This window comes from Cupressus sempervirens, chromosome 1 (assembly GCF_028749045.1).
Source record: "Cupressus sempervirens isolate cs-2001-9-10 chromosome 1, ASM2874904v1, whole genome shotgun sequence".
NCBI classification, from domain to species: domain Eukaryota; kingdom Viridiplantae; phylum Streptophyta; class Pinopsida; order Cupressales; family Cupressaceae; genus Cupressus; species Cupressus sempervirens.
This window is the reverse complement of record NC_143118.1, coordinates 434062712-434206890: the sequence shown is the minus strand read 5'-3', so window position 1 is coordinate 434206890 and position 144179 is coordinate 434062712. Positions and strand designations below refer to the sequence as shown.

The following is a 144179-nucleotide window of genomic DNA, read 5'->3' as shown; positions in this document are numbered from 1 at the left end:
CCTTATTAGTATCCATGGAATGCCTCTTCTCCTCATCAGCTTCAAGGGTAGGCATATTATCTTTCACATTCTTGTCTTTTCCCTTGGAGGACTTTAGAGACACATCTTGTTCCTTCTTTCCCAAGTTTGGAGAACCCACATTGCTCTCCAAACCACTAGACTTAATCAAGAATTCATCCTGACTACCCGAATACCCATCATTATTCAAGTTGTAATCTCTGATCTTTGTTTCTCCCTCTTCTTCATCATTCTCTACTTCCAAAGTGCCCTCATCATCTTCCAAAATTTCTTTAGGATTGACCTTTGTCCTACGCTTGATTTTACCTCCATCATTAGTCCTTTTATTTTTCTTAATCTTGGCATGTTCCTTCTCACTTTCTAAGTCACTATTTGACCCATTGTCCACTTACTTACTCTCCCCAATTTTGACATTATGGGTTTTGATTTTTTTTGCGCTAGCCTTGTCAAGTATTTCCGTCCCAGTTATCTTCTTTCTCTTTCCAGTTGAGGGAGAGAACTTCACAACATTCTCTCTACAATATTCCTCAATTAACAGAATGAGCTCTTCACGGAGAATGAGCATGGAGCTTTTTTCCTATTAGTGCTAAGGCTATTTAATAAGGAGAATTTTACGTCAAAACGGAAAGAAACCCTATCCTTGTATCTGAAATGGTTTAAGAAAACAAAATGGAAATTATGCACTATTTTATACCTTCTATCAAGAATGAAATACTCATAGATGCAGAACAACACATCTTGCCATAGTTCCTTAATCTAGCCAAGATCGAAGAAATCCCCCTCCTTAACCAGATTTCTTTCTTCTTCAAGGTTCTTCAGAAATTTATTTAGGGCAGCATTTGATATTTCAGTCTCTTTTTTAAATTTAATTCCCCCAACATGGAGCCTAGTAATTTTCGTTATAGACTCTTTGGTGATAGACACAAAAACCTCATGCAAATTCACATCCTCCCTAGCCCAATTTTAAAAAAAAATCTTTAGTAATATGGGGTTTGTAGCCATGCAATTTTTCAAGGTAACTAGGTACCTTACCTTTGTGAATTTCATTCCAAAGTGCCATTTTCTCCTTCAATGCTTGCAACTCATGGGCTCTTGCTTCCTTGGCTTGCCACCCATACTACAACCTACACTAATAAATAGATTTCTGCGAAGAGGAAAACTTCTGCAAGAAAAAGACTTGTAGACTTTCACCTTTCTTTTCGAAATCACCAACAATACATGCCAAATTAAGGGGGTAATAATGAGAGGTACTTCACTAAACGATTACCACCATCATTAAATTTATAGCTTCCTTCGTGTTTAAAAAAAATCTTAATTAAGCTTTGTTTCCACTACATTTGTCACATCAAACTAAATGAGCACCTTTAAATCAACTTGATTTCTTAGGTCATTCGCTCATGACAACGACTTGTCCATACACACCACTTTGTTGGCAACCCAATCAGCAACCCTATTACCTTCATGAAAAATATGGGTTATGAAAACTTTTTCAAAATTATAAAGGAGACTCTTGATTTCCGCAATAATCATTTCAATATTCTACATTATGGAATAGTTATTATTTAGCATGTTGACAATATTCAAAGAATCCCCTTCCAGCCATAAATTTTGGTAACCAATTTCCACTACCCTTTGGACAATAAACAAAGTTGCGGGCACTTCTGCCTTGTGACTAATAGAAGAACCAATATGAACAACCACAACATCCACCACCCTACTATTATGATCTCTAAGAACTCCACCACACCCATCTCCTCGAGTTTCCTTTAGTAGATCCATTAAAATTGCTTTGAGTCACCCAGTAGGAGGAGATCATGTTGATTACTAGTTATGTGATGGACTTGATTAAGTTGTTATCCCGTAGTGCTGGAAACTATATAACTCATATCCTACTAGGATGTAACATATTCTTTTTGTAGGTATCAAGGATTTGATGCTAGTGTGCATACCAAAAGAATATAAGTATGGTGAATATCATATGATTGATATTTCCTGTTGAAACATACTTTGGATTATATTGAAAGATAACATCTAAGTTGATGGATTTATGTTGATATCCTTAAATATGTTATTCTAATAATATTTACTGAAATAATATCTCTTCTATACTCGAGAGGATAATGTGTTTTATAACAATCCTTCCTAGCTAAGAGGGAGTGTTATGTTTGTAGCTTCATTTGGATTGATTCAATAATGAGATACATTGTTGATAACAAATCATGTGTGTGTGTGTGTGTGTGTGTGTGTGTGTGTGGTTATTTATATAATTAATATATTAACTAATGATGATTAACCATAGAGACATGTCTCCTATCATATTTATGAGTCTTCAAATTTGAATTTGGTACACACCAATATATAGAAATGTTATTACATTTGCAAAAGTGATCCATGTTACTCAACATGTTGCAATTAATTGTGGGACAACAAAATTTAAATCAAAATAGCTTTCCACATGGTGGAAGGGTGCTTTTGATGTTAATTATTTAGTTCTCAAAGACCCACCTCTTTTGGATGGTGACTCTTCTTGAATCCACCAAGGGTACCAATGCATTGGTTGTTGTTTCTCTGTCTAAGGGTGAAAATGCTAGCATGAGTGTTGTCCTTTGTAGTGCCTCCCATGCTTGCATTGTGTACCTTGTTATATCATGATTTGAAAGATACTTTGATACTCATCTTGGATGACATTCAAGATGACCTGATGGTCAAATACTATATTTTGATTGCCAGAATCATAGATGTTAGATACCATGTTGTCTAGTTTGATCATATCTACATGATAATGGTTATTGATGTGACACGATGCTTTATGATGATATCTAGTTATTTCGTATTTAGACATATACTCTGTTTTGATTATATGATGGACTTACTAGATTCTAGATACTATGATTTGATGCTACATACATTTTCTAAATTCTTTCTTTGAGATGTTTTATGATACAGTGAGCGATGTAAATAGATTATTTTGATGTAATTAAATGAATGGTTAATTACATGATTTAATGCATTTATCACTTCGGTTATATTATTATATGCAATTGCACTTAATCGTGTTGTTTAGTGTGTAAGATTTATATCCCCAGTAGTGGCACATGGAGTTAGCGATTCAACTATTTTTACCTAACACATGTCATCTATGTATGGGTGACATATCTTGTTTAATTCTTATTTAAGCCCTCTGGTGATTTAATAAATCTAGATTCATTTGCATTTGTGATGAGACCCATATTATGTCTGTGCATTTAGATATCTGCATTTGTTGCAGAAATTATTATAGAAAATTGCAATTTAATGTTTGAGGGTATTTTGGGTTTAGATTTGATTATTTTAATTACTACCAGCTTTTCCGTAGTTGAATTCCATTTAATTAGAAATTACTCAATTTTATCTGGGATATAGAGGGATTTATTTTAGTGAGCCTATTATTTCCCTACTTTAATATTTCACTTTTAAAGTGAATATATCCCAAAAGGGAATTATTCCTCACTTCTCACTTTTTAAATAGAAATTGGAGAGAAAAATCCCAAATCCTCTTTAGGAGGAATTGTTTTTTTATACATTGTGGGAGTTGTGGGTGTGGGATTGTCATGAGATTGATCTCATTGGATCTAGCTCAAGAAGATCTTAGTTTGTCATGATTTTTGGTAGCTTTTGCAGAGTGATTATTTTATTGTGAGCATTCTTGATTTTGCCCTTTTGCTATGAGGTAAGGCTCTTTCATTTTTGTGTTTTTACTCCATTTTTGAGTCCGTTTCTAGTACCAATATGTTAGGAGGTAGAGAACTAGTGTTCCCTTCTATTTCTGTATGTTGGTTCTACCTAGTTGGGTGGGTATGAGCATTTATGATTTTTAGGTGTGAAGGTTTTGGGGTTTTGGACTGTTATTCTGGTCATTTTTTAATATGGAATCCGAACCAAAATCTTATTGGATATTTGGGATTTTTATACCCACTTGTGAAGAGGGTTTTAATTTCATTGATTTTTGTCAACGTTAGTTTTTGGGCATTTTTACTTTGCCTCAATTTGTGTGTCACCTAGTTTTCTTGTGTGTTTCTTGGCACTAATGTTGGTCATGGACTCAGAATATCTGTGAGGAATCCAATTTGACCATAAATGGTTCTTTTGCATTGGAATTTATGTTGAATCTATACTCCCAACTATGTGTTTGGTTGAGTGATTTGATACTTGGTGTTTTTATTATTTCTCATCTAGCCCTTGTTGTTAATTTATGATCTTCATATAGTTTGTGTGCCCACACACAAGCACGTTAGCATGCACTTTTCAGGTTCTTGTGAGACCCAAACTCCCAATTGTTTTTGGTTGAGTTATGTTCATTGGGGTTGGGTTTGAAAACTACATTGCCTACAGGAAGTCAACATGGGTATGTAGGGTAGACAAGTGGATGGGCTTCTCTCATACCCTTGGGTTCTATTCCTGACAAGATTGACATGAAGAAGATTCTAAATAATTGATAACTAAATGAATAAATGGGTAATAAAACTAAGATAATAAATTGTGAAATACCTATACGGTTTGATCTAAGGGTATGAGTTTATACGGTTTGATCCAAGGAAAAAGTGTGATGGCCTTTTGAGGGAGTCCCAAGGGAGAGTTTCCACATGATGTTTATCTTGGGAGTCCTAAGCGATCTACTCTCCACCATAGTCCCTACATAATAGACCCATAAAGTGTCTAACTAGGACCTATTGTATTGCATTGTCTCATGATCTTGGTTTCAGTCCTTTGTACTATTTTGCATGAATGTTAGCTGTGATGACTATATGGTGTGTGTTTGAGGTCAGATCACTATCTCCATTGCAAAATTAGGAGTGGGGGCCTATGGGTTCCATGTGGTTGGGAGGCGTAGCTACCTTTACCACTCTTGGGGACTGACATATAGAGTTAGCCTTCCATCATGTTCAGTTTCAAAGTTGGATGCTCACATGGTTCTTCATATCTTTTGGAGTATGTTTCCATGTGGTTTATGTTATTTTAGTTTATTGAGATAGTTAATTAATGCACATGCACATGTATGTTCACTACGTTGTTACTTTTTGCATGATTACATTAGATGTTAGAATTAATTGATATCATTATACATTTGAGTGTTCTCCTCGAATATTATGGTTTCAATACTCCCACTGTGGAGGTTCTAACTCTTTCCCCCTTCTAAATTGTTCACTTAGTTGTTTCAATACATACCTAGGTGACATAGGTTTAGCATTGGGCAATACCGGAAAAGTATCGCACATTTGTAGAAAGAAATATGGTACGATACTAGAAAGTATCACACGTCAGTAGCAAGTTCTATTGTGTGACACTGGTAAAGTATCACACTGTAGTAGTAAAGTATATTGTGTGATACTGGAAAGTATCACACGGTAGTTGTAATAATTATTGTGTGATATTGGAAAAGTATCACCTGGTAGTAGCAAACAATACTAGATGATATTGGAAAACCATCACATGGGTTTTGTGCAAAAACCTACTCGAGCAAACAACAAGTATTTTCATACTTGTCAAACATGTTTAGAAGGGTGTTTTGGATACCCTATGTGGTTGTGCCCCTTCCTAGTTTTTATCAGTTCAATGATTATGTGTTTCTTTTTGTTTGACTTCCATAGTTGGTTAATTGAATGCTTTGGTAAGTAGTGACACTTGGAGATCGTTGGTTTCTTAGATAGTTTGGTTAAGTCTTCCATTGTAATCTTTTAATCGGTTGCATGTTGATGTTGTTAGAATCTATGCTTCTTAAAAATAATGTATTGACTTTTATTTATCCTTGCTCCAAGGATCTCTAGGTGGGGTATTACATCTGGTATGAGAGCCCATGTTTCAACATTGGGATCTCTGTGTTATGCTTCCACTATGATAGTGGATATTGAATTACTTACATGTTGATATTATACTTAGTGGTTTTTGATTTGATATTCTTGTACACTTGTTTAATATCTGATTCTTGCCTTGTGACCCTTTAACAGAATGTCTCCTACATGTAGGTTGGTTGGTCAAGGGAATACCTGATAGAATAACCATGGCGAGGAACATAATGAAGAAAACCATGAAGACAAACATCAAAAAGAAAGAGAGAGATAGGAAAATAATGTGGATGGAATTGAGGCATTAGTTCCTTTGCTACTGGATCTTATAGCTTGGTTGGGACCTTGAGTTTAGGAAAAGTGATAGGACTATGGCTAGGAAGAGGGATCTCACCATGGAAACTCCCACATGCTAGGGCATAGAGGTGGAGAAGAGTGTGGGCATGAACATGATCATTCTCATACACCACCTAGTGGTGGAGATTATCGTAGGAGAGGCTGTGGTTGGGATGATGGAGACTCTATTTGAATGAATATGATGAGAAACCTTCACAGGTCTAAACCACCACTATTTGATGGTCTGGGAGGAGGTCTCAAAGCCAAGACATGGTTACTAGATATGGGGCATTACTTTTCCTTGCATCCTTATGAAAGAAACTTGAAGGGTCCTTGTGTTGTTACACAATTGAGAGACCATGGATCTATATGGCCCATGTTGATGAGTTCCATGAACTTAAATAGGTGAACATGTCAGTAGATTAGTACAAGAGATGGTTCTTTGGACTGAGATAGTACTCTAGCTACCATTATGATGAGGTACTCCACACACAACATTTTGTCAGGGGTCTTAAAGACTCTAGCATTGGCAATGTTCATCTTCACCAACCTAGGGCACTTTCATTCGCTATAGAAAAGGTGAGAATTGCTATGAGAAATATGGCTAGGGGGTTCAATGTTAGATCAAGCTCTCAAAGCCATAGTACATGATCCACATGATAGAGTGTACCACCCTCTCATGCATAGTTCTCAAGGTAGGGCCAAGCCTAGTCAACACCTTCTCTAGGTGGTCATAGTTGCCAAGGTTAACAACACCATTTGTATCAACCTAAGGGTGGAAAGAGTTCAAGTACCATGGGAGTAAAGGGGTGTGACCAGAGTAGAGGTCAACAGTCCTAGCAGAGCCATCTATCTCAAGGTAATGAGAACGACTCTAGTAGAAGGAGTACACCATATTCTAGTGCTTCCCAAGGTGGATGTGGATCTCGTTCTAGTTTCAAAGGAGCATGTGTTTTCATATGGTCAGCTCAGCCATAGATCAATAGAGTATCCTCTAAATAAATCTTTAAGACCTAGTAAAGGTGTAGCCATGTCTGATAGGTGATGTAGGCGGTTCTCACAAATTTTTGTGGTAGTTGAAAATCATCAAGTTGAGCACTAGGGTACCATAGTTGAGGCTACAAGTACATTGCATGGTAATTCTCTTTAAAGTATTAATTGATTCAGGTGCTTTAGATTAATTTATTTCACCATCCCTTGTTCAACAATGTGGGCTAGTGGTTGTACAACAAGTTGATAGGTGGCAGGTTCAGTTAGCTATAGGTTCCAAGGTGACTCTAGATTCCATAGTCATTAGTTGTGTCACTAGTAAGTTTTGACCCATTTTTGATGAAATTTGGTCAAATTTTTGACCCATGTTGATCAAATTTTCAATCAAGTGGTGTGTCGCAAATTTTCTCATCAAAATTTTGACAAAATCTAAAATTAGTTGAAATTTTGACCAAATATTTGGTCAAAATAGACCACACTTGGTATGATAATTATTGGTGGCCATTGGTCAAAATTTTGTCCAATCTTGGTTGAAAAGCCAACCAAGATTGGTCAAAATTTCAACCAATCTTTGGTTGAAATGGACATCACAATGACAAGGATGCCATACTCACGACCAAAGTATTGGTCGAAAGTGCGACCAGTCTTGGTCAAAATGCCAGCTAAGATTGATCTAAATTTTGACCAATCTTTGGTTGAAATGGACACTACAATGACAAGGATGCCATACAACCAATCTGATTTATTTTTAAAAAAATTTATAGAAAGCAGTGCATGATGATGCATGCAGATGGATAGAAATAAATTGTTCCACCTTTATTTAGAGTAGTAGGGGCCTCTACCCTACCATTTTATAGGTAGATGCACCACCCACCTATAAAATGGTAGGGCCCCCCACCCTATCAAATCCTTTCACACTCCTTCCCAAGGTCTCCAACTGGGGTTTGGGTAATCTATGCCTATGTTTGTAGCATTATTATCACATATATGGGTTTATAGGATCCCATCAATTGCCCCTGGTTTCATGTTTCTACATTTCACATGCATGCAAGATGGGTCAAGAAACTAGTGTTTAGTATAGAGTAGATTTTGACTATATTCTTTGATGGGGCTAAAGCTTAGATGGGTAATGGAGCTAGACCAATTTTTGGTAGTCCCACTTTGCATGTAGAGGAACAACTACTTTTGCATCTAGCAACAACTCACACAAATATCATGTTGATCTCCCCTTAACTTGGCATTTCACCATTTACAACCCACAACTATGACTCATTTATCTTACTACAACAACAAGTTATCATGGGAGATACCTGTTAGTTTGGAGGGATCTCAAAATTTGGAGCTCCTTGACTTAGCTCACAATAATCTAGAGGGGGTGATACCTCTTGAAGTCATTGTTAGCCTTGGAAACCTACAACGCTACCTCCATATTTCTTGGAATTCTCTGCAAGGGCCATTGTCGTAGGAGGTGAGTAAAATTGCAATGTCTCAAGCCATTGATAAATCAATTGTGTTTTTTTTCTATCTTAATGCATACCTTGGTAACAAGAGCATAGAGAGTGAGAGATACATAGCTAAAAAATGTTTGAAGTGCAACCCTAATGAAAAACAAATACATTTTGAGTCATCAATGTTGTAGATATGCATATAAATGTAATATTGAAAGGAAAATATTTATAAAGAGTGACTAGAATTTTGTAATGTTATGTTTGTATCATGATCATGCTTGGTTATTTCTTCTAATGCCAAACATTTCAAAAAAAATCATATTAGGGCACTACCAAACCATTGTATTGACTATTTAGGGAAATTTAACACATCAAGTAAACTTACCCAAAGTTATTCTAATTAAAATGTCCACCATCTGATCGTGGAAGTAGGATTTTAGACCATATTCATACTACATCAATCATAAAAAATAAATGGAAGTTTTTTTATTAGATAGGAAAAATTATACAAATCCAAGCTTTAAAATCAACTGAAAGTAGATATATGAGGATATTTAGATAATGATTTTTATTTCTTACCCATGCCCAAAAGAAGAAAGCTAACTAAAATGCACTCTACAAAATGAATATTCAATTATTACAATTTGTCAAGAAGTGAAAGATGGTAATACTAAAGTGGATAGCAATGAACCTAGGAACACTCAGACCCTACACAATAGAGAGATCATTTCACTGCATATTTCAAATTACATTATTGTAAAGAAGAGAAAAGTAACTTGACTAGTTAGTAATTTACTATTCATAGTTGATGGTAACTTTGATAGCTTCAAGACAAGCAATATTAATGAAGGCATCTTTAGATAAATTGATGGTGCAACAACATCTGACAAAGCAATGATCGATGGATAGATTAAAAGGTCCACACTTTTTACTATAGAAATAAAACATACATAGTCCTCTAGTTGCAACTGATTTCACCATATCATGTTATTATTTTTCTCCAAAGACCATTAAAAATAGATATAAGGATACAATCTATTGGTGCATGACAATAAATACACAAGACCAGATCTCACACTTCATATCCCATTTTCCTTCTATTTAAAAATATTTTGTCAATTGGACAACCATGCATCAAAAACAAACAAAAAAATCTAATCAAGTGCTCTTCCATTTCAAATCAAATGTCTCCCTCCATTTTATTTGGTTTCATTCTTTTATAGTGTGCTTTGATCAAATATAAAATACATATAATTCTTTAAAAAATATTTACTTTTCAGTTTTTACAGAATGTGATTTGAAAGGAGATAAAATGAAAGTTTTTTTATGGGAACTATTTGATTGAAAATAATTGTTTATCCCAGTTCAATTCATAAAATTGATTAATAAAAAATTGACATAGTTTTTCCAGAAACATCCTACCTTTGTCTGATAATAGTGAAAACCCAGTGAGTTCAATCTAGAACATCATGTGATTTGTTGTCATTATCATGATATTGTGGCAAGATCAACAAAAAAAATCAAGAAGAAGAAGAAGAAGAAGAAGTCATCAAATTAAAGAATATATGGGCAATTTGACAAACGAAAGTGACATAAAAGCAATTTCATTCTATTTTGTTATTTATGGTTTAAATGGATCCCTCAAAAATATATACAAAAAAGGAAAAAATAGAATATTATAGCAAAGAAAAATATGCATTGCGATGTCCAATACTTGTTCAGTATAATATTACACAATAAGGGGATCACAAATCAAATATCATGGCATATAATATTTGATTGAAAATAATTGTTTATCCCAGTTCAATTCATAAAGTTGATTAATAAAAAATTGACATAGTTTTTCCAGAAACATCCTACCTTTGTCTGATAATAGTGAAAACCCAGTGAGTTCAATCTAGAACATCATGTGATTTGTTGTCATTATCATGATATTGTGGCAAGATCAACAAAAAAAATCAAGAAGAAGAAGAAGAAGAAGAAGTCATCAAATTAAAGAATATATGGGCAATTTGACAACCGAAAGTGACATAAAAGCAATTTCATTCTATTTTGTTATTTATGGTTTAAATGGATCCCTCAAAAATATATACAAAAAAGGAAAAAATAGAATATTATAGCAAAGAAAAATATGCATTGCGATGTCCAATACTTGTTCAGTATAATATTACACAATAAGGGGATCACAAATCAAATATCATGGCATTTTATATAGTTCCTTGGTACCCAACACATTGACACAATGAAGAATTGGACTGAAAATATAGAAACTCTTGTTTTTAGGTTTGATGCATAAATATCATTATACCAAGAAATGCCCAACACCAAATTAAACATGCTGATACAATTAGCATTGTAAAGTTTCTTTCCCAACCAAATCAATACATGAGCTCTTTATGTAAAGTACAACAACACCAAATGCCTTGACATGCCACTTTTATTTTTGTGGGAAAGATGAAGTTCAAGGTGAAGGTTTTCATATAGAATGTAGATGCATGGAAAGTCTACTAAAATAGTGATGGTTGTTGAAACTAACCAAAGGAGGTTAGAAGGTCTGCTACAACATTGATTCACTTGTTTGTTATCACTTTTAGCTTACAACCTTAATACTTATCCCTACTTGTGAGTCATGACTATCATCATTAATGCCTAGAAAATAATATTACACTCAACTATTGAATCAAAAGGTCAACATGCTCCAAGCTACTTACAAGTAGCCTTGAGATGTTTGTGCTTTGGATGATGGGCAATATGCAACAACAATAGGAGTAGAGCATGCAACTTTCTTGATGAGAATTTTTATGAAAGGAGTTTTTTTATGTATGGAATACTCATTATGAGGTTTAGCTAAATATGGAATTATGCTACTTAAAAATATTTGATATAATTATGAATATGGTAATGTATACTATGCAAGGAAGACTAATAGACTATACTATAATCATAAATAATAACTAGGCCTAGGCTTGTTCATGCCCATCATATGATCATGCAAAAATATATCCATATAATCCTTAATTGGTCTTAGCTACAACGCCAAAAACTCATTTTTGTTCCCTTACCTTAATCAGGTTCAAAGACATGTAAATAAAGGTATAATACACAAATCAAATCAACAATAGTCCATTATTAATATTGGATGAAAATTGAGTGCTTGCAAGGTTCAAAGATTACAACTTTCTCATTAAAATTGTACAAGTTATGACATGTTATACAATTATACTTCTATACCTCATGGTGGTGACCACTAACAATTTGTTTTCCATCTGATTGCACCTTTTTATAGGTTATTAAAAATATGTATTGGCTCATTTTAGAATATGGAATGGTATTAAAAAAATTTTTCCATCTTTTGATAAATTATCTATTGCAGACTTTTGCCCAGAATAAAAAGCCATGTTCAAATATTCTGAGATTAATTATTTCTTTAAAAAGTGTAGACCAAGATGATGTAGACCAAATGTATCAGCGCATCGGCACCAATTTCATTTGATTCAATACTGAATAATTTAAGTGTATCTATATAACTAGTTTTTCAAAACCAAACCAAATGCATCGGTAAGAGATTCTTTCATTCAACATGCAAAAGATGGATGGTAGTATAGCTAAATCCCATATTTTTAGAATCATCAACACCAAGTTTCACTTGATTTAACATTGTCAGCACTAAGAATCATCCCAAATTGTGAGAGAGACCACTTTAACATCTTCGCATCTAGAATACATAAATAGATACAATCTTACAACATGAATAAAAATTAAAATTTGGCATACTTATAAACGAAGCATGTGGTTTAAATTCATTGTAGGAATAAATACCTTGTATGGTGCTTTTCTTGTGCTTACTACATGATTTTCATTAAAAATTGGAACTATGCGCAACTGTAGCAAAGAACCTATAGTTTCACTCAATTGTTTTATGAACTCTAAATCCTTGAATTCATTATCAGTTACAAGAAGTTCAAATGATGCAACATCCAACTGCATGATAGCAAGACATACTTTAACTTGTGTAATGTATTCAAATAAATTCTCTTTTCTATTTATCTCCTAAGAAAGTATATTGAGCATTAGAAATATGAAAATAATAAATGAGATTAAGGCTATTATAAACCTTACTAAATAGACTACCATATAGAGCCATTAGACCACTTTTCCCAACAACAGCACATGGTTTTCCATCAAGTTTCACCTGTGGTTTCTGGAGATATATAAAACTGTTCAAATTTGTAGACGTCAATGTCAATATAATAGAGTATTATCAAGTCATGGATAATAAGAATGCCAACACAACCACATTAAGTATGAATATGAGCATTATATAGGAAAGCAAAGCATGCTAAACAAGGTCAACTATGCATTTCAACACATGTCTAATCTTATTTGAATGAAAGAACCAAGATTTGGTTTTAAATTCTATGCACTATCTTTTTGAGGTGATTTTAGAGCATTATTAAGGAAAATTACATTCATACAATAAATATTTCATCTCCATAATTATCTATATATTAACCTTTCACATGATGAAATGACAATAAAATCCAAGGCTAATATGGATAACATAAAATGAAGTGAAAAGGTTTTAGATTGAATATGTCAAGTAGAAATGACACATATGGAAGGTTGCCTAATAAGTCAAGGTAGTGCCTATTAGGTCAATCATATTAAAAGTGATTGGAACCTTCTGAGTTAAATATCATAGCAACACCACAAGATCTACAAGTTTCTACAATAACATGATAAGTGAAAGAATTGTCAAACCTTAACTGCCAATACCTATTACCAAAGAATACTCATTGTTATAAATTATAATCATTCTTGAGAACAAGAAGGTACATTTTCTTTTTTCTTTTTTTAGGATGTTTTCATATACTAATTACTAATACACAAACATTACACTACTGGACATATGGAGAAACTACTATTAAGTGATACACATACATGGCACAATTGAAAATATAGCAAAACCAAATCAATAGGTTTGATGCATTGGGATCCCAACTCTTGCTGTACAGGTTGTTGCTAGTAATACTGAGCACTTTGAGAATACTACAAAACAACAAAGAGAGATCCATGCATGATTCTTGTCCATAGATTAGATGCTACTCAATAGAGTTGACAACTTCTTAGCTCTTAATAATGATCAAACAAAAATCTTTCACTATTGTTGCTGTTGTGTTTGCTGTGATGGAATATAACCTTGTGTTGGTTTTGAATAATACTGTATATATAACTGTTGAGTGTTCATTCCAAGCTGTTGCTGAAAAATTAATTAATATATGAGAAAAAATCAAGGAAAAATCACCAAACAATTACAACATTCAAGAGATAATTATCCGATGCAATTTATAACATTTTTTTTGCATAAAAAACATTTCTAAAAATAAAAGGATATTTGAAACTAAAAAAAAACTATATATGGTCATAAAAGTATAAAAAGAGGAACAAAGATACTCCAGAATCTTTGTATGCATGTGATGGTAGATCATAGAACATGATTGTTGTAGGAGTAGTTAGAGAACCTAGACAAACTAGTTTTGGTTTGGGGTTTCTTTATTGCATTTTTGGCTTGTAGTGATGCTAGCCACAACACTCTATGAATAATAGGTCCTTGGGTGAGGATAGATCATTTGTCTAGTTAAATCTTGCTCCTAAGTTGTTATTATGGCTCTAAGTTGAAAAATAAGGGTTTGGTTGACCAAAATAGGTAGAAGGGTTGTCCAAGAGTCAAAAACATTTTTGAATGTCTCAATCAACCTATTAATGCCACTGACCAAGTTTGGTGAGCCTATCTTATTAGAATTGCAGGATTTTGCAAAAATTGGTAAAAAGTTGAAAAAGTTGCAAAGTTGCAATTTTGGCAATTTTGCAACTTTTCTTGCTCAATTAGTAAATTTTCTATGGGAGTTAGTAAATAGGTTGTGAAAGACTAGAAAATTCTGGTAATACCTATATAAGTCCATTCTTGATTAGTTTCAAGAGTTGGAAGAGTTTTGGCCATATAGTGTACGGATTTGGCATTGAAATGTAATTGCAACCAGTTAGAAATAGAGAAATTTCGCTATGTAAATGGATTGAGTCGGATTTTTTCTTGATTGGAATAGTTAGTTACATTTATTTCAGTTCTTCCTAGGTGTTCAAGTCATCAATTTTGAGTTTTATTACTATTGTACATTGATTTTTGGTTCTTTACTAGTTTTCTTGTTCATAACAACCGGTTTTGTAAAAATGGATCAAAACTCTCTTTCTCATGGTTGAAAATTCATGAAACTAAGGGGAAGGAGAGTTAATTCAATGTACTATAACATATCAAAATTAGATCTCTTGATAATTGTGGCAACCAATTGTTTGTGCAAGCCCTAGTTAAGAAATCTAGCCTTGACTTATGGTTTTTTTACTAGTAAACAATAACAATAAGGGGTTTGAGTGATTAGTTTCCTCAAATAAATTATGAAATAAATTAGGTAATGGTCTAATTTCTCTCCTTGTATAATTTGAAGTGTATGAGTGACCTTAGAAACAAGTTGTGCTTGTTTTATTCCAAACTGAGCTAAATTGCTTGGAAACCCTCATGAAATTGGGTCTGATTGATTTGGGTTGTGTGAAGGGTTTGAAATGTTCAAACCAAAAAAATCCCTATTTTTTTGTAAAAATTATCCATATCTCATTTAGGTTTAAGGGATTCTTAAGAGTTTTATTGTGAAAATGCTCAAAATTCTCTTTTGTAACCCTCATTTTTTATGGTATGAGAACAACATTATTCATCTTGGATGATTTTTCTTACAAGATATATTTGTCGTGGTTGGTAGTTGGGTTGGACCTATCAAATTGCATCTTATAAAGTTGGGAAAAGTCTTCAAAGACCAAGGAATAGCTTTTAAAGAAAGGTGACCTTGTTCTAGCCCTGTTTGAGAAGGAACAACAATAACAATATGTAAGATTGGCCATAAGGTTGGAAGAAGCTTTGTGTAAGGTTTATGTGATGGTCCAAACATGTTTATGTAGTCATAATGATGCATTTGGAAGCCTCAAAATCCTCAAGAAAATCCTAGGCTTCATTAGTGCCTGGTGAACTGAGAGCTAGTGAACAACTCCATAGTGGGAAGTGCACATATGAGCAAAATTTTTTTGTGTTTTTCTTGATACTATTGGTGTAGCAAGGTGAAAGAAAAGGATTTTGGATTTATCCCAAGTCATTGAGCCAAGAATCACCATCAAGGTCATAGAAGTGATCTAGTAAGCACCTAGAAAGAACTAGGAAGTGAGGAAGCAAGCCTTGTTGTTACATCAATGATGCAAAATTTTGATACTTAAATTGTTCACATAGTTAAATTCATAAATTTATTGACATATATTATCAGAACTCAAGGATGTTAGTATGTGTAGTCCAAGTAATGTGAATTTGACAAGGACATTTTTATAGTAGTTAGTCTTTGTTAACTCACACTTGCTATAAGTTTTGGGCGTGACCACTTATTTTGAACCAACTAATGTTTATAGCCTATGCATGGAGTCTGACATTTTGAATCAAGTTATAGCAACACTACATTATTTTCCCTAATAGTGACTTAGAACCATCAACTGTGTCGCACTTTATATGTGACAAGTAGATTTGTATTATAGGTGGTGAATTCAATGCTATAATGAATCCTAGAGAAAAATAATGGAGAATCACCAAAGAATCTCAATAATAATTGATTTCAATTTATTGTCTTGGCCCATATCTTCCCTCATTCTAGTTCAAAATACTTTGTAGTTCAGCTGAATATCATTGACGATTCAATCCCAAAACAATGTCCTTTCAAGTTTAAAAAAATGTGGGTGAAGGATGAAAACCTAATGAATACAGTAGAACAATAGTTGAAGGAAGGAGAGGTATCAGGATCAAAATATATTATATTGCTTGGTAACTACGCTAAATATGATCAAGAATAAATTGCTACTTTTGTAATAGTCTTGAAGAAAAAGAAAGAATAGATTAGGAAATTGAGGAGCCTAAAAGGGTAGTGACTGATAAAGGAATGGACATGGTACCCTATCTCAAAGAAAAGACACTATTAGTTGGTGAGGAAGATACCCTTGGTATGTTAGTTTGAGCTTCACTTGGTTTTGAGAATACTTTAATATTCTCTACTTAACAAGGTCAACCACGTGAAGGTGGAAACTCATTTGGCCTCACCCCCCTCCCCCTAACGTTAATCTAAATTACTCATTATCATCTAATTACATACTTCATTCATTAATTCATCCATTTATGAACTATAAAATTCAATTGCTACAATCACATAACATTCATTAAGATGATATGAAACTCATTAATACACAATACTAATCAAGGCTTCATTAACACATAATGATATTCATCAACATGAAATAAAAATTAATATTAATATGAAACATTCATAGATAATTACTTAAAACAACATTCTTTCATTATCCAACAATGTTTATCAAATAAGGTTTACCAAAGAGCATTTTTTAAAAATCATTTCTTCTTTTTGTTTTTCTTAGTTCTCTTAAGAAAATTGTTGATAAGAACATCAATATCTTCCTCATTCTCCTCCTCTTGTGGTACAAGTAATGTAAAATTATGATGCCTCCTCATGTTTCGAGGAGTAGGAGGAAGTTGTACTAAAGGGGGCTCTGTTGCAAGAACAAGTAAATGAGTTAAATTGGCATACTCTTGTTCTTTTCTTTTTTTAACTTTTACAAAGTTATTTAATTAACTAGTACAACATAACATGCATTTTTCTTACGTAACAATGCCACATCATGTACATTAACATTTTGATTTGCCACCATGACAACATGCTAAACACTTGGAACATGCTCCACTCCTTCACCATGATGTTCAACATGCTCTAAAATATTCAAAAAATGGTTACATGTCAAATTGCAATTGAAGATGTTAAATTTTATTCATAATTGCATAATTAATTTCTAATAGTAAATTAATACCTCCACCACTATGATGCACATCATGGCCTTCATAACGTGCAAGTTTTGTGCTGTAGTGAAATATTTTTTTATTAAGTAAAACAAGTTTTACAGGGATCCTGAAACCCAATAGTTCTTACATAACATAGGGCAACATGATTAAAATGCCTAGCAACATAAACAAAGCCAAAAGAAAGGCCAAAAAAAAGGCAAGCTAAAAGACAAGCTAAAAGCTAACAGGAAAAAACTAGCAAAAACTACAACAACTAGATACAAAACTTATGTATTCTATACTTGCTCCTCCATCCTTCTCTCAAGGTTCTGGATAGTCTCTGCTACATCCTTGATTCATTGAAGTTCTTCCTCCAGGTGTTCCTTGTCCTTCTCATAGATCTGATCCTTATGGCTTTGAGTAATATCCATTATGGAACCTTCTTCCATCTTATCTTTATCATTGTCCTTATCATCATCCTCTGCAACAAGCCCCCTAGCTTTCAGCTTCCCACTAAGGCTAACAATGTTGTCATATAGAGATTTAAGGATACTAAGCATCTAGTTAGCCATACTAAAGTTAGAGTTCTCCATATTTTTCATCCTGTCTTCAACCATCTTTATTCGGTCCCCCAAATTGGTTTGGTTCCTTTGATTAGTCTTCTTCATCTGACTTTCCATCTACTCCAACCTATCTTTTACTTCCTCTAGTTCATAAAAAATCCATTTTATGGATCAAAAGTTATCAACCATGTTCTTTTTGGCATTGTTGAGAATGTTCATACCCACCTCCCTCACATTGTCAGAAATGGCCACCAATGATGGCTTGATGATTTCATCTAGTTGAATTTCCCCCTCTTTTTCTTCAAGGATTTGAGGATTCATGACTTCATGAACTATCCCCATTTTGGATGTTCTAACATTGAAGTTATTCTAGGTCATTCTCTTGTCTCCAATTTCCACTACTCCACTAGTATTGACCTCCTCCATATTCTCATTTTCCTCCTGAGAGGTTTTGAAAGGGGGAGGAGAAGCAGGAATGACTAACTTTGACCCTCTAACATTTTGTCCTTCCAGTAGCATGTTCTCCTCCCTGATCTTCCTTTGCTTCTTTTTGGGGGTTACATCCAGCTCCAGTTTAGTTTCAACATCCACACCCTTGGTCTCCTCATCTATGTCCATGTTGTCATCATCCTCATTGTACTCATCATCCGCTTGGCCAAACTTTTTGGATATATGATCCCTAGGGCTTTTCCTACAAGGAGATTTTCTAGGAGAGGGAGCACCCTTGGCTCTCCCCTTGGACTTCTTCCTAGAAGAAAGATGAGCTTCTTCCTCCTCAGAACTAACACTCACATTTACCTTCATGTCTGAAGAAAAATTGGAGCTCCCAGTTTCCTCTAAAATAGCCACAATAGGATGCAAGGGCTTGCTCTTGTAATGGGCTTTAAAATACTCAAAGAGCTGAAGAAGAAGACCCTCACGTAGGATAGGATTAGCACTGAGTGTTTTTCTTATACCCTGAAATATTCTTGTTCATAGAAGAAAAAAGGTAAAAAGGAAAAGAGACTTGAACACCATAATGGAAATGATTAAGCAACACAAAGTGGTGAGTTCTAACCCTACCAAACCTTGTATGTAGGGAAATAAACTCAATGATGGCCCACAAAACATACCTCTAGAGCTTCTTGATCAAATCCATCTCATAATAGGTCTCAAATTTCATTAGCTCCTTCTTCTATTTTGAGTTCTTAGCAAAGTCCTTCACCGCATTTGCAGAAATTTTCTTATCTCTATAAAATTTTAAACCCTCGGCTTGGATTTCAGTTACATGGGCAATAACCCCCACATCAAAATGATGTGAAACCCCATCAATCTTAACCCTACCATCCTTCCAAGAATTGACCATAAGATTAGTAACCACTAAATCATACCCATGAGGTTTGGCATTGTATTTAGCAATGCCACCCTTGCTAAGTTTCTCCTAGACCTTGGTTCTCTATTTCCATTTCTCCACCTCATCGACTAGTTCCCTTCTACTCTATTCTCACACCATTTTGTTTTTCTAGATAATTTCTTGTCATATAAAACCAGTTCTCCTCTGTTTACTCTGTTATGTACATTGTTATGCAGTCAATTTATGTTCAAACCTAACACCAAATTTTTTTTCTCAACTATTCAATTTGATTTACTTTTCATTTGACCAATTTACCTGTGTCTCATTTGGTGCACCAGATTCTTGGTGTAGATATGCAACCACAACTTTATAGCCTTCCTTCAAGGAAATTTTCTATTTTCATCTGTGAGCTCTACATTGAATTTTGTACCTTGTATTTTTTGCTTAATATCATTAGTTTTTCATGTAAGGTTTGATTAAAAAAAATTGTTTACAACATTATATTAAAAAAATTATATGAAATTCCATTGCTGCTACTTACAAATCAAGATTGAAGATTCATATAGCCACCAGAGTGAAGTTTGTGTTGGCCAAGCTTTTCTAGTTTCACTTTTGGAGCCACTGATGTGTCCTATAGTCTATAAAAAGTTTGAAACATGTTGGATTGTATATTTAAAAATATAACTAATTAGTGCATGATTACATTGTACTCAATACTATCATGACATACCTTCTTTTGCCCCATTCTAGTTTATTTCCTTTATTATCACATAGCCTTTTCTCTTTTGCATCTTCTATTATTTCATTTCACTCCATCAATGGAATCATAGGAGGATGGTAGTACTTTGGGTTCTCCTTTAGACCCCTTTTTTATGGCCGACATGTTGTAACCCTAAAACAACATAAAATACTTGTATAAAAGGGCTTAGGGTTAGGTATTTTCATTAAGTTGTGATGCAAAATTGGTTCTTGTGGTGGTACTGAGCTATAAGGGATTATGGATTGTAATAAGGTTGGAATCACTGGATCATAATAATATTGGACTTGTTGTTTGGGTGGACATAGCCAAGGGATTGGGTGAACCACATTAAATCTTGGTGCCTTGTGTTCTTTATTGTGTGATCTGTTATTTTCTATTATTGGTTATATTTGCATGTAATTTTTATTTTTGTCTATGGTTTAATCCTAACAAGTGGTGTCATAGGGAGGTTGTCTTTTAATTATCCTTTGCAAGAAAGTCTCACAGTTAAGTGGGTGTCTTACAGTTGAGTGGGAGTGATGGCAGACGAGGGTAAGCTGAGGGTTGATAGGTCTAATGGGTAGAACTTCTAGTTATGAAAGATGCAAAAGGGAGACTATCTTTATTAGAAGGATTTATAGAAGCCTTTGGAAGGCAAAGCCAAGAATTAGGGATCTATGTCAAATTATGAATGGGATCTTTTGGATAGAAAGGCACTTGGAAGCATTCGATTATACTTGGCACCATCAGTGGCATTTAATATTACAAAAGTGAAGATGATAGAAGAGTTGATGAAAACCCTAGTGACTCTGTATGAAAAGCCCTCTGCTTCAAACAAGGTATTTCTCATGAAGCATTTATTCATTGTGAAAATGGCAGAAGGTGGATTTGTTGCAAATCATTTAAATGAGTTTAATACTATTACTAGTCAGTTATCTTCTGTAGGTATCAATTTTGATGAAGAAATTAGGGCTCTCTTGATTATTGTGTTCTTTGCTTGAAAGCTAGAATGGCTTGGTAATGGCTAAGTAATTCTATTCTTGGATGTAGTACCTTAAAATGTGAAGATGTGATTGGTGTTGTTTTGAGTGAAGAAACTCATAGGAAAACCTTAGATGGATCTACATTAGGAAGTGCTTTGAATGCGCAAAGTAGGTATAGAATGACTAAGAGAGGAAGTAACTCTAAAAATTGTGAGAAATCAAGAGGAAAGTCAAAGGGGAGGAGGTCTTAATTGAGAGGACCAAATGACTACTAGTAGTGTGGGAAACCAAGTCATAAAAAGAAAGATTGTTGGAATCGAAAGAAAAATGAAGGGGATAAATCAGATGGAGACAAGGAGGCAAATGTGGTAAGTAACAAATCCAAAGAGGATGCTTTGCTTCTATCTTTTGAAAGTGTTGATGATTCATAGGTTTTAGATTCTGGCGCTTCATTTCATGCTACACCTCATAGAGGTTATTTCATTGATTATGTCCAAGGGGATTTTGGGCTTGTTTATTTGGGGGATAATGAACCCTGTCAGATTGTTCAAAAGGAAAAAATTAAGATTAAGTTGTAGAATGGGAATCATTGGCTACTACATGAGGTAAGACATGTTCCAAAGCTGAGTAAGAATTTAATTTCAGCAAGGAAACTTAGTGATGAGGGTTGTGTAGTTACTTTTAATGATAAAAATTGGAAGGTTTCAAAAGGTTCCCTTGTAGTAGCAAAAGATGTGAAAGTAGGCACCTTATATCTTAGTACAAGTCTTTCCTTCTACTATAGTTATTTTAGAGGAAAATGAATGTTTAGGAATAATTGTTGTATTGGAGTAGGGAGAACAAATAGCTACTGTAGATTCTAATACAACATTGTGGCACAATAGACTTGAGCACATGAGTGAGAAAGGTATGAAATTACTTCATTCAAATAAAGTTTTACCAAGTTTGAAATGTGTTAATATGGATTTCTGTGAAATTTGTGTATATGGAAAACAAAAGAGAGTGAGTTTTGTAAAGACTGGGAAGGGAAAAAAAAGGAGAAATTAGAGCTTGTGAATGTAGATGTATGGGGACCAGCTCAGGTATGTTCCCTTGGAGGCTCTCATTATTATGTTAAATTTATTAATGATGCAACTAGAAAAGTAAGGGTTTATTTCTTTAGATAGAAATCTAATGTATTTCAAACTTTTAAAAAATGGAAATGCTTGGTTGAAAATAAGATTGGTAAGAAATTAAAATGTCTCAGATCTGATAATGGTGGTGAGTATTGCTATCATGAATTTGAATATTATTTCTCCACTAATGGTATTCATAGACAAAAAATTGTCCCAAGGACTCCACAGGAAAATGGAGTGACTAAACACATGAACAAGACTATAATGGAGCACACAAGGAGAATGAGGTTGCATGCTATGTTGCACTTCCACATGTGGGTGAAGGCTATCAATACTACTATATATTTGATCAATATATGTCCCTCTACTCCTTTGGGCTATGGTATTTTAGAGGAAGCATCGACTGGTAAGAAGGTGAGTTATTCTTTTCTCAAGACCTTCGGTTGTGAAACATTTTCTCACATAGATTCTAAAAATAGAACCAAGCTGGAAGCTAAGTCAAAGAAATGTGTATTTGTTGGATATGGCATTAATGAATTTGGTTATAGGCTTTGATATTTTTAAAATCATAAAATTTTAAGAAGCATGGATGTCATATTCAATGAGAAAGTGTTGTACAAAGATGATTATGTAGTGTTGGATGATACTCCAAAAGTTGATGTTCCAGTCATTCCTCATAATGTGAAACAACCGCAACAACAAATACCACATACACTGGTGAATGTTAGATGGTCAACAAGGCAAATTAGACCTCCAAAAAGATTCTCTCCCTCTTTGTATTCTATTTTACTTACTAATGCTAGTGAACTTGAAAGCTATAATGAAGTTGTGCAGGTGGATACTAAGATTCAGTGGGAGTCTGCAATGAAAGACAAAGTGGACTCTCTACTGAAAAATAAGACATGGGATTTGTGCAAGTTGCCTACAGGTAAAAGAGCTTTATAAAATAAGTGGGTTTACAAGTTGAAAGAAGAGGAAGGGGGTTAGAAAAGATTTAAAGCTAGGTTAGTTGTAAAAGGATTTCCACAAAAAAGGGAATTGATTTTGATGAGATATTTTCTCCTGTTGTTAAAATGACTTCTATCCATACTATTTTAAGTATTGTAGCTACTAAAGATTTGCATTTAGAGTAGTTGGATGTTAAAATAACCTTCCTTCATGGTGATTTGGATGAAGAGATATATATGGATCAGGCACAAGGATTTGTGGTCAAAGGTAAGGAGAACTTAGTGTGCAAATTGAAGAAAAGTTTATATGGCTTGAAGCAAGCACCTTAGCAATGGTATTTGAAATTTGACAGTTTTATGCATGAGCATGGTTATAGTAGGTGTCATTCAGATAATTGTCTCTACTTTAAGAGGTTGGATGATGATAGCTACATTATTTTATGTTTATATGTTGATGATATGTTTGTAGCTGGGTCTAACATGGATTACATTAAGGGTTTGAAAAAGCCAATTAGCACATGCATTTGCTATGAAGGATTTGGGGGCAAAAAAAAATCTCCTTGGTATGAAGATTTTCAGAGATAGGAAGAACAGAACATTGAGAATCCATTATTGGTTATATTTGCATGTAATTGTTATTTCTATCTATGGTTTAATCCTAAAAAGTGATATTAGAGTGAGGTTGTCTATCAGTTATCCTCTGTAGGAAAGTCTCACAGTTAAGTGGGAGTCTCATGGTTGAGTGGGAGTGATGGCAACTGAGGGTAAGTTGAGGGTTGATAGGTTTAATGGGAAGAACTTCCAATTATGGAAGATGCAAATGGAAGACTCTTTATCATAAGGATTTATGGAAGCTGTTGGAAGGAAAAGCCAAGAATTAGGGATCTATGTCAAATGATGAATGGAATCTTTTGGATAGAAAGGCACTTGGAAGCATTTGGTTTTGAAAGAAAAATTTGGTCACCTTGCTCAAATTCACGCATATTATAATATCAACAACTTTCATTGACATAAATTCAACAAATTTTGTTGAGCCTTTCCATTACTTCTTGTTTGTCATGAGTTGGGGTTGTTTAAAAGGGAAAGTTTGTAATTAGTGTAGAGTATGCACATATCACAGTTGTGACTATTTATTTTAGTAGTTTGGTATGATTAATTCATTTTGGTAGTTGTTTGGCTTTCCTTTCCTTGTGTACATGTGTACTCAATTTTTGAAAGTGCCTGTATCTTCTGTTTTTTGTTGAAGGCATTCAAAACTTTCAAGTTTTTTCTTCTTCTATGACACAATAATTAAGTCCAGTTCTATACATTGGCCTAATAGGATAGAGAGAATGGATTATGGTTTGGGGAATTATGTGTTGGCAAGAGAGTGGCTTACAAGAATGCAATCAATAAATATGCATCTTGACATTTTCATTTCTATCCAGTTATGACATAAAGGTATGAATTTGATGAAAAAAATTTGTAGAATATCTTCTCCATAGAATTTTTAGTATAATAGATGTTAGCAGAGTCAAAAATGAAAGAAGAGGTGGAGTATTGTAGTGCAATTTGAAAAATTTGTTCCTACATGATGCATGCTATCTTTTTATAATAGTTATTCATTGGCATCACCGAACTAGAAAGAATAAAGTAGAATTGAGAAAAAGGATGTTGCTCAACAAATGAACCTCCAAATGCTCAAAAATCTGTCAAAGAAGAATAAAACATGGAGGAATGTAGCACATTATTTCTTTTAGAGAATGAAACTTTTCTCATCCCTAACCCTATTTTTATTTACCCTTATCACTATCACTAAAATATGTCTTTCAAAGTATTTTTCTCTATCTTAAACTTATAAGGAATCTTAAATAGAATATTTCATTTTTAGAACAAGGAAAAGAATTGAGAACCTGTAATACAATGACTACAGGTTGATGAAGAAGTGATTAACAAATATTTCTAGAGTTACCACACCCCCACCTTGTCCAACTTCTTGCAAACATAAGGTTACATATATTAGCCATTATTCCTATAAGATGTGTTATTAAACAAATAAAACTAGTTTGAAAAGATTGTAAGTACAATTTTCATAGAACACACATAGCAAGGCCTCCTAAGGTCTAAAATAAACACACACATACATATACATAGAAAGAAAAAATCAGTATGGATAGCAAGATGCAAGCATGGATAAGCATAGCAAACTAGAAGGTTTAATCACAAGGCATTCTAGAAAACAAGCAAGCATGGAGTATGCAATGACAAAGTACAAATGTGTAAGGGACATGAGAAGACATGAAGATTCAAATTTTTTTTTTTCTAGAGCATTCCAAGAGGACTTGGAACAATTTCATAGTTGGGGAGTATGGTGCAAGAGCACCAAGGTCAGCCATGGAGAGAACTAGGATCACTAATGGATTCTTGCAAGGAGTGGAAGCCAAATGACCTTCAATTGTTGTTAAAACATGTAAAGAGAAAGTTCATGGTCATATAATAATGTTTTGATCATAAGTTGATCTTATTGTAATCAAACTTGTATTGTAAGCCTTAATGACATTATTAAGTCAATAAGGTACCTAGGGATCACTAGGTAGAGTTATGCATTGATCCTAGGTTAGGGGTTGATGAAAAATAATAATAATGGTTTTAAATGATGTCAAAAGTAATTGAAGTGCATAATATTGTAAATTTCTTATATTGGCAGTATAAGCCAAGCAAGGGCTTAATTTGCATTAAGAGGGGTTAGTATCAATTATAAGTTAAGTTTGGTTTTAAGCATTCTCATTAGAACCTTTTTAGAAGTCTTTGGTATAGGTCTTAGATGTTGATTTTTTGAGTTGAAAAATTTAGTTGTGAATTTGACAACACATTCTAACTTTATTTGGTTAGTGTAGTCAGTTTGGTGACTGTTATCAAATAGTTGAAAAGTAGTTAGTAGTTTTAGTCAATCTTTTGGGAGAGTTAAGGTCTATTTTGGAGAGATCCACATGAGTAGAAGGAGAGGGAGGTTTTTTTATGTACTAAGTCAAGTTTGCAATACAAATAATCAATAAAATTAAAATTCTCTGCATACTTATAGTTCACTATCCTATGGAATAGTCTTGGAAATAGTGACTTGGTAATAGCATAAAGAATGTGATTCTTGTTTAAGTGATGTGAGAATGTGATGAAGAGTTCTCCCCTTAATACCATAAACCATAACAAAAACAAAGAAACAATAGCAAATGTGAGAAAAAAAATGGACTTCTTATTTGTGCCACAAATGCCAATTACAAAATTCACAAATACAATATGCTAAGCCACACAGGTGCCTTCATTACAACAATCTACAAGACAAGCTACAAACTATCACCCAAAACTATTCTAGACAATATTTGGGCTTTTCTTAAATAGGAAATTTATTCCACCTGGGAAGGTTCTAGACAATGAAACTTAATACCTCATCAGGGTACTCTAAGGCCTCCAATGGTGAGCCTAAAGATTTTTCTGCAAATTTTTCCACTAAAAATCTATAATGACTTCTCTGATACTTAAGTTGGAGCAATGAGATTTTTATAGTAGGTTTATAACTCTAAAATGAACCTTCATATATAAAATGAGAACATTTTGAGCTCGTATGACAAACTTACTAAAAATAGCAAGTTCCCATAAATCGTAACCACCCTATCTACTAGTCCTTATTTTAATAGAAAAGGCTGAAAAGAAAATATTTTTGGGTGATGCAAGATTGCTCTTACACCCAAGATGCTCTTGCATTAGACACTTGGGGTAATTTGAGAAGTGACTCTATCACATCTCAAGTGTTTAGAGGAAAACCAAGATGGTGAACCTCCTCCCTTGCTAGACATGATGAGTCCTCTACTGGCCTCCCTTTCTATTGACTTGATATTCCTCATAATTTATATTCCTTATACTTTTGCTAACATGACTATCCAATATCTCCTCAATCTCCTTTGTAGCTGAACTAGTTGCTGAAATACTCCATTGTGCTTCTATAATGTCATCTCCATCACCTCCTTCATAATACTCTACCAAATTAGAAATATTAAATACCAGTAAAATATTTAATTCAGTAGACAACTCCACTTCATAAGCATTTTCAGAATCATGCCTTTTCACTATCTTGCATGGTCCAAACTTCTTCATCTTCATCTTATTATATGTACCCACTAGAAAATGCTCCTTTCTCAAATGAACCATGACTTCATCTCCAACCTCAAATTCTTTATACCTCCTTTCTACATCTACCTTAGTCTTTTATTGTTTATTCATCTTTATGATGTGCTTCCTCACCTCCTCATGGATATTCTTCAAATGTTTAGCAAATTATTTTGCTTTAGCACTACATATCTCTTCTTTATCCAACTACCTCAATTCAGAAGCATTTATGGGACTACTTCCATATACAATCTGGAATGATGATTTACCAGTACTCCTATTGACAAAATTATTATATGTGAATTCCACCTATTGAAAAATAATATCCCATCCTTTTGGTTTGTCTCCAACCAAACATCTTAGCAAATTTTCCAAACTCCTATTCACCACTTCTGTTTGTCCATTAGTTTGTGGATGATGTGATGAATTGAAATCCAACTCTATCTTCAATTTCTTCCATAATGTACGATAGAAATACCCAACAAATTTGATATCTCGATCTAAAAGAATGCTCTTTGGAAGACCATGTAGTCTCCCCACTTCTCTAAAAAAAATTCTACCACATGAACAACATCACTAGTCTTCTTACAAGGAATAAAATGTGTCATCTTTGAAATCTTGTGAACAACCACAAAAATAGAATCATGCCAATGCTGAGTCCTCGGTAATCCAAGAAAAAAATCCATACTCACATCCTCCCATGGCTTCTCTGGTATAGGTAATAAATAATACAACTCTATATTCTACTTCACTCCTTTTTCCATCTAACATACTTTGCAACTTTGTACAAACTTCTTTAGATCTTGCTATAACTATGGCTAGTAATAATTCTTAGCAACCAAAGATATAGTTTTATCTCTGCCAAAATACCCAACCAATCCTCCACTATGATTATCCTTGATGATATTCTCTCTCATTGAACTTATAGGAATGCACAACTAGCTTCTTGTAAACAATATACTATCTTGGATCATGAAATCCAACCACTTTGTCTTGCCAAGTGTAATAGGTTCTATACAAGCCTTCCACGCTTCACCAAAATTAGGATCATCTAGATACAAATTATCGAGTTCCTTGAACCCAACCACCTTTATCTACATTTATGTTAGTAAAATTTGTCTTCTACTAAGAGCATCTACAACTTTGCTAGACTTGCCACTCCTATGTTTCAAAAAAAATCTACAACTTTGCAAAAACTCAACCCACTTCAAATACCTCTAGTTCAATTTTCCTTGACTTTTCAAATATTACAAAGATTGATGATCAATATACAAAATAAATTCCTTAGGAAGAAGATAATGTCTCCACTTCTTCAATGATTGAACTATAGCATAAAATTCCTAATCATAAATAGAATATTTTCTTTTTGCATCATTCAACTTCTAACTAAAATAGCAACATGTCTACCTTCTTAGCTCATAATAGCTCCTATCATAGTACCACTAGCATCACAGTCTACTTGAAACACCTTATTAAAATCTAGAACTGCCAAAATAGGTTGCTCAGTAACCTTCTATTTCAACAAATTAAAACTCTTATATACTCCTACAGTCCACTTAAATTCTTTCCTATCCCCTCTCATTAATTCAATCAAAGGTCCACAAATACTGCTAAAACCTCTTATGAACTTTCTGTAAAAACTAGCCAGTCCATGATAAGATCTTACCTCTATCACACTCCTCGGAGTAGACCATTCAAGGATAGCCTTCACTTTCTCTGGGTCCATTTGCATACCTTTTTCTGAAACTACAAATCCCAAGTACACCAAGTCCATCTTTACAAAACTACACTTCTTTAGGTTTATCAGCAACTTTTCTTCCCTCAACTTATCAAACATCTTGTGAATATGGATCAAATGCTCCTCCAACATCTTACTAATGATCAATATATCATCTATGTAAACAATGACAAACTTACCCAAAAAATCCTTTAGTACCTCATTCATGAGCCTCATTAAAGTGCTTGGTGCATTGGTTAGCCCATAAGGCATGACTAACCACTTGTACAGTCCTTCTTTTGTCTTGAAAGAATTCTTCCACTCATCACCTTCTCTGATATGAATATGATGGTATCCACTCTTCAGATCTATCTTTGTGAAATACTTAGCTCCACTCAAACAATCCATAATATCATCCATCCTTGGTAATGGAAATTTGTACTTGATTGTAATCTTGGTGATAGTATGAGAATCTATGCACATCCCCCATTCTCCATTCTTCTTTGGTGCTAATAGTACTAGTACAACACATGGACTTAGACTCTCTCGAATCAACCTCTTCTATAATAACTCATCAATTTTTTTGTTTAACTCTTCACTTTTTGTTGGTGTCGTTCTATGTACTACCTTGTTTGGAAAACTAGCTCCTAGAACCAAATCCATCTAATGACTTATCTTCCTCATTGGGGGCAATCCATCAAGTACATTATCTGATACAACATCATAAAACTCTCTTAACATATATGCAACTTTTGCAAGTACCTCATCTACTTTTTCTTTACTATCTTTTGGAATTATAGAAAAACACATATGCTCACACTTCATACCTTTGATAAACTCTTTTCCATCAACAAAATATATTTTGGCAGCACTACATACCTTTTCTTCTTTATCCTTCGATGACTTCAATGTATTTTTCATTGCATGCTTGGTTAGAGTGTAGGTATTTTCTCTCCCATCATGTACAACATGCCTATCAAATTGCCATGGCCTACCCAACAACATATAACATATGTCCATAGGTATGATATCACATAGTACCTCATCATGGTAGCTTCCAATCTTGAACTTCATTGAGCACTACTCATTGACCATTACCTTGTGGTCATCTTGCACCCAAGCAATATGGAATGGACGTAGGTGTTTCTATCTCTTTAGCTTCAACTTGGTGACCATCATTTCTGACACTAGATTGTCATTACTTCCACTATCAATGATCACATCACAATACTTATCTTCACATTTGCACCTTGTATGAAACAAGCTCCTTCTTTGATCAGGTTCATTCTTGCCACTCAAAAGTACTATTCTATTAACTAGGACTTATCCTCTTTTAATATCTTTAGAATGTGAGAATCTGACATCTTCATCAACATGTGCAACTTTGGCCTAGCCTTCTATTCTTTGATTTGTTCTTTCTTGGCACTAGAAAAATTCAAACACTCAATGCCCTTCTTCTCCATGCTGAAAACATTTCCCACAAAACCCTCCTCTTCCAGATCCTTGTCCTCTACCTCTACCTCTCTGATCTCTATTGTTCTAATCATGGAAATTATTGGAATTATTTCCCCTTTGGTTCTTACTACTACTTCTAGCCTCATCCTTGTTCTTTTGATCATTATTATGACCTCCATAAGATTTTTTGCTAGATCTTCCACGACAACCTCTTCCTCTATTCTTGTTGTCAAATTTTTTGCTCTATTTCTCCTCAACATTTAGGGAAAACTAGTATGCCTCGTCAATACTATTCATTTGAGCTAGACTCAGCTCATCCTAAATGCTTGGCCTTAACCCATAAAGATAATGGGCTACTTTCTCCTTATTAGCATCTACATGGCCCATTCGAATGAGAACTTGGTAGAACTCTTTGGTATACTCTTGAATAGATTTTTCAGCTTGCTTCAACCCTTGCATTTTCTTCAATAGATAGAGCTCATAATCCATGGAAATGAATTGTCACTTCATTTTAGCTACCATCCATTCCCATTTGATAATTTTTTCCTTTCCCTTTCTATTTTGCTCCAACTAAACCTCTTGCCACTAGATCTTTACATGTCACTTCAGTTTTGCCTTCACAAACTTAACCCTATTAGGATCATCAATATCTTCATACTCAAAGTACTCCTCCAATTCATTGATCCAATCAATTAGCTCCTCTATGTTAACAATTCCCTAAAAATGTGGAAGCCTCAAACTTAGGTCTTTTTTCAATCTTGGTGAAGGCCCTAAAAAGCCTCTCTTTCTCTGGGTTTAGAACTATGTCTGCTTTGACATTTTCTTCTACTTTGCCCTCTTGCTTTCATCTCTTATGGGAAGATTTATTCCTCTGCACATCTATTCTTCCAATGCTTTCATTTTTCTTTAGAGGGCTTGGAAACTCTTAGGTGTAACACCTACAACTCTCCCACCGCACTCTCTTCATGGAGGCATTTTCACACTTTCACTAAAACTCTAGTGCAAACTACCTCACAATTGGAAACCTGTCTACATGCTCAACCCAAACCATGGTCCTGGTGCAAATTGACTCATAGCCAAAAATCTATCCACAAACTCAAAAACTCTAGCTCTAATACCACTTGATGAAGGGTGCTCCCCTTAATACCATAAACCATAATATAAAAAAAAAAAACAACAATAAATGAGAGAACAAAATATGCACTTTTTATTTGTACTGTAAATGCAAAATTATAGAATTCACAAGTACAATATGCTAACCCACTTGGGTGCCTTCATTACAATAATCTGCAAGACAAACTATGAACTATCACCCAAAGCTATTCTAGACAATGTTTGAGCCTTTCTTAAATAGGAAATTTTATGCCCCCCGAGAAGGTTCTAGAAAATGAAACTTAATACATAGGATCGACAGACCCTAACAATACATATAGAGTAAGCCACATACATCTTTGACAATTATTTTAGATATTTTGGTAGCCCAACTTTGAAAGGCCATAACTCTTGAACCGTTGCTTTGATTGGCTATTATAACCACTTTTTGGATTTGCCAGCTCCTAATCTACAGGCTTAGAATTGTGTGAGTGCCCTTTTCTCAAGTTTTCGGACCTCATCTAGGCACTCTAAGGCCTCCAAGGGTGAGCCTGAAGATTTTTCTACAATTTTTTCCACCAAAAATCTATAATAACTTCTTTGATACTTAAGCTAGAGCAATGAGATTTTTATAGTTTGCTTATAACTTAAAATGAACCTTCATATAGAAAATGAGAACATTCTGAGCTTGTATGACAAACTTACTAAAAATAGCAATTTCCCATAAATAGTAACCATGCTAACTACTAGTCCTTATTAAAATAGAACATATTGAAAAAAAAATATTTTTGGGTGATGCAAGATTACTCTTACACCTAGGATGCTCCTCATCATAATGTTTATTTGTATTTGTTTTTATTTGGTTAAGTCATCTTTTGTATTGATTTGTCATTGAGAACTTCGAGGAGTGATTGGTGTGGTGTAGATAGTGACTAATTAAGTTTTGAAACCTCCATAAAATGTAAGGAACTCCCACCACTATGCTAACTGTAGTTTGGTGGGAGATGCCAATGACATATTGTATATATTATATGTGATGTTGACTACAGGGAAGGATGCCAGTTGATCTCACTACTGATTTGTAATAGAATTCATATGTATTCATCTATATTTACCTATGTACAAATGCCATGAGAGTCTAAAACCAAAATAATATCTTGTATACATGTATATTGTGTACACGGTGTCCAATTACAATGACACAAGTATGTAATTTTTAAGCTAAATTTATACTGTAAAATTCAAAAGAGACTCTTGTAGTCCTTTAGTAGTTTCTGCATAAATAAAACCAATATTTTGTTTTTACATGAATTTTGCAAGTTAAGTTAGTGGGTAATAGTTCTAGCTTAAAAGTAGAGTAGGTATACACATGAGCTTCAGTTGAAAATAGTGAAATGGTGTGATATTTATTATTGATAATATATGGTTGTTATCCAATGAAATATATTTTAATTGGGATTAATATTTCATATTTACTTGGATTTGTAGGTTAAGCTAGTCGATGATACTCAAGATAGTTCAAGGGTAGAGCATGCCCACACAGACGCTTCATTTGACAATGAAAGACAAGTAAGATATTTATCACTTAAAATGTATATGTTTCTACAAGCAAGTTGAATAAATTATATGTAACATTAAGATATACCAAGAACACACCTTATATACACTGTATTATATTTGAAACCAATATATCATATTTATGCATTTGTAGGTTAAACCAATAGACAATACTCAAGATAGTTTTGGGCTAGAGCAAGTACAAATGCGCACTTCACTTGACAACAATATCATGATCTTAGGCTTTTTGGGTTTCTAGAGGCAATGATGATGTATTTTTTGCTCCATGATGCTCCATTCCCCCACCCCCCCCATCAAATACAAATCTCAATCAACAAAGGGCAAGTCACATGTTGGTGCTTTGATATCATATTGGCATTGATTGTTCAATCCCATATTCCTAGAAATAACCTGCAGCCAAAATAGTCATCATATGAAGAGAGACAAGAAGTACATAATGTGCATTCAACTTTGAGAATTGATTTGATGGAAACCAATTATCTAATTATATATTGAATGGGATTGGATTGGATGATTACAATGATGAACATTGAATCCTTATAAGAGAAAAAAAGAAACCATTGTTGAAATCGTTCTCAAGGATTAAATTTCTTTAGGAAAATTGTCCTTACTTTATGCTCTATGACAAAAAAGAACATCACCTTAAATAGAGAAACAATTCCAAATTTAACTCAAGTATAATAAAATAAAAGGAGATCTAATGAATAAATCAATTATGTGATTTTTTAAATTTTATTGTTGTTTATTTTATAACACAATTTAACACAACTAGCAATTATATTGATTCATTAACTTTGAATTTTATAAAATTTAAAATTTAATTCTTTTCAATATCAATGGTACCTGACATCTAAAGTCCACCCATTGCATAAGTATTGCTAGTGAGAAAGACATCTGAAGAAGATTGGTGGCAGAAAGAGGGTTACAAAAGTGAATGCAAAGAACTCAAAAGTTCTTGAGGAAGAAAATCTATAGACTTAACAAGTAACATGATTTTTATTATTTATAGTTAACCATTGAATAAATGATTCATTAAATGTAGGTAACAATAGATAGAGGGAAAAAAAAAATGTGGTAAGCCTTATAGTAGATGTTGCATTATTGAGAGAAGAACAATTTCCATCTAAGGTTGGAGGTTAGGTTGCAATTGTTAAGGCAACTCCATAGTTGTAGATATGAGTAAAGTGTAGAAGCCTAACAGAGTAGAGAAAGCTTAATGGCTCCACAAGAGAAAGACAATGTTATCAAAAGTTCAAGTTGAGAGGAAAGAATATTGGTGACATACTTATAACATAATGAAACAAACTTGCTATTGTAGAGGCTTAGTACAACTCACAAGTTGAAAAGGAAATTTTACAAAGTAAGAATGAAGATAACGATTAATGTTCATGACAAAGGTTCATATGTAAGCTATAATATAATGTAGGATAATTCCAAGGAACGATGAGTTGAAAGAAAATTGAAATAAAATTTGCTAAGATGAATGAACAACTCAATAAATTGATGTTACTACTACGGGGAGGTGAGAGAGACAAGATATAGATGGAGGATGAGAAAGTATGTCACATCACCTATTAAGGAATTTTTTGCAAGAAATTTGAGGAAAAAGATAAGACACATGTTGAGTTCTAATGAATAAATTCAAAGTTAAGAAGATATAATGAATAAATTCAAAGTTAATGAATCAACATAATGGTACAAATACTCCAAGTCGATCCCTATTCAAAACATTCTACTTGAAGACCAATTCTATGAGTAAAGTGCAAAAGTCTAATAGAGCAGATAAAGCTTAATGGTTCCACAAGAAAAAGATAATTTTATCGAAAGTTTAAGTTGGGAGGAGGGAATATTGGTGAGGTACTTATAACACAATGAAACAAACTTGCCATTGCAGAGACTTAGTGCAACTCACAAGTTGAAAAGAAAAGTTTACAAAGTAAGAGTGAATATAATGATTAATGTTCATGACAAGGGTTCATATGTAAGCCACAATATAATGTAGGAGAATGCCAAGGAATTATGAGTTAAAAGAAAATTGAAAGAAAATTTGCTAAGATGAATGAACAACTCAATAAACTGATGTTGTTGCTATAGGAAAGTGAGAGAGATGAGATATAGATGGAGGATGAGAAAGTATGTTACATCACCTATTAAGGGATTTTGTTCAAGAAATTTGAGGAAAAAGATAAGACAAATGTTGAGTGCTAATGAATAAATTCAAAGTTAAGGAGATCTAATGAATAAATTCAAAGTTAATGAATCAACATAATGGTACAAATACTCCAAGTTGATCCTCATTCAAAACATTCTACTTGTAGACCAATTCTACTATTAAAACTAACATTTGTTATGAATGCATGATATCAATAATTATAAATTCATATCTTAGATGGATTGGAAAATATTCCTAATACTCATTTCTCCCAAGTATTATCAAGGTTCCTCATACATACTTGAAATCTAGATCTTTGCACTTATATAATTGTTTGATCAACCAAATTCCTAGAAAGAATGCCACGTAATGCAAGCATCACTACAAAAAATATATTTGGGTAAATTATATTGAATTTCAAGTGTTCAAACATTTTACTACTTGAACATTTAAAACAAAAAAAAACATTTTAGAAATATAATTTAGATGCAAATCAAAGCATTATATCTACAAACTGGAAATCAATTCTCTATAATTTAGAATACTGTTAAGGAAAAATGCACAAAAAATATTCTTTTATGTATTTTTATCTTTGCATTTATAGTTCATTCCATGAATTTTTTATGATTTAGAAACATCAATTTCTAAGTTGAACAATACTTTGAAATAAAATACTCTTCAAAAAATTCAACATAAATTTTCAAAGAGCACCTACCTATTAACCCGAACCTTGATCTCTTCATCCATGGATTTTGCATTCACTTACTCAAAATTGTGACAATTCTTCTCATGTATTACGCATTGAAAAGATAAATTAAATCTACTCATGTAACTCCCTGAATTTCTAAGCAGTGCAGACTAGATTCAAATTTACCTTCATGATTGTTGCAGGACAAATTTGTTGGAAGAAAGCATATACTGGTTCCATGATTTCAAATTAAAACAACATTCATGTATGATTATGGGAAATGCTAAGTGAAGTAGCATGTATATATAGTCATGCATTATGACAAGGTGCATTGCTTCAGGCTTGTATTCATAAAAAGAGATCAAGTTCTATTCATTGTTTCAAAAAAAAAAACATCATCATAAATTGAATAAGATAGGTCTACCTTGTTTTTTAAAGCTAAATTAAAAGAATGAGTTTTTCTAAAGTCCCAAGTTATCATACATACTATTTAAAAGATGAAGGAAATAATTAAAGTAAAAGTCATGCTAAAGCTGGGGAATTATTTAAGTCCAGAATTATTAGTCACTGTGAAAGAAAAGAACAACATAGTCAAGGTAGAAGTAAGATGAATAACTTGGGCCCTTGGAAGTTTGAAAATCCTTTCTATCTATTCTCATAGAAACAGCTTCATTTTACCTATTCTACTCACATTTTTGCAATTTAGCATTGATCACAATTTTTAGGAGGCAACAAATTTTAAGAGTTCTTCAAGTATTATCCTTTTAGTTGATAGTACTATTTGAGAGTGTTTAAATCTCTCAATTGTTGCAAAGGTCAATTATGACATCTATTATTGTTGGTATTCTTGAAAATCTTGGTGAGATGTTGATAGAAGACATAAACAAGTAGGTTTCACTTGTCTCTAACTTTAGAAGTGACTGTGAATAGTTGAGCAAAAAGCTCACAAATTTAAGACTCTCTTAGAGATGTAAATATCCAAAGTGCATACTATGCACCCATGAAAAGGTGCCTACTACATGTTGTAGAGATCACCTGGAATGTAGAGGATATATTGGATGAATGTGTTCTTTAATCAAGAGGTATTGATAATGAAATCTCCCAATCCTCTTGTGTCAGTGCTTTCAGTTAGTCTCGATTAATGTTTTTCTTAAAATGGTGCATTGGATTAAGCTTGAAAGATAGAAAAAGTCCATCATGGAAGATGGAAATGAGCTGAAGCTTGATGGGGATGTTATTCATTCAGACTAACCTTCCACAAGTACAGTGCAGTATCTAAATTGGAAGGGGTCATCTATAATAGAGAGTGGTTCACATCTAGTGGCTATTGAGTCCAAGGTTGAACAAGTCATTCTCCTACTTAATGACCTTTCCATCCCTATCATTGGTGTCATTGGTATGGGCAGTGTGGGGAAGCATTTTTAATGCAAAACATTTTCTTCAAATTAAATAATAGCTATGAGCAATTCATATGGTTTTCTATTTCTCAAATTTACTCCCTTAAAATGTTGTAGGTTTCTTTGACCATGGAACTATATTTGAACAAGGTTGTAATGAGAGGGTAGATGTGGTGGAGGCAATAGAGATGATTCATGGCCATTCATCAAGCACACAGTTTCTCATTGTGTTACATGATGCATGGAGGGTAGCCAAGCTTGAGAACTTTGTATTACAACTAGGCTTTTTTGGGGGCAGTAACCCTCGATGTAAAATTATGGTCACAACATAAAGTAAACATGTTTGTAGCAACATGAATGCTTGTGTTTATGAGTTACAACCTTTTTTCAAAAGAAGAGAGATGTAACCTTTTTTGTTCCTTTTCTTTCCATTAAAATCAACTGCCAAACCATCTTGAAGGGATTTCTCATCAAATTGAAGGGGAATGCGGAAGACTACCCTTGGCTGTTAAAATAGTGGCAATATCTCTGGAAAATAAGACATTATTGAGGGAGTGAGAATCCTAATTGGAGCAACTAAGACTGAAAATTTCTATTGAGGATCCAATTATGTAGATTCTCAAGCTGAGTAATGATTCTCTTCCTTGACTTGTGTATTTTTTATTCTTTTTGGAAGATAAGGTAATAGATTTTGATATCTAATAAACTTGTGAGTAGTAGAAGGATATATTTCTCAAGGAGGGGACAAGGCAGAAATTGGATCAAGTTATATTTCTCACCTTCATAGCTTATGTTTGATAGAGAGAGTAGATTATATGTATGATGTGGATTTCAGTTATCAACATATACATAGATTTTTCACATTACATGATTTATTGCTTGATTCCCACAATAGCATAGAAAAAGAAAGTCAATGTACATTGAGTGTGGAAGAAGCCTCGAAGAGAGGTCTCACTATACAAATGGGTGGGAGGTACCACAAGTTTTTAATGGGAAAGAAAAGCATAGGTGATAATGATTTAGATGTGATGGAAAGAAATAGGGTATATTTTGCATCATGTCTTGACAGTATTTATCATTTTCATAAAATACACACATTTGAAATATTCCAACAATCTTGCTTCATGGTGCAAGAATACTACACATACTTGACTTTAGTGGCACTAGAATTCCATCATTGTGAGATTGTGTTGGGAGTTCAAAGCTCTTTAAAATTATGAATTAAGGTAAGACAAGTTTTACTGTGGTATCATATTTTGTGAAAAGCAATAAATCTTTTCTTCCTTTCCATTTCTTATTGTAGGAATCTAGAACACTTCCCTAAGTGGATTGATGAACTTCATTGCTTAGAACAACTGGATATCTACACAATGATTGAGAAATCCCTGCCAAAAGGAATATCAAAGCTTGTATCTTTGGAGGTACTAAAATTGGATTGGTATTGCAAACTATGAATGGAGGAGAATGAATTCTTAGGTTCGGGGAATTTTAGTTTGGTCAACCTCTGCAAAGTGAACATAAGTATTTGACACAAGGTTGAATTGAAAAATATAGAAGATGGAATCCTTGTAGCATTGGAAAAGATGCATGGTCTCACAATAGATAATAATTATTCTTATGAAGGTAATCTTCCACCTCTATCAGAGAAAATGTTAGCTATGAAGGGTTTTGAATGCCTTCCCTTACTTTAGGTTGCAGTACCAATTTGGATTTGTGGTTTTTGAATTTGATGCAATGGAAGTTACAAAATTGCCATTGTGCTCAATATCTAACACTTGAAATGATGCCTAACTTATAAAATTGGAGTTAGTAACCAATACAAATAGCGAGGATTTGCGAAAATGGTTTGGGAAGTTTTAGAATTTCATCAACTATGTTATTTTTAATTTTTCACTATTAAAGAAGTTGCAAAAACTAGAGGATGTAGTGACACCACACCTTGAGATACTAAAATTAAATTCCTATGACAATTTGAAAAATGTTCCATGTGAATTTGAGCTCATTGAAAGTCTAAAAAAGTTTCACTTCATCCATATGGCAGTGAACCATATGCTTGATAAGGAGGGATTTATGAAATAAAATAGAAGTTAGTATTCCCAATGCTAAAATGAAAGGTAACATCATGGAATAGTGAAATGTAGGATGAGCATTTTTTTAATTTCCTTTTGTAATGTAAATGATCATTCACTACTATTTGTATCATTTATTAAGCATAAAAGTATGTATAATGTAGTCTTGTAAAATATCCAGACATTAAAAAGTTTCTATGTTAAACGAAATTCCCACTTCTATTCCTATGATTGATCTTAGAATTCTATGGAAGGCTCCAATGTTTTCACTTAAGTTTACACATGACATATTATTAGTTTTAAAACTGTTGTATGCTATTTTTTCCATGTTGTACAAAATTTCAAAATATTATCAAAATACTCTTTTAATTCAAAAGTATCTATCCAATCAAAATCAACTAACAAAAAGAATGTAGTTTTCATTCTCATAAATGATATTAACTTGCATACGAACTAGTTATAGATATAACATTGTAGACATTCTAACTTTGAAAAAACTCATGTTATAAAAGTTTTAGGGGAATAATACCCTAAATTTGATATTAAAAAATAATTTTAAAATGGAGATCCAAAATTTTTTTTTTGTATAACTCCACTTTTGATGATTGTTTGTGAATGAATTTGACTACTATTATATGTTGTCGATTTGACCGCTTCTGAAGAATAGATCAATTTCCTCAATTTGGGTAAATTATATTGAATTTAATAGCCGTATTTGATCTCAACCACTTCAAAAACTTAAATATATTATGTGGCATTCTATCGATCAATTAGGTAAACTATATTGAATGTCAAGTGTTCAAACATTTTACCTCAAAAAGCTCTCTCATTGATGTAGACTAAACCTCCTCAAGTAGGTGCAAAATATAATTACATAACTTTTTTCATTTTTTGTTATGAATCCAAGTTGGTTGAAATTTTGACCAACTTGGGCAAAAAACTTTAGTTTGGTCAAAATTCTAATCAATGCAAGGATTTTAAAAAAAAAAGAAGATGAAATCATAGGCCAATATGGCCTTTGGTCAAAAATTTTGGTAGAAAAAGAAGGGGAAATATACTAGTATGTGTTGGGCATGGGCACCTTTACCTCCACAATTAATCTTCACATCCTAACCTTAGGGAATAATGACATCACGTTGGGTATCAATTGGTTAGCCACCCATCGGGTGAATATAGATTGCCATAAGTTAGTACAATGTGTGGATGACACAAGTGGGTAGGTGGAGCTTGTAGGGGTCTAAAGGCCAGTTTCACTTCAAATGATCTTAGCTAAGTAGCTAGAGAGGAGTGTGTGACATGGATGTCAAAATTTTGTGGTCTCTATCAGTGACCTTGTAGAGGTTGAGAGCTATGAGGTGACACTTGATGATCACCCACTCCTTTGTGAGTAGGCAAACATATTCCCTAATGAGATACCAAGTATGCTACTAGAATGCAACATTGAATTTCATATTGGTCTCATTCTAGGAGAAGAGCCTATTTCATGAGCTCCTTACCATATAACTACTCAAAAGTTGAGTGAGCTCAGATTTTAGTTGGAAGAATTATTCCCCAAGGGCCATATTTGTCCCAGTGTATCCCCATGGGGTGCACTAGTCATCTTTGTGAAGAAGATAGATGGGTCATTGAATCTATACATTGATTACCGATAATTGAATAAGGTGAATATGAAGAACCAATACATATTGCTGAGGATTGATGACTTGTTTGATCAAATGAAGGGAGAAAGGGTACTCTCAAAGATTGATCTTAAGTCAGGATACCATTAGCTTCAGATTCATGAAGCTGACATTCATTGGACAACTTTCGTATGCTCTATGGGCAATATAATAGTTTGTAATTATTAATTGTTATATATAAGTTCTTAATGATATTTTATTTATTTAATAAGATATCAAATAAAGATGTAGTTTAAATTAAACATTAAAATAAATTAGAATTAAATTTTAAGAGATATGGGGGTGTTTAATAAATTTCGAGAATGTTTTATAATTGAATAGAGATATTAAAATTTGACAAAATAATGGAGAATCTGCTATCGTAGATTTATTTTAATATAACTTGTTATTAGCTATTAAATTATTATTAATTCAAATGTTAATGAATTGGAATATAGTTGATTGATGATTAGTTTAATCAAATGGGTTTTAATTGAATGATTATCGATAATACCAGTGTTAGGGAAATTGTATTTAATTAATTTGAAATTGATAAGTTTTATTCTAATGATTTGAATAATGGAAGTTGCCCTTGGAATTAAGGGAGATTCATTTAATTGTTAGTAACATCAGTTATTGTAAACTAATGCGGGTGATTTTATTGAAAGTCAAAGGAAATGAGTTCAATAATTTAGATAAGTAAATAATTATCTTCTGATTATTTTAGAAAATTGTTTTAAAATAATGGAGGGATAATTCTATGTTTAATTTGAAGAGATACATGGGTTGACTTGTAGATTAAACGAAGAATATTATACACTTGAAATATACCTGGAACGAAAACAAAAACCTCATGTTTGACTTAACCATGTGAATGCTAAAGGCAAACCAAGATCATGCGCTTGTATCATGTTTTCTTTATGCGATATGCTTGGGGTTTGGGTGGTCCTAAAGTGTTGACCAGTTAGGACGTCTACCAGAGGCTTGGGAGTTATGCGAATGTGATGGCATGTTGATGTTATTTGATCTCGATCTTTCTAAAACCCAACCATGGTAATGTGATGGCATGCTCTATGAGATGTTTGTATTTACTGATTGTTATTATTTTCCAGTCTTCTTGTGTGAAGCGGAGGTGTATCTATTTGAGACACTTGACTTAACCATTATTGAGTCATCGATCAGTTATCCTTGGACTACTTTCCAGTCACCATGATGGGACTGAAGTGTTGATTTATTTCTTGATGTTGTCATGTTGTGACATGTTTGACTCAACCATTTTGGAGTCTTTGATCAATATTACTTTGAGACACTTTTTGGTTGCTTGTTGAGAACCAATGAATATTGTGACTATCAGTGATACCTTCAGTTGCAAATAGAGAACTGTTGTGGTCATGATTATCTATAGATGCCTTGCAGTTGCTCATGGAGATTTGATGCTCTTTTGTGGATTATCTTTTGATATTTTTCCAGTCGCTTGTATAGGACTGTGGTGATTTTTTGATTTATGATTCCATGAGCTTAGGGTAGGTTATCTACTTGTAGTGTCGAGAAGTGGCTTGCAATGGGGGTCGGGGCCCTAAGAGGCTGCCAGGGTAACTCATTGTAAGTTGTTTTAATAAGTGAAAACATTACACCTAATATTGACTTAATGAACCTAAAAAGATAATTGTTTTGTTCTCGCCCATGCCTCGAGTGCTAGTATAGACTAGGATGGGAGTAGTGATGCAAGAGCATCCAGAGGTATAAGGGCAATCCTGTGTCACCCAAAAAAATGTACTTAGACTTAGTTTATGTTTCATGTGTTTTCATTTTTGGATACCCATTTGGGTCAAATAAAGGTTCCAACTCTCACAATTTCACTATTAGTGTTCTAGGATAGAGTATTGGAGCACCTTGGGATACGTATAAATGCTAAAAAAATAGGAGTATGTAATTGAGCCATAATTTTTGTGAATTAGAAGGTGTAAATTGGCTGGATAATTGTAATTGTAATTTAGAGCATTCCAGAAAAAGAATCAGGACAAAAGGCCCCACGGTTTGAAAGTTATTTCAGTTTTTCAATTTTTGGAGACTTCCTAAGAATGCTTCAAAGTTAGATTAGGGGCATTAAATAACCTCTAACAGGGACAAAATTGGGTGACAAGAAAGGCTAGTCCATAGGGCTATAGAGCGCTTTGAGAGCTTTCTAGAAATGTAAACGATTCGTCAATCGGAGCTACAGTTCAAAAGTTATGCCTCCTGAAAGTTCAGTTACCATTTCTAGATTCTTCTAATTTTGTGTCGACTTCTAATGTGACTTCTAGAGCCTTCTATTTGGTTAGTGGATGCCAACTAGCACTTTCTAGAATTTATTCCTAATCCTTAACCCTCTGGGGTCTATTTAAGAACATTTCTGGCATTGTAAAAGGTAGTTCGGAGTGGAGTTTGAGAGAAGGTATTGGGAGAAGAATTTATCTCTAGATTTATGCTATTGTAAGCCCATAGGACATGTTTTAGAGTTTATTTCTCTGCACTAAGTGTACTAGCATATTGTTACAGTTAATAAAATTTTCCCTTTACTATTGTGTCCATTATGTGCTTGGGTTGTGTCCCCATCAAGTGGTATCAAAGCCAATTTTTCTTGAGTGTGTAGACAGAGTGCCGACTATGAGGCAGTTTGCACTAGGACTGTCTGGTTGTGGGTTCGAGTTAAGAAGATGCCTCCACGAAGAGAGCATAGCGAAAGGGTCGAAGCTATTAATCCTGAGGAGGTTAGAGCCCTCAAAAGGAAGATCCAAGCATTGCAAGAGGAGCTCCGTAGGGGAACAAATGTTGTTGTAGGTGACGAAAGTGAGGATGACAATGAAGAAGAAGAAATTGGACCGAAGGGGAATTTGATGGGAAAGTTCTGAATCAGGCAGAGGAAAGGCTTTTTAGGGCCATTACTAAGTTTGAGAAAAGACCTACAATTGATGTGGGTGTATTTTTAGAAAATCTAAAACCAAATGAGTTGATCGACTGGATTAATGAACTGGAAGAATACTTTGTGTATGAGGATATCAGGGACCCAGATAAGGTTAAGTTTGCAAAGGCCAAACTGAAAGGACATGCCAAAATCTGGTGGCAAGAGGTTCAATTGGAAAGAAATAGAAGAGGAAAGGATAAGATCACAAGGTGGGATCAAATGGTGGACAAACTAAAGAAGCACTTCATTCCCATTAACTACGAGCTTGATTTGTTTAAGAAGATGCATGGGTTAAAGCAAGCAGGAAAATTAGTCCAAGAATATATAGAGGATTTTTATTGACTTTTGATTAGAGTGGGGCATGCAGAAGCAAATAAGGAGAAGGTTGCTCTTTATATCAGTGGGTTGCGACCTAGCATCCAAGAGGAATTAAGTCTAGTAAGAATGACCAGCGTTGAGGAGGCATACCAGTTTTCCCTACGAGTTGAAGAGAAGCTAAATAAAAGGTTTGAAGGGAGACAAAGAGGGTGTGGTCAAGGAGGAAGGGGTAGTGGTAGGTCATCTGGAGGCCAAAATGAAACCCAAAAGAAAAATGAAAATGTGGGTACTAGCAGGAACCAGAGGAATGAGGGTTTCAACCGCTCCCATGATCAAGACTTTGGAAATCAGAGAGGAAGAGGTAGAGGACATGGACAAGGAAGAGGAGGCTTTCATGGTACATGTTTCTATTACAATGAAGAAGGTCATCGTGCTTTTGAATGCCCTCAATGACAAGGAAGGATAGATAGGAGAGCTGAGGGTCAAGCTAGGGTTGCTCATTTGGATGAGGATACATAATCATCACATTTAGAGGATGCAGACAGAGGAGAGACTTTAGTAAATGAAAGGGTCCTACTAAGTGGTGAGATTGAACTAGGACAAAGGAGGAGTTTATTCTGTACCAGGTGCAAGTGTGAGGATAAATGTTGTGATGTAATCATTGATGGTGGTAGCATTAATAACTTGGTATCAGAGGAGATGGTCTCTAAGCTTAAGCTCAAGAGGGAGAAACACCACTAGCCCTATTGGATTGCTTGGGTGAAAGATGATCATAAGGTCCTGGTAAGTGAACAATGTTTAGTGAAGTTCAAAATTGGGAGTTACCATGATGAAGTTCTCTGTGATGTTATTCCAATAGATTTTTGCCATCTATTGTTGGGTAGACCATGGTAGTTTGATAGGCCTGCAGTACATGATGGTCATGCAAACACATACTCTCTAACAAAGGATGGAATTCGCCACAAACTGAAGCCCATGAAAAAAGAAGGTGAAAAGGTATGTAGCAGTGCTAGGATTTGTCTTCTTTATGGAATTAAGTTTTTAGATGGCATGAAACATCAGTGTATGTGCTATGATTTGATCCCTAGGAAAGATAAAGAAGGTAGTAGTGAAATACCACTTGAAGTTTCAGATTTACTAGGTGAGTTTGGAGATATCATCTCTGATAATGTTCCAAAAAGATTGCCACCAGTAAGGCAAATCATTCATCAGATAGATTTAATCCCAGGAGCTAGTTTTCCTAACAAGACTGCTCACAGGATGACCCCTACTGAAACAGAGGAGCTAAATAGACAGGTTCAGGAGTTATTGAGGAAGGGCTTGATTTGAGAGAGCCTGAGTCCATGTATAGTACCTGCATTACTGGCACCAAAGAAGGATGGAGAGTGGAGGATGTGTACAGACTCTCGAGCTATAAATAGGATAACCATCAAGTATCAATTTCCTTTGCCAAGAATGGATGATCTTATGAACTGCTTGAGTGGAGCTCAGTACTTCACAAAGATAGATCTCAAGAGTGGCTATCATCAAATATGGATATGAGAAGGAGATGAGTGGAAAACTACCTTCAAGACCAAGGAGATTCTTTATGAGTGGTTAGTCATGCTCTTTGGATTGACGAACACCCCAAGCACCTTCATGCAGCTTATGAATGAGGTACTTAAGAAGTTTTTGGAAAAATTTGTTATTGTCTATTTGGATGATATTTTAATTTTTAGCAAGACTTTGGAAGAACATTTATTGCATATTCATAGTGTCCTTGAAAGGTTAAGAGAAGAGAAATTGTTAATTAATTTGAAGAAGTGTATCTTTGCAAAAAAGGGAGTTAGTCTACTTGGGGTTTGTTATATCACTTGAAGGTCTCAAAATGGATCCAGAGAAGGTAAAAGCCATCTTGAAATGGCCTACTCCAAGGTTTGCTACTGAGGTAAGATCATTTCATGATCTGGTTAGTTTTTATAAGAAGTTCATTAAGAATTTCAGTGGCATATGTGCACCTCTGACTGACACAATAAGAGGGGATAGAAAAGAGTTCAAATGGACTGCAGCAGCTACAAGAAGTTTTGAATTGCTAAAGAAGAAGGTGACAGAACAACCTGTGTTGGCACTTCCAAATTTTAGAAAGGTGTTCTAGGAGGATTGTGATGCTAGTGGCAGTGCTATTGGAGCTGTATTGAGCCAAGAAGGTAAGCCTATTGCATATTTTAGTGAAAAATTGAATGATGCGAAGAAGAAGTATTATGTTTATGATCAAGAGTTCTATGCAATAGTTCAGGCCTTAAAGAAATGGAGGCATTATTTATTGCCAAAGGAATTTGTTTTCTATACTAATCATCAAGCATTACAATACCTGAATAGCCAAGGTAAATTGAATCAGAGGCATATGAAGTGGGTAGAGTTCTTAAAGAGCTATACATTTGTGTTGAAGCATAGAAGTGGAAGATCTAACAGGGTTGTAGATGCACTAGGTAGAAGACAGTTGTTGCTTACAGTAATGCAGGTTGAAGGAGTTGGGTTTGATCAACTCAAGAATTTGTACCCTAAGGATCCTGATTTTACTGAAGCATGGAAAGCTTGTAAAGAGCATGTTGTTGTAGATAGAACCAAGTGGCTAGACTATTTGATTCAAGATGGTATGTTGTTCAAGGGCAGTCAATTATGCATTCCAAGGAGTTCCATGAGGAAAAATATGATTAAGGAGAAACACAGTGGAGGGATGGCAAGACATTTTGATCAGGATAAGACCATTGCCATTCTCAAAGAACATTATTTTTGGCCTCAAATGTCACAGGATGTGAAGAAGTTTGTACAGAATTGCCAGGTTTGTCAAGTGGCTAAGGGATTTAGTCACAATACTGGACTTTATCAGCCATTGCCTGTTCCATCAAAGCCATGGGAGGACATAAGTATGGATTTTTTCTTGGATTGCCGAGGACACAAAGGGGTAATGACTCAGTATTTGTGGTGGTTGATAGGTTCTCCAAAATGGCACATTTCATTCCTTGCCACAAAACTCATGATGCTATCCATATTGCAGACTTTTTTTTTAGAGAGGTGGTAAGACTACATGGTCTCCCAAGGAGTATAGTTTCTGACAGAGATACTAAATTTGTGGGGTATTTCTAGAGAACATTGTGGAAAAAGTTGAGAACAGACTTGAAATTCAGTTCCACACATCACCTGCAGATTGATGGCCAAACAGAAGTGGTAAATAGAAGACTGGGCAATTTGCTGAGATGTTTAGTTGGGGATAAGCCCAAGGGATTGGATTTGATTCTACCACAAGCGGAATTTTCTTACAATAACTCTGTAAATAGGAGTACAAGTAAATCACCATTCCAAATTGTATATGAAAGTAGCCCAAGGACTGCACCAAAATTGAGGAAGATAGAGCAAGGGGAGAGGACAAGTGCTGAAGCTGAAGAATTTGCTAAACATATCAAGCGTCTACATGAGGAGGTCCAGGCACACATTACCAAGATGAACCAACAATATAAAGCTAGGGCTGATCAAAGGAGAAGACATCAAAAATTTCAAGTAGGGGATCTAGTCATGGTACACTTAAGAAAAGAAAGATTTCCAACCAGTACTTACAACAAGCTAAAGATGAAGAAATTTGGCCCCTACAAAATTTTGAAGAAACATGATTCAAGAAATGCATATGAAGTAGAGTTGCTAGATGGAATTCACATTTCTCCTATTTTCAACATTGCAGACTTAACAGAGTATCATTATGATGGTACAGAAGAGGAGGTGATGTTAGAGCCATGTCCAATTCCTACTTCTAAGAAGGAGGAGATAGAGGAGATTCTGGATAGTCATGTGGGTAGGAGTACCAGAAATAGGCAGTATGAAGAGTATCTGGTCAAGTGGAAAGGATGGCCAATAGAGGACTCAACTTGGATATCAGCAACTAAGGTTTTCCATTTGGGATTTCCTCTACCATCCATAAAATGATAGGGTCACTTTTCAATCTACCCTGGGTGTCTAATGCAGGAGCATCCAGAGGTATAAGGGCAATCCTATGTCACCCAAAAAAATGTACTTAGACTTAGTTTATGTTTCATGTGTTTTCATTTTTGGATACCCATTTGGGTCAAATAAAGGTTCCAACTCTCACAGTTCCACTATCAGTGTTCTAGGATAGAGTATTTGAGCACCTTGGGATACGTGTAAATACCAAAAAAAAGGAGTATGTAATTGAGCCATAATTTTGGTGAATTAGAAGGTGTAAATTGGTCAGATGATTGTAATTGTAATTTAGAGCATTCCAGAAAAAGAATCAGGACAAAAGGCCCCACGGTTTGAAAGTTTTTTCAATTTTTCAATTTTTGAAGACTTCCTAAGAATGCTTCAAAGTCAGGTTAGGGGCATTAAATGACCTCTAACAGGACCAAAAAATGGAGGACAAGCAAAGCTAGTCCATATGGCTATTGAGCACTTCGAGAACTTTCTCGAAATGTAAACAGTTCGTCAATCGGAGCTACAGTTCAAAAGTTATGCCTCTGAAAGTTTGGTTACCGTTTCTGGATTCTTCTAATTTTGTGCCGACTTCTAATGTGACTTCTAGAGCCTTCTGTTTGGTCGGTGGATGCCAACTAGCACTTTTTAAAATGTATTCCTAATCCTTAACCCTCCGAGGTCTATTTAAGAACATTTCTAGCATTGTAAAAGGCAGTTCGGAGTGGTGTTTGAGAGAAGGTACTAGGAGAAGAATTTATCTCTAGATTTATGCTATTGTAAGCCCATAGGGCATGTTTTAGAGTCTGTTTCTCTACACTAAGTGTACTAGCATATTTTTATAGTTAATAAAATTTTCCCTTTCCTGTTGTGTCCATTCTGTGCTTGGGTTGTGTCCCCATCAAGTAGAGAGAACGCTTGGTTGCAACCTTACATTTCGTAGTATGCCTCGTTAGTATGAGAGGATACTAGTGGCCGCATAGGGATCACTAGGGGGGTGAGGTCTATTGGGAGACTACCAAGGTAACTCTAGCATGATTCGTGTGATGACACTTTCTCGCTTGCATAGTAGGTTTCCTACATGTCTTTGTGTGCCTCTGGGATTAGATGTCAGTTTGTGATTGGAACCTTTGAGTTAGTATACTTTTAGGATTCTTGGACTTAGAAAGTGTTTAATGACCTATTTGGGACTTGAGATTATCTCCTCAGTGCGGTGGGAGTGGACCATTTAGGTTCCATGCGGTCGGGTGGTAGTGCTTTTTTCACTCTTACCATTTGAGATCCATTTGAGACACCGTGGCAGATACATTCTTTGTTGGCATCTATCTTCATTCTGTTCATGGATTATGATGGTGGACATGTATCCTTACATTGATGATTTGCATATGTTAGATAATGTTATCCTATGCTTTACTTTGCATGTTAGATTTCTTTTCTGCATATGATATGGTATGATTTAGGAGTGACATTCCTACTATGTTAATACCGATGACCTCTTCAGTGATTTGGGATGTTACACACAGAGGGATGGCTAGGGCCCATGATGGTCTAATGATGCTATTTATAGTTGGGAGGAACCGTGCACTTAGTTAATTATGTTTGTGATAAATGGTTATCCTTTATGATGGATGTTTATATCTTTTATGATGATGTATCATGTATGACATGTGATTACATTTACTTTATTGCATCATGGTTTAGAATTAGGATGATGATGTACTTTATTTCATAGATGTATATTCTTTTAAGCCTTTCATACCCTCTGGCATGTACAGTGGATGATCGAGCAATCGAAAATGTAATTTAAGAACGTTGGACTTTTCATCATTATTTCATGTGGATGTAGTACTAGATGGTATTAATATTAGTTAATTTAAACATGATTCAACGTTAAGGGATCCATGAAGGATGAAACTTGTTATGTATGTTTATGTTTACTTTCAGTGGAATGTTGTTATTGCTTTCGCTACGACATTGTGAATGGTTAACTTTCATGTTTTTAAAAAAAAATGCTACCAAACTCAGAGAAACTTAGGGTTAATTATTTGGTTCCCTTGGCAGGGCATTACACATTAGTTCATATTTCAATGGAATTATTTTTTCCTTCAACTTAGAAATCTATTGGTTTATCCATGTGTGAGTGAATGGTGTTAAACATGAATCATTATTGTGTCAAAATTTCATCTTTGTTAGACCAATCTATAGCAGGAATTACATTATTTCTTGTTGTATCATGATCACCTTGGAAATAGCATCTACATTCGCTTGAATCAGCATATCCTAATATCTTAAATGCAATAAATTGGAGGATATAATAACTCAACTATATGATTTGCTTCTATAGTTTACCTCTACTTTCATTCATACTAATTATCAATATACTCTTTTAAAATTTTTGAGCTTATATTTGTTCTCTAATTACTTGTAGTCAAACAATGCTCTTTCCTACATTTGATATGGGATATTTAAAGAAAATACACTTCTCACAAGATTCTTACCCTTCAATTTATTGCATTTAAGATATTAAGATATTAGGATTGTCATGATCACCTTGGAAATAGCATCTAATCACCTTGGAATTTTTCATGTATTGCATCTACATTTGCTTTGCCATTGAACCATTTCAACATTCTTTGCATGGTTTAGAGGTAATTTCATTGTGGAAGAGGCTTCTTCAAGGGAATGAGCCTCATGATTATGACATTTACATAGAAGCAGAACTTGATTCTTCAACTCCTTTCACTCAATTCTTCACTAAAGTTATTCTTCCAGTAGTGAGAATAACTGCTACAAATTCTTGGGACCCACAGGACCCTAAACCTATGATACATTTTCTAGAGACATGGGAGAAATTGCTACCTAATTCAGTACTTCATAACATTCTGGATCATATAGGATGTCCAAATTAATAGCAACAATAGATACTTGGGATCCTCATAGGGAGAGTGTGCCAATACATGCATGGTTACATCCTTGGCTTCCATTGTTGGGCCAGTTTATGGAGCCTTTATATCCAACCATTTGTTATAAGTTGGGGAATTCATTTCATGTCTGGCATGCAAGTGATGCATCTACATATGCAATTTTATCACCTTGAAAAATTGTATTTGATTTTGCTAGCTAGGAACAGTTGATTGTTCATTTTATTGTACCTAATCTGATGATAGTTCTACAAGAATTTATAATCAACCCAGCTAATAAAAAACTAGAACAATTTAACTAGATTATAATTTATTTCTTTCTAAAAATATCTACTATGATATGTTTTTGTAAAATTTCTTGTGAACTTTGCCCATTTTTTGTGGTATGCATTATTTTTGTGTAGGATCTTGAGCTAAGTCACTTAGCACGAGTTGAGTGAGTTTTATTGTTTTATTATTTGGATTATGGAATATGTATGCAGTTGGATCAATTTTTATATTGCGCTAATATGTAATTAGCACCTTCAAAAAGATCTCTCTGTATATATAAAGACTAGGTTATGGCTTGTTTATTTCTAAAAATATCTACTATGATATGTTTTTGTAAAATTTCTTGTGAACTCTACCCATTTTTCATGGTCTGCATTATTTTTGTGCAAGATCTTGAGGCAAGTCACTTAGCACAAGTTGGGTGAGTTTCATTATTTTATTATTTGGATTTTGGAATATGTATAAAGTTGGATTAATTTTTCTGTTGTGTTGATATGCAATAAGCACCTTCAAAAAGATCTCTCTGTATATATAAAGACTAGGTTATGGCTTGTTTCTTTCTAAAAATATCTGCTATGATATGCTTTTGTAAAATTTCTTGTGAACTCTACCCCTTTTTTGTGGTCTACATTATTTTTGTGCAGGACATTGAGGTAAGTCATTTAGCACAGCTTGAGTGAGTTTTATTGTTCTATTATTTAGATTCTGGAATATGTTTGTAGATGGATCAATTTTTTTGTTGTGAGCTAATATGTAATAAGAACCTTTAAAAATATCTCTTTTAATATATAAAGAGATACATCTTTAGAAGGAAATATAAAGACATACATGTTTAGAAGGAAAAGAAAAGAACATTTACATAGGTACCTCTTCACACCCTTGAAGAAAATCATAGAGCAATGGAACGTAGATCACAAGGGCATGGCACAGCACTAAAATCACATAGCTGCAAGGGCATGAAAAATAAATGCAGAGATCATAAGGGCACAACAACAAAATGCATCGATCACAACTGCAAGGCAACGTTCATAGCTCTCCACCCTCATTTGAAGTTCTCCACCTCTTTCGCATGCAGCTCTCCACAATTAAAACAAATGGGGAATGATTTATGTCGTGTTTTCTTTTTTCTTTTTATGCTCATGTGAGTATCGTAATTACAATGCCAACGTCAATATTACAACGACATTGAGAAACATTACCAAAAAAAAAAGACCACAAATTAAAGCATTGTCTCAAATTGTCGTCACAATTTAACCCCAAATATTGTATTGTTGATTAACCAAGCTTTACGTGTGTGTGTGTGTGTGTGTGTGTGTGTGTGTGTGTGTGTGTGTGTGTGTGTGTGTGTGTGTGTGTGTGTGTTTGTGTGTGTGTAAAGCTTGGTTAATCAACAGTACAATATTTGAGGTCAAATTGTGACAATTTGGGGTCAATTTGGGGTCAATTTGTTGTCACAATTTGACCCCAAATATTGTCTTGTTGATTAACCAAGCTTTATATATATATATATATATATATATAACTTAATATCAAATGTGAGAAACAAATTAAAATAGATCTATTTATTAAAACTTTATCAAATTGAATACTATTTTTATGAAACTTGATATCCTTATCTAAAGTAAATAATACTTAATGAATAACACATAGTAGAGGTAGATAGAAAGAAATGATAAAAAAAAATGATGTCTCTACCCAAAAAAAACCATTTCCTCTAGAGAAATCTGGTACAACAACAAAAGGGAGAACACAGGCAACTGAAATTACAAACCAGAGGAAACTGAAATAAAGAAATACAATGATAGCAAGGGGACATTAGAAATGAAATGATAAAGAGGTGTAGAATGAGAGAAAATATCATAGCAAGGGAAAGAGAGCATGGATTGCGAGGGAGATTAGAGGGAAGGAGAAAAATGTAACTAGCAACTAAGGAAAGAAGAGTTGGGTTGGAGCGGTGGAAGGGAAGATGAGAGCTTCTAGAATTAAAACTTAGGCAATTAGATACCAAGCAGTGGAGAGCCCATGGAAGGATTTAAAACTCACACAAAGAAAAAGAAAGATTGGGGAGTCTTATGCCAAATCAGACTCCACAAATCTATTTACCAAACAGCTAAAGCCATGAACCCTAAAGCAAAAACTTGCCTGATAATCATCTTACTATGACTAGTTTGGACTTGGTGTAGCAGGCTTGCAACTATAAGCAACTCAAAAAACAGCAAACAGAGCTACCAAGACTTTGAATAGAGAAATTATAGAGTTTGTTGTTATGGAAGTTGATACTGAGAAGGGGAGAAAAAATGGTAGAGAAGAGCATGAGAAGGGGAGAAAGACCTCTTAAGAATAGTTAAAAACCTCAGAATATAAACAAGGCAAGAGAGAAAAAATAGACAAAGATTCACAACAAGAAGCAAATTTTCACAAAGGAAGATCTTAGAAGACTAGAAAATGCACTCGGATAAGGACTAATAGCCTTATGGGATCAATATAAATGAATTAAAAATAATTTTATAGAACAAACAAATATAAATATGAGAGAAGATATAATAGATTAGATTAACCATATAAAGTACAATAATGCACAGATATATGAAAATGTATGTCTAAAAATGAAGAGCTAAGATCCTATTATTTCCTGCAAGAAATGAAAATAAAATTTTTGCAAGAGCACTGATAGTAAAATAATAAGAAGATATTTTTTGATAAAAAAAATTGTAACACAAGGATTAGATTTATTTTTTAAAAGGAGACATTCAGCTTGCAACAAGAGTATTAGTATTGAGCTCCTCTTGTTTTGGCACCAAGCTTTCCAAAATAAGAGGAAGAAAAAACTTAAAAGGAAATGAAAACCCTCTGATGGCAAGCCTTCCAAAGGGGGTTAGAATGGGCTATAGCCACAAAAACTTCTTCTCTCAAAAAATGTCTCCAAATAAGGTGAGCTCTAATGAATGAAAACTTTCAATAGTAAAACTCAAAACAAGGATTAGTAACCAAGCTCTAATACCATGTAAGAAAAGATAAAATAGAGCAAGAAAATTAAATTAATGCAAGTGAGTCAAGTGATAAATAATGTTACCATGAAATAACCAAGTTCCAAGAGCATACACCAAAGTAGAGAAACAAAGGAGACAAAGGATTTCAAGGTGGAAAGCAAAGAAAACTACTTGTGAGTATTATGAATGAAGCAAAAAGCCTAAGGAGAGAGCGAGCGATAGAGAGAGAGAGAGAGAGAGAGAGAGTTGGAGCAAAATATTTCATTACAATAACATCAATGTGATGTGTAAAGAAGAATGTGCAGGAAACACTTCATTTATAGAGAAGAGAAAAGAGTCGCATTTATAACTTCAACTTCTATGAATGTCACATTCATAATAAGTGTAAGCAAAGTGTCAAGATCCTCATTAGGAGGATAAACTAATTTTCTTTATAAAAAGGAATTATAAAATGAGTTGTCCTCACATGTGGAGAAATGTTCTCCACATGTGTACAAGAGGACAAACTACATGTAGGGATCCTTGGAATATCCCAAATTAAATGCATCCAAGGAAAGATTAATATTTCTAACATTTTTGCTTTCAATTAATGGTTATCTGACTATCTATCTTTCAAAATTAATTTATCATTGTCAATCAGTGAAGCCTTGTGTGATCTATATATTCTTTTAATTGATCTTTCGTTTCTTTAATTGAAATTGAAACTACTGAATTCTACTGAAATGTTTTACTATTTCTGTTGATGTCTTGGGGTGTCAAAATAGCTAAATCTAAGGATCTCTTAAAATGGGATAGAAGTATAAAATAATAAATGTTCTACCCTTACCAAGCCACCTATGTTCTAGCTCACAAGATTATTTGCAATGAAATTAAGATTCCTTCTTCTTAACTCATTTCTTGACTTTAACTGATTAGGTGTCTTCACATATGATTCATCGTCTAGTTTCTAATTCTTGAAGTTCTTGTATGGCTAAGAAGAAAGTGTGACTTCAAGATCAATGCATGTGACTACTAGACCCTAAAAATTCTGAGTGCATTAAGAAGTTGTGACTACTAAATATTTGTGTCATTTGTTATTTTCATGTGGTTTGTGTCATAATTACTCAAAGACTCAATTTTCCATTACCCCATCATTTCTCTATTTTTCCATATGGCCTTTGATCATACTGCGGATCCTCTTCTTATTTCCACTATTGTTTAGTTGTAATCTTAGTGAAATATCAATATTATATTATCCCTGTAGAGTGTAAAGAACCAATTCAAGCTAACATGCAATTAATTAGAAGCAACATGCATGTCTCACTCCATGATAATAATTATTTTTTTAAATATATAGCATTCTGTTAAAATTCTAATGGCAACCTAAGAACGACCGACGGCAAAGCAGTGGATATGAAAAACATTTCTAACAGCAACCGATGGATTACTGTTGAAAATCTCTGACAAATAACTATTGGTTGTGTAGAAATATCATCGCATGGGCATCGTAATTGTGGCACCAAAATAAATTCCAATAGCATGTTGGTTACCTCTTCGACCAGCTCGTAGGTCCTTTTTCCCTCAAGATTCTGACAATATTTAATATCAAAATTAGATAGATATCATCTTTGTTGGCATTTTTTAAGGTAAAAGAACAACAACAGGTGGTGCCGCTTATCTTATGGTTTTCTCTCAGAATTGTGACAACTAGTTGTCAGAAAAAGGGCTCAAATGTACTAGTGTGGATAACTTTCCTAAGAGACAAATTAGAAGCATTTCATCAGTTCATACTATTTAAAGTTTTAGTAGAGAATCAACTAGTGAGAAGCTAAATTGTTTAAGATATGATGGGTGTGGAGTGTATACTTCTTAGAAGTTTATTGATATTGTGATAGGTATTGAAAAAATAGGTATATTTCTACTCTCAAGACTCCATAGCAAAATGAATCATTGAAAGAAGGAATGGGACAATTGTACATGCTTCTAAAACCATGTTGGTTCAAGGTGACGTTGTTGAGATGTTTTGCAGAGAATATATTAGTACTGCAATCTACAGTATGAACCACATACAAGTGAAGAAAGGGACTGGTAAGACGCCTTATGAATTGTGGTATGGTCATACTCTTAATGTAATCTAATTTAAAGTTTTATGGTCATACTCTTAATGTAATCTAATTTAAAGTTTTATAAGTAGATGATATATATAAAATGATGATTTCACTAGAGTTTTGATCCTAAGAGTGATGAAGGAATTATTTTAGGATATTCTACCAAAGGAAAAGTGCACTTGAGTCTTTTCATAAGAGAACTAACAAGATGATTGAGTGTTAATGTGAAGGTGGATGAATTTCCAAATAGATCTAATGTACATGATGATTCCAACAAGCATGAATCTGAAATTGGTCAGGAGATTTTTTTGTGCAACCAAAATAGAAAGTAAATGTTGAGCAAAATAATGAAAAAGAGAAAATATATCTTCCTTGGTTGTAGAAATAATTAAAAGCCTACATATTATTTAGCCTTCCCTGAAATAGAAATATCACTAGCAAGGATGTCATATTTGAGGAGGTAGTATGTGATGGAAGTGTTGACACTGTAATCTCCATTAGAGCACCAATACCAAATATTGATGAAGAATAACAACAAGGTGGTCAATCAAATCAAGACGAACAAGCACTCCACAAAGAAATATTATAGAAGGTCAATCATCAAGTCATTCTACTCCAAATGTAAGTAATGAATCAAATCCTTCACTTGCCTCATAAAAAGGTAATAAGATAAGAATTTTGAAAGAAATATATGGTGAAAGTGATAAATTTTGGATTTCTACTCAATTTTTTGTAGTGATACTGAAATCAACATCAATTATAAAACAAACTAAAAGCAACATCAACTAGAAAACAATCATTATAATGCTTCTCTACTAGTGGTACTAGAATCCTATATCTTTGCTTCATTCACTTCTTAAAGTCTTCAAAGTAGCTAGTCATCATAGACTCAAAATTATCTCCAAGTTGTTCTATAAATTCACCAATTTGCACTACAACTGATCTGTTAGCCTTCCAAGCTATTTCCCAAATGTGGGAAAAGTGTTTTGCACATAGAAAAATATACAAACAAGTATTGAGCCAAATTTTCATTGTGCACTTTTCTTTTTCCTTATGGCTCCCAAGTTTTTAAATAATTGTTGGAGTTGTAACTCGGCAAGGTCATAAGAATGGTCTTTCTTTACTATCTTGTAACCCAAGTCCACAACCATATGTGGTACATTGTTTAATCTGATGGATTGAAAGAACTTATGTGCAATAATTCTCACTGCAAATGCAATTAGAGGATCATTAGTTGTGTCTATGGTCATTCCTCTCTTGTTCCATAATGCCCCTATATTCTTTTCAATTGCCTCTTTTGCATCACTCCTCATTGTCTTAGGTTTGTCTAGGGCTGGATACCATGTCACTCTATGAATGATCCTCTTTGTAATTTTTATAGGGTCATCTTCCAACCATACAAAGGTGTCATGAATTCTACAAAGAACAATCTTAATCCATTCTATTTTGAACACATTTGGAAAATCTAGTGCATGAGTTAACCCTTTTCTCTCTACAGCCTTGTATTCTTCTTTCAATACACCATTCTCACACAATTTTTCATAAAAATCTCTTATCTCCATATCTCCAATGCTTCCAACCTTACAAGTGTAGCAACACCTTACATCCTGTATCATCAAAACTTGTGGTGGTATCATCGATAGTGCATCGGACGGGTCTCCTTTATATGCAATGTTAGCAATTTCCCTAAAATGTGGTTGTTTGATCTCATTACTTATCGATTGAACATTCAAAACTTATTTTCTCTCTTTAATCTTAGAAGCAGAAGAACTAGATGTCATATTTGATACCTAGGGTTTGCAAAAATTCAAACAGGGTATCTCGGCACACAATAAATACCTTCTCAAATCTGATGAATGGTATCTAACAGTGGTTGAATTTAGTCTGCAAATGCTTGGAACAATCTCTCCAATTTACCTCAAGCTCTTTATGCTCTCTTCAATCTTGAACAATTGCAAATGAGTCAAAAATTGACCATATAGCCCTCAAAACTTGCAATTAATACTTAGTGCTTACACAACTATAAGCTCAGCTATAATAGAAATTCTGACTCGCTTAGCTTCCATGTAGTTTTCTTCCACACTCAAAAACCACAATGACTCGAGCAACACTATCACCTTCAATAGCTCGGCAAGAACTAACTTTCACTCGGCAACCATAGTGAAACTTCTCATGCTCGACAGCAACATGAAAACTAAAAAAACTCAAAGATTTCTACCAAGTTCTAAACAATACTTTGCATCTTTCTCCATGCATATATAATCTTTTTAGAACTGATTTCTTTGGAATTGATGCACGATATATCATTTAGATATCAGTCCCACACATACTTCTTGATTGCCTAGTTGGAGATGGTGTGATCACCTAATCCATTGGATGAAGTGATCCCATTTGAACTTGATGTACTACAATCTTATTTTTTCTTCCATGTTTTGTTCATCTGTATTTTGACTTCTTTGACATCAACCTTTCCTTTGTCTTTGGTGAACTCATTGCTTGGTTCCTTTGACATTGTTGGACAATGTTTTCTTATGTGACTAGTCTTTAAAAAACTAAAGCATGTAGTCTGACTTAACCATCTACTATAATCACTTCTGCAATGTGTTCTAATGCAATTTTCAGCAACACATCCAGACTCTTGACAATAGTGACAACTATACCTTATACTGTAATCCCAATTGTAGGATCTGTTAGTATGGTTTACCTTAGCTTGCTTGTTTGATGACCAATTAGGCATTGATTTGCACTCATATGCTTTATGTCCATATTTCTTGTAGTTGTAAGAATGACCTTCAAATCTTCATGTGCTTGATCTCTTGATCTTACATTCATGTTTGCACTTGTGGCAGTAACCCATGAACTTATACTTAGGATTCTGATTTACAATCTTGCTCCTGCAAACATTTTTTGTATGACCTATCTTACCACAATTATGAAAAGTAGGTTTTTAGTTCTTACCATTTTTGCTACTTTGTTCACCACTATTAGATGATTCTCCTTCTTTAGTACTAGTGTAACCCAATCCAGTAGTATCAATATTGGATCTAAGGGATCTCATCAATTGTTCAAAATACTTGATGGTTTCACTAGGTCTATTGAAACTTTCAACAAATTCTTTTTCTCTTTTTAGATCATTTCTCAATTGTTAATTCTACAAATTCAGTGTAGTGATTTCAATATATTTTCTATTCAACTCATGATTTGCAATCATCATTTGATTCAATATTTCCAATTACACATGAGTAATCATATTCACCTCTAATGTCTTCTCCTCTAGTTTGTTAGTCAGTATCCTTTTGTCATGTTCAATCATGACTTTGTCTTCTTCATCTTTCTTTTTCTACTAGGTCACCTCACATAGCAATACTAATTGGACTTCTTGTTCTATCTTGAGATTTCTGACCTCTTCAGTTAGGGCTCCATTCTTATCCATTAGATCTGCAACTACTACATCAAATTTACTTGTGTTTTCCTCTGTAAATAATCCAGTAGTGTTAATCTCTTGGTAATGTGTGCCATTTTCTTCAATAGCTATTTCTTTCCTTCTCTTCAATGATTGTTTCAACTCATCTTTTTCTTTGTTTAGCTGATGTAGGGCAAGTTGTATTTCAATATTCTGGTTCGCAATAGTCTTTCCCAACTTATAGACTTCCATCTCCAAGATCTTTCCTCAAATCTACAAAGCTTTCCTTTCTAGAGAACTAGTGCTTTGATACCAATTGTTGGAAATACAATAGGGAAAGTAAACTCTGAGAGTGGGGGTAAATCAGTCCTTCTAGACTTTAACCATAAATTCACTCACCACACATCCATCTCACAAGTTGCATGTAAACTGAAATAGCTAGCTAATCATATTCATCTATATTATGAAAGGAAAGCTAGAGACACAAGATATTTGGTTACCTAGAAACTCTCCAATGAGAAGGTAAAAATGGGATGGAAATGACACCCACAAATCTCCACTACTACAATAATAAAGTATATCCAATAAAGATTACAATGTTTGATTATAAATTATGATCTACCCTGTGAATGGTCTACCCTATTAAATGCTTACAAGATTTTTAGATCTTGTCTTGTTAAAGGATTTCAAAACCCTACTAGAAGTGTGCAAGCTAAAAGGACTTTAGCTTACGATGAAGTAAGCACCATGTTAAAGGATTTACAACAACTTGTTAAGATTGCTCTATTAAGAGATTTAACCGATTCTCTTGCTAGAATGTATCTAATGCTAGATAATAGATCATCTCTTTCCTGATGTGTACTTGATCCTCACTAATCAGATGTATCTCTTTTTTCCTCTAATTCCTTTCCTCTGTTCTCCTCTAACTAATTTTGCAATGTATCTCAATTCACAACTCTTTAGTCACCATGAATACTCTATGTATGCATGCAAACTTCTCTTTTTTCCTTCCACACTCATACAAAGTTTAGGGTTAGTCCTCCTTAAGAAGACCTAGGTGACTTAGGGTTACGTATGAATCAACAATTGTGATTCACCCATTTTACCACTTAAAACATCCCTTCAACTGATTGGTTGCATGTACTACATAGGGATCCTCAATAAAGATTCATACTTATCATCTACCATCACAAAAAAATCCTTAAGTTGACTCAAAAATGGTTTACATAGAATTTTGTGCCATTACAAATAACTATATCAAAAATTGTTTACTCAGCACTTGAAGTGTCTAATGCTCAACGTCCACTCTCTCTTTAATGTTGTAACTTGGCCTCTGAATGATAGCATCCACTGATCACTTGGCATCTGAATGACTCAATAGTTACTATCTACTCAGCACATTGAGTGACTCGATACATACTGTATATCTCTCGCTCGGCATATACTATCTGGTAGCTTATGCTCTACATACATTATTTGTTCAGCATGAGCTAAGTAAATGACTTAAGTATATTGTCACTCATATGTCAAAACCAATCTGAGATTAGCAGTAATTATATTTATTTAGTTTAATAATAATTAATTTAGAAGTTTCATTTTAATAATGAACTCTAAATATTATTATTAGTTAAATTAATAAATATGTCTTTTTAATAAAAAGTAAGTGAGAAAATTTTAAATAAACTTTATTTTAATTAAAAAGCAAAAAGTATGCACATGGAATTAAATATATTAATATAATAAAAGAGAAAGGCTTTGGCATGTTCGTGAAACCGAAAACTTAAAAGGAGAAAGTTATTTATTAGTAAATTAGAGCTCATTTCTCTACACAAAGGTTTGGAGGAGTAATTTGCAAAAAGGGTTTCGGGAGACGGTAACTTTTGCATTCTTTGAGAGTTTGTCAAGTTTAGCATCAAATCGAGGTAGGAATTCTGTTGAGATTATCACAATAAATCCTTTCAAATTACCTCTATCTTCTTTGTGTATGTTTATGGGTTTTGTTTTAACAATCATATTTTAAATTGAAACCATTGTTTGAGAAACTATTGTTCTTCTCTATTGAACATCTGTGAAAGAAAAAAAAAATTGAAAACCCTTGTTGAAAAGATTAAAATTGATGAAATTAGTTTATGGGTAGGGTTTGGAAACTAAGAAAAGTTCATTATTTTATAAATTCAACTGGTTGCAAATAATTTCCCTATCAAATCTTTTTTTTAAATTAAAAATATATTTATATAAAAAGTACCACAGTGATAAAATTACTATGGTAAACTTTAAATTTTAATGGTGATGCTTTTATTCAAAAAAATAATAATAATAATTTATGGTGGGTCGGGGCCACCACCCCTACCCCTCCCACCCCCTTCTCTTCTCCTCCTATGATGACATGAGCTATCGATGGGCTTTTAAAGCTCCACACGGTAGACTTTGTTGTTGTAGCAGTAGGTACTGTTATAGGCAGTACTCTGCTACTGCATCAGCAGAGTTGTCATAGCAACCTAAAGCCTATGGGCTCATAAATAAACTTACAAGGGTAAGTTTATTATTATTATTTATTTTGTTATTTTATATTTAATTTATATTAAAAAATTAATTAATTTAAAAATAAATAAATATATGTAATTTTTTTATTAAAAGAAATATACAGTTATATATAATTTAATTAAGTCTAAATTGAATTAGATCCCTAAGTATTAGTTAATGATATTAAATTAGATTTTTGAAATGAAATTTAATATTTATTGTGTATAATGATTATTTAAATTTTAAGTAGGACTTTTAAAATATTTATAAATCTATTTTATAGGTGGATTTTAGAAGAAATAATTCTCCATATAGATTATCATTAGATTGAAATAAATATATTATTAATGGGAAGATGAAAACATATCAATTTATAAACATGAGACATTTTACCTTCATGATTAAAAAATGGAGACCTCTATCAACAAGGATACTCTCGAAAATGAAAACTTGAAAAACTTATTGTGAATCAAATTGTTATGATATTATATTGACAAACCATATTAACTATATAACTACACTTGTTTAAATTCTTGATGAGATGTATGTTTTATTTCATGTTGGGGTTTGAATTAAACCCAGTTTTGACCAATTAGGTATGTATACCAAAGGCTTGGAAAGTGATTTATTTGTGATGTTGTTATGTGAATGTTATTTGGTCACGATCTTTTTTATTCGCAACCATTGTGATGCATTCACATATTTCTATGATAAGGTTTTTGATTAGTTATTTATTAGTGTTTCCAATTGCTTGTACAAGACTAGGGTGAATATTGTGATTTTCTTGGTGTAACCTATGATTTTTCTATTTGTTATATTTTAGTAATTTTTATTTTCTTCTATAGGATTAAGGTGAATATTGTGATTTTATGAGATATGTTTTTTATGAGCTTAGGGTAGGTTATTTATGTGAATGTTGGGAAGTCGATTGCAATTAAGGTCGAAGCCCTAGAGAGATTTCCTAGCTAACCCGTTGTAAGTTGTATTAATAAGTGATAAAATTTCATTAAATGGGTTTAAATGAATTAGCAAGAGTCAGTGTTTTACCTCACACATGTCTCGAATGCTAGTACGGGCTAGGATGGGAGTAGAGGGATGCTTGGTTGCAACCTTGCCTCGTTAGTATGCATTGTCTATAAGAAAGGATATTGATGCCCCATAGAGTCACTAGGGGGCAGAGTCCAAAGTGGCTTCCAAGGTAAACTTGGAGTTGGCTCATGTGATGAAACTTGCCCACATGCATGTTAGGTTCCCTACGTGTCTTTGTTGCCTCTGGGTTTAGATGTCATTTGTGTACTTGGTACCTTTGAGATAGATTGTTATTAGGATTCCTTGACCTAGATTCTTATTGACTTTTGGATTGATTATCTTTTTGGGACTTGATATTATCTCCTTAGCATGGTGGGAGTGGGTCATTTAGGTTCCACGAGGTCAGGCAGTAGTGTTTCTTCTACCATTGAGATTTGACAACTAGATGTCATTGCTAGATGTACTTGTACAAATGTTTCATCCTTTTGATCTTGTGATTTTGTTCTATGGTCATATTCTAATTTACTATGCTTTGATTCTTTGAGATCCTATGAGATGTGATATATTATCTTGATGTGTACTCTTTTAGCATTTTATACCTTGTGACTTGTACAAAGGATGATTATGCAATCTGGTTATACCATGTGGCATCTTATGTACTTGTATATTATTTCACTTGATTTTATACTTGTGGTTATCCTATGATGTGGACTTTTTTATGCATCAACCTCAATCTTAATAAAGCTTATGTTTGTGATTCATCATCACAGAACCCTTACAAGATGTAACTGTTAATGAATTGGTTGTATGTATATGAGTTATTGCTTCCACTATGTTATATCTTGTTGTTTTAATCTTTAAAAAAAATGTTTAGAAAACTTAGTAACATAATAGGTTAATTACTTTTGGGTTCCCTGGCCAGCCGTTACATCTAGTTGAACCTGAGTTTCTACGCTGGGAGCTCTGGATATATTGGAATGCCACTAGATGACAACTAGTTAACTTAAATGAAAACTTAAACAACTATATGTATTTATTACAGCTTGAACAACTTGAACTTCAAACTTGAATACTTAAATATAGAAAAAGAAAAACTTGAATAAATAATGATTTGGATTTCAAAGCATATTTCTTAAGATTATGCTTTATAGTAGTATACCCTTGTTGATTTTGTTGGCATTTCGTTATTCTTTCTTGGATATTGTAGGAGGATGGTGTTTGAGACTAGATCAACTATTAGGGGTCGTAGTACAAGCCTAGGTACAGGTCGTGGTAGAGGTGGACATGATGGACCTCCTCCAACACATAGAGAGATTCATGTTCAAGAAGAGAACAAGGAGGGGAACACTAGAGAGCAGCAAGTTGACTCAAAGGAGGCTAATATGAGGTAGATGATGAGGATTATTCTAGAGCACCTACCTCCTCCAAAGGGTGTTGATCAAGAGGAATTACATCATGCTTAAAATGAGGAGAGATAAAGAACTAGGATTCCTTGGGGAGATCCTCATGGTGATAGGCAGAGGTCCGCCAAGGCCGCAGAGTTGAGAGACCTACAATGGATGAAGATCAAACCCTTCACTAGGTAAGGTACTAGTTACAATGCAAAGCAGTGTCTGATTTCCTTGGATAGATGTTTCACAATGAAAGACTTTGACTCCAATGTCAAAGAAAGATATGTCATCACACATTTGGAAATTTTTGCAGCCACCTGGTGGAATATTGAGGAAAAGAGGCTAGGTCTGGACATGAATATTGTTACTTGGGAGTTATTTCTTGAAAAAAATCCATGATCATTTCTTACCAGATCAATGGCAACAATAGAAAACAGATGAGTTTCTAATCTGAGGCAAATTACCATTACCATGGAGGAGTACAAGCAAAAAAATTATGAGCTCATTCCATATGTAGGAATCAATGACAGTTCACCACTAATGGTACAACACTTTATTTAGGGTTTAAACAACCATTCCATTGGGGGTGTGAAGGTATTCTAGCCTAAGACCCTTAAGGATGTGGTTCATCAAGATATTCTAGTAGAGCAAAATGTCACTTTGGGACATGGTCATTTTGTGGGTGCACCTTCTAGTGGATATGCACCATCTGGATCCAAGGGCATGCAAAATTAGGGAATGGGTAGTAATAGGAAGCCTCCTTCTTCTAGAGGCAATCAATAGTAGGGAGGATCTTATCCCCCAACACAGAGTAGTGGCAATGGTTCACACTCTAAGAATTCTCATTACTCTTAGCACAATAGGTACAATCAGTATGACCAGCCAGCATAGAGTACTCATTCTTTTGCTAGTGGGGTAGCTTTTAGCAGTCCAACACACCTATAGTGCAAGAGTTTTGTTGGAGAATGTTTTTCATGTGAACAACACAGAAATAAGTCATCCCATTGTCCCCAATAGAAACCATATACTCTTAGATCATAGACCTATAGTTTCAGAACCCATGGTTGGAGATATGGGTAGATCTCAAAGGGTGTTTGTAGTGGAGCCCTATCCTCCTACAGGTGGAAAGGGTCCAATGGGACCTGTACATTGAGTTCTAAAGTTTTATCTTTCTTGTAGGCTTCTAGGAGTGTGCCTAAATCTAGGGGGAGGATGTAGTGCCTAACCCTAGTTTACTTTTCATATTATATTTTTGAATTATTTTAGGTCATCTTTTATGGTTATATGCTAAATTTTAGTGGCACTTGGTTAACTGATTTGATGGATTTTATTTCATACTTATTTATTTGATGAGCTACTTGATACTCAGTTATTTCATGGGTAAACGTACAAAGTTGTGTCACCTTTCAGGTTGACTTATCAAAATGACTGAATTTGAGTATTTGTATCTAAAAAACAATTTTTTTCAAACATATGACCTTGATAAAATTATTCTAGCTAAGTTATATATGGTCTCACATTTTTCCAATTGGAAATGTCTATTAAATGCACATTTTATACTAGTTAGTATCCAATTACTATAATAATACAATTATTTCAGAACATTATCATTTTAATAATTCTTACTATCTATTATGATATTTTTTAATAACATATAAACACCATTTTATCAAGCTCAAAGTCAAGAATATTCTCATATAGAGTTCATAGCATTTTAATTAGATATAGTATATTGTAATTAAAAAATTCTACAAGTATGTATTTTAACACTCAAGAAGATGTTGATTTTGAGAAAGAAAAAAATAGTAAATAATATCAAAAAAAAAAATTATAGGAAGTTCTAGAGGAGAGAGTCATCTTTTATAATCTATAATTTTTCTTTTGGTTGGAATAGATTTATTCCAAAAAAATGTGGTGGGAGATGAAAACTATCGATTTGAATAAGTTAAAATTTGAATCATTATAAAAGAAAAAATATAGGTATAAAGCCCATTTTTATTTTGGTTTGTTCTAGATATATATATTATCGATAACATAATCTAAGATCAAAGGGAAATAAGTTTATTTCCATATAGTTTTATGATGGGAACTAGACCCCTAATTTCTTGTGTTTTTCAGCAACTAAAATTTATCTTTATAAAATAAGAAAATATATAATTTCTTATTCCAAATAATTATTAAAAATTATAATCCAAAAATTCATCCATTTGTACACATTTCATTAATTTACTTCATTTTAAAATTCTAAATAATAATACCAGTTTTATGTCATTAAATGTGAACAACTACACTTTTGTTAACCTTTTCTTTTGTAAAAGGGTGACACAGGTTTGTGCTTTTACCCTTATATGCTTGTGGTTATTCTTTCAATAATGATGCTTTGTATGTTTCATATAGTGATTTCAATTGTTTCATGATGACAGCTAGATGGATGATGTAATGCGATTTTTATGGTTACTTACCCCATACTTGCATGTGTATGGTGTACATGTATGTTTTACTTTATATCTTAGATTTTTGATATAGCTAAAGGAGGGAGTCATAGTCACCTACTAGTCAAGATCTACGCAATGTACCACTCCCCACCATTTCTTGTTTAGTTTAGATATTGATGTAGCAAGAACCTGGATGTATCCCAAAATGAGGTGATCTAGAAACCTGCCAACAAACACACAGTGGAAAATGAGCAAGAGGAACAAGATTTATATCCAGAGAGACAAAATTTCATATATTTAAATCAAGAAGTTTAAATCCAACATGCCTAGTTGTACGGCCTTCTGTGTTATGGTCATTACAAAGAAGAATACATCTTTAAAAGAAGAACGAATCTCCAAACTCAAATGTAAACTTCTACCTCCAAGTTGCTTCACACTAAGACTCCTACTACATCTCCCTCATCAAATAATAATCATTCATCATAACTTCCCCCAAAATTATGCTTAAGACCCTACCCAAGACCCCCTTAAATACTTGCATAGCCACAAGTCAATCTGTTACAAATTACCAACTAAATATACCCCTACATTAAATGCATATATAAGCCACAAGTCGGCTCACAACAAATATTAAATACTTATCATCACAAAATTAAATGCAAACATTGGCTCAAACTAGAAACTAAACACAGATAACTCGAAAAACACTACAACTTGGAAAACAGTGTAACTCAACAAACACTACAACTCAGCAATCGCTGGCTACCAACCAACTTGGCACATAAAAGATTGCTCACTTGATACTGGAAGAATAAATGGAATAACATGTCGACCAATAGACTAACACGGTGTTGGAAAACTACAACACACTCGGCAATGTCTGTAACTCAATAGAAACCAACATAATCAGCAGGATAACACGATGGCCAGGATGCTTCTACATCAGACTACCGGGGTAAATAGAAAAGACCTTAGATGCTCCTACATTAGACTCCCCAGGTAAATAGAAAAATGTGTCCCACATTTTTCTTCCAAAAGAAAATTTTGTAGACATCTTTATCTTCACCAAAGGCTTCCAATCCATCAAAGAAAAGAGATCTCTGAAAATCAACCATCTATGCTTCATCCATTCAAAAATCAGAATCTCATCCAATCAATCAACATATGCACTCAACTGAAAATCATAATGCTCCATCTACAACTTATCATCACCTTCATTCATAACAACATCTTCATACATGAAAACAAGATCAACAACAATATCCAAATCACAATCCTAACCAACAACAATGTACGAACTCAAATCCATAATAGTAGCAACAATAGTATGTATATTCATTTCTCCAACAACATATAAATTAGCAAAATCATCAAAATCCACATCAATAGCAACATTCATATCCTTCAACATCTCAACAATAGATAAGTTCATATCCATATTAGCAACAACAACAACATCATGTAAATCCACCTCAATAACATCTTTGAAACCCTCAATCACATCACCAATAGGTAAATATGTCTTCTTAGGATGAGCAACATCCATATCAATAACATCCATAATAGAATGAACATATAACTTTAGGTCAGCAATGACAGCAACAAATAAGTCCTCAATCACATTCATTTCAACATCATCTTGAACAATAGCAATATTTAATTTCTTATCAACACAACTGAAACTCTCCTCTTCAGCAATCTCATTGCACACAATAAGATACCCTAAATTTTCATGTCAAATCTATCCATCTACTCATGAAAGCCAAAAGATATTTCATCAACTTCAACAAAATCATCATGCATTTCCATGATCTGTCTTCTTCTTTGTAAAATCTCTTTAATTGGCCAAAAAACCTTCTTTCTAATCCTCAGATGCCAACTCAAATTAGACTCTTCCAGATCATCAATCCTTTTATGTAATTCATCCTAAAAGAATCATGCTCATTTCTATCAACATCATCAAGATGTCTTCCACAATCTTGCACTAACTTAATAGCGTCTACTCCGATTGCAATTTTTCTCAACATGTCGAATAATTATGGATCCACGTATCTCCTTCCATGAACCATCTTTACACAAACAACGATTGAATAGCTAGTTCTCTTCAAGTGCAGGCCAAATCTGTAGATTTGCCACCCTACACCAAATTCACCAACGAGCTAGGACTTCTGAAATCAAACTCTTCTCTTATAAACTTTTTCCCAATCCAAGGTCTTGGTACAAACTGCCTCATACTTCAAGGATCTATTTGCACACTCAAGAACACTGAGCTCTGATACCATTTGATATAGTGAGAATTTGGATGTACCCCAAAATGAGGTGATCCAAAAACTAACTAACAAACACACATTGGAAAATGAATCAGAGGAATGAGATTTAGATCTAAAGAGACAAAATTCCTTATATTTAAATCAAGAAGTTTTCATCCAACATGCTCGGCTATACGGCCTTCCAGGTTATGGCCATTATAAAGAAGAATACATCTTTAAAAGAATAGATCTCCAGACTCAAATGTGAACTTCTACCTCCAAGTTGCTCCACGGTAAGACTCCTACTACATCTCCCTCATCAAATAATAATCATTCTTCATAACTTCCCCCAAAATTATGCTTAAGACTCTACCCAAGACCCCCTTAAATACTTGCACAGCCACAAGTCAACCTATTACAAATTACAAACTAAATAAATCCCTACATTAAATGCATATATAATCCACAAGTTGGTTCAGAACAAATATTAAATATCTATTACAAAATTAAATGCAAAGGTCAGCTTTAACTATAAATTGAACACAGACAACTCAACAAACATTACAACTCGGCAATCACTAGCTACTGACCACCTCGACACATGAAAGATCGCTTGGCCAATATTGATAGGATAAATGTGATAATATATCAACCAGCCAACTAACACAACATTAGAAAACTGCAACACGGTCAATACTAAATAATTACTGGCACTCGGCAATGTTTGTATCTTTGCAGCAACCAAAAGAATCAACAGGATAACACAACAACTAGGATTCTCTAGCATCATATATGTGTGTGTGTGTGTGTGTGTGTGTGTGTGTGTCTGTGTGTGTGTGTACATGTTTGAATTTTATGCAGATTGCAGGTACCAAACATTGACTTCCCTGAATCACTAGGATGAGTGTGCCCGTCGCAGTATCTCGATGATAAAGAGGGGAGATAGTTCTCAAGTCCAAATCCTAACCCTAAGCCAAATTTCCTAAAATATAGGACAAGTATCTAACTTATTTACCCTTATGAATTCGTTAAGAGATGTGAACTCATGATTTTGACCCTTTAGTTTGAATTTATACTTTGTCTTTTAGAATGGGTTTTCTTCTTAAATTTGTGGGTATGTTGTGATTTTCAGTTATAATTAAATCAAATAAAGATATTATTAAATGATTTAATCAAGCAAAAAAATTATAAAGAAAAATTAATTTTTAATTATATTTAATTAATTGTGACATTAATTAAATAGAGGGAATAAATTTAAAGATTTAATTAAAGGTCCAAATTTGGTGTAATTATAATTATTTAATTTAATAATAATTAATTTAGAAGTTTTATTTTAATAATGAGCTCTAAATATTCTTATTGGTTAAACTAATAATTAAGGAGCTAGTTTTCAATATGCCTATGGACAAGGCCCCAAGACCGGATGGGTGCACTGCTATTTTCTTTCAAAAATGTTGGGATTTCATTGGTTTTGAGTTACTTGCAGCAATGGAAGAACCTAGGAAGCATGGTTGTATGATCAAGAATTTTAACACCACCGATATTGTTTTTTTTTTCAAGTCTTCATCCCTTGAGACATTTTGCAGATTTTAGACCAATCTCTTTGTGCAACACAATTTACAAATTCTTCACCAAAGCAATCTATCTTAGGCTCCAAAAGATTTTGCCCAAAATCATTTCTTTGGAGTAAGGAGGATTTGTGCCAAAGAAGGAGACAATGGAAGGTGCCTTCGTCACTCATGAGGTTCTTCATTCAATAAATACCATCCATTGTAGTCAAATTAGACATGATGAAGGCTTATGATAAAGTTAACTGGAACTTCCTCATTAAAGTGCTTCTAAAATTTGGCTTTTCTCCTATATGGTGCAAATGGATCAAGGCATTTTTATCAGGGGCTTCATTCTCAGTAATTGTAAATGGGGTTCCTTCAAGTTTCTTCTCTTCCTCCCAGGGATGTGGCAAGGAGATCCAATCTTACTGTCACTTTCTATTATTATGGCTGAAGCATTTACTAGATTGATCTCTTCCAAACATGCTCTAAATTAGTGGAGGGGGGTACAAATTCCATGAATTACAATTTCAGTCACTCACTCCCTCTTTGTAGATGATACTCTCCTATGTGGCCATGTAACAATGCAAGAAGCTAGAATTATGAAAAAGGTTTTGAATTTGTACACTTCAGTATCAAGACAAAGCATTATTGCCACTAAGTCTAAACTTTGCATATTCTTTATAAATGCAATTATTTCTTCTAAGATAGTTCAGATTTTGGGGTTTTAGCAAGTTCTTCTTCCTTCAGTCTCCTTGGGAATTCCCTTTTTTGTACATATAAACAAAACTATGTATTGGAAGACCATTGTGGACAGGATTAAAAAATAAATTTCTACCTGGAAAGTCAAGTGATTGTCTTTGTCAGGTAGAATCCTCTTAGTCATATCTCTTCTTTCAGCTATACCAAACTATTTCATTTTTGTTCTTAATGCTCCAGCAGCAGCGATTAAACAAATTAGCCAAATCATTACCAATTTCCTATTGAGCATCAATATGTCAGGGCAGAGGAAAATCCCTTTATTTTCTCTCCAAGAGATGGCTTTAGATAAACATTGTGGTGGGGTGGGTCTTCATGATCTTTCTCTTAGAAACAAAGTGTATGGAGGAAAGTTGGTTTGGCAGATGATGAAGAAATCAAATAGAATATGGTGCAGGATTATGCAATCAAAATACCTGGACTCTATGGATCCCACTCATATCATCTCTTCTACTTCTCTACCCAAAGGCTCTAAGATATGGAATTTTATGGCTGCCTCTGGAAAAATTGTTGGTGATTACATATCTTGGGAAATTAACAATGGGTAGAAGGCATGCTTTTGGGAAGATTCATGGAATGGCTTCCCCCCTCTTGTAAGTATTCTTGAATTTGTTGATTCTATCCATGTTTTTAAATCCTCTTGGGAGGATAAGGTGTGTCACTAAATAGATCATGTGGATCCAGTGTTACATCGGGTCACTTGGAAGGAGCCTAGTATTCTTCCTATTTATGATTTTTTTACCAACCTATTCAAGAATATTTTAAAAGAGAGGTGGGTATTTTATCAAGACAATGAGGATTCAGTTTTTTGGGCCCCTGCATATGACGATAATTATTCAGTTAAGGTTGGGTACATGGCTTTCAGTAAATTATTGGATACTAGAATCAAAAGTAGGGCATTCTCATTTTGCTAGAATCATTGCACATTACCTAAAGTCAGATGTTTCTCTTGGCTAGCCCTTTGAAAGAGACCACTCACTAGTGATAGCCTAGAAAAATTCAACATTTCTTAGAGGTTTAGATATTTCCTTTGCCAACAAGATCTTGAAGATGCAGATCATTTGTTTCTACAATTTGAGTTTGCATAGGAATGTTGGAAATTTGTTCTAAATAAGTTAAATTTTGTTAATGTCACTCCCTAATATCCTTTGGGATTTATTTTAGTCTTGGCCTACATTGTATACTAAGTCTCTCCTTGCATCTATCAAGATATGTTCTCCATCTCTAATCATTTGGTCATTATATGGTGGGAGAGAAATAAGTGTATCTTTAGGCAATCCCCTTCTACAATGGATGTCGTGAAGATTACTATTGAAAAGTCTATATCAGAACTGGTTCCAACCACTGTTAAGAATAATTCCTCACATATCCTATTCTCTAATTGGGATGATGCTACCATCAAGGAGTGGAAATATATTTCTCTCAACTTTCCTTACTTTCAATAGGGCATCAAGAGGACTCGATAGGAAAAAGGTTAAATGGTCCCCACTAGAACATGGAGTTATTAAGGTTAATTTTGATGGAGTCTCACATGGGAACCTAGGTAAGTCAAGCGTTGAGGTTTTCTTGAGAAATCATCTTGGAGTTCCTATTGTCTTATATTCATCTCCCATCCCACATGGTACGAATAATGTGGTTGAAGCTTCTACGTTATTACAGGGGTTAGTGATTGACAGTTCTTTGGGATGCACTCGTATCCATGTTGGAGGGGATTCCATGATTTCTCTTCATACCTGTATTAATAGAAAAATTGATTAAAAAAATTTGGCCTATATTTATAATCAAATTTGGAGGCTTATTGACTCCTTTGATTCATGCACAATTTCTCATATATACCAAAAAGGTAATTCAGCTATTGATCATCTTTCTAACTTGGGTTGTGATGATATTTTGATTATGGACCATGACATGGATAAGGTACTTTATCTACATCCCACACTGGTGGCCATCATATTTGAGGAGCAAGCTAGGATTTGATTTTGTCAATTTCTTATATTATTCATTCAATTAGTATGAAGTTTGGGGAAGTCAAATCTATCCTTTAACTTCGTACTCAATATTGTAATTGTATATTTTTTTTTTGTAATGGGGCCGAGAAGTAGAGTTTTCTTCCTAGTTCTTTCCTTGTGGAGTCTTTGAGCTATAGTAGCTTCATCTAATTTTCTTTTTTAAAAAACTTTTTAAATGTCTTTTAAATAAAAAAGTGAGAAAAATTAAATAAACTTTATTTTAATTAAAAAGTAAAAAGTATGCACATGGAATTAAATAAATTAAAATAATAAAAGACAAAGGCTTTTGCATGTTCGTGAAACCGAAACCCTAAGAGGAGAAATCCTTTATTAGGAAATTAGAGCTCATTTCTCCACATGGGTTTGGAGGAGAAATTATTGGAAAGGGTTTTGGGAAACAGGAATTTTTACATTCTTCGAGCATTCATCAGGTTTAGCATCAAATCGAGGTAGGAATTCTGTTGAGATTATCACAATAAATCCTTTTGAATTACCTTTGTCTTCTTCGTGTCTATTTATGGATTTTGTTTTGGAAATCGTATTTTAAATTGAAACCCTTATTTGAGAAATTATTTCTCTTCATTACTGAACGTCTATGAAAGAAAAATAATTGAAACCCTTGTTGAAAAGATTAGAATTGATGAAATTAGTTTATGGGTAGGGTTTGGAAATCGAGAAAAGTTCATTGTTTTATAAATTTGACTAGTTGCAAATAATTTCCCTATCAGATATAAGGTGGAAAAAAAATTAAAATATATTTATATAACAATTACCATAGTAATAAAATTATTGTGGTAATCTTTATATTTTAAAGGTGATGCTTTTATTCAAAAAAATTAAAATTAAAATAATTTAAAAATAATTTATGGTGGATGGGGGCCAACAGACCCCCCCAACCCCCCTTCTCTTCTCCTCCCATGGAGGTGTGAGTTGTCAACGGATTTTAAAGCTTTTGTCATAGCACAAGGTATTGTCGTAGGCAGTACTCTGTTGTTGTGTCAACAGAGCTACCATGGCAGCCTAAAGCCTACGAGATCATAAATAAACTTACAAGGGTAAGTTTATTATTATTTTTTATTTTCTTTATATATATATATATAATTTAAAAATAAATAAATAAATAAAAATTATTTATTTAAAGAAAAATATATTTATATATAATTTAATTCAGTTTCAATTGAATTAAATTTTTAAGTTTGTTAATGATATTAAATTAGATTTTTGAAATGAAATTTAATATTTATTATATATAATGATTATTTAAATTTTAAGTAGGACTTCTAAAATATTTATAAATGTGTTTTATTGGTAGATTTTAGAAGAAAGAATTATCCATATCGATTATCATTAGATCAAAATAAGTATTTTATTAATGAGAAGATGAAAACATATTAAGTTATAAACATCACACATCTTACCTTGATGATTTAAACTTGCAGACCTCTATCAACAGGGATACTTTCAAAAAAAAAAAAACTTAAAAACCTTATAGTGAATCATTTTTTTATGATATTATACCGATAAACCATATTAACTATATAACTACACTTGTTTAAATACTTGATGAGATGTATATTATATTTCGTGTTGGGATTTGGGTTAAACCTAGTTTTGACCAGTTAGGTATGTATACCAAAGGCTTGGGAACTGGTTGATTTATAATGTTGTTATGTAAATGTTATTTGGGCACAGTCTTTTTTATTCCCAACCATTGTGATGCATTCACATATTTATGTTATGAGGTTTTTGATCAGTTATTTGTTAGTGTTTTCCAATTGCTTGTACAAGACTAAGGTGAATATTATGATTTTCTTGTTGTAACCTATGAGTTTTTGATCAGTTGTCTTTTGGTGTTTTCGCGTTACTTGTATAGGACTGAGGTGAATATTGTGATCTTATGAGATATATTTTTTATGAGCTTAAGTTAGATTATATGTGAAAATGTTGGGAAGTAGCTTGCAATGGAGGTCAGAGCCCTAAAGAGGTTTCCTAGGTAACCCATTGTAAGTTCTATTAATAAGTGATAACCTTTCATTAAATGGGTTAAAATGAATTAACAAGAGTCTGTGTTTTTCCTTTCCCATGCCTCAAGTGCTAGTACAGACTAGGATGGAATCAATAGAGAGGATGCTTGGTTGCGACCTTGCCTCATTAGTATGCCTTGTATGTAAGAAAGGATATTGATGTTGCATAGAGTCGCTAGGGGGACAGAGTCCAGAGAGGCTGCCAGGGTAACCTTAGAATTGGCATGTTGACACTTTCCCACATACATATTAGTTTTCCTACATGTCTTTGTTGCCTTCGGGTTTAGATGTCATTTGTGTACATGGTACCTTTGAGATAGGTTGCTATCAGGATTCCTTAACCTAGATTCTTATTGACTTTTGGATTTATTATCTGTTTGGGACTTGATATTATCTCCTCGGCATGGTGGGAGTGGGTCATTTAGGTTCCAAGAGATCGGGTGGTAGTGTTTCTTATACCGTTGAGATCAGACAACAGGATGTCATTGTTGGATGTACTTGTGCAATTATTCCATCCCTCTAATCTTGTGATTTTTTCTATGGTCATATTTTGATTTATTATACTTAGATTCTTTGAGATCCTATGAGATGTGGTATCTTATCTTGATGTATATTCTTTTAGCATTTCATACCTTGCGACTTGTACAGAGGATGATTATGCAATCTAGTTATACCATGTGGCATCTTATGTACTTGTATATTATTTCATTTGATTTCATACTTATGGTTATCCTATAGTGTGTACTTTGTTATGTATCAGATTCAATCTTAATAAAACTTATGTATGTGATTCATCATCATGGAACCCTTAAGAGATGTAACTATTCATGTATTGCTTGTATGTATATGAGTTATTACTTTCACTATGTTATCTCTTGTTGTTTTAATCTTTTTTTTAAAAATAGCAAACTTAGTAACATGATAGGCTAATTTCTTTTGGGTTCCCTGGCGAGGCGTTACATAGTCTCTCATGAGCCTATGTATTTTTATGGAGTAGTTAAGGAGGAACATTGGGTTAGATATATGGATGAAATAATTCATTCTATTGAGAGAGATAAATTATAGGAGCTAGTTAATCTACCTAACCATAAAGATTATATTTGGGTCAAGTGTATTATAAAACCAAATTTAATGTTGAAGGTGAAATTGACAAGTATAAGGCTATCTTAGTAGCAAAAGGTTTTGCACAATAGTATGGGATATGCTATAATGAGATATTTTCTCGATTTTCTCAATTTGACACGTGCTTAAATGTGTTTTAGTTATAATTGCACAAAATGATTGGATAGGTATTTGAAATGGATGTAGAATATTCTTTCTTGAGAAGGTTTCCTGAGGATGAATTCTATGTTTTGAAACTACTAGGCTATTTGGTATGTGGACATGAAATTAAAGTGTATAAATTGAATAAATGTCTATATGGTTTGAAATGGGTACCTAAGACTTGGTATAGTCAAACAAACTCATATTTGCTAAGTCGTGGATTAAATAGAGGTAGCAGTGATACCACATTATATATGAAATTAAATTAGCAAAATCATGTTTTCATCATATGGTTGTGTGTTGATCACTTAATTTCCACAAGTAATTTGTATATTAGCATAAGTAAGACAGAAATGATACCAATTAATTTGTCAATTCACATATGTAACACGACAAAGTGCACAAAGGTTTTGGTTATCCCTTCAACAAACCTAATTCTATTGGCACTGAATGTTGGCAAGTGGGTGATTGGATGTTGTCATTTATGGAAACATATCTCATTTGCATGATTTCTTGTGATAACAATTAGTTTTTTGTGGTATGAATGAGAAAAATGCCTAAGTCTAGCAAGGAAATGCAGGATGCAATTAGACATTTTTGGTCAATGACGGGAGTAGACTTATTAAACAATATTGGGAATATCATATATATATATATATATATATATATATATATATATATATATATATATATATATATATATATATATATATAATGTATGAGCTACTAGTATGGTTGATTATGTTAATATGAATAACTAGCATGTGTTTTGGTGATGTGAAGCATAATGGGTCTACTATGATAGAGTTTCGAGATAGTTTATGTGATCAGGTATTTTGGCTTAGTAAATTTAATTGCATTGACAATTCAATTGCTTAGCAATAGTGGGGCGATATTTAAGAACTTAACTTTTGGATAGAGTGGTCCAAAAAAATTTTGGGAAATGATGGACATGTTTTGTGAAGATTTAATTAAGTTGAGTGAATTAATGAATTATAAGGGTATAAAGGAAAGATCTTTTGGCATGTGAGCATGTGTGGAAGTAGTACGATGATATATTGATGTAATTTGTGCCTTGATGTTGAATTATAGATCAGAGAAGATGTGAGCTTTGATGGAACTAATCAGGCATTTTAATGCTATGTGATGGTTCATTTTGATGAAATGATCTTATTGTGAGTCTAGAAGGTAGCTATAACCTTCATTCTCAAGTAGTGGGCTCTCTTTTTGTTCTCACAACTCTTAACAGGATTGCAAACCTTTTGCAATGTCAAGTCTCCTAACAAGGACTCGTACATAACATTATGTAACGACTCCTAACTGGGTCAAATTTCCTAACAAAGATACTTTCATATTAGTGCATAATGTTGTGGTTTCCAAACTCATTGAGGTTTTCCCTTGGCTAGGGTTTCCTTGAGAACAAATCATAGTGTTATGAGTTCTTCTTTGATGTATGTTTTAATATCATATATAGTACCTTATGGCTACTATTTTTAAGTACTAAATTATTAAATTGGTTTTAAAGTTTTGCAACATTGATTTACCTCCCGCCTCATATTGCTTGATCCTAACACTGAACCATGGCCAACATCCCATAGTGGTGGAAATGGTGGTGCAAGAGCACCTAGTACACAAGCATACAAAGAGGAAAAATTGTTATATTATGAATAAATCATGAATATTTAAATTCATAAGTTCATTTTATTAAGTTTTTAGTCAAATTGAACACAAATGTAAGGCTATTCAAGCCGAATTTGTAAAATCTTTCATAGTTGTCTTCATAAGGTCTTCAATTGATTAAAAGGTCAAATTTGTATAAAAGAACCATGTGAGGATAAAATGGTTGTAAAAAGTCATTATTAGTCCATACCCATATGTTTGGAATGTAATTACAAGGTCTTGAGTTATATGTAGCGAAAATGTGAAAGTTGCAACATTACAACTTCGTAAAAGTGCAAAAAAGGATTAGAAAAAAATGAAAGGAGTTGGTTCAAATGGTAGTTGGGAAGTTTTATGAAGTTGTAATTTATGGTCAAAATCAATGAAGAGAAGGCATTGGAGTCATTCTTGATAACAATTTTTTATTTTTTTATTGTCTTGAAGGTTTTCTCTCTTGTTTCTTAGCCTTGTATAGCCATTTACAGCTTGGAAAGAACATATTATTAATATGGTAGTATAATACATTGAATAAGATTTCTATTTATTTTGGTTTGAGTTAGTTTCATGTAGATTTGAGATGATTATGAGTGTTATATGAATTGCAATTTCTAGATTTTCTCCAAATAGTCATGAAGAAGTTTTTTACACTAACTCATAGAGAAGAGCTATAACCTCTAAATAGATTCATTGAAAAGATATGTCAATAATATTTCTTTTGCAATTGGTTTGAGGATTTTTCTTGAAGTATATCAAAAGTAATCATGTTTTTTGGTAAAAACGATTTTAAAACCCTCACCAATAACATTTGTTGAATGTTTAATCAATACCATTTGGTTTAACCATTGGAAATTATTATAACTATGGTATTTCACATTATATTGGATAATAATTCATATGTATTTGGTTTATATCAAATGGTTATGTATTTTGGTTGTATGGGTAAAAGAATGATTGATGGATTCTTGCAAAGAGAAAGGTAAGTAAATGGTGATTTTCTAAAATTTGTGTATAGATCCAATAGAAAAGACTAGTATCCTTAAGGCTTATTTGTAAGGTCAAATTTTAACAATGTGTTAGATTTCTTGAAAGCCTTTAATGGTGTGAGCCTATGTATGGCTAGATGGTTTGGATCCTAATAATGGATTGATGGTTGTGAAGATGATTATGCCTCTAATATATTTCTTATAATAGTTAATATGAGTTGAATATTGGAAATCCATGACTAATTTGGGGTGCTTGAAGGGTTATGAAGATGCTCTGCATCAAATGGGCATCCATGGAAGCATCCTCAAAGACACTATTGTCGACGAATGATCAAGAATAAATGTGTTGCCAAAGGAAACATGGAAAAAAAAATTAAAACTGACATTGTGGCCACCATCGTACCATCTAGTGGGTGTCGATTAGCATGGCATCAAGCCAATTGAGACACTAATAGTGCATTGGGTAGAAATTGGTACACAACCCTTCATCTTAGAATTTGTGATGATTCCCTTGAAGAAGAAAGGATAGGATTCCATCTTGGGGAGAGGGTAGCTCATTACGAAGAAGGTGAACCACAACTAGAAGCTAAAAACTTGTCAATGGAGAGCAAAGAAAGGAAAATTTTAATCAACCTCAGAACTCAGATGGTGAGTAAAGACATTGCATCTTCTTTGAAGTTAGAGTATGAAGGAGAATTAAGCAGAGTAGACGAAGGAAGTGTGGGATGAAGCCCAATGACAAAGATGTTCTAGAACTTGAAAGATGCTCTAAAGCTGACATGGATTCCATAAACAGACTCTTCCACTGGCTAGAGAAAGATTATAAATTGTACGAATATAACATGTTGTAGGTTGATGAGGAGTTAGTGTAATGATCCCATCTTTTAGCAGTTGACCAAGTGTGTGTGCGTTAGCCTTGTTCTACATGGTCCCGAGGGCTAACGAAGGGTTTAATGGGATCTTGGAGTGTTTTGGCCTAGTCATTTCCAGTTTGGGCCAAAACGAAGTTGATTTACTCAGTTTCAGGCATACTTACTATTTTTAGTAAGTTGACAGGACACAGTGCAGGTCAATTTTGGTGATTGGATTCGATACTCCTCGGTGAGAGCTTTCCGATGAGCTATCACTCGCATTATTCGGAGTTCGATTGCTAATACATTTTAATGCCTGAAGTTTTATTAAAGTAATGTCTAATTTAATTGTAAAATATTAAATTGTTACTTTAATATTTATTTTATGGTGATGTGTACCCAAAGGAGACATAAGGGCTATTTTAATATATGTTTTATATTATACATCTTTTATCCCACATTGCCCATATGAGTTGAGCGGACCCATGGGAATAGAATAAAAGGAAGCATTTGTGGCTTCATTAGACAAGGTTGAATATGAGAAGAAATTGGTGTGTGAGTTGCAGCTTTGTTCTTGGCATTTGAGGACGTCTATCCTCTCTTGTAACATTCTAGACGTCATTCCCTTGGGGTTTGGTCTTTGGAATTCTTTGTTATTAGCTTCATTATCAGGCAGTTTAGTTGCATTTCCGGCTACAGGCAGATTTGATATTTTGCTCATATCTTCTTCACTACTTGTCCGACGCTTATGCCGCTTGGAGGGAATGGTATTATGAAGGTAGTGCACTGATTGGAGGACAAAGTATTGTAGCAGCAAGTTCATAAGCATGGGCTGGAGTATTATGACAATATTGCTGAAGTAATTAGTGAGTTGATAAATCTGTCATGTATTTAGTTTTATGAATTCTGAAAATAACATTTTATTAGCAGCCGTTCATTTCCACTTTGCATATTATTGTAGTTTCTTTCTTGTTTATGTTGTATGATACCAATTCCATGCACGAAACACAACAAACAAATAAACGTTTGATTTTTGGAGTTATAAGGGGTTTTAAGAAGTTGAATGCAAACTGTTTGACATAATTCCTTTCAGCAATTCGGTTTAGTTTTTGGGACATTCAGGGGTGCCCATTACAGTGGTATCAGAGCTTCCTTGCAAAGTCTTTCATAAAGTTATAACCGGTGGGTGCCCATTACAGTGGTATCAGAGCTATAAGTCCTGCCATCCTGTGGAGGTCTTATAGGGAATTTGGAACAGTCGGATAGAGGGGAAAAGTAAGTAAAAAACACAGGCTAAGCATTTATGTTTGAGCATGCAACAGGGGCCTTATAATTTTCGCGATACCAGAGCAAGACAAAATAGGATTTCAGATTTGCAAAGCAAACAGTCTAGTACATCTGTGCAGGGGGACATTGAATCCAGCCATACAGACACGGAGGAGATATTCTTTGATCAAGACAACAATATGGGTGATCGAGATGACAAGAATACAGGATTAGGCGGAGGCGGGAATGCTGGTCCAGATCAGGGGGAGGTACTGTTCAGAGAGTTATTGGGTACATTAGAGAAGGGGCAACGTATGCAACAAGAGCAGAATAGGCAAATGGATATGATGTTGCAGCTTATGGCTAGACAGATGGGCATCAACATTGATGATTTGTATGCTGCTCCAGAGAAGAAGGTAGTTGATTCCTCAGGTGGGATCGAGACATGTATAGAGCCAACCAATTATGATGTTGGTGATGTGGGCATTTCGACAGAGTCAGTAGAGACATGCGTGCAAAGTCAGGAGACCACATATGAAGCCTTGTCAGGGGATGATGATGTAGCAATAGTGGAATTAGGAGAATGCAAGGGAACTGTCATATCAACAACCACTTCTATGTTAGTTGAACCATCCAATGAGGAGTTTGGTAATAAGCATGCGGTTGTAGATGTGTGCTCTGATGATAATACACTTGTTATTGCTAATGAGGTGAGCAATATAGTGACAGAGTCATATTATACTATCAATCAACAAAGTGTTAATGTTCACTCTTGGGATAGTACTATGTTCAACATGGATGCAACATTGTCTTATGACAATCTGATGTTTGAGGTTGATGTTAATCATTCACCTGAGTGGAGATGGGCTCAGTTTTCACTATCTACAAAGATTCAGTTTTGTGTTGCAGTAGTTGGGAGGAAGAGGTTTCAGAGATCTTCTATGGAGCCGCCTTCTGGTGACATCCAGACTTATACTTCATCAGCACAAGTTTTGGGAGCTAACTTGCAGGACATGTGGTTGGTCCTAATGATGTTCATTTGCAGTTTGTTTAATGTCTATATGGATATCACACATTACTTCAATTGGGATCCAGGTGGAGGTTGGAGTTCATTATGTTGCTTAATTGCTTGAGGACAAGCAATTTCAAGGAGGGCGGATTTGTAATGATCCCATCTTTTAGCAGTTGACCAAGTGTGTGTGCGTTAGCCTTGTTCTACATGGTCCCGAGGGCTAACGAAGGGTTTAATGGGATCTTGGAGTGTTTTGGCCTAGTCATTTCCAGTTTGGGCCAAAACGAAGTTGATTTACTCAGTTTCAGGCATACTTACTATTTTTAGTAAGTTGACAGGACACAGTGCAGGTCAATTTTGGTGATTGGATTCGATACTCCTCGGTGAGAGCTTTCCGATGAGCTATCACTCGCATTATTCGGAGTTCGATTGCTAATACATTTTAATGCCTGAAGTTTTATTAAAGTAATGTCTAATTTAATTGTAAAATATTAAATTGTTACTTTAATATTTATTTTATGGTGATGTGTACCCAAAGGAGACATAAGGGCTATTTTAATATATGTTTTATATTATACATCTTTTATCCCACATTGCCCATATGAGTTGAGCGGACCCATGGGAATAGAATAAAAGGAAGCATTTGTGGCTTCATTAGACAAGGTTGAATATGAGAAGAAATTGGTGTGTGAGTTGCAGCTTTGTTCTTGGCATTTGAGGACGTCTATCCTCTCTTGTAACATTCTAGACGTCATTCCCTTGGGGTTTGGCCTTTGGAATTCTTTGTTATTAGCTTCATTATCAGGCAGTTTAGTTGCATTTCCGGCTACAGGCAGATTTGATATTTTGCTCATATCTTCTTCACTACTTGTCCGACGCTTATGCCGCTTGGAGGGAATGGTATTATGAAGGTAGTGCACTGATTGGAGGACAAAGTATTGTAGCAGCAAGTTCATAAGCATGGGCTGGAGTATTATGACAATATTGCTGAAGTAATTAGTGAGTTGATAAATCTGTCATGTATTTAGTTTTATGAATTCTGAAAATAACATTTTATTAGCAGCCGTTCATTTCCACTTTGCATATTATTGTAGTTTCTTTCTTGTTTATGTTGTATGATACCAATTCCATGCACGAAACACAACAAACAAATAAACGTTTGATTTTTGGAGTTATAAGGGGTTTTAAGAAGTTGAATGCAAACTGTTTGACATAATTCCTTTCAGCAATTCGGTTTAGTTTTTGGGACATTCAGGGGTGCCCATTACAGTGGTATCAGAGCTTCCTTGCAAAGTCTTTCATAAAGTTATAACCGGTGGGTGCCCATTACAGTTAGAGAAGAACTTGTTTTCATTAAAGTACAAGGAATACAAGGAAGGAGAGGCCTGAGTCAATGAGACTCCAACACATGAGTTTGACAAGGAGAAACCCAAGAAATATAAAGAGCCCTCACTAAAGGTCGCAAACCTTAGAGGAGAGGTGAACACCAGAAGTACATTGATAGGGACAATTTGAATCTAGTGTTAAACACAATAACATTTAAAAACATTATGGAGCACAAAGATGTTTTTGGGTGGACATAAAAGGATCTCAAGGGAGTACCTCCAAATTTGGGCATACATCACATTATGTTGGTAGCTAGAGCCCATCTAGTACGAAAGAGACCATGTTGGATGAATAAAAATTATATCACCAAGGTAAATGAAGAAATAGAGAAAATATTGGAGTCAAATGTTATTGTTTGGGTTCATCCCAAGAGTGGGCATTCCCCATCGTCACATCACTAAAGGAGGCAAACCAAATATGCATCTATGTGGACATTCGATGCCTAAACAACACCACCATCAAAGACCCCTTCCTCATACCAATCATAGATAGCATCCTGGAGGAAGTAATGAGACACAAAACATATCCATTCATGATAACTTTTCAGGGTATAACCAAATCTCTATTATCAAAGATGAAGAGCATGTTTCTAGTGGAGGATGGTGTTTATATGTACATTGGATGCCCTTCAGGCTTTGTAATACACCAATTACTTTTAGGGGGATAATTCACACATCTTTGAAAAAATGTTCATAAGGAACTTCAAGGCATTCCTCAATGACTAATCCATTTACATTGGACAAGACATATACTTGGTAGCCCTACAAGAGTATGTGAAAAGGTGTTAGAGGGTTAGATTGGTGCTAAAGCTGAAACAATGTAGATTCTTAATTGCCTCAGGGGAAGTTATTGGGCCACATTGTATGTAAGGTTAGATTGAAGACAGACCCTGACAAAGTGAGTGTGATCACAGAGATGGAGCCTCTCACAGACATTACTAGAGCAAATTCCTTCCTTGGCCACATCCGGTACTATACAGGGTACATAAAGGAATTTTCTCAAGTCTTGTACTCCTTAGAAAAACTTACATGGAAGGGAAAGTCATACAGTTAGAGTACGGAATAAGGTGAAGCATTTGAGAAGTTGAAAGCAAGACTAGGGGATGTGTTGATCTTTACATATCTTGATTGAGACAAGGAGTCCTACATCCATGTGGATACTTCAAACTTTACAATAGGAGTTACATTGGCTTGGGTGGGCAACCATAGGCTACACCATCCAATTAAATTTGTCACTAGATTGTTGTTTAAGGAAAAGAAGAAATATAGTAACCGGTAGGGAGGCTCTCAGAATGGTCTATGTCATCCAGAATGGTCTATGTCATCCAAAAATTCAAACATTACCTTCTAGTGACTTTATGCATGTTGTCTATGGACCAAGAGGTGCTCATGTACTAGTTGAACAAACCCATCATTCAAGGAAGGGTCAACCAATGGTTACTTTTGTTGTAGGAGTCCACCTTCATAATCATTGTGCAACTAGGGAAGAGCCATGTAATTGTCAATCAGCTCACAAATAAAACTAGAAAAGCCTCTGAAAGGAGTCAATGATGATTTTCTAGATGCCCACTTGTTCTATATTCCAGTACTATTCACATGGTACACCAGTTTCAAGGAGTATTTATCGACGTCGTAGTTCTTGAGGGATGCGTTGCTAGGATAAAGGAGAAAGCTCATCCTGAAGAGTAGAACATTCCAATTATTAATGGACTATTATATAAAATGGGAGTAGACCAGGTGTTAAGGAGATGCATCATGGAGGAGGTCCCCAATGTCTTGAGAGAAGCACATGAAGGTCATATAGGAGGACATATGGGGCCAAACACAATAGCACAATAGGTGTTGTTGCAGTAGCACAAAAGGTCTAGCACGAACATTCCAAATCTACATTGTCATGTTTTAATCCAAATCCAATAGTCTTGCACAAATATCTCAAAATGTGTTTTGTTGCAACTAAGTGTATTTTCTAGGTTCACACATAAACTAGTTAAGTGCATTTGTTGCATAACAAATATTTGGTCTAGTGTTAAAGTCCATCAAGGACCTAACTATTTGTTGGTATAGAGTATGATCTATTGATTCTAAAGCTACTTCTTAGCTTATATTGATTTATCTCCATGGTTGTAGACATAGGCTTGGTGTCCATCATTCCAAACCTATTCAAAATATCGATAGTATATTTACCTTGATTTAGGATAATACAATTATCTTCTTGACATACTTCTAACCAAGGAAGTAGTGTAGGATACCCAAATCCTTCATATCAAATTTGAAAGAAAGTTCTTGTTTACACTTGGTGATGAGATGATCTTCTCTTGTGATTAGTTTATCATCAACATAAAGAATGTGAATTAACATATCACGATTTATTACTTTGAAGTAGAGGTTAGGATCTGCATCATTTTTGGAGAATCTTAATTTGGAGAGGTAATTGTCTATCCTTTCATACCAAGCTCTACAAGCTTGTTTAAGGTCATATAGAGTCTTCTTCAATTTGCAAGCATGAGAAACACCATCATGAACCACTAATCCTTCAGGTCGTTCTAAGTATATTTCCTCTTCTACGATGTCATTAAGAAAAGTGATTTCACATCCATATGAGGATCTTCCAATCATTTTGATGTGGCAATTACAATCATTGCCCTGACAAAAGGTACCACTAGTACATTTTGGCAAATATGTGACTACATGACTAAAACTTTTAGTTATGTACATGGCTAAAATTAATCACATTCTACTATTTCTTTGTAATTTACAACTATAGGTGACTAAATAAGTGACTGATTTAGTCATTGGATAAAATCACAAGATCGAGCAAATAAAATACTAAATAAATTACTAAATTGATGATTGAAAAATTAGTCACTAATAATTAGGCACCTAAATAAGAATGACTAAATAAACTACTACATAAACTACTAAACAAAGTACTATATAAACTACTAAATAAATTACTAAAAGGTTAGTCACCCAAACAAAAATGAATTATTAAAATACGATTACTCATTTATTCATGAAGAATCTTAATTTTCTTTTTCTTTCCAACGAAGGAATTAACATCTCATGGGTCCCATGGAGTAAAGTTCCAACTGTCATCATTATAACTTTTGATTGTATGAATTGCTTCCTTCCGATTGTATGAGTTGTTTTCCATTCAAATAGAGTAAATTCAATGGAATCGGATGTGAAGTTATCATATTTTCCAATTATTTGACTATCAAATCTACCACAGAAGATTAATTCCTAATGTATTTTTAATCTTTAGCTTACAACTACTACATCACAAGAAAATTCAATGTTCTAATTCTCCTTAAGAACAAATGGGACATAGTCATGGAAGGGAACCAAAACTATAACAATATGAAGCCATTGGTAGCTTCTAGGAAGACACTCACTACATGGGTATAATGGGTATTTTCAAATGCGAGTCCCCAAACTCTAGTCTTCTTTTTTAGTTCCATTTTTAGCCATTATAATAATTAGAGTTTTTTTTTTTGTTGCATGAAATGGTAATGTGTTTGAATTTTGAGGGTGGAGATTAATTTTTTATGATATTGATTTTATGTTTATTTTTATTAGTGCAGCCCTTTGAATAGATACCTATACTTCCAGATGGATATCTAAGTTTCTTTAGTAAGCATGTTTGCAATTATGATTTATTGTTGGTTGTTACTAATTTTCTATGAGTACCCATTCAATTTAAAGAACTTGTGGAGAGTAGGTTGTGTCAAGAGTGGAAACATCAACAAGTACTAAAATCCAAGATACTAGTTTCATTAACTGTGAAATATGTGGGAATAAATATGGAGCTAGAATTCGAGATACCCTCAAATCTATCACAGAAAACTATAAAACAACAAAGGATGACCTGAAACAGAACATAGAACATATGAATCTAACTGATGAGAACGTAGAACATAAAAGTTTTACAACCCACTGACATATCCTACAATGGGATAGATTACATAAATAATCACATGTGTGGATTGTTATATCATATGAAGTACTATTCAATTTAGCAAAAAAGAAGTGAAATTACATATGATGTTTTGGAACAAATAAACCTTGGACAAGCCTCTTAAGTTTCCAAAGACAAGTCTCTTCATATTTCCAAACACATGAATCTTCACATGAAAAATGCCTCTTCATATAATATTATCTCAAATATTAAATATATTCTCCATTTGTTGACACAATACATAGTTATTATCTCTATTTAAACATATAGCAAAATCAGATATAAAGATATATATTGCAACTACAATCTTCAACAAAACAAACATCTTAGCACTTGAAGCTAATGATCAGATACAGAATTGAGATCCTTCCAAATACTCATTATGAAGTTTTTGTTAAACTAATATGATGTAAATATGTATCAAATAATCTAAGACCAATCAAAGTGGTGGTTTCACAATATTTTGCTACCCAATTAGTACATAATCTACATCTTATAGTTTTTAATAGTTTCATTCACGATATTACATAGATCATTTCTATTAAAACTACGTGCATGTTAACTTGTCATGTATTAAAGTCTTGCCCTTCAAATTTAGCAATAGCATATGATTTCTTCATTAAAGTAATTAATCACTCTAATAGAAAATTCTATAGTTTTAAAACTATGACTTACATTCAATTAAGCCTCATAACAATGCGAGAGCAACAAGTATCAAAGAGTTGGTATGCCATTTGGACAAGCTAGAAAATCTACCCATCCCATTCACTTATCCTAATATACTCTTCACTTTCTATGCAAATGCTTCAAATTCTTTCTTTTCAATTTATACTCCTTTAAAAAAAAAAAATCCCCCTTCTTTAAACTTAGGTTACTTTAGAAGAGGAAAATAAATTATTATAGGCACCTTCCATTTAAATATTTATATCCATCTTTCATGTAGTAAAACTTATTTCCAGTTGCTTCTCTTCTATGCACATGGTAGGTAAACTCTCCCACATAACAAACTAGATTTCTTCCACACTCTGCTTGTGCAGACTCCTTTCCACATAAAAGCCTTCACACACAAAGTATAGTCATCCATTTTACTAGACCTATGCACAATTGTATTCACTGGAACCTTCTTCTACAATCAATGCCAGCAACCTATATGAAATTTACTGATTAGATTTTAATCTTGGAGGGACAACTCCTTCATTATTTTCTGTAGCTTCAACTTTAGGACAAAGGAGTTAGTATAGAGACCAACATCCAAATTCAACATTGCACCATTATTCAAATGGTGTGGAACAATAAAGAGAACAAAATAAATTTTCTATTATAGTTGCTTCTCTTCCTCCATGCAGCCTTCACAAATTGGCTTTGCAAATAGAATATCAAGTGAATGGTGATTTCTTTCAATGGTTCTCCCATAGGCATGAAAATATTGCATCATTGGCCACTATATGTGAAAACTAATCACAAAACCATCGCTAGATTAAATGAAGGTCATCCTCATTCCCCATTCAAATAGTAGGGGTAGGGGTAGGGGTTGAACTCCTTGACCTCACAATAACCCAATGGTTGATTGTGTTAGGATGGAGCATGGGGGATGTTACCTATAGAATCTGCCTTCATAAACTATAGGCACGACTAGATTGGATGGAGGTTATTACTCCCACTTGAAGTGGATAATCAGATCGAAGGCGGATCAGGGCATGCGGAAGGGGCGGCTGAAGCTAAGGCCCCAGGGTGCTTGATAATACATTTTCGCATTTAATGCTCTTCCTTCACAACTAGAAGCCCCCCACTAAAAAATAACATGGTAAAAGTAAACAATAATCAGATCAAAGGCGTATTAGGGCATGCGGAAGGGCGGTTGAAGCTAAGGCCCCGAGGTGCTCAATAATACATTATTGCATTTAATGCTCTTCCTTCGCAACCAGAGGCCCCCCAGCAAAAAATAACATGGTAGAAGTATAATGTTACATGAAATTGGTACCAAATATTTACATTACAATGTGGTGGCTTATAAAGCATATATATTCTTGCAAAGAAACTACCAACACAACCAGGAAGAATAACTTCACAAAAACTTACTATTTTAATCTATTATTTACCTACTGCTATTTTATTTACATAAGATTCTAAACTATAAGACAAAAGATTATTTTTGCAAATGAATCAATAATGATATTTAAAAAATTGAGCATACCATCTATAGCCTATTTGAGCATATCTCTCTTCGACCTATTAAAATTATTTAGTATTATCTAATTCATCTTTGCATTTTGTTATGTGTACCATTAAGCACACCCCAAGACAAAGAGAGGGGTGCAGATGAATCAATCTTGATCATACACTTATAACTTCTACAATCGTAATTCCACATCCATTTACCTTAACCAGATTAGTAGAAAATATAGTTAAAGTAATGGTCACCATATACACGAGAACACCAGATTTGTGTGGAAAAACCAAGAAGGAAAAAACCACAATGAGATCCAATTCAATTCACACTATATGAAAAAGGTATACACTATTTGTTTTAGGTTCATGGCCAAGGAAGCTCACTATTCCCTAACTTGTAGGCTAAGGTGTATTGTTGTATAAAGGACTTTTAGATTGAGACACACTGCCTAATGGCAAGATACAAAATTTGCAAGGACTCATTGTCCTCCAACAAGACACATGAGCATTGTGAATCAAAATATTAGCATATTGCCAACAATGATTCTCCAAGCCTTGAGTCACTGTTTCAAGCATCCAACTTTAGGATGATCACCACACACATGTTCGTTGTCTCCACTTTGGTATACTGATTGTTATGATTGTGAAGTTGTTGTTAGTTTTAGGTAGCTTGGACAGTTGTTGATCCATATGTGATTAATTAGCAAATATTTATTAGTTAATTGACTCCTTCTAGAAGCAACTAGTAACCTATTGGTTAGGTTTTTTTAATCGAGAAGCAACTAGAAACTTCTTGGTTAGGTTGTTATCAAGAAGCAACTAGAAACTTCTTGGTTAGGCTGTCTTGATCAAGAAGCAATTAGAAACCTCTTGGTTAGGTAGTATAAAAGGGGGGTCAAGGAAGGCATTTGGTGAATAGAACAAAGGAACAGAAGAAGTGGAAGCATTTGCAGTGTTAGCAAATGAGTTTGCAGTGATGGCAAACAGTCTTGCAGTGTTAGCAAGGGTGCAATGATAGCGTCGAGGATAGCAATGGGGAATATCAGCAAGAGAAATTAGGAGGTTGTCTAAATTCTGCCAATGAGAGGCAAGGAATTTTGTATCTCTTGATTTGTTGAAGTTAATATATTTTCCATCTGCAGAACTCGTTTTCCCTTAGGGGGTTTTCCAAGGATGATTTGTCCAAAAATATTGTGTTCTTTGTGTTGTGAATTTCTTTCTGTATTTTATTGGTGAAGTTGCAGTTGTGTTATTTTTTGATATTATTTGTGGATTTATGTTTGGCAATTTAATAATCATTTATAATAGGAGATTAATAATCAGTGACTACAACAATATTAAATTTTCACATGGTATCAGAGTGGTGTTGAGGATAGAAGAGTTTTGCCCTAGGAAAGAAATTAAGGGTTTATATAAACTAGTATGATCTCTTTAGATTTATTATTGTTTTAATCCCTTGAGATGGCTTCAGCTGGTTTGAGAGATCATGATAAACTGGATGGTGCCTCAAATTTTGGTGTCTGAAAGGCCAAAATTTCTTTATTGTTGGAAGAGAATAGTATCAAAGATTATGTTACCAGTGTTGTAGCTGTACCAACGGATGCAACACAACTCGCAACATATAAGCAAATGGCTACTTTTCCTGCATGAATTCACATTTAAAATTGTGGTATGGCCTAGGAAAAGCCACATGAGCACGGATCTTCTATCCAGGATCAAGCCGGGAGAACCTCCAGAGGGAGTTAATGATTACCTTTCGGACGCACAACTATTTCAGATCATTGTACTACCATCTTGGTATGCGAGTATAAGGGATCTTTCAACGGGGCAATTTCCTAGGGAAATGCCACCTAGCAAGAGAAGGAAACTTGTACTGAGAAGTAAAATGTTCCAATTGATCAACGAGTTGCTCTACTAGATGGGACCCGACCAGCTTCTACGATGATGTGTTTTGGACAAAGAAATACCGAAAGTATTAAAAGAAGCACACAAAGGACCCGCAGGAGTGTTGATGTCATTTTTGTACCACTACATAATATATAACAATTGAAAACTTGATATGGAATATCAAACACTCAATCCCTCTCTTGAAAAGTAAATACTCATGAAGACATGAGAAAAACTCCAATGTTCCTTACACCTGTGGATACTAACTCAGTTATATTAATGTGATTTGTTGGTTAATCACGTAGGCGGGCTTACATTATTCATTCAAGGATTGTCAAACTCTCATTGTGATGGTGATGATGTCTAGCTTTGTAAAGTATATGAGCGCTAAATAATGTTGATGGTGATGGTGATGGAGAGTATGTCTGCCAATGATGCTTCTCCTAACTTCCTTCTCGATAGAACTCCAACTACTACACTACTTGATGCCTTACTCCTACTCCTATGAATGAAAAGATTAACAAATGGACGGGCATCGAATCTGATGAAAACTTACCAGCAGCGCTACCTCTATAGATGCAATGATTCAAGGGAAAAAGACTAGATTACCACGCAAGGCTTCCTAACAAGTCACTAGGATGTTAGTGGCCTAGTTTATAGATCCCTATCAAACATCCACTAATATCACCATACAACTATCCATCTATTCTTACTCTTACTTAACAACTTTCTTGAAATAAAATCCACTTTAACAACTTTAATAAAATTTAATTCTAACTATTGGAAGTAGAAACCATGCAATAACACGAAGTGTTCTTAATCACAATGCAAGTCACAACAATGATAAAATAAGCAATTTTGGTATTATCTTAAGCAACAATTTTCTTCAACCCTTTACAAATGAGACCAAATGACCTTATATAGGGGCCAAAATTACAACCAACAGTAGAGATTAAGAGGCAAAATCAATGATCCAGATCAAATCCTAGCAACCCTAATTAGGGTTGCCACCCCATTGGCCAATGAGAAGATGCCACCTCATCAATGGACCAAAAAAAAAAAAAAAAGGTTGCAACCAATGAGAAGGCACCAAAATGGTAGCTAGTCAGAATCAAACACCTGCCCCACCCAAGAAGAAGGAGAATTCACCACTTGGGCTTACATCAAATGATCTTCTAATATAATTCTACCTTTTTCTTTCATAATTTTAGCCAAGGCAATGAACATGGCTAGCCTATCGTTGAATTCATCATGTTGCTCGCTGCTTGCAGTGTCTTCTCGTGATCTTTCTCATATTCTTTCGCATATTCGATAAAGGCATTAAGGGTGGCAAGGGTGCCCAAATGCTTCTTCTTGATGGCAACCTTCCCCAATTCATCCAATCTTGATCCAAATTCTATCTCATTGACATTCTCCTCTTTGATACCTTCAAGATCAAGTGCAACCTCAACATCGCCCAACATGGTTGAAATGGAACTATGAACACCTAGGCTATGTTGTACAGTCTCATTATGTATCTCTTCAAGTATCCTCAATCTAATAGTCAAGGCAACAAACTAAGACTCCATGGTACTCATTCGTCCTTCATCTACCAACTTGGTTCTCTCCAAATATCTCTTCGGTAGCTCAATAAATGCTTGTAGCTTGGGAATGGCAAAGTCCTTGACTAGAAGGAAATCCTTCCACTCACCTTCAAATGTTCTTAATTTGTCTCTAATAGCCACTAATGACCTGAATGTCAAGATAAAGGCAAGAAATTTCGCCCCTCTTAAATTATATCAATGATCCAATCCTTGACCTCGTGCAGCTAAGTCGATATAACTTCTATATTGCTCTTGTTGTCTTGTGGAAGGGCTGCCTGGTGCAACTGTTGGATAGACTGGCAATCTCTCCAATACTTGTTCTCGACCTCCAACTTTAAAATCCTCTTGTTTGCCTTCCTCAATCTTCCTCTAATTGAAACCATGTCTTTTTGGATCTCTTCACACTCCATGCCATTCGTGATTCTTCCCAAGTTATGCTTTACTATCTCATATTCCTGGGCTACAATTTCATCTACTGCCTTGCTAACCTTTGGTATAGCAATTTGAACTTTTTGGTGACCCTCATCATCCCTCCTGATTACCTTTGCCACCGTTTTTGCAATTTGTTTTTGTTTCTCGCTATCTTCCTTTTCCACTAACCCTTGAATATCTTCAACTGTTTGGATAGTCACCACCTCGCCTCTTAGCATAAGCATTTGCCTTAACCATAGCAATGCAATGCATCTCCCCAAATCCGGATTCGGTTCAACTAGCAAAGCATCACCAACAGCCTCAAGCACCTGGCTTATTTCCTCAAATATCAATTGACCTATCCTCTTCTTCACTGGTGACTGTCACATTATCTCCATGTTGGTTCTCCAAGAGGGTAGAGTACTTAGTACTATCACTGTAACCACTCGATTCCTAATCAGAGCTCACCTCTACCGAGACCCTTTGTCTATTTGTATTAATCTCATTGGCCTCTGGCCTCAATTATGCTCTCCCTTGATGGTGTTGCATTATGTCTCTTTGTTGGAGGTTCCTGATGTTCTTTACTTTTCTCAACCTCCAAATTTCTCTTCTTGTCCTTAACTACTCTTTGTTGTTGGCTACTGACCCCACCTTTCTATCTGACTGACTCTGCTGGACCTCTTTTCTCCGCTTTCATCTTCTCATAAGTAAGGTGTATCTTCCGACTTTGTAATTGCCTTAACTTCCCATTGTACCACAACTCAGTATGTAGATCAATTGTCCTTGTAACTGCCTCTAAGGAAGGATCCTAATAATCATCCCAATCCACTCAACTCAATTATGTTCCATCCACTGTATCATAATCTTCTTAGTACATCTTCATCATCTTCCAGTTGATCGGAAATATCAAGGCCTCTCCATTTGATTGCCCTCATCATGCCCACTAACAATCTTGAGAACGCTAGCTTTCTCACATGAAAGTCATCCTGTGCATTAGCCCAAAAATATTTTATAGTACAAATATGTTTTGAATGTGTTTTCGTGAGACACCTTGATAAAACCATTAGGATCAAATCCTTGTCTTGCTCTATACCATCCTAGATGATACCATTCTAATTCTTTCTCTGCATCTGCAAAGGCAACAGGATTGGAGCAAGTGTCATTGCCTATTCCAAATGAGAAGGTAAACCTTGTCTCACCTTTAAGTTTCATCATCTTGTCATAATGCTCAAGTTGCCTAGCCAACTCCATCAAAATTATCTTTTCGAGTGGGTACCTTGGAAGTCTCTTGGGACAAAGTATACTTCCTGCTACTCTAATGTATGTAAATTGTCAAAATTGGATGAACCAACTCCCATACTTTTAACTTTTACTTTCACTTCCATTGAGAGACTTCTAGTGGGTGTCCCTTGTAATATCCTTACCATCTTCATGGCAAAGGCATCATAAAACATCTTATAATCTTTAGTGTTGTGCAAATGAAGTTGTGGGTAGCACTCATGCACCAAACATTGCCCCAACCCATTGCCAATCACTCTTAAGGCCTTAAGTCCAGGATTTTCATATAGTCTCGCAATCAGATAGAAAAGATAGGATCCCATGTAGAATTGCTTTTGATTTTGCGCTATCCTAAGTTGCAACTCCAAATTTTCACTTATAATTCTAGCCCAATCAAATTTTCTCTTTCCATTTTCAATTTCATCAATAAAATAGTACATCTAGTTCTTGAATTACATACCTTGAGCCATGCCCATGATCCGGCCGAGAAGCACAATAAGATCGTCATACTCTGATTTAAAATCTGACTTGGTGAGCTTTGAGGACTTGGTAACTCCCTTCTTGCCTTCATTTAACCAATTCTACTTTAAATGAATGAAGTAGGCCTCCTGGTTACCCTAAAAGAACTTGGTTGTTTGATCCATCATTACCACTATCATGCCTATATGCTAGGGAATATTGAATACTTCTTCAACCACTTGTCCACTGATGTTAGCCAACACTTTCTTCCCTTCATCAAAAATGATGGACTTGGTCACAATATCAAACCGGGATGCACATTTAACTACCAATTCCGAACAAGGCAAGGTAGGAGGGAAAGTCGATGTGTGTACAATTCCACTCTTGTAGATATTTGCCATAGGGGATCGCCCTTCCTTCAATCTATCATTCAATTGTACCATGTTCACTATACCAATATTAGTATCACTTATTCGCCTCACTTTCGAGAAAAAGGTGGTCTTAGGCATCATGTCTTCCTCATCTTTTTTGGTATTTGTTCCCTTTGGGTTCTTGCTTGCACTAAAATCTATCATCCTAAACACTTATTTTTGCCCCTTCGTTCTAAATCATATGGACTACACTTATCAATCTCCAACCTTCTTTCTATCGATGGAATCTAGCTTATTTATATCTCTCTAAGTCCTATCTCTACACTTATCAATCTTCAAACTTCAATCTTAAGGATGGGACTACCACTTAATTCTGCCTCTTCATTACCTTAGGATGGACTACACTTATATCTCTCAACTTTAATCCTAGGGTGGTCTAGCTTATTTCGGCCTCTCCAAGTGTCCTATCATGAAATCTACACTTATATCTCCCAACTTCAACCTATCAATGGAATGATGAAGTGGTGGATGATGAGTGTGAGAAGAAAATAAGAGAAACGAACCAAGCAAGAACAAGGAATAGAATATGCCTTTAAAACCAATCTTCACCTCAAAAAATGAATAGAATTTTACGTTGAACCTACCTTTACCAATAAACGGGCCTCTTCACATTCAGATCAGATCTCGAAAAATTCAATCCCGCTTGCAAATATGATGCCCTAGCAAAAATTAGAATTCACCAACCTTGCAAAATTTGCCCATGCCACTACATTTTGACCTTAAATCACATTGCCTCTTCATAAAAAAAAATCATCCGATTCTGGAAGGAGAAATCGATGCCAAGGATGGAGAAATTAGACCTCAAAAATTGCCCAAGCTGAAAAAAAATCGGATCTACTCCACAAAAAATCATCCTAGTGTAGAAACTCACCCAAGCAAGGAGGTGAAAAATGCCACCAAGAAATAGAGAATCTGCCCCAAAAATCGCCCAAGCTGAAATTCACCTCCCTTGGAAGAAAATTGCACACCCAAGGAGGAGGACAAAAGGAATGAGGAAATAAGAGGGGGGGAAGCCCCTCTTATACCAAACTTTTTGCCTCTCCAAGTGGGTCGACCTGCCTAGAGGGAAAACAAAGTTAAGTTAGTCCCTTAATTAATGGCCTAGATTTAAATGCAACATTAAAATTTACTTAGCCCATAGTGAAATTGGCCCATTTAATTGCCAGTTTTGATCAGAAATTGCATAATAGAAACAAGGTAAGTCTAGAAGATGTCAAATTTTTCATATAACAATGTTTTGGCAATTAAAATATCATTAAAATCAAATCTTAGTAAGCCAAAATCAATTTTCTATTCCAAATTACCAATTTCCTTTAACATTTCTAAAATCCTCTAAGCAAAATTTCAACCAAATTAATGAGATTTTGCAATTTGATCCAATTTCAATTTTGCAATACACTTAATTTTTAACAAAATAAATCCTTTTCCTAGAAGTCAAAATTCAAACTCCAGTTTCAATTTCACTATCAAAAATTTCCTTTTCCACAAAAAAAATCAAGATTTTCCAAAAAGACTAAATCTAAAAATTTCATTTTGAAAATGCTCAAGCTTATACAATTATATCAAATTTTCAAAATCCTTCTAAGTACAAAATTTGCAAATTCATCCTGCCAGATATTGTTCTAACCATTGAATAAAATGTTGTTTCTGAATTCTGTTTGGCCTAAGGATAAAATTAAATGTTCCGAAAAAATCAAGTTTCGCACCGAGTGAAAACAAATCAAATCAAATCCTTCCTGGCCCAAAGGCATCCAAGGTGTAAAATTTTCAAATTGAAAACCTTTGGACAACTCCAATCTGCTAAGGCAACCGAAACAAAGGGGGTCCCCAAAAATTTTGGGGCAATGATGTGAAAACCTCACAACAAGGACATATGGGGTCGGACATAATGGCGCACAAGCTACTTCTCACAAGATTGTGGTGGCCAATCGTGCACAATGACACTAGGGAGTGGATCATTGCATATGATACATGCCAGAAAGTCAGGAAGCCACTAAAGAGAGATTTTATGCCTCTAAACCCCTCACATGCGCAGGAACTATTCAAACAATGGGGATGGACTTTGTCGACCCACTGAAGGTAAACAAAGCCCAGAGATGCAGATATATTGTTCTAGCAACCAAGTACCTTACAAAGTGGGTAGAGGCACGGGGCCTAACAAACAACTCTGCACTAAGTACAGCAAGATTTATGTACAAGCAGATCATTACGAGGTACAAAATCCTGATACAACTGACAAGCGACCACGGGGGACATTTTGTCAACCATGTCATCTAACTACTCACCACAGAATTCAAAATCTACCATTCCTTGTCAAGCCTGTACTACCTAAGAGCAAATGGACATGCGGAATCGACAAATAAAATCTTGGTTGCAGTAATTTACAAGTCTTGTGCAATTGAAGGTGATGATTGGGAGGAAAAGTTTCCATTGGCATTATGGGCATATTGTAACTCTTACAAAGTTATCACGAGACACTCTGTTTCAGTTCATATATGGTTAGGAGGCCATAATACCAACCGAGCTCATGGTGCCGAGTTTACAAATAGTGATTGAAAACAAAATAGGAGACATGGAAAGTCTTAGGGTGAGGTTGTTTAACCTAAATAAGCTAGAGGAGTGAAGATTGCAAGCACAATGGGCCACCGAGGTTTCACAGTGTAGACACAAGGTTTGGCATGGCAAGCATTTGAAACTAGACAGGCTCCAACGAGGTCAATTAGTATTAAAATATAATGGGTGTAATGAACTCAAACCTGGTAAATTTTACGTGAAATGGGTCGAGCCTTACAAGATTCGTGAAGTGGGCAATAACGGAGCAATCAAACTACAGACGCTGGACGAAAAGGAAGTGATTGATCCTGTAAATGGTTCGAAGCTAAAAATCTACCATGAGCAAAGTGGAGACTGGGGAAATAAGGAGACCTGGACGAACAATTCAGATGGAATATAAATTTCTAATAAATAAGTAAATAATAATAGTAATATTACTAGTAATAAACTATAGGCATTACTACATTAGGATTTTTAATGCGTAAACAATTGGATTATGATATGGCGATAATACATTGGTACTATACAAACACCGCATCAAGAGCCATTAGATCACACCGTACGGGCAAGGATAGAGAATCGAAGGGAAGCCTATAGTCATCGTACAGTACTCAAGCAAAACCATACGACCAGTAAGTCTACACATGCACCATACAAAGTCTAAATCCACAGCAAAGCATTGTATGTTGTACAACCGAGCAGGAAGAAAATTTTTAGTGCAACCCGAAGAACGCAAAGAAAAGTCACATACAATCAACTAAAATAATTTTGAAGCACAATACGCCCACAAGCAACACAAGTTGAGAATTTTTGTGCGTACCAAGGAACACCATATGGCAGGCAAGAAACAACAACGAACAAGGCACACCGTACGAATTCCAAGACATACTGTATGGCCAGAGTAGAGGTTCCAAACTCACACATCATACATGAACACCATACGGTCTCTAAAAATTATGATACGTTTTAAATCACATGGTGACTATATTTGAAAGAGGTTGTAGAAGTTGAGGCACCAAAACACTTTATGGCTAGTAGCTAATAGAGCAGGAACACATCTAGCCATAGCTGAACAAAAGCATTGGAGGGAGAAGACGCAAACTTGGAGTAGGATGTACTGTACGGTAGCAAAAAAACACAGTGGGTTAGCTTCCAGGAGCCATACGGACACTGTATGGATGGTAACGAAGCTTCGAATAAATTGTATGGAGTTGTGAGGAGCCATTCTAAAGGGAAAGCAACAACCCTAACCGTTGTTGCCTAGCCGTTTTTCTTCACACAAAAGGACAAAAGAAGAGAGTTATGCAGTCAGCCAGGAAGAGAGTTTGGAAGAAGAAGTTAGACGAAGATTCAGCTACCAACACAAAGATGAATCAAAATGTGAAGACATTGCTTTCAGGTGTTTGTGTTGCAAGAGGCACAAGTACAAGCACAAGCAAAAAGAAAGGCAAACAAACAGCACAGACAGTGGATGTAGCAATACAGTTCTCACCACAAAATATTTCTTTCAAAGGCTTGAGTGGAGTCAGCTGCAGGACATGGTGGCAGAATAATCCTGCAGACCATCTGGTGAAGAATAGCATCAGGAAGGCGCGAGTAGAGTGGGCAATACGAATGTCATTTTTTTGCATTCGAGATTACAAGGATTTTTTGTGCACGATAGTAGAGACCTACAACCGGTTCTCCAGGACCAATTTGTTTTCCTATCTTGAGCAAGACTTTGTCATCTCCTTTAGAGCACCAAACTTTATTAGGGTATTTGGAATACCCGGCCATGCACAGGGAGGTAGGAAAATTGATAACAAACCAAAGAAGTTAAGTCAAGAGATGAAGGCGCAACTGATAGAACTTGTATGTGGGGAACTATCTCAAGGAGAAAAAGAATCCTTGATGGACACTTTGAAGAGCAAAGGACTGAAGAAGTCTAACATCCAGGAAGGGCATTGATGTTGCCTCATGTACCTGGTTAAGAGTAGGCTCATAGGATCGAGTCACGCATCTGATATCTCCTTTCTGCAAGTAGCCATAATGAACAGGATCTTGAACGGGAGATTGTATGACTAGGTCGCATTATTGGTAGAATGAATGTATGAGTTCATGACGCTTCAGTACAAGATGTTCTCCATGCCCACTACACTATTGGATTATTCTTGGATGCGACAGCGCAGATGATCCCTCTTGACAAGATGGAGATCAAGCCTATCCCGCTCGCGTCAGGTGAGCCCCCCGTCGTGTAGTGGAGACACTTAGACGCACCAGGTGGACAAAAGGTCACAGTTGGGCAGAAGTGACCCAAAAAGGAGTTGGACGCAAGTTTGGAGCATGGGAATATTGATAGCAGCTGGCAAGAGACATCATCTAACAATAATGAGACTGATAGAGAGGAAGAGGATGAAGAGGATGACGAAGAGGTGGATGTCATTACAGCAACACCATTGTTATTGCCACAACCTGCACTCTCGACGACAACACATTTCTCCCCTATGAGTGCTCATAGTGCACACATTCTAGGATTTGGACAATGTAGACAGCCAATAGTGATGACCCCTGTCACAGTAGCAGCTCAACCGACTACAACGACCCTTACCGTTCTAGAGTCTGTGGCTATAGTTCAGACAGAGTCCCACCCATCACTGCCTACAGCTTTGCAGACGAGGTGATGGAGTTATCGGCACAGAAGGTTCTTGAGAGTTCGAGGACACCGCAGGTTAGACTGGAGGTAGTGAGATCCAATGCGATGGTCACTATAGATAATGCATTATTGGTTGCCAGTGAGGATACTGCAACAAAAGACTTGACTGAGCGGGACTTAAGCACGTACTTGAGTAGGAGATTCAACATTAGACCAGTAACACAACATCTAGCACTCTCTCACCTATGAGAGAAGTATCTCAGGCAATGGATCCTTTAGCCCAACCAGAGGAGAGTCATCCTACTATTGCAATTGAGCTACCACCCACACCTCCGACGGGAAGTACTGTGGAGAGGATGTTAGAAGTAGTAGAGTCAGCGATGGCCACGGAGCACCCCGCATCTTCAGGCCCTTCGACACGCTATAGAGGACGTCGAGACGTACTTGGTGGAATTGGTGGCTCGAGTTTGCCAAGTGGTGATTTCAACACAAACACTTGCTTTGGAGGCAGTGGTGTAGGAGTTGGAGAAGGTTTTGTCATTCATACGAGTTGGTTGTCCAGTGGCCTTCTCAATATGTTTCGAGGCACGAGGATGGCCGAACACAAAGACCCCTGAGATGGGGCAAGGGTAGATTACTAACAAGCCTATAGCAGAGAGTAGAGTTGAGAACCTGACGCAAGAGATAGTACAAGTGTATCGGGAGGCGTACTATGCTCTACGAAGAAGTGAAGCGGATTAGGTAGCAGCAGCGAGGGCTCAGGAGGAGACAACTACCAGAGTAGCCATAGTAGAAGCTAGTTGGACTCCACAGCAGTCAGCTTGGGAGATAGAGCAGGCAGCAATCATTGCTGAGAGGGAAGCAAAGAAGGCAACATTCATATCTCAGCTAGGGGATGCAAAGAGGGCGTTGGCTGCAAAAGAGGTGGAGCTCTTAAACATAGCTAAGATGACAAACAGAGCATTATAACTTAAGATGCAGGCTAAGTTGGATTTGAACAGCCGGACGCAGTAGGTACATGAGTTGCGAGCACAGTTGAACGAGTTATGGGCACAAGGGACAGCTACTACACCCGCTCCACCAAGAATGCACCCTTCTTCTTAGTTTTTGTCTTGATGTACTTAGTAGTATAGTAGTCTTTATTTTGTCATCCAGAGACGACTTTTTTTTTTGGTGGGGGGGGGGGGGGGGGATGATGTTGTCAGTACAAACTATACTACAGTCAACGGGATTAGTTAGTGTCTGAAAGGTTGCGTGATGGTTGAGTCACCCCTTCGAGAGATATATGTACATTGTCCGAATAGAATTATGAAGCATCATTGTACTCGTGATTGTGTACTCCTCTTATATGAATAAAGTACTATCTTGCTCTGTACAACATTCTAGTCTCTTAATGCAATAACTATCTATTTACCCTATACGGTAAACATTGCAATTACTCAACACTATGGTCAATGAAATATGGGTAATTGCATCACCTAGATCCAATGAGTGCTAAGTGTTCCATTTATTCTCATGAGAGATGGATTCATGTTGAATCACTACTCATGAAATATGGGTCAATGAATTTGACTCAAAAACTACACAGTTAGATCATGATAGCAATATCCACAATTTGACTTGCTGTGGAAATTATCTCGTACTTATCAATTGATGAGCTTAAGGGGCTTTCTAATGAATGGTTCATAAGGCACAACACTTGGTGAAGGTTTTGCAAATGGGGTCGCAAGCAGAGTGGGTTTAACCATGGAGGGAACTTCGTAGTTAAGCGCACTCAAGCTGAAGTAGTAATAGGATGGGTGACCTCCCAGGAAGTCCCGGTGCTTCACCTCTATGAACATCACCTAGATCCAATGAGTGCTAAGTGCTCCATTTATTCTCATGAGAGATGGATTCATATTGAATCAATACTCATGAAATATGGATCAATGGGTTTGACTCAAAAACTACACAGTTAAATCCTGATAGCAATATCACAATTTGAGTTGTGGAAATTATCTCCTACTTATCAACTATTTTAATACTCAAAATAAATCCAATCACTTCAGTGGAGATTTAGATAACTTAATTACAGACTTTCAGTCTGATTTAGGGAGAGCTCCAACGGTGATGAACAAAGTTGTGTCATTTTTCCCACGGCAGATAAGCCTAGGAACAGATTCTAGCACGTTTTAGAAAATTTGTCATAACATTTAAAATAATAAATGAAAAGGCATTAAACCAATTCCAAAAAAGGTAACTCTCCCTTATAGAACTTTCAATGCATTTTCAAGTTCATTCAATCCATATTCTAATAGAAAAATGTATGAAAACATAGAAAAGCATGACTGAAAATAGTAATTGTCATCATCTCTGATTTAAAACATTAAACACCTTTTAGTTTCTCAACCAAAATACAACATGAACAAATGAAAGAGAGGTTACTTCCTTCCCTATGCATTCCATGATCAATTTATGAAATTCTTTAATCAACATTGTATATACGCTATCAACTGTTCACCAAATTTCTGCAGGGTGGTGTCAATTAGAGACTTACTATATTCCTGTTATGTCAACTCTGAGACAGCCCCTTCAAACCTTTGGTATTTGATTCAAGGAACATTCCATGTTGTACATGGTGACCTGCAACTTTGGATTACTAAAGTAAACGTCATCCCCGTCCTCCTACCAAGTTTGGGGCTGGGATTCACAAAAAATTGAAAGTCATTCCATTTTTTATGCTTCTTGGATTACCCTAATGGGGTTTTGACAGCCTTCCACCAAAACATGAATATCTCAGCCAATACTTAATGGATTTGAGTGATTCAAAAGTCAAAATGATGTCGATTCACCCTTCTTTCAAATAAAATAGGTTTCAGGAACTTACTGTAAGAACAAGGCATGAAAAACATGTCTGCAATCAGACTGTTATAACTGATAGAACATAGAAAATATGCAGAAAACTTAACTTATTACTCATAAATCGAGTGTACCAATTCACCATGACCATGCTTGTGGATCTAAAGCATTTACAACTTTTCTAAAGGCTTGGAACTAACAACCAACCCCTCTAACAACCTTAAAACCATATGTTGATCAGTTTGATCCTTAATCCTTATGTTGTCAACATTGATAGCAAAGTTGTCAATGTGACAACTTACATTGTTTGGCAAATTTATCTATTGTTCCTCGTTCAATTACATTCAAATGGTCTTTTATTGACCTTATAAACTCAAAACACAAACTAAATCCCTATCTCTACCCCAAAACCCACATATTAGCCCTTTTAGGCAATCTTTGCTTATATTGACAACTTTGATTACATTGATGTAAAATGACTCCAAATGAGTCCCAAATGGCATTATTAGCCCAAGTACGTCATGGTATGACCTTATTGGTCTTTATTTGAACATATGCCTTGATGTTTCTTCCATATGGTTTCATAGGAGTTCCTTGGCTCTTAGGTGCTCCTGCACCAGAAATTCAGGTGTAGAGACATCGTGTTTTTTTAACGTTTCTAGAGATATTATTTCCTAGTGCTCCCAAAAAACTTCTTTGTAGTAAGTTTGATCTTGCTTTTTACCTGGGTAGAGCAGCTCCTAATTCTTGATTTTAAAGAATAATTTTTCCATGGACGCTAGCTTTTGGGTATATGGCAAATAGATTTTGGTTTTAATTTTATATTAAGAATTGGCTACTTCTATTACAAGTAAATGTTAATAGGTGATAGTTGTTTAGATGTCTACGATAAGAACCTTCACCATTTTGTCAAGAAGTCATCCTATAAAGACTGCTGAAATTGCGCATCAGATTATTAGCCTTTACTTTGAGACCAGTAATGTGCATCACTCATCACTATTAATTTCTGAATAAGAGCTTCAGTAGACATGTAGTTCAGATAAATCTGTTACTTTCTTAGCCTTAATTTATACCCGCACATCTGATATTTCATTGTTAGAAACTGTGTCTCCATCTAGAGTTTTATTTCTACAATTTCATCATAAAGAAACATGCTATAAATCTCTTTGCCCCTTGTTACTGAAAGGTTTTGAAACTTTCTTCTGAACACTAATTCTTGTGGTTTTTGTTCAAGTTTTAAGATATCTACGATTTTTTTTTATGCAACTCTGGTTCTAAAATTAACATATCCATGCCTCTGCCCGTGCCAAAAGAGCCATGGGTTGATAATTCTATGGGTTTTGTCTTGGAGCTTCCACGAACCCAAAGAGGCAATGATTCGGTGTCCATGGCGGTGGATTGCTTTTCTAAAATGGCTCGTTTCATACCAAGTAAAAAGGCCGATTATGCAAGTCAAGTGGCACACTTGTTCTTAAGAGAAGTTGTCTGGCAACATGGCATTCCTGAAACAATTACAAGTGACAAAGACACCAAGTTCTTAAGCCACTTTTGGAGAATCTTATGAAAGAAGTTGGATTTTAAGTTGCAATTCAATTCAATGCGCCGTCTCCAAACTAATGGCAAACAGAGGTGGTGAAGAGAAGCCTAGTCAATCTATTGAGGTGTTTAGTTGGGGACCACCCTTGGCAATAGGGTTTTGGTGATAAGTCAAGCTGAGTTTGCCTATTATTCCATAATAAATTGATCAACAAGTAAGTCTCCTTTTCAAATTGTATATGGTGTGAATCCTAAAGGAGTTGTGGACTTTTAGTTGATTTGCTAATAAGCCCACATAACAACCAAGAAGCTATAGATTTGTTAGAGCATATTCAAGTGATGCATCAACGAGTTAGGATCGCATTACAGCCCATAAATAAGCAACATCTGTTTTGCATAGGAGAAGAAAAGTTTTTCAAGGAGAAATGGTCATGGTACACCTATGCAAAGAAAGGTACCCCCAATTTCCTACAACAAATTGAGGCCAAAAAAAAATTGGGTCTTGCAAAATCATGGAGAGGGTAAATGAAAATGCTTATCTAATTGCATTTCCAGAAGATTTGGACATAAGTCCCATCTTTAATATGTGTGACCTTCATTCATACTCAACTAGAGCTCATGATGAATAGTTAGAAGATACCCAAAATGAGACAGAAGATGACAATTGAGCCGAACACTTGCCAAGGAAGAAAGAGAGCACATTGAATAAGTATTAGATACTACATTGGTGGATACACAATCCAGATCTTCCAAGTTGTAGTTTGTTAAGTGGGAAGGTTTACCAGATTCTTATAATTCTTGGATCTCTGAAGCTGACTTGCTTAATTATCGCCAAGCTGATCCAACTTTTGAAACAGATGTAGAAGAACTAAATGTTTTGAGCTTTTTAAGACAAGGGGAGGATAATGCAGAGCATTTATTCTAACAGCCATTCATGTTCAGTTGAGGGTGACTGTTTCAGTCTTTTGGGGATTAAATGAAGTTTAGTAGATTCAACCTGTTATTTTGACCGGTCCTTTTTGTGAACGGTTGTTCCATGTTTTGGTTAGTGAAATTGTTGGGGAGCCCTTTTAGTGAGTTGGAAGGAAAATGGAGGACAGGTAGGAGTTAGATTAGAATCTGACTTTTTCAGTTATTTGTTTGCTTTGTAGTCCACATAGGAGAAAAATCAAGAGTGATATTTGATAAACATTGTTGGGCAATCTGTGTAAGTGGAACTGTGGATGTGTAGGTTTTTGGTTACTGTATGAAAAGGGATAGCTCATAATTTTGGGAATCAGTTTTCTGGGAAGTTGTAGTTTTGGTTCTCGAGATTAAAAGAAATCAGAGATTACTTGTAAGCACAGCCCCTTATTCTTGTTAGTCTTCTATTTCTGTTATGTTTTTTTCACCTCTGTTATGCAGAGAAAAGGTCGATTATATGTAGGATCAGAAATTTATCTGCATCACATACACAGAGACTACAACTCTGATTTGCCAATTGCTGGCAATGTACAAATACAAAATAAATGGCTACAACAGACAGTTGGAGGAATGCGAGATTTATTTTCTTGCTTTCTGTTGAATCTGAAAATAAAACTATTACAAGACAAAAACAGACTGCAAATTCTGAAAAATACAAACTACTGATTAAAAACCAACTTGCAGCAATCTGGAGCTGCACCTAAATGTCTGAAGCTTCATATAGCTCTCTTACAAACTGCTTACTTGAAGCTTCAACGAATGTCGGCAGCAATCAATGCTCACTGCATAATTTCTCAAACATAAAGTTGTTTTCACACAAAAAGATTCTTTCTGCTACACACACAAACTAACTTCCACTTTTGATTATCCCCATTGACATTCTATTTGTTCAGTCTGTCCAATATTCCCTCACACTTTCAAATTTCATACTTACCTACCACGACTAATTCACTACAAACTTCTGCTGCACATCACGAGCTATTTGGCAGATTCAATCCCAATGAAGAACTGCTGCAAGTTGCTTGTCTGCACACACTATCTATAGCATTTAATATTGGATGCTCACTACTGACAGCACCTGACAGGTAGTTTTGTCCTTGATAGTGCAGGAAAAGGCTCAAGGCAATAAAATAAATTTAAAACTCCAACACACTTTGCCATGCTTGTCAAAAGTGATTGCTGGAGAAAAAAATTTCCCAGAAATCACAGAGAAGAATGAATACTTCTTGGGAGGCTCTAATAATGCATGGCAATGATTTTGTGACAATGATCCCAAGGGTTGATTTTTTGGAAAAGGCCCCAATCTTTCCCAATGCACTCCACATTTCTTTTCTGCCAGAAATATAGAGCAGCATTGACTCCTTCCTGGACTGAGGGGCACCTAGTTGGAATCTCTTAATCACCCACATAATAAGAGCTCTACTTGCACTAACAACAACTTCTGATTGACTTTTCGCACTGCAATTGTAAAATTCACAAAACATTTCAAAAGCATAGCCCAGGTAAAAAAAATGTTCATTACACAGTATTCAAGACCACATCAGCACATGAAACTATATGGAAATTTAAATAAACCACTCATGATATTAAGACATACATAACTGGAATGATCTATGAAATAGAATATCAAGTATAGAAACACCAGAATAGTAGGAGATCTTAGCAAAGCATCTGAAAAATGGGATACACTTAAAGGTACTCCATTTGAAATGGGTTATGGGAGTATATGTAACATGAACTATTTGACTCTACCTTACAATAGGCATCTTTGGAGCCACTGGAGTTGTAATGTCCCCTTTTTGGGACATTAGAAAAGTTAAAGACATATTCATATAATATTTAAATTGACTTTGAGGGAGTGGACATATTCATATAATATTAAAATTGACTTTGAGAGAGTGGTTTCAAATTATAAAAAGTCAATTTAATATTATAAAGTGAGCTAAAAATGACAAGGAGAGATAAGACAAAAAGCCAGGAAGGGAGCCGAATAGTCATAGCTGTGAGGATAAAAGGAGAAGAGACTCATTCATTTGGCATGCTTGATTTATGATTCAAATTTCAGTTTCTCTCTTGCGAGAGTTATTCAGAAAGCTTCAGCTTTCAACCAGTGTGAGGACATAGCCCCTCGTGCTGGTAGACAATGGATGCAAACCCATTGTCCATGGAGAGGTCACTTCAAGTGTCTCGTATGCGCTTACAGGTTCTCTTAGCATTCCAACCTGACTGTAAATCTGTGTTTAAGATTGGATTTTGAATGTTGGTTACTGTATTGTTGTTGTATAATGCAATAACATGTTTTAAGGAATTTTATGTGAGTTTACTAGTTTATACTTTTGGTTTGTAATGCATTTTCATGTGCTTGAATCCTGAATATTATTTTGAGGGAGAAACCAGATAAATATCTATTGGGGATATTTCCTATGGCTTATATCATTGGGTTTTAATAATGCAACTTCATATGTTTATGTTCTGAATGATATTTTGAGAAAGAAATCGGGTCAATATCGGTTTGGGATATTTCGGTGGTATCAGACTTGTGCATCCTGCCATCCTGTGAGGTTATTGATTTTATCAAATCTAGAGAAACCATGAAATATGTTGTTTTTCAAATTTTAAAAGGTTGCTTAAATGTGACTAGTTTTTTCTCAAGGATGAAATCCCTTAAGGAGAATAGTGAGGTTGGACGCAAACCCAGTATCTCACCTTTTCATACCCAGAACTGAAGTTAGAAGTAACACATTGGAATCTATATGAAAGTTGGAGCTTCAACAGCCAGTAGCAGGAATAGACGGACATCCCATGGTACTAGTGACATATAGGTTATCAACAGGCAAACATAAGCAAAGTCGGCACACAAGGAGGAAAGACATTTCCAACCCGAGATTGCAAAGGTAATTCCTTGCATTGAATATAGTTTTGCATCAGTACTGGTTCAATCATAGTTGTGGTTCCTCCTAGCCTCAGAATAGATAGTAGAGTTAAAATGGGAGTTGGGAGCAACAAGTCAGCATTCGTATGAAGCACGCAGTGGATTCAGCACGGGAGTTTCTGCAGAACAATATCTAGTCGGCATTGAGTGTGGTAGTTGAAGTTGTAGGTGAAGTTGGGTAGTGCAAAAGCATTCACTAGAAGTAGCAATTAGCAACAAAGGTGGACTGACCAACATACCCACATGACCAGTAGTAAGGATACACGGTTTCATTTGACAAGGCACGAGAAGTTAGCAAGCGGAGGACATTCCCAAGCCCAGGACTTATGGAAGAGTCTCCATACGCCTACTCATCATACAGTGGTGCCTTCGTATCATATCACAGGGACCGCTGCAGGATAGTAACCAGACTAGTGGTTTCGGTTGAAACTAGCATTGCAACATTGGATAGTAATATTCCACTTCAAGATGACGGATTAGACCTCATGTAACCGCAACCCATGTAACGGAACATCTACAACGGCATTATACTATGGTGAAACCGGATACATGGGATGCATACATTAATACGAGACCATCAAACATTGGAAGTGTAACGTTTTGGTTGACGAATTTATTGGATCCTATTACCAGTCGCATAGTCTAGATGGGCGTGCAGACAAAATAGTAGTTGTAATTAAAGTTTGAGACCATTCAATCGGTCATAATATTGCCCGTAAAAGGTAACGTTGATGGAAAAGCAATAACAGGCGTTAGCAATGGAGATAAATGTAATGTGCACAGATTGATCAAGGTTGGAAATTGCCTCTAATATTTGTGGAAGTATTTCATATCATCGTCCAAGACATTCCCTGTAACGATTGGTCAAATCTTGCATATTGAAAGGGTTAGTGAGAAGATGAAATGACCATTCTGAGGCCATTTTGAGCTCTGTTATTCTAAATCCTCATATAAGAGTCGGGTTGAGTAACGCCAATTCCTAGAACCGACAAATTGTTGTTCTTGGTGTAGCAGAGACATTAAGTGATAATCGGTGAGCATAATATTCCCGCTGATTTCCCAAAGGGAAGAACCATTACATTTGATGGATGGAGGTTAGCAACAAGCCAGTTTTGTACACTATCGTTTTCAGGTTAAACTAGTAGGCTGTGTGTAAAACGACCATTGCTCACACTATTAGAGCAGTCAGAGAGTCATTACTGTGACTTGCAAAAATTTCTTTATTGTTCAAATTAATATAAAAATGAGAACTGGGCGAATTAAAGTCTATCAGCGTTCCACATTCCAGAAGAGGAAGCTATTGAACAGGATTTTATCGTGTGCCATTTGTCATGGACTCTGGCGTTGATAAGCATGAGGTCTGTTTGAGTCAAAATCAAATTAAGCTGATAAGATTAGACACTTGTGCTTCATGTTGAGAGGCTGCTGCCTACAAAGATCAAGTGGCAGATGTGATGGAAAGTGGACTGTGACTAACTTGAGGGCTTGTAACTAGATTTAGAGGGCCTGTGATCTAGTTTTGAGGGCATGTGTTTGAGTTTGGAAAGGTTGAGTGGAGTGAAAATAGGATTTGGGATTCATGTGTGAAGATCACGATGACTACAAATGTCTATTGTTTGAAGGTTGTGATCACTACACCACACTAGGCATCTCTCTTCTACAAACTGGGATGTTAACAATCTGCACATTGGCGTCCAGAAAAATCTGAAGCAACTCATGAATCCAAATTATATACTTGCAAATAGCTTATTAAAATTGTACAGAAAACAACAGGCATATATTTTATTTTGAAGTCGGAGATTGCATCGTGGTAAATTTTGGAGGTCATCCTTAGAATTGTGCACATATTCAAACAATTTATTTGCTAATCAAGGAAGCAAGTAATAGTGACTCCCCAGTTGATTAGCAACAATTGGCATCGGCTTGAAAATCCACCGGCCATTGTTGGGAACAAATCTAGGCAAAAGTTATTGAGTACAAAGAAATACATTTCTAAAGTTGATTCCAGATTGTACCAGTCTGATATTATTCATTCAAATCAATAATCATATCTCTCTAGGAACAGGCAGACAGTTGGGAGTGCAAGGAGGAACCTATTTAGTAAGGAAGATTCCCTTGATGAATATCTTTCAAGCATCACAAAGGACATAGGCAGTAATTTGTACAGAGAAATATAGGCAGCAAATCTTTCAAAATCTTCAGTTTCTATCGGGTAGTAACAAAGATCATCTCCTATGTTGATTCTGAACTCTTCGACCTTAAGAATATCTTACCTTGAACGGCTAGCAAGCTATTCACGGCAGGAGACAATTGGAGTCATCACGAATTGGATTGAGTAGCAGTGACATTGATTTGGATGTAAGTCCAGCGCCTTTACAAACGGGAGAGAAGTGTACGATGGTGTTTAATGCTGAGTGTTTAAGGTCAAATGTATGAAATTGTAACCACATTAACCCCTTCACGACAAATGTTTGACAAAATGCATCTAGGGGAAACAACAAGATCTTTGTAAAGATTAGCAGAGATCTTGGAGAGGCTCTCGTGTAGGGAACAAAGTGTTAGAAACAATAGTCCACCAAGATAACTGAGAGGAGGGGTTGAATCAGTTATCCAACAATTAAAACATTTATCTTCTTTAAACAAACTTAACCATTCAACCAAAGTAAACAGCAACCATAATAAGATGCACATAGACAATTACACCAGATATGTTGACTAGGGAAACCCTTGATCAAAGGGAAAACCCCAGTGGGAATGATGCCTACAAGATGATGTACTAATATAAATATTCCTTGTTAGAGGATGGACCCTATTAGGAGTCTATTACAACATTTGGTACATAGAGTCCCTATTAGGAGACTTTGAATCCCTGTTAGGAGATTCCAACCCTATTAGGAGTTGTAGTACAATGTATGCAAGAAGAGCACATCGCCCAAACATGCAATTTCAACTACAAGAAGAGCTCACTACTCAAACATGCAATTTACTATTATGTTCTTCTTTCCTTTGTTCTGTCAACCAAACCAATCATTGTCAGACCTTGTAGCCCAGGTCGCGAACCTCGGATCCAAATACCAAACCTCAGATCACTCAGCAAAACCTCGGTAATGAAGTTTCCTTCACTTCCGCACTACTCTGCTCAACTTCACATTCCGCTCTTACTGATGCTTTTAATCATCAACCATGTCATATGATAAAGGAAAATGTCCATCCTTCATACCGAGTCCATAAAACAATTCCTTGAGTCGGCTGTTAGACCTTCTCAATTAATCATTATAGGACCACATTAAGAACACGTTACACAGCGATAACATTAATCTTCCGCCTTGCAACTTGAATATCTTTTCGTACACGCAATATTATGACGAGCAATCTTAGCCACGTCATCACCAACATGTCTTCTTCAAATCCTCAACCTCGATTCTAAGAATAACAACTCTACTAAGAGATGTAACAAGTTTACCAGAACATGCCTCTGTAAACTCTATCTCAAACAAACATCACCAAAACTTACATAACTTCTTCCAGACTTATCATTTCTTCTTCCGACGATAACTACATATACTAGATACTCAAAAGTATCTCCCATAACCTCGAATAGTTAGAATACTCAACTAGCCATCCGTACCAACTTGATCTTTCTGTTGTTCTTCTGTCAGATACCATAGAAAACTTCTTTGTTGACATCAATGACAAACTCAGTCATGAATGTAACATACCACCATAGTAACATATTACAATACTCCCCCATAAGAATATCATCAGCATTCATGCTTCCAACAATCTTGCAACATAAAGATCTTCTAAGCAACGTATAATTTCAGTGATTACATTTGGTGTCACAAGTGAGTACTTTTGAACATTCACTTGCACAAGCAAGTAGTCTACCTATGGGAAAAATATAGGGCTAGGATAAAATCATGAAAAATATTATGAACTTATTAAGCAACAATAACAATTAGCCCAAAATTTTGAACCTGATATAAGAGCAGAGATACTCAATATTTATAAAGAGTGAAAAACCTCCTACCGGAGTTCAGAATGACTTATCATTTAGTGATTACATGGATTTTCATCCAGAGCAGCAAAATAAGATTGATATGGAAAAAAGTATTTGGAATTGGTTCAGAATTTCCTTGCAAAAGACCAATGCAAAAATGTGTATGAAGAATTTTCAGCAGACCAAAATCATCTAATAGAGGGTCTTGAAAAAGAAGCACAGTCAACTACCATTGATTTGCAGCCTTCTCGTGATCATGTAGATGTTACACAAGATGCAAATTTCTACTTAGATGATTTGGAGGTTAATTTTGACAAGTGGTTTGATGAGGTAGGTTGCACACAAGGTAATAGCAAGTTGGGGTCTTTGTATGATGAACCTTTATATACAAATGATAACATGGCAACATTTTTGCCTTTGCATACAAATCAAAAGAATGGGGGAAGGAGACCTGTAATTTTAAGAGGGGTGACAAACCATATGTTTCTTACACCCATGACATGAATTTAGAGGAACAATCCAAGATGACAGTGCAAGACGATGAACCGCTTCAACATGACAACAATAAAATGCATACCTTAAAAAACAAGCTAAAGGTTAGTGAAGACATGGTTGTGACATCTTTGGTACATTATGACAGCACACACAAGATGGTTGAGAATCTCTATAGGAAGGCTCGAAGGGAAGTGGAAGGAGATTGGCTTGTTGCTGATTTGCAAGTAGTCAAAACAACGCTTGAAATTATGAAATCAAATTATTTATATTTGTTTTCCGACAGGGATTATATTCTTAAGGTTGCTGAAATACATGTTGATCAGTCAAATAAAGGAAGGAATGAGATTATGAGGCTCAACAAGGAGCTTGAGGATGTTCATGAGGCATTGGATGATACTTAGTTTTCTCTTCAGGAAGCAGAAAATCAGAGTAGGATCGCAAATCATTTTCGGGAACATGAGGGTAAAGAGAAGCAAGAGTTTTTCCAAGAAGTAATTGATGAACTTGATAGCATTCAGAAAACATATGACTTGGATAGTTGCCCCAAACAACCAAGTACCAAAACTTCAGATCACATTCAGCTTATAGACAACCCTTTGTTCGAAGTGTATGCTGATTGGACTTTCGACAATCCCCTTTTTTAGTTGGACGAGGGAACTCCTTTTGATTGTCTTGAAGAGGAAGATCTTGACCTAAGAATATTGGATCCAAATACAATTCCCAGCAGTGTATCTTGGTCACAGGATTGGTGTGGTGAATTGACTACATTCGCCTGCCTTTTAATCAGCCCAAATATGGTTCCTGATTTCAACCTATACAGGAGTTGGATGGATTTCATACATCAGTCATTGAATAGATCTTGGTGGAGAGTTGATAAGAGTTATATTTCAATCACAAGGAATGGTTTTTCAGCTTCATTATTATTCATAGCACCTATGTACTCGGGGGTTCTCCAAAATGACAACGACAATATGATATTTGATGTGCCCTTGGTGTTGTTTTCAGCTTTTGAGCAGCTTGTTTCTTACATCATCTATTTACATTGGGTCGTCACCATCTACTAGGTTATACATAGCTCCTTGATACATTTCTACCTCATCATATCAACTGGTCATGACAACAGGGTTTGGGATCCAAGTGTTGACAGTATTTATATATGGCTTGTTGAGGATTTTGTTGTAGTTCTACTCAGTTTGAGACTGGATGCGAGGATAATCAGAGTTGTAGCGTCTACAGGTGCGGCGATATTTCATAGATTTGTATGGGATCCAAGGATCCGGTTGATGGATGGGTTGCAGAGTGGCACCTTGCTTAGAAGTGCGGTCGGATTTATTTTCAAATCGGGCTAGAGGGCTACCTATAGATTCATTTGGGATCCTAGTACTGATTGCTTGAGGACAAGCAATCTCGAGGAGGGAAGATTTGTAATGTCCCCTTTTTGAGACATTAGAAAAGTTAGACATTTCATATAATATTAAAATAGACTTTGAGAGCATGGTTTCAAATTATAAATGGTCAATTTAATATTATAAAGTGGGCTAAAAATGGCAAGGAGAGATAAGACAAAAAGGCCAGGAAGGGAGCCGAAGAGTCACAGCTTTAAGGATAAAAGGAGAAGAGACTCATTCATTTGGCATGCTTGATTTACGATTCAGATTTCAGCTTCTCTCTTGAGAGAGTTATTGGGAAAGCTTCAGCTTTCAGACAATGTGAGGACATAGCCCCTCGTGCCGGCAGACAATGGACGCAAGCCCATTGTCCGTGAAGGCTTCGCTTCAGGTGTCTCATATGCGCTTACATGTTCTTCTCTTAGCATTCCAATCCAACCATAAATCTGTGTTTAAGATTGGATTTTGAATGCTAATTATTGTATTGATGTTGTATAATGCAATAACATATTTTAAGGAATTTTATGTGAGTTTATTGGTTTAAACTTTATACAGTTGGTTTGTAACGCATTTTCATATGTTTGAATCCTGAATATTATTTTGAGGAGAAACCAGATAAATATTAGGGATATTTCCTATGGTTTATATTATTGGGTTTTAATAATGCAACTTCATATGTTTATGTTCTAAATGATATTTTGAGAAAGAAATTAGGTCAATATCAGTTTGGGATATTTCAAGAGTGCACTAGCTTCACAGTGTATTTTATAACTTATATTATATACTACAAGCTCAATGCATTGTGTTGTCCTATAGCCATTAGCATAATAATCAAAGTAACGAGAATCGGAATTGGATCGGAATCAGCAAGGCTGAATCGAATCGCGAATCGGCCATGAATCAGCCACCAATCGGCAAATTTAAAAAACCCTTGAAATTTAATAACTTATTTCACAAACCCTTTATCGCTGATTCGATTCACCAATTCACAAAAAATCGTTTGGCTTGAATCGAATTGCTTAATTGCTTAATTGCATGAATTGCTGTGATTCTTGTTACTATAATTATAATAGACCTTTATTTCATCTTAATCAAAAATTGTATTGTACTATATCACCAAGTCAGTATATATTCATCCCAGTTCCTATAACTACACAAGCATTCAACTTTTCATTTCTAGAAGACAAGTGCAATGCTTAAGGGAGATGGACAGTACAATATATTGCATCCAGTGCAAACTCCAAACTCAAGACATCACAATTCTAATTTTTCAGTTTTCCTTTCGAGTTTTTCCACAACTACATATCAATCATTACTGAAAAGTCATATAAGAACTCGCAAAATCTATTCTTGCCTTGATCCCAACTAGCTATTATCCAAACGTTTTTGAAATGAAGAAATAAGGAGAATAGTGTTACAATGCAAAAATACATTTGCATTTAACAAAACTCAATGCATGTGTCCACATGTGTGTGGTTTGAGTTTGAGCAGATGCTAGATTCTGACTTTCAAATCAGTCACTTGCACAAGTTGTTAAAGTTTGTAGGATCATTTTCTGCAAATGTAATAACCCTAGTTACCGGATTCGTGCATTTACCCTCTGCTCCGGATTCAGGTCCGATTCGGATCCGGATTCGGGTCCGATTCGGATCCGGATCCGTGTATGGATCCTTGAAGATCCGGGCAGGATCCGTAATCCTACCTGTGGATCCGTTAATCCTGCCTAAACGGATCCACAAGCAGGATTACGGATCTTGCCCGGATCCACATGCAGATCCGCATGAATCTGCGGCAAGGTCCAAAAAAATTTGCAAAAAAGTGGGCCCAGCCTCATTTTTTAAATTTTTTTTTTTTTCTAAAGGCCCTAAACCCTAAAAATGACTCTCTAAATCACAATGCAAGTTCATTTACTATCTATAATCATGAATGTGTTTATTTTCTTTATAATCATGAAAATAGATTAATTATCAATGTCATTGATCAAGTATACTAGATTTTATAGATGCATACTATAAAATGATTTAGTTTTAGAATTATGTATATTTCTCTTATTTTTTAGTGTATATATATATATATATGCACGAATCCTCCACGAATCATAATTGGGAAAATAAAAAATGCCCGAATCGGATTCTTGTCACAAATTGGCAACTAAGGTAATAACACTGCGATAAGTTTTGTGTGTTCCAAATGCATATTGAATGTTATATAAATATGTACAATAGAGACATATGGTAATTTATAAATTAATCATCAATTAGATAATATTAACATTAATATATAACATATATATACATAAGTAGATATATGAGGGCTTGTCTAATTGATTATTAACCAATAACCATAAAAGGATTATCTCTAGGTAAATTCAATCCGACTGAAGCTACAATACTAACACTCCCTCTTAGCTAGGGAGGATTGTTATAGCATAGATTCAACAAGAAATATCAATCATATGATATTCATCATACTTATATTCTCTTGGTATGTGCACTAGTATCATGATCATTATACCTACGAAAAGAATATGTAATATCCTAGAAAGGCTATGTGTTATTTGATATCCAGCACACTCCAGAACGGCAACTGAATGTAATCAATCTATCAGATAGCAATCATAATCTCAACAACTTTATGTAATATCCTAGTAGGATGTGTTATCTGATCTTCGGCACACTCTAGGGCAACAACTGAATGTAGTCTATCATATAACAATCATAATCTCAGCAACTTAATGTAATATCCTAGCAAGATATGTGTTATCTGATCTCTGGCACACTTTGAGACAACTAAATGCAGTCTACCAGATAGCAATCATAATCTCAAGGACAACTTAATGCAGTCCATCATGACAAGTATCATGATCTCCAGAACATTCTGGGACAGCAACTTATTGTAGTCTATCATGATACATTTGTTATCATGATCTTCGGCACATTCTGGGACAACAACTTAATGTAGTCCATCCTGATAACATGCCAAACCCTTGTTAAGATTGTCACCTTACAATAGTGCCCTCACAAAGAAACATCAATGAAAGATTGTCACCTTTCATGACATTTGTCCATGTATGCAAAATAGTAACTCTCATGATATTCACCATGAATATATCCAAAGAGTGGAACAAAGGCTTTCAACTCAAACTTCTCTCTCACAGAGAAGGATGCATTATAGTACATCTCATGTAATAACTGATGTTGAGTTTCCCTCTCACTAAAGGCTCTAATCCATTACTCCAAGCTTAATAATGTACAAACTTCACTTTGGCAGAAGGCTTGGAGAAAATATTGGTTGTTGGATCTTCGGTGATTAGTGTACTTTGAATGAATTGCATTCTAGGTATCTATCTACAATTTAGGCATTTTAGTCTACACATATGGAACTTCATCTCATGAATCATAGTCCTCTAACTGCTATAGTTTCTTGATCATTGGAGAATCCATCTCAACATGGTCTACTCCCTCTGAATAAATATAATCAAGATCCTTAAAAGTCAACTAAAACATATCCTCTATATGCTCCCTCTGTCACGAAAGCATACCTTGATTCATAGTAACATGAGTGAATGTACTTAACTGTGAATTTATCCTCAAATTTGATTACATCAGACATCCATGCTAATGTAGCTTCCTTCTAAAGCTCTAAGTACATGCATCAACCTCTTGATTTCCAAGTGTACTTCTAACAAATGTGCCAAACTCCCTCTTGTTATAGAAGGATACTCATATTTGGTAGCATGCCTAATGTACCGTTCTTCTTTTCCTACAAGAACATCCTCATAGATAAAGGAAAAGATCAAGGCAAATAGCTCTTACAGTACGTATAGAAATACAATTAAAAGAGAGAATACAGTGAGTAGATAAATGTAATACTCAAGGATAAATACTTATCTCGTATTCATTAAATCAGAAAATGCCTCCATATAAGCATTTGTCAGACAATGTGAATACTTTGTCTGTGCTCCCATTCTTAGATTGTTTGAGAGACATCACCCCTCTAGGGATGGTTCAAATGGGAATGGAACATTGTTTATTATATCCCCCCCACAATATAGAATTCCCACTCTTATATCGTTAGAATAATTTTGCATTACAACAAATTTGAAAAACTTCTTTCTGTTTAATAGATCTCAGAACCTTAGCCTATTTGCACTGTGGGAGGATAGAATAGAAGAGGTCAGGTTGAACTTTCAGCTCTGATCAACAAACCCATCACTATCATAATCAGAGTGATTTCCAACTATTGCATCATCACAAGCTTTATATATTCTTCCTCTGCTATAGATGATTCAACTTAGTACCATTACAAGTTGTCTCCACACAGTTCATTAGCGTGTGTGACTTCCTCACAAGATTTAAAAATCTTCTCCTCCCTAAAATTCTTATGCAATCTATCATCATCCTTTTTCTTATAGATCTGTCCATGATACTCTCCATGACGTTGGCAACTAGCAACCAGGGATGCAGACTTCTATATTTGACAGAGATGATCTCACGTATTATTGCAACTAAGTACCACCAAATGTACATATAGCCGTTATTGTGCATATCGCGAGTAAGAGAGATTACCATCTGGCCTTTATGTGTGAAATGATTTCAGCAGATCATCATTGATTTGTCATCCCATTAACCTCATCACAGTTTCAGTCCATAGTCCAATGATTTTGCCATTAAAAAACAAAAAATGAACCACAACAAAGCAATATGCGTGGTCATCCAACCCAACAATTTAGAAGACCATGTGGCTACAGTCTGTAGCCCACAGTTTGAATTTCATGTGGGAAAGACAAATCTGACATAGCGATGTTGAATACAGTCCTTGACAATCCGCATCTCAGCACCCATCAAACACTCAAGACACATCATATGGTGCCGGCAATCCTCATTGGTTGGCACATTTCTTGCTAGCAGATCATTTAGTTGTTGGTTGTGTTCAGTTTGTCAGTTGGGCAATTGTAGCTTGCAGTTCCCAAATTATCAGTGGTCCACCAAATTCTCAGGTGCCTGCCAAACAAACTGTGCACTTTGACATCGCCAGCAATGCACCATGATGAGTATTTAGAAGCTCACGACTTTTGCTAGCAGTGCACATGGCAGCTGAAGATCCACGAATCTATGTTCTTTCTTTCTCTGCACCATGCTTGTAGATGTATCGCAGTCTCTGTATATTCCCGGATGGTAATACTGAAAATATATGGTATTACAGATATTATTTCTGCGATCAGATTGACCCTCCAATTGATGGTGAATGGAATGTATTTTATCTGTGTGGGTGGAAATGGAAAATCGTGGGAGAGTGCAAAATTATTTTCCAATCGCAATAGTTGTCCATATAATTTCCAATAAAAGAATCCTTTTCCCTCCTAAGTGCAACGACCTTAACTATAGTCACTGGTGAAATTATTCATCTGCTTCAATAATAAGGCTCTATAGATTACCAAAGCCTTATACCTATCTGATCCTTCACCTGAATTCTTACCAGAAAATGTCAGTGAAGAAAAAATGGCTCGCAACACATACGGAGGAGTTAATAATTATTTGCAATGACCTGCAATAGTTCCGCCAAATATTTGAAATATTCCTTTGTCACACAGACTATTTCCCAAAGATAAATCACTAATTGATAATGATATATTTTAACTGACTTCTCAATGAAGTAATTACATTCAGCCTGATAAATGTTTGCTTTTATCCAACAATAGATATTAGAAACACTAAAGTTTCCTAACAAAAACTTACCCAAGCACCATAGTCTTTTCAGAAATATTTGCTGTACATCTACACTTATCTCTATTTCACCATTGTCTTCATGTTAATGGGTGTCCCGATAAATGTATAAAAAAAACATTATAGTAATGTTTCGTTTTGTTAATCAAAATGCAAAGCTTAAATGGAAATCACGACAATTATAAAAAACAACCATGGTTCTTGTAAAAGCTGCTGATATGCCATTTTCTATTAACACTATGACTCTTCAGTTTTTATAATTTATTCAATCCTGTGATGAGAGCTTGAGTACATTTGACAACATAAAGGCAGAAATAACTTCGTTGTTGATCATCCAGTTAACTGTTATTGGATAATATTTTAATCTCTCAATATTATCTGACATCATGGTAAATGTCAATGCCACGTCATGCTCAGGGATATATTTCTGTGCTGAATCACTTTTGTTTCTTTTCCCAGTCGGATGGCATCTCTTAACCTCCCACAATCACAAACCACCAAACCTTGATCTGGTTCACCATGCAGAACTCAAACTTTGGATTCTGAACAATATTTGCAATGCCTAAACTAGATTTTTTATTTTTTATTTTTATTGCCCAGCACTGATCAATGCACTTCAGTTGTTCATGAAACATTACAGGTCTGTGGCAACCCTGGCTCTGATACCATGTTAAAGTTTGTAGGATCATTTTCTGCAAATGTAACAACACTGGCATAATTTGTGTGTTCCAAATGCAGATTGAATGTTATATAAATAATATGTATAGAAGAGACATGTCTCTATTGTAATTTATAAATTAATTATCAATTAGACAATATTAACATAAATATATATATATATATATATATATATGAGAGTTTCAATATTAACATTAATATAACACACACACACACACACACACACACATATAGATGAGGGTTTGTCTAATTGATGATTAACCAATAACCATAGAAGGATTATCTCTAGGTAAATTCAATCCGACTGAAGCTACAACATTAACACAAGCCATGAACAAAATACAAAAAATGCATAGGTTACTTCCATGGCAGACCAAGCATCCTGGATATAAAAATCTTTAAGAAGATTGTTTGCATTCTATAGAGAAAAAAGAAATACATTAAGTTTTCCAAAGATAGACTATAGTATAAGACAATAATGGTGCCTATTCAATACCATGATCTCCACCATTTCTTACAATTAACCTCAATTATTTAAGATACAACAATCATAGCCTGAAAACAAACACAAACAATTGCCTTGGCTTTCATACAAGTAGAATGCACATGCTCATATCAGTTTTGCCAACGATTCAGTATTAGAAATATGATGTATATTTCCCTAATAGACTAGAATCTTTACCATACTATTCATTTTTTTTATAGGAATACTCCTAGCCTTTCAAGACAGTATGAAGCAAGTAGCAGGAGGAACACAAGAATCTCCAAGAGTCTTTAACATTATATACAATTAACTCAAATTTTCAAATCAATCGTAATAAAAATACAACCCAAAGCATTTACAGCCCTGGCCCTCACCTTAGCCCAAAGAGATGCAAAATGATCCCCAAGCACTACAAAGCAGCATACCCACAATCCTCCTGCACAAACAGATGAAAAAAACACAAAACAACTTGAAATTATTGAGCTGCAAAACAATTAAAGAACTTAGTAACAAACTCATTGACTCCAACCCTACCAAAATTCATCCTCGTTAACTGTGAAGACAGAAATATACAGACATATTTTGCCCACAAAAACAGTCAGGGAATAAGGGTTTACAACAATATATCTGACAGGCAATAATAATTATCAAGTTGCAGTAAATGTTCCACACGTTTCACTCTCAAAAAAGTTAAGCAAGCTATTTGTACTCAATTACTTCAATTAATTCAGCTGACCAGCAAATTTAAGGTGTGACTGAGATTGAGATCTGTGGGGAGCTTAAAACCTTATTTAACCTGCGGAAGAGTAATCGAAATAAATGCATAGTAGATTAAATCAAACCAAATGGACAAGTAAAATGAATTAAACCTGCAGAATGTCAAAATCAATGAAAGATATGTTGATGTGATCCTCCGTACTCAATAGTAAAGCGGCTCAGCAAGAAAACAGATTCAAACTGGGGCATCCAATCAGTTTTCCGATGACCTAAAATTTATCCAGTGTGAGACATGACTATTCTGGTGATGTTCCAACATATCATAGCCTATAGGCTAATAGTCAACCTAGAACTAAGACAGGTCCAATATTACATGCACAATTGTTTCTTTATTAAGTATGATGAAAATCGAATTTCTCACTGCCCTGATCGGCCCAGCACTTCCTAGGAGTTGAATACAAAGTGATGCATGAACTTCAACATGTCATATTGTGTTTCCATGCAACAAGATACATGCTCCAAATAACCAATATGAGCAGCATTTAACATGCAAATTACACAATCCTTAACTCTTTGCAAGCTTCAAATTCAAAACTTAAAAACCCTTGTATCCCTCCCTATTGAATATCTATTGTAGCCCTAATTGTAAAAGAACCATTTTAGCCATAAAACTAGAGCAGTGATCAAAATTGAAAAGACATTGTAAGACAGTATAGCAAACAACTACATTGCAAATGAATTAAATTGCTGAGTATTCAAGCTAGATGATTTTGATTTTCTTGTGAGTATAGCAGCAGAAAACTGTATTTCATTTCCAGAAAAATGTATCGATTGATAGTCCAAAGGTGTGCCCATGCCAATACGATCTCCTTCGAAGTCATTTATTTTTCTCAGCCAATATCATCTAGTGTTGGTAGTGGTAGTGCTAGACTTGTATAATTCTATTCCCCGTGTTTTTTAATCCATGTATGATGTTAACATGTGAAATTCAACTGCCATTGTTCTTCCCTCAATGAATACAAATCCTCCATATTCCAACCTTTTAGGTCTTATTAATGTGTTTGGAGGGGAATGACCCATTTTCCAAAGGGTCGCGACTATTGTCTTAGTTGCTAATGATATTTATTATATATTCAGTATTTACTTATCTAATTATTGATGATTATTTATTAATAATTTATTAAATCATTATTTATTATTTATAATGATTATTATTTAATAGATTGTATCTGATGTTATTTAATCATATACTATATTATCATATTAATGATATATTATTTTATTTTATTTTATTTTGAGCAAAGGCAAAAGTCATATATATATATACTGATACTGAAAATATGAAAATATTACATATTAGTAAGCTGTGATTTGAAAATTCAGCATGATAGACCACAACTGAAAAACCTTAGAAACTCATACCAGAGAAGAAAAATGAGAGAGAAGTAGGACGGAGAAGAAATAGGTAGGGAAATAGAATAAATTCCACTACAGCATATATATACATTATAGGAAAGCTGTTTAAAAAAATGTATGATGAAACAAACCAAAAACTGCTGACTCCCACAGCCATAGAAAACGTATCAGAGTGCCCAATCCAGCAAATCTGCAAAAAAAGTTGTAAAGGAATGAAATTCATTCCTCCATTCTGTCACCATATCTCCTTGTTGACAGTTCAGGGAAGAGAAACAAATTAAGTGTTTCCCTCGCAACCACCTCTGAAGCTTTACCTGGACCATGACCAGTTGTCTCAACTGAATCACCCCTTGACACAACAAGAGGCACATGAACATGTTGCAGAAGGAGCATAAACTTTTGACCAAACTTGTTTAAGGAGAAAACAAGCACTAACTTTTGACCAAACTTGTTTAACCAAGGTGGAACCAAGCAAAGCCTTATACCTACAAAGGGCATTGTGAACATAGCAGAAATCCAATGTATCTATTGAACTCTTAATTGAATCATACAAAAGATCATAAGGAAATCCCTCAGCAATTTGATCCCTTGACAGGAAACCACCCACTAGCGCAGACCCACACCACAGACTATACTTGAATAGCCATTGACAAAGCATTATTAGAAATCACTCCATTTCTATCTACCTTATGGACCAAAGAGACTAGTTCATTTTCAGATTGGAGTACATCAAGAGCATTTGAAAGAAAAAGAGACAGAATTTGGTCAGGGTAAATGAGACAACAAGTTACTGGAGACGATAGATCCTCACCAATGATCACCCACACATTCCTACAACAATCTCTGCATTCCATATGAAATAGTTGGTTTAAATTTGGATCAGAAATCTCCCTGGTAAATGCCCTCTGAAATATGATAACCAAACAAACACCCGGAAGTTGATAGGAGAGATGGCGACACCACATACAAACATGAACCGGTTTGTTGTTGTCATGAACCAATGCCGCAGAGCTCATATTTGAAGCCAAGCAAAACCCAAAAAGCGTGTGAATGAGATAGCAAATTGGAGCTGAAATAACAAAAATGGTTGCAAAGGATGTGGAATAAATGTTTAGCATGCAAGCTTGGTACGAATGTTAGGCGCAAAGCTCGAACCTAGATACATAGCCGTCTAAAAACAGCAAGGTACTGAAAAAAGGTAGTTGTGGCAAGGAAAGCCAAAAAAGTTGTGTCCCATCATTTCAAAAAGCTGTCGAAGGGGAGAAATGAGGAAAGTGGATCTATTAATGACAAGACATGCCTGGAGAAATGGGAGGCCGGTGGAATAAATGTCAAATCTCAGAGGCAGATGAAATGATTGCCTGTAGATTTCAATCACATCAGTAAACCGTTGAGGCAAGTGAGGTGGCATGTGAGTTGGCAAATTGAAACCCACAAGAGGCCACCTAAATCACAGTCAACCAAGAATTAAATAGATAAAACTTTGAATGCCAAGATGTGTTTGAGGGAAAAAGAAGGATTGCTTTAGATAGGCTTATTTCAAACCGCTTGCATTTACTGTTGATCCTTGTCAAATGTGTCAAGTATTGATGGGAAGTGAAGAATGTTATCTGATCAACCATGCCCTTCCACTTGTATACCATCACGCGCCATGTTCGCAAGTAGTTCAGCAAGTCAATTATATGTGTGCAATGAGGAATATCTGGAATGTGTCGATAAGAAACCAGACCTGTTGCAAGATACAATGTATTTTCCAGTTTTGGGGGATCCTTGATTTAGCTGCCTCGATAAGGATAGTAAGGAGAGAATCTCCCTCAATATGGAGGTGAGAGAACCCCATACGTCGTGCAACTTGCAAGCCAACTAGTAATACCAATGATTCAGCCTAACACTAATGATATATTATTATTATTATATTAATAATTAATTGTTTTTATTTATCTATTTCTTTATATTTGAATTATTATTCAATATTGTTATTAATGCCTTAAATATTATTATCTATTTGTAACATTATTATACTATATTATTTATCTATTTTTATATTATTGTTTATAATTAAATTTTCCTTTATCATTAATATGATTAACTTATATTATTTAATTATTTATTTATTAGTAAATCATGTTTCAAAGGAAAAATCACATTAATGCACGCATCCTCTTTTGTACAATAAAAGGTGTGTATCCATGTATTTTTTTAAGGATCCTAAAATTTCCACTACAGAATAGAGTTCAACAAGCTTTGGGGTGTTCCTATGTAATATCCTATTCCTGTGTAATATCCTATCCTCTCCAATTTTTCTTCAATTAATTTTTAGACCCATAAACAAATGGTTCACGCAATAAACTTCCAAATTAAACAACAAATGCTCATATAGAAGACCTCCAAAATTACTACTTTATTATGATTTTCAACAATACAATATCCCAACCAGCAAGTCCATACAAATTCTTCAGAAATATGCTATTGCATTATACATCAGCAATGCAGTGACAAACATCAAGTCCAATCTTAAATACAGAAATATAGTCAGATTGGAAATAAACAATAAAGTGCACCTATAGGCTCAAATGCAAATTCCGATTTGAATCCACCATGGATGATGAACTAGGGCTACGTCCAATCAACCAAAGATGACCTAAAGGTTTGCGTCCTCGGGTCTGAAATGGAAGATGTATACTGTCCCAATGTTTCTCCAAGAGAAACTCAAATTCTCCAAACAAACAATAATCCAAGCATGCTGAAAAGAATGGGACACCCTTCTTTAATGCTCAAACAGTGGCTCTTTGGTTGCCTTTTGTATTTTCGTCTTATTCCCCTTTTTTGTCACTTTGGCCCACTTCATGATATTAAATTGACCCCTATTTTATTAATTTATATTATGTTCTCATATGTCAACTTAATATTGCATGAACATGACCTTAATTTCCTAATGTCCCAAAAAGGGGACATTACAGTCCTCCCTCCTCGAGATTGCTTGCCCTCAAGCAATCATGAGCCGATAAACCAATACTAGGATCCATATCCATCTGCTGACATCTCGATGGCCCACACTAGTAACTCTAAAGTCGGGACCTGCCATGTTGTGGTTCCATAAATGAGGATGCAACCCGTCTATTACTATGATCCCTAGATCCCATGTCAATATATGAGTTTCTCATGTGGGTTGCACAACTCTGATCATAAATCTTCAACTATGTAGCATCACAACAAAATCCACAAAATGTAAAACACATATCATGTTTAACACCTGGATCCCAAACCAGCCTGTCAACTCAACCTCGGGAGTAGAAATAGGTGTCTACCAACCTATCATCATCCTGAATCAACCAACTGAGAAAACATATCATCCCACCAAAACCAAAAACATCTTCAATATGTAGGAAATCCAACTCATAAGATCCCCACATGTTGCTGCTATAATATGCATCAGGAATAGAAATGGTACCCATGTTGTCATTTTGCCTTTGTATCGGAAGGGAAATCATCTTATGAGGTATGTGCCTCAAGAGGAAATCAATCTTCAACTCGCTACCTTCCAAAAGTTGAACCAAATCTGAAAATATAACAGCAGACCAAGCAGGGCAGCTGCTAATAATCGTAGCATGGATGAAGGAAAAATCACCAACCAATAGATTAACAACTCCCATATCAGCCCAACTCGGTGTCAAAACTCTGGTTGGACTATAGAAGCCTTCGGCATTCATTAACAATAACCCAATTTCAAGTTCACCACAAGTATCATCAACCAAATCAGTATCTCCATTAATGAAATGATCATCATCACACATAGTTTTCGAAGTAAAATTACTTGGTTCATCTTCTACCTCATGATATGGTGAGATCATGTTACTGGTGTTGTAAAAATCAGAACCTATGTGTTTGACTTCTTGCTGGTCCTTATGGTCTTCATTAGCAAAATGTGTCTCATTAGGATGGGGAATGGTAGAAACATTGCTCTAATTTTCATACCCACAAATGGTATTGATTCCTTCAACAATTTGTGTCATTTCCATAGATCTATTTTTATGTTCATCTTCCTTGCAAATGACTGTAATAGAATTCTAATTTTCAGCCTGATATAAGAAGTAATGTGTCATACTTAGTAGGAGACATAACTCATCTATCTCCTCTTTATCTTCAACTTGTTTAATAGCTATATCCCTATCTTAGTCTGATTTCATTTTTTCTAATGCCCTTTTAAGAGTATGGAGGTATGCACTATTGATTTCATTCGTTATTCCCTTCTCATTTTCAACACCTCTAACTTCCCACATGGTCTCTTCAATGTTTTTATGGGTTTTATCAAAACGCACTAAGGCTGCAATGACCATATCATTTGATACTTAAAGCTTATCCTCTAAATTATATGCTCCAGAATCATCTGCATGAAATAGAATTTCTGATTGGTCCTTCAAATCAGCCCTTATAGTAACATCATCTTGTTCTAGATTTTGAATACTAGATTCATTTTCAGTCACACCCTGTTTAGAGTTTCCCTCTATCTTCATTTGTATTGTCTCGTCAACTATTACACCATTGTTTTCAAATAGTCCAGGGGGAGGTAAATTTTCATTTATAGACATATCATGTAGATGGACATTCTCATGAAAATGTTTGTCAATAACTACTTCCAATTCACCAAATAAGATGCTAGAAAAATCCTTACCATTATCCATAGCAAGATCCCTCTCATGATCTTCATCATGTTGAGGGTGGATTAACGAGTCCTCGACTTCTTCAACGCTAATCTCTACTTCTTGAAAACAATCATGATTCCCTACTACATTAATTCCTAGAAGGAAAGCACCTCGGTCTCTAAAGGAGTGGGATTTAGCCACAGGTAAATATAAGGATATTGCCAAAAAATGGCAAGTTCTCATGACAAATATCAAAAATGGAGATGGAAATGGTAATCAAAGTCCATTTCGTAATTTGCCCTATTTCAAGGCTGAAACTCGTCCATGGTCAAATTTTGACTCTTTTGATCCTATCAATAATCTTAGAAGTATTGAGGCCCTAAGGGCATGGATTCAGAATAATATCAGCAGCAATCCTACAATCTCACCAAGAGAATATATTTTGCAAGCCTTGAGTGGAATAACAAGATTGGCTAGAAAAGCATAGGATAGATTGATGTACAATATAGCGAAGACTTTTTGGCAAAAGGATTAGATGCAGTATGTAATCAGCTTATTCTCATGTTTGCCGGTCATACTAACATTATTCAATGTATGGCATACAATAATTCTATAGAAGTCAAGTGTTCTATCTCACACAGCTAGAAATATATTTCAAATATCAATATCAAAATTTCTACTATTTTGGGCATGAGCAAAATCATGATGTTACGTACTTCACATTTTTCAAGAGTTTTGGGAACAAGCTTAGTAACAACTACTTGCAAAAGTATTTGGAACATTTAATTCTCGCCAACCACAAAATGGCAGACATTACATTTCCATAAATTTGTAATTTCATTGCTGGAGTGAATAGGGAAATTTGTCGAGATTATAAACAAGAAAAGCTTAAAGAAAGGATATGGCATGTAATTGCTAAATCAGTATATAAGCAGTTGGTATTTGATTATGGTTGTGATAATTTCTCTAGTTCACATAAGAAAGGTAAGATGACTTGCACGAAACCTACTGATTGTTCCTGCAAACTGAAATACCCTACCTCTGGAAAATTCCATAAAATAAAAACATTTTTCAGAAAGAAGAAAGTTTTCAACAAAAAAGAGATTGGAGACCTACATGTTATATTTGCAAAGGTCCTTATTATGCAAATAAATGTCCAAACAGACAAAGCAAAAAAGGAAAAGCTAAAGTTAATAGGGTTCACCAGCTTGAGCTTTCTAATGAAGAAGGATATGAATATATTAATGATTATCAAACAATCCCCTCAAATATTCCTTCAGGAATCTTCGTCTGATGATGAAGATTAATTTTTTGATGTTCCAGATCCTTCTCAAACATCGCCAATCATTGAGGATAATGGTGAATCTTCTGACTCCTCTGATTCTGAAGTGTCATTCTTCTATCGGATGATATCCCAACACGATATATCAATCCAAGCGCTACACCTTGACTGAAATAATTGAGGAAATTAAGGCCATAGAACAGGAACAAAAAACAATTTTAAGCTCTCAAGGTACCTAGCAACATAATAAACAAAGGCTTGCTACTCTTTACCCACAAATGAACAACTTCGAAGAGGTAGTTGCTTCTCCCTCATCACCTCCTTGACCATCAGTCCATAGGCCATGGTATGATCCAGCAACTTATCTTCCTCTTTGGATATCACAAACTGCTTCTTCAACCAAATTCCACACCCACTATATAGGAAAATTCTCACAACAATCTTGGTACAACCAATGTTGCGCATTCCTAAATAAGGTCATTAGCCAAGCACAAGATGAACTTGAATATCTGCAACAAGAGGCTATGCAGGAACCAACAACTGAACTCTCTCAATACGAGGAAATAGAAGGACAACCATCATCTAGCCATATGTCTCTTCAGGAAGGTCCTCCCTAAGACTGTCCACATCCTATCGTGAAGAGTTATTATGCAAAGAAAAGCCTTACTCTCCTTTATTAGGCAAAGCACTAAAGGCTGAAATATCAGATGAAATGGATTCACCAACAAATCTGCACATAACACATGTGGTTTCTACTACAGCATGTCCTGGTATCACACTCTCGGTCCATCTTTCATCCATCAAGTTATATAATCTTCACTTTTTGCTCGACACTGATGTAGATTTTAACATTACCTGCTATCGGCATTTTCCAAAGGATCAATGGGAAGCCACTCAAGGTAACCTATGCTTTGGAAATGGAAATCATACATCTTCTTTGGTTTGTACAGTAACCATTGCTCTATTTGCCAATCAGGTAAAGTATGTCAAATGTGTGCAGTTTGAGCTTGATAGTTATGATGAGCTTATCGGCAGTCGTACTTTGGCTACATGGGAACCATTTACTATCACTAGGGATGCTTTTCAGTTTAAAGGAGTCTGTCCCATGACTTACTTAGGCAAAATGTAGCACTACAAAAGAAATTTAACTATTTCAAAAGAAAACTAGTGACAATCAAGTTTGGTTTACTAAGAAAATTGATTCAATTCAGTCTCGGTTTCATGAAATACAAGAAATGTTCAAAGAAAATGTGCTTCCCAAAGTTTTAGTAAAACTTCAACGAAATCATAATAGATACAAATGATAAATAGATTGCGCCACGAAGGCATGATAATCACTTTCTCATGAGAAGATCATAACATGAAATGTGCAAAAGAAGGATTGCAGATTTTTTATCTAAAGGTCTCATCAAGCCCTCATCTTCGCCATCTGCCTGCCATGCTATGTATGTTCAAAAAAAGGATGAAAAGGGCAATGAACTACCTAAAAAGAGGTTAGTAGTTAATTACAAGCCTTTAAATGCTTGATTATTGGATAATCAATCGTCTTCCCTTAAAGAACATATTTGGCAATGTATTTTTGGTGCTAACATCTATTTGAAGTTGGATTTGTCAAAGGGTTTGCAGAATTTTTATCTAAAGGTCTCATCAAGCCCTCATCTTCACCATTTTCCTGCCATGCTATGTATGTTCAAAAAAAGGATGAAAATGGCAATGAACTACCTAAAAAGAGGTTAGTAGTTAATTACAAGCCTTTAAATGCTTGATTACTGGATAATCAATCCTCTTCCCTTAAAAAATATATTTGGCAATGTATTTTTGGAGCAAACATCTATTCAAAGTATTTTTGGCAATGTATTTTTGGTGCTAACATCTATTCAAAGTATTTTTGGCAATGTATTTTTGGTGCTAACATGTATTTGTCAAAGGGTTCCTGGCAAATAAGGCTCAAAGAATCCGATCAATATAAAACTGCTTTCTATGTACCTCAAGGTCTCTATCAATGGATAGTTCTCCCATTCGGCATCAAGACAGCTCTGTCTATCTTTCAGCAAGCGATGGATAATTTGTTCCACCCATATTCCAAATTCTTTATTCCCTACATAGATGATATTTTAGTAATTTATAAGGATCTAAAGAGTCGTGTTGAGCATTTGAAAATCTTCCTTGAAGTATGCTTTAAGAATGGTATCTTGTTAAACCCTGACAAATGTCAATTATGTATTGAATCTATTATGTATCGAAACTCCATAGTTAAGCGCGCTCAGGCTGGAATAGTACTGGGATGGGTGACCTCCCGGGAAGTACCGATGCTTCACCCCTGTGAGCATCACCTAGATCCAATGAGTGCTAAGTGTTCCATTTATTCTCACGACAAATGGATTCATGTTGAATCACTACTCATGAAACATGGGTCAATGAGTTTGAGTCAAAATCACACAGTTAAATCCTGATAGCAATATCACAATTTAACTTGTTGTGGAAATTATCTCCTACTTATGAATCTGTTATATTTATAGGCACCAAACTCCTTCCCCATGGAAAGATGGAAGCTCAAAGCTCCCGAATATTGAATAAATCTGTCACCGATGTCAAAGAAATCCAAAGGCTTTTGGGACTGGAAAATTACATCATCGGTTTCTACCAAAATATTGCTTCTAACAAGCCATTGTTAAACAAGAACCCCCTACATGGACCAGTGCACATGATGAAACTATCCAAAATATCAAGGCCAAATGTGCAAAAGTTCCTCCACTTTCTCTACTTGGCTTGGATCCTAAAATTATTGAAACTAATACAAGTAATTCCTCTTGGGGAGGAGTCTTAAAAGAAGTTACCTCTACAAGGAAGAAATTAAGTTCATTAAAAAGAAGTGAATTGAGCTCCACAGTACTCACAAAGAAATTGTAATTGTGGTTAATACCTTTAAAGTATTTCATTTATTTTTAGCTGACCAAAAATTTGTTTTGAGGACAGATCTACAAAATTTGAAAGGGTTCTCCAAGGAGGACTCAAAGAATAAAGTTGTGCGTGGCAGGCTACTTTAGTGGGCACAATTTTTTTAATACCTTTGAATTTGATTGTGTTCATTACCCAGGCAAGCAAAATCTTTTGGCTGGCTTTCTTTCTCAGGAAGGTTGTCAAGCTGAAGAAAATCAGTGTTGTATGGTCATGGAATCCTGCATTTAGGATAGGTATGTTAGTATTAAAGACAATGACCTTAATGCAGTTAGAGAAAAAGCACACCAGGACCATTTTAGCTGCAAACAAATTCTTGTGGAAAGGGGATTTCTTCGCATCAATCCACCCTCTAAACTAAGAGGCCAATTTTATCGTGTCCCACACTTTAAAGAATTAGCGGCCCCTAATTGGCAAGAACCTTGGGATTTAACTTTTATGATCCCTTATAATCCCCTATTTTATGAAATGGGTAAATCCAGAATATTTTTGGATCCATGATAATATTCTTGTACGGCTCCAAGGACTTCTACATGCACCAGCTATGAATCAAGACTTTTCAGGAACACAATAATTGGAACTTTGGAAGTACTTGCACCTCTAGTTTGTTGATCTGCAAGGGCATGATGATTTCAACCAAAAGATTGTTGATGATATGGGCCTCAATGTTTTTTTTCTCACCAAGCCATTAAATGAAACAATAACTTTCATTGTGGAGCACCGTATTCCCCCTCGGAATGTGCACTACATTATCTTCATAAGGTATGAGTGTATGATGTTGATGGAGAACGTATACAATGACAACACCGAACTACAGAATATCTATCTCTATTGGTGGGATGACCTTAATCCGAGTTATCATGAAATCCATAATGAATCATTAGGCAGTATTCCTTAGGACTAATGAATATGACTACAATAGTGATTAAGAAAGTAAATATTTTAGTTTATGCCAAAAGCAAGGATTGACACAATCTACCATTTGGTATGATATCCCTCCTTGCCAATTAAAAATTATCATGACTAGCATAAGGGTATGTTTGTGTTAACCACTTACAGGTGCTAAGTGGGTCATTCTCACTTCGTGGTTATCACAAAAAGTGACAAAATAAATTATAGTAGGAAATTAGGATATTTTAGTAGAAAAATATTAAAAATGTCATAATAAGCTTACACATCCTAATTAACCTTTACTGTCTACCTTTCATACATTGATTATCATTATTCATGTAATGCCCCGCCAGGGAACCCAAAAGAAATTAACCCAAAGTTTCACTAAGTTTGCCAAACTTTTTTTTTGAAAGATAATAACATCAATAGATAATATAGTGGAAGCAATAATAACAAGAGATAAAATAGCGGAAGCAATAACTCACATACATACAACCATCATAAACAAATTACAGCTCTTAAGGTTCCCATGATGTTGAATCACATGTATAAGTTTATTAATATTAAATCTAACACATAACAAATCCACCATCAAAGAATAACTACTAGTACAAATTTATTTAAACAATATACAATTACAGGATGCCACTTGGCATAAACAGAATGCATAATCATCCACTGCACAAGTTGCAGGGTATGAAAAGCTCAAAGAATATACATCATGAATATAATACATCATCTCATAAGATCTCTAATAAACAAATACAGTACAACAAAATATAACCATCCAACAAAAATATAAGATCAGATTGAAAGAAACATCTGCACAGGTACATCCAACAACATCATCCAACAGTCAAATCTCAATGGTATAAGAAAAATGCACTACCACCCACCTCATGGAACCTAAATGAGCCACTCCCACTGCGCTGAGGAGATAAACTTAAGTCCCAAATGGAAATCAATCTCAAAGGTCATAACCAACATCTAGGTCAAGGAAACACCTGAAAGCAAACTATCTCGAAGGGTACCAAGACACACCAAGTATCATCTAATCCCAAAGGCAACAAAGACACATAGGAAATCTACTATGTAAGTGGGCAAGTGTCATCACATGAGCCAACTCTAAGGTTATCCTGGCAGCCTCTCTGGACTCTGGCCCCCTAGTGTCTCTATGCGGCACCAGTATCCTTTTGTACAGAGAAGGCATACTAATGAAGCAAGGTCACAACCAAGCATCCTCTCTACTCCCATCCTAGCCTATACTAGCACTCAAGGCATGGGCAAGGAAAAACAATGACTCTTATTAATTCATTTTAAAACTCATTTAATGAAATGTCTATCACTCATTAATACAACTTACAATGGGTTACCCTGGCAGCCACTCTAGGCTCCGGCCTCCATTGCAAGCCACCTCCCAACGTACATATAGATTACCTACCCTAGGCTCACAAAAGAATAACTCATAAGATCATCATTTTCACCTTAGTCCTTTACAAGCGACTGGAAAGCACATATAGATTGAAATGAATTGAAATGAAAGACTTTTAATGACGTTCAAGAGACCATAAGTCTAAGGGACCAGTAAAAATACCCCCTACTCATTTTGGTGCGAATTCTCCAGGCTGTCCCTTTTATTATGGATCTGCATAAGTAAGATGGCACCCTTGAGTAGTCTTGGTCCTTCGAAAAGCTCTTTTATATTGTTCACCTTTAAGATTTCTTTGTGTTGGTTGTGAATGTCCTTGTATGCAGTGCAATCCTTCACATAGTGCACAGTAATCACCTCAATGCTTTACAAGCAACTGGAAAGCACCTAAAGACAATCATAACAATCACCTCAATCCTATACAAGCAACTGGAAAGCACCAAAAGATAAAACACAATAATCACCTCAGTCAGCATCCAAAGATAACTGATCAAAGACTCAAAGGTTACAACAAGAAAGTCACAACATTCACCTCAGTTCTACACAAGAAATTGGAAAGCATCGAAAATTCAAAGATTACATTAGGAAAACACATATTCACCTCAGTTCTATACATGCAACTGGAAAGCATTAACAAACAACAGATCAAATCTCAAAACATCATCACAGAATAAAAACCCCCAAGCCTCTAGTAAACATCTTGAATGGTCAACGTACTAGGTCAAACCCGAAACCCACAATAGTAAACCACACATCACATAAAGTACATACAAAAGTAACTTCCATAATTCATTAGGTTTTGAAAACATTAAAGTTCAATTTTTGCTAAAGGTTTTCAAGTTTCCACTTCATTTTCAAGTATTACAATTTGATAAGGTTTCAATTTCTATTTTTTAGTTGCCAAATTTACTAAGGTTTCTGAGTTCATAGGAATCTCAGAAGATTCATAAATCCATTATGTCACTTAAATATAAAAACCCCAAATTTTATATAAAAATGAATTACCATTTAACAACTCCGAACTTTATTAAAATCCTTCCCATTTCAATTAAATTTTAATAATAAGTATATAACCAAAACTTTAAATAAACTATTATTAAATAATAATAATTACATTATTATAATAATAGCTATTAAAGTTTACTTATCAAAAAAAAAAAGCTATTAAAGTTTAATAAAATTATATTAATTAATCTATTAATAATAATTACTAAAAATAATAATATAGTAATAATTATTATTAATAAGATTTTATATTTAATAACTAATAAAATTTAATATATTTAAATAACATAAGTTACAATTAACATTATTTAAAATTATTAATAAAATTTAATAAAACAAAAAAAAATTAAAATTAAAACCTAAATTTACCCTTTATAAACATTTATAGCCTGTCGGCTGGCTGTTGTGTGCAACCCTACTGACGCAACAACAAGGTATTGTGTCAGCAGTACCTACTATTGCGGCAGCAAGACTGTCGCACGCAGTCCATTAAATGGAAGCCGCCGATGGAGGTAAAAAGGTTGGGGGTGTGGGGGTAATGGCCCACTCCCCTTTCAAATTAAATAAATTTTTTTTAGATATGTTTTATAAAAACATATAACATGAAATCCCCCCAACCAAATCAAATTCCTCTCTTCTTTTTTTTAAGAATTATCAGAATACAATTACCACAGTAATTTAATTACTATAGTAACTAATTTTATTTTATTTTAAGTTTTATCGTTCATATATCTGATGGGAAAACAAATACAACTAACAAATTTATAAATTTAATTCCTAGTATCTTTTCCAAATCCTTGTCTCGATTCTAACCATTCCAAATACAAATCTCCAAATTAACAAACAAAGATGAAATTCATTCACATACGTCTTCAAAAACAAAGAACAATAGACATACAAGCAAGGGTTTTAATTCAATTAAAATCCTGAAAATAGATCCACAAACACGGAGAAGATAGAATTCAAAGAATGGAAACTACTGCGCAAAAACCCACAAGATCCTACCTGGATCTGATGCTAAACAACCGATTGTATAGAACTCGCAAGAATTTTCCTTTTCTTTCGAAACCCTCTTCCCAAAAATTCGCTCCTCCAAATCTCAATATGGAGAAATAAAATCTAATTTCTTAATAAAATATTTTTCCCCAAATTAAGGATTCAACTGTGCAATCATGCGAAACCCCTTTTCCTTAATTATTTTATTATATTTTAATTTTCATGTGCAACCTTTTTGCAAATTTAGTTAAAATCTTTATTAAATCAATTTCTTTCTCTCTCTTATTAAATTGTGAGACATTTTTAATCAAATATTTATTAATTTAACTAATAACATTATTTAAAGTTTATTATTAAAATAAAACTCCTAAATAATTATTATTAAATTAAATAAATATAATTACGCCAAAATTAAACTTAATTAAATCTTTTAAATTTAATTCTTTTATTTAATTAATTTCTCAATTAATTAAACATAATTAAATATTGAATTTTCTTTATAAAATTTTCATTAAATTATCCTTTAATTTGATCTAATTATAACTGAAAGCACAATAGACCCACAAGACCAAATATGAAAACTTAACTAAAGATAGAGAACATATCAAACTCCAGGGTCAAAATCACGAATTCACGCCACTTGACGAATTCGGACAGGTAAACAACTCAAACACTTGTCCTACTTTTTAGGACAACTTGGCTTAGGTTGGGATTTGGACTCAAGAATTATCTCCCCACTTTTACCATTGAGATACTGCACTAGGGTACGCTCATCCTGGCAATTCAGGAAAGTCGATACTCGGTACCTAAAATCTGCATAAAATCTAAGCATGTACATATACATATAATCTAAACTAAACAGACAATAGCGGAAAGTGGTGCATCGTGTAGATCGCAACTAGCAAGTGACTATGACTCCCTCCCTCAACCACATCAAAAATGTCACACATAAAGTGAAACATACAAGTACACCATACACATGCAAGTATGAGGCAAGTATCCATAGAAACTGCATATAAATCATTCCTCTAACACACACCATAAAATAACTTTAATCACTATATGAACATACATGTATCATCATTGAAATAATCATTAACACATGAAATAACTAAGTGACCCAACACATATATCAACTAAATATGAAATACATCTAATCAAATCCGGTAACCAAGTACTCCTAATCATAAAACTGGCTTAAAAGAATCCCACAATCCAACATGAAAAATAAACTAGGAGTAGGCATTACAATTCACGTGCCACTTGTCATAATGCTCTCACCATCCTTGTCTTGTTTTTTCCTCAATATATCTTTTGTCCTCATCCAATTGCCATTTGTCCTAATAATCTTATCCATTCAACCCTATCCATATCTCTACTTTTCCTATCTCATTAGCACTCTTAGATTTCATATCCATATCCCTTATCATCTAGCTCCTTCCTACTGCCTCTATAAATACAACCTTGTGAGCTCATTCGGGACATCAAGTGTTAAGAGTATTGAGTGTATTTAAGTCTGTGATAACTTAAACTTTGTGTATGCTCTCTGCACATGCGCTTCAAGTGATCATCCCTGTAGACCAAAAACAAAGTTTGAAGTTCAAATTGTTGTTATAAGTGCATCTTGTTGTAAGTCTTCTTGCTATTGTAAGTCATCATAAGTCCTTCATATGTCCATCATATGTTGATCCTCAAGGATTTTTTCTCACCAAGCCATTATTCAAAAGAATACCTTTCATTGAGGAGTGTCGTATTCCCAACTGGGTACAACCTATTACCCAACATGTGTATAGGCAAATTGCCACTAGATCTGCATATAATCAATTGAATTTGTTGATTCCATGATTCCTTGTTGTTGTTGTTTCCATGTGTTTACTCTTGCTACTTCTTGTTGTTGTTGTTTCCATGTGTTTACTCTTGCTACTTGGTTGGACATCTCTATTGGGGATTTCTCCATCCTTGTCTGCATCATCAAGGCATCGCAAAGATGCTGATTTTCAATTTGAGGTCCATAGACAAGCTACCGGGGAGGTTGACCACAAAATGTAGTCCAAATGGTGACAGATGTAGTGCAGAGTTCCAGAGAAGCTTATTGAGGCAGCCTATCAACATATCTAGTGGAGTCCATGGCATGTGCATGCCATGAGCATGCACTGAAGGACATGGGAAAGATTGTCTAGATTAGAAGAGTGATCAGCAAACGAGAGAAGTGCAAATGTTTATATGCAACCACCACACTTCACATGCACTCTTCAGGAGCTTCCCAAAGGAGTTCTTGAAACCAATTGAGACTAGATGTGGTGATGGAGATGCACCACCCTTGGAGAGGTGTATAAGTGCATCAATTCTATGCTTGACCAAATGAAGATTGTTGTGTGGGAGGAGAAGCCCACTTTAGTATTCTAAAATGAGCACATTTGACCAATTATTCAACTGAAATGGGATAAGATGAACACTCCCTTGCACATGGTTGCTTATGCATTGAATCCAAAGTGGTACATGCCTAGACCTACTAGAATTACACGGATTCAAGATGACGAGGTGAAGGTAGGGTTCTTCAAGTGCGTTGGTAAGATGTACAATGCTGAAATTGCTAGCCAGATCCACACGAAGTGGGCAAAAATTTCCACTTTTAGGGGTTATTTAAATGTGGCAAAGATGGATATAAGAACTATGGCAGGGGAGAACCTAGTTTTGTGATGGGAACTGTCAAGGGGTCTAGAAACCAAAGACTACCATGCTAGCCATTCATCTACTATCTTAGGTTTTTAGTTCTTCAACTGCAGTAAGGAACTAGTCTACAATCTACATATAGCTTCACCCATTATGTTAAAAGGAACAAACTTACCTCTACGAGAGCAAAGAAGCTAGAAGTTGTACATAGTGCCTTGTATATCAATGACCGCAAGATACATGTACAAGGAGAGCCCACAAGCATGATGAGATGTGAAAGATCCCTGATAGATGCCTTTGCTGATCTGCTGTAGTTTTTAAATTAATAAACTATATGTTCCTGTGATTTCTTTGATGGTCTTTGAGAATAGACAGAAGTTGCAGAAGGTTTTGTTTTTGTTTTGTGTTTTTCGATAGTTTTCACAATAGTAATAAATAATGAACAATAAACATGAGAGGAGACTGAAAATAAATAAGAACATAGAGCCAAATCAGAATTGCTATAAATCGTACCAAGCAGATTTCTGATTTATAAAGCCAAATAATAAATTCAATGCAGTTCCAAGGAGCTTACATCCAACAATGATGCCAAACTGCTGCAAATGGCAGCCATAAGACTGCAAGGAATCACGTCTCAGCTGAGAGAACCAATCTGTAATGCTGAAACCATCAATCTGCAACCTGAATCCACAATAAAGAATGGTGTACTCTATCCTTGATAGCAACGCACACTGTCTGAAGAATCCAATGCCAATAACTGCTGAGGGCTATGTCCCAGCCAATCCAGAACCTGGGGTTTGCGTCCCAGATGAAGAATTGCTCTCTCAGAGCCAATTCACAAAAACAAGTTTTCCAATATGCAAAAGATAATAAGAAATTAGGTCTCCATCTCCTTATATCCCCTTCCAATTGTAAATTGAACCCTAAAGGGAAATTACACTTTGTCCTTTAAATAAAATATAATAAAATAACATTTTCCCAATTGAAGTCGTCCATGCTATAGGAAAAATATTACTTTATTAAAATTCCATAGCTGAAGGCACCAAAAAGTCTACAGATAGTAGAAATCATGTATAATAATTCGAGACCTTTCCAACGAGGTATAACAGATAGGTGTACCTGATCAACTGAAGCCAAAATCCCCTTATTACTCCAAAATGGTTATATTATTAACCTTATTTTTATTTATTTAATCACCAACTTAGGAAATATTTAAATATATTAAAATATTTCTCAAATGGTCCCAAAAGGCCCAAAATGACCAATCAAACATGAATCTGACCTTGTCACCTGTCTGTGACTGATGCCGAACAAGATGGGTCAACTGACAGTCCATCCCTAAAATCTAAGGATGCTCCTAAAAAGTAGGAGATTGCCCCAATCAACCAAAATTGAGTCCCAATGACTCTCCCCTACTGTGTGCACCTCTGAGAGAACTGTCACTGAACTGGGAGTTCCTCCTAAAAAATAGGAGATGCACTCTAAGTCTCCAAAACGTTCGCCGAGGTCTCCAAATGCCTCCTAGACCACTCCTAGTCAATCCCTACAAATTAGGAATCCCTCCTAAATTGTAGGAAACTATTGTCTACTGCTCCAAACTACTTAGGAAGCTCATGCATGACTCTCAAAGCCCCTGGGTTGGTTCCCTCTATACTCTGCTGGCCTATGGGAACCAAATAATAGACCAACCTTGCTAGAAATGTTGTCACTAAGGAAGGGCAAAAATTGGGGACATGACAGTTCTCCCTTCCCAAAGATTGCTTGTCCTCAAGCAATGTCAATCCAACTCCACAAACATTAGGCAAGTCCATACCATAACCAAGAATGATCCCAAGGTCCCAAGCCATCCTGGAAGGTTTGTAGTTCCATCTTCTAGAAACACTGTCCTGCACTGCACCCAAACAAGTAACCTCCTGAAAACCCGTTGAAGGAAGAGCAATCAAATACTGTACCAACTCTGTCAACTCCTCAATGAATTGCTCTCCGAAAGAACCAAACTAGAACACTAAAGGTGAAAACTCTAGTAAGCCTACATTGTCTTCCACATCCTCAACTATTGAACTGCAAATCCAAGTGATTCCAGGATTCCAAATCCGCCTCAAAAGGGAACCACCATGCTGATGCTTCGTCACTCTGATATAAATATTAGTGAACCACAAGTTGTGAAGCAATTCATTAGGACCCTGAAGCACCAATGTATCAATGAGACCAGGGCCCGGATCCCAAACCAAAATACCAAATGTGTTGAATGAGATGAAGAAGTATCTCAACCACACTCCATGAAACATACATACAATGAAGCAGACCAGCAAAGTGTGAAAGTGAACTCCCATAAACCAGTATTCCAACCCAAATGACCACCTAACAATGCTGCTATAATTCTGACCAGCAACTCGAATGATATCATAGACGTCATCATACCAATGCCAAACAACAAATGTCCCAAAGAAACACTCCTTAATGCCCTCATACTGAATCATGGATGTAGTCAATGCCAAGTCAAGTAGTAAATGGTTCCAGCTTGGACAACCACTTGTCCATAAGGAATCGAAGACTATGGAATCACCAATCAACAAGGATACCACTGCCATATCAATGGATGTAGATGACAAACTTGAAGATGAAGCATGTATGCCATCATGAGAAAAACCAAAGCATGTGTCATTTGTACCCAACATTGTAGGATTATCAATTCCTAAATCCCATATCGATCTGAAAAATGTTGCTCCACCCAACCACTGTGCTACTCTGATGTAAACATCTGTATACCAAAAGTGAAGCAACTCAATATGAATCCACTGAAGAAATGCCCAACACATGTTGATACCAAGATCCCAAATCTTTGCACTGACACATCCCTCTCGCATGTTGATACTCATTATGTTGCTGTTGTGAAACTGTACCTCATCTAACCAACTAAGAACTTCACTCCAAATGAAGCCACAATTACTACCAACAACCAATGCTGTTAGGAATTCACAAATGAACCAATCATCGGCAAAGAAAGTTTGTTGAATACTTTTCCAACTCTTCCAAACAGCTGCTGCAACTTTACCTATATTTCCACAAATTAGTGTGCCTTCATTAAAGGTTGTTAAGTAAATGTTTTGTTTAACCATGTAACCAACGAAGTCCCTTATATTCTGATTTTGAAAGCCCAATGTAATATTTAAAAAGTCTGAATCTTCAATCAAAAGGTACATCGCTGCCCTATCATATGGAAGAGGTGATAAACCCATTGATGATTGAGAGATGTTTATAATTCTCAACAAAGACAGGCTCTTTGTGGCTGGTCCACTAGGTATGCAACTTAATATG

General features: G+C 35.0%; 1 long non-coding RNA gene across 2 annotated transcripts; it reads right to left on the bottom strand.

The window, feature by feature from the left end:
- Nucleotides 1-97544: 97544 nt before the first annotated feature.
- LOC149578144 (uncharacterized) lies at nucleotides 97545-141648 on the bottom strand. 2 transcript variants are annotated; one of them, XR_016355579.1, is made up of 3 exons: nucleotides 136353-136634; nucleotides 123226-123287; nucleotides 97545-97685 (listed from the first exon to the last, which is right to left on the bottom strand). It is a non-coding gene; the product is annotated as an uncharacterized LOC149578144 (long non-coding RNA). The 2 variants fall into 2 exon arrangements; XR_016355567.1 differs by lacking the exons at nucleotides 97545-97685; nucleotides 136353-136634 and adding an exon at nucleotides 141436-141648 and having other exon boundaries at nucleotides 122878-123287.
- Between the last annotated feature and the right edge of the window lie 2531 nt (nucleotides 141649-144179).